General features: G+C 39.9%; 4 protein-coding genes, 2 long non-coding RNA genes and 4 pseudogenes across 11 annotated transcripts in view; 2 read left to right on the plus strand and 8 right to left on the minus strand.

The window, feature by feature from the left end:
- LOC110055381 (protein argonaute-2-like) overlaps positions 1 to 40,053 on the minus strand; it is a 61,085-nt gene extending 21,032 nt beyond the window's left edge. Inside the window, exons 1-13 of one of the 3 annotated variants that reach the window (XM_089270652.1) lie at positions 39,945 to 40,053; positions 39,290 to 39,691; positions 34,160 to 34,360; positions 33,340 to 33,629; positions 31,991 to 32,047; positions 30,305 to 30,575; positions 28,680 to 28,817; positions 28,050 to 28,224; positions 27,457 to 27,631; positions 26,385 to 26,732; positions 24,405 to 25,196; positions 16,015 to 16,191; positions 15,465 to 15,908 (exon numbers count right to left, since the gene is read on the minus strand). In XM_089270652.1, coding sequence (XP_089126778.1) covers positions 15,783 to 15,908; positions 16,015 to 16,191; positions 24,405 to 25,196; positions 26,385 to 26,732; positions 27,457 to 27,631; positions 28,050 to 28,224; positions 28,680 to 28,817; positions 30,305 to 30,575; positions 31,991 to 32,047; positions 33,340 to 33,629; positions 34,160 to 34,360; positions 39,290 to 39,691; positions 39,945 to 40,053 — 3,261 coding nt within the window. In that variant the 3' untranslated portion in view covers positions 15,465 to 15,782. Of the gene's footprint in view, positions 1 to 15,464; positions 15,909 to 16,014; positions 16,192 to 20,521; positions 23,324 to 23,422; positions 23,614 to 24,404; positions 25,197 to 26,384; positions 26,733 to 27,456; positions 27,632 to 28,049; positions 28,225 to 28,679; positions 28,818 to 30,304; positions 30,576 to 31,990; positions 32,048 to 33,339; positions 33,630 to 34,159; positions 34,361 to 39,289; positions 39,908 to 39,944 lie in introns of those variants that run through there. The other 2 variants (XM_089270651.1, XM_089270650.1) reach the window with 2 other exon arrangements.
- On the minus strand, positions 8,220 to 8,960 carry LOC149105583 (uncharacterized; annotated as a pseudogene).
- A 1,664-nt stretch (positions 40,054 to 41,717) lies between the features above and the next one.
- On the minus strand, positions 41,718 to 44,184 carry LOC149105584 (uncharacterized). Its single transcript, XM_089270728.1, has 2 exons — positions 43,720 to 44,184; positions 41,718 to 43,483 (listed from the first exon to the last, which is right to left on the minus strand). The coding sequence occupies exons 1-2, from the start codon at positions 43,858 to 43,860 to the stop codon at positions 42,587 to 42,589; spliced, it is 1,038 nt and encodes a 345-aa protein (XP_089126854.1). The 5' UTR covers positions 43,861 to 44,184; the 3' UTR covers positions 41,718 to 42,586.
- Positions 43,361 to 44,546, plus strand: LOC149105585 (uncharacterized). Its single transcript, XR_016201165.1, has 2 exons — positions 43,361 to 43,501; positions 44,190 to 44,546. It is a non-coding gene; the product is annotated as an uncharacterized LOC149105585 (long non-coding RNA).
- A 3,028-nt stretch (positions 44,547 to 47,574) lies between these two features.
- On the minus strand, positions 47,575 to 86,582 carry LOC110055370 (protein argonaute-2-like). 2 transcript variants are annotated; one of them, XM_089270648.1, is made up of 15 exons: positions 85,873 to 86,340; positions 82,448 to 82,720; positions 77,638 to 77,823; positions 75,269 to 75,490; positions 74,021 to 74,194; positions 71,122 to 71,414; positions 70,133 to 70,189; positions 63,860 to 64,130; positions 61,106 to 61,243; positions 60,386 to 60,560; positions 59,745 to 59,919; positions 58,517 to 58,864; positions 56,172 to 56,963; positions 48,042 to 48,241; positions 47,575 to 47,946 (listed from the first exon to the last, which is right to left on the minus strand). In XM_089270648.1, the coding sequence occupies exons 1-15, from the start codon at positions 85,889 to 85,891 to the stop codon at positions 47,862 to 47,864; spliced, it is 3,408 nt and encodes a 1,135-aa protein (XP_089126774.1). In that variant the 5' UTR covers positions 85,892 to 86,340; the 3' UTR covers positions 47,575 to 47,861. The 2 variants fall into 2 exon arrangements, with proteins under 2 accessions (XP_089126774.1, XP_089126775.1); XM_089270649.1 differs by lacking the exons at positions 47,575 to 47,946; positions 48,042 to 48,241 and adding exons at positions 51,690 to 54,925; positions 55,289 to 55,488 and having other exon boundaries at positions 85,873 to 86,582.
- LOC149105586 (uncharacterized) lies at positions 64,325 to 67,637 on the minus strand (annotated as a pseudogene).
- A 2,163-nt stretch (positions 86,583 to 88,745) lies between the features above and the next one.
- LOC110055431 (protein argonaute-2-like) lies at positions 88,746 to 114,384 on the minus strand. Of its 2 annotated transcripts, none has more exons than XM_089270645.1 (14): positions 113,552 to 114,084; positions 113,271 to 113,459; positions 109,271 to 109,474; positions 108,451 to 108,740; positions 107,089 to 107,145; positions 105,408 to 105,678; positions 103,780 to 103,917; positions 103,152 to 103,326; positions 102,559 to 102,733; positions 101,537 to 101,836; positions 93,487 to 93,534; positions 92,357 to 93,148; positions 91,240 to 91,439; positions 88,746 to 91,132 (listed from the first exon to the last, which is right to left on the minus strand). In XM_089270645.1, the coding sequence occupies exons 1-14, from the start codon at positions 113,982 to 113,984 to the stop codon at positions 91,048 to 91,050; spliced, it is 3,357 nt and encodes a 1,118-aa protein (XP_089126771.1). In that variant the 5' UTR covers positions 113,985 to 114,084; the 3' UTR covers positions 88,746 to 91,047. The 2 variants fall into 2 exon arrangements, with proteins under 2 accessions (XP_089126771.1, XP_089126770.1); XM_089270644.1 differs by lacking the exons at positions 88,746 to 91,132; positions 91,240 to 91,439; positions 92,357 to 93,148; positions 93,487 to 93,534 and adding exons at positions 94,784 to 96,203; positions 96,303 to 96,493; positions 99,510 to 100,301; positions 114,273 to 114,384 and having other exon boundaries at positions 101,489 to 101,836; positions 113,552 to 113,971.
- On the minus strand, positions 98,266 to 99,044 carry LOC149105587 (uncharacterized). Its single transcript, XR_016201174.1, has 2 exons — positions 98,379 to 99,044; positions 98,266 to 98,336 (listed from the first exon to the last, which is right to left on the minus strand). It is a non-coding gene; the product is annotated as an uncharacterized LOC149105587 (long non-coding RNA).
- A 532-nt stretch (positions 114,385 to 114,916) lies between the features above and the next one.
- Positions 114,917 to 120,564, plus strand: LOC149105588 (uncharacterized; annotated as a pseudogene).
- Positions 120,565 to 131,956: 11,392 nt separating this feature from the next.
- The window catches only part of LOC149105589 (protein argonaute-2-like), a 20,930-nt pseudogene continuing 18,505 nt past the window's right edge, over positions 131,957 to 134,381 (minus strand). Inside the window, exon 17 of the transcript XR_016201154.1 lies at positions 131,957 to 132,811. The product of XR_016201154.1 is annotated as a protein argonaute-2-like (transcript). The remainder of the gene's footprint in view (positions 132,812 to 134,381) is intronic.

Consider the following 134,381-nt stretch of genomic DNA (forward strand, 5'->3'; position numbering starts at 1 on the left):
CACAACGAAGGAAGAATAGCACTTGGAAATGCACGGGTAGCACTTGATGTAAGACCTCGCCATTATTCAAAGCAAGGCATCACATCAGACCGAGGCCATGTGTGCCACATAGCCAGTCCAAGATGGCGTCCAAATCCTGAAATTATCTGGCGTCGCGGAAAATCGCGGGACATAAACCCGCGGGAATGACGGGATTAGAATGCGTTCTCCTATCGTCGAACGCAATTATTTATTACAAAAATCTTTACAGCAGCAGGAGACACATGTAGTAAGTGTACAGCATGATAACAACTATTTTAAGAATTGAATGAAAATTCAACAGGTATAAGCTGGAACAGTTAGGGTAGCTTATACTTCAAATAAACATTGTAAGATTTGAATTTAATTAATGGAGACAGATTATTACATGCTGTTTTTGTGTTCCCCTATGATGGGTTCTAGTAGTTTCATTTAATTGTAGTCCAAATAAAAAGGACTGATGTAACTCTCTGTATATGTTCATGTATATGAACATGATATCGAGAGGCTAATTTTAAGTTGAAGTTGTATTTCTGTATTCCACTGTAAAGCTATCAGTTAATTTCTGAGTCTTGACACATATAGTGAGTTTAGGTTGGTTTCACTTGTTGCATTCTTGACTTTAAGAAACCGACATGAAGTTCAAAAGTTTTTCCATTATACGTGCGGTTTTAAATGTACGCTTGTAACCAATATCTTTTGCAAAAAGAATGAGTTTCAACAGCTTAAGTGGCAGCTGACACAAGTGTTGAAAGCATCTTATTCTCTTTGTAAGCAGGAGTATTCCACATCCATCTGTAGTTCTCAGATTAATTCCATGAAATCTTAAGGGTGACTTGTGTTGTTAAAGCCAGCTTCTACAAAGTCTTTCAATATTATTTTTGGCAGCTGATAAACACGTATAGCATCAGAAATGGTGTTGTTAATATTGACATCTGCTTTCTGTCACTTGCATATTATACTGTAGTTGTTACTGTCGTGTTCATCCGGGTTATTTGTATATGCACAATAATACAACTTCACCTGCAATACCAAATAAAGATAATAGTCACATATGTTAAAAGAGTAAAGAAATGAGTGCAGAAAAATTATACATGGAGATCTTTAATTTGCTGTCCTTCCAACCCCCCACCCCCATCCAACCCCAATAAAAATAAGCTACAGCTGCACTTACCTAAATGTGGTGTCCAAGTTATATTTCTTGCTTTTCTAGAAAGGGTTTAAGAAAGAAAATGCCAGTTATCAATGGTATACTTTGCTTCACGAAACATTAGAGCCAAAATAATTCCTTTTACCTGGAAAATTTATTCCTATATCTCTATAAAGACTAGCAATTTAGGAACATGAAAAGCACAGGAAATTCAAACCATTCTTTGTTTCTGCCAATAACTGTTCTGACTGTTTTCTATATGTGATTCATTAATAGTTGCTTGATACATTTAGATATTTATTGGTATGTAAAGTCTTATATTTAGCTAAATCAATTATAACGATCTCATATGATACACATAGTGAATTTTTTTAAACAAATATTCAAACAGCTTTCATGGAAATTTATATAAATAGGCTTATGATCACTGTAGTAGGACTCAAGGGTACCTGCTGATTGCACACTTTGTGGTACATGATCTATCCGTGTACTGTAGTCAGTACATGTAGTATACTGGTTAATCAACTGTAACCGTTATAAGATATTTTGTTAGAACCTTATGTTCTGTATTTGCCTGCATTATATAAATATTGAAATCCTCAAGCAGTACTGTCGGAATTGTAGGTTCTATTAATACTGCATTGTGAAGATGAGTAAGAGCATCAATTAACTGAGAAATTGTAACTTAAGTTTTCAAAGGATAGATACCAATGGCATGAATATTTGAAATTGGTTGGCTTAAAACCATAACAGTAATTTCCAAATTATTAAAGTCACATCTGTATGGAATTTTAGTACAATTCACAGCAGTTCCATTGCAATTTCTTATGTTAGACTGACTATAGTCATTTCTGTAAAGCATAAATTCACAAAGCTGATATGCATCATCCCTATCTGACAAGCAAAGCTTTGATTCAACAAAAATGTTGGCATCAGCTTTTTGAATGTTGTAATCACTTCGCACATCATCTTTGTGGAGGTGGAGAGATCTAACATTCTGTAACAAGATTGTTTTTGTTTGGGGTGAATTCTCAGTGTGACACTGCTATAGGCACAAGGCTTGCTTGTGTTTTTAGTCTGCTTATTTCACTTTTAACTCTCTCACTAACCTTTATTTCGTTTTCATTTAAGGTATCAGTAAGGGGAAAATTTGCCATTCTGCATAATATTACTTTTTTAAGTCGTTGGATAAATCTTAAGGTAATCTTTAAGATAAAAAAAAACTCCACGAAAAAATATTATATCTGCCGCTAGTTATTGCGCAAGAAAGATTTTTGCCTATTAATTACTTTATTGAGAGTTGACAAGTGCTGTCAAATGAATTAATTATCGAGGCAAGAAGTCACATGACATCAAGACACGCGATTCGCGCGCCATAATTAGTCCCGGATGTCTTCGAAGAAGAAAAAACGATCTTGCCCGTTTTCATTAGGCTCGATTACAAGCCGCTGTTCAGGAAAGTAGCCCGCGCTCGTCTCCTCTCCTCTCTTCTCGGGGAGGAACGTAGACCGGACTCGAGAAAGCGGCCGAAATCGAGCCTAGTTTTCATCGGCTAAAGGAAGGCCAAAGAAGGCAAAAAACACTTTCGACAAAGAGTGTCGTTTTACAATCAAGAAAAATTGCTGGATTAACTCGACAACGATCGCGATCACGAAGCCAGCGAGCAAGCCGAAATGAGCGCAAGCGCTAAAATACTGTTGCGAAAATCTGTTGAAGCAGAGGAGATTGACGAAGAGAAGTGGACCAAGTTGAATGGCAGATCGATTGTACAAAATTAGAATCAGCAGTGCAACATTTTTTTCTTACCCAGCTATCATCATTCTTCCAGCATCTTTGCCTTTGCATCAACATCAGTCGATGAAGTGTTAAAAATTTGAGGCGAATCGGAGTAACTGGTCTTGCAAAGTCCAAAAAAAATCATTAGCCAGAATCATTTCCCTAAATTGAGCGGGCTTATACCTTGATTCATGGGTTCGTAAAGCTTTGTAAACATATTCACATTTTCGAAACACGGTAAATTTTTACCGTTTTAAACAGGTCGGGTGATAATCTGTAGTTATTAAGCTTCCAATAAGTATACTGTTTAGTAGTGGGTTTTTGTTAAAACCACGAACGCCAGAGCGGACCGCGCGCGTATGGTCAAATGGGTTATGCTGATACCTTAAATTGATTAAGACTATGCAGTGCAGAGCTGCTTTTGTTCTTTTGCAGTTGTTCCGCATTTGTTATTTGGCATTTGTTACTTTAATTTGTATAGATTATTTGACATTTGTTGCGCATTTTTTTGAGTAGTATTTGACAGTCTCGCTTTCCACAATTGTGGCATTTAAGTCCCAGCGAGAGGGGAACTCGACGTTCCAAAGGTAAACTAAGCTACTAAATGTCATGTATTTGGGTTATTGCAATCGAAGCACATGGAACAGAATGCGCATAAGTGCGCATGCTCATAATGTCAACCGCTGGCTCAATACACCACAACTCCTCTCCCTTAAGCCAGTCTCGTACCCCAAAAGTTCAACACAACATGCTATTCTTAAAAATAAAGTCAGAGCCCTAGAAATGGGCAGTTCAATGTTCAAAGGTCCAGTCGGGCTGGGGGCTTCCTCTCTCTGGTAGGGTATCTTCTAACAGGAACATGTTCAATCTGGCTCGGCGGGCTGCTAACTGAAGGTTTAGCCGCTGGATTGGATGGCTGAAAACCCGTTTCCCGTGGGAGGGCTTCTGTCTGCTCAGGTGGCTCAGCTACTTTGTCACCATGGTACTCGACTGGGGGCGGGAACAGCAACGGCTGGATAACTGGTGTACGGTTGTCTGCAACAGGAACATTGGAATCTTTGATTTGGTCTGTGTGTCCACGCCAAACTAAGTTAGGCTCAATCTCCACTTCATAAGACAGGGGTCCTAGTTGTGCACGCACAGTACCTGGTACCCACTTTGATTTTCCATCGTAATTTCGTGCTATTACTCTCTGGCCAATGGAAAAATGCCGTGTTACAGAACCACCCTTGGCGACAGACTGGTCTATCTGACGGTTGTTTATCTGGACGCTGAGATCTGGTTTTAAAAGGTCCAGTCGAGTGCGTAATCTTCTTCCCAAGAACAATTGGGATGGTGGCTCTCCAGTGGTTGAGTGGGGAGTGTTCCGATAAGCCAGCAAAAATCTTGCCAACTTTAAATTCAAGGATTACACTTCAGTTTTGCTCTTCATCGCACTTTTGAAGCTCCCCACAAAGCGTTCCGCCAGCCCGCTGGTGGCAGGGTGGTAAGGTGCTGACGTGATGTGTTTGATTCCGTTTCTCTTAAGGAATTGCTGAAACTCTTCTGATGTGAACTGCGACCCGTTATCGCTTACCAACTGGGCTGGTATTCCATATCTGGCAAATAACTTCTGAAGGACTTCAGTGGTCTTCTCTGAGGTTGTACTAGTCATTCTCTCTATCTCTAGCCATCTTGAATGTGCATCCACTACCACCAAGAACATGCTGTTGAGGAACGGACCTGCAAAATCAATGTGAATTCGTTGCCAGGGGGACGAAGGCCAATCCCATGCGTGTACCGGTACTGTACTGGGCTCTCTCTGTGTTAGTTGGCAACCTGAGCAGGACTTAACCGTCAGTTCAATTTCCTTGTCGATTTCAGGCCACCAGATGTAACTTTGGGCGAGGGCCTTCATCTTCACGACCCCCATATGTCTCTGATGCAGTTCTTCGAGAACTTGAGGGCGCAACTCTAGAGGTACTACGACTCTTATTCCCCACATCAGACAGCCTGACTGTAATGTGATCTCATCTTTGCAAACAAAATAGGGGTTGAGTGCAGGAGCAGTGTTGTGTGGCCAACCTTTACTGGTCATCTCATACACTTGAGCCAAAACAGGATCTCTCTGTGTTTCTCGCCTAACGTTATCCACTGTGACTGGCAGTGGATCAAACTGCATCAAATTAAATACACCCACAAGGTCGACAACTTCCTAATCTCTGGATTCCTTTACGAGTAGAAGGCAGGAAAGACCATCGGCATTACTGTGAACTTTAGTGTTCTTGTATTCAATGGTGTAATCATAGCCCGCCAGGAACAAGGCATAACGTTGCAATCGAGCTGCAGTGACCACAGGGATGCTTTTCCGCGGATGAAAGATTGACGTTAAGGGCTGATGATCTGTGTACAATGTGAAAGAGCGGCCAAACAAATACACATGGAACTTCTTTACTCCCCAGATTATTGACAAGGCTTCTTTGTCAATCTGTGCATACTTTTGCTCAGTTTTGGTGAGCGTCCTTGAAGCAAAAGCTATGGGTCGCTCGGTACCGTCGTGCATCACGTGAGACAGCACCGCTCCAATACCGACAGAGGATGCATCACAAGCAGGCCTTAGTGGTAGGCTGGGATCATAATGCGTTAAAGCTTGCTCTGACGTGATCATTTCTTTCACTTTGTGGAATGCTATCTCGCACTGTTCTGTCCATTTCCACTGATGATTCTTCTCCAAAAGTTGTGTCAGGGGATGTACTACTGTCAATAGGTTAGGCAAGAACCTGTGATGGTAATTGATTAGCCCGAGAAAAGATCTCACTTCAACTACATCGTTTGAACGTGGCGCATTCAATACTGCTTCTACCTTCTCTGCTGACTTGTGTAGCCCATCTTTGTCGATGTCATGTCCACAATAAGTTATCTTCTCCTTGAAAAACGCACATTTCGCCTTGTTTGCTCTCAACCCATGAAGCTGAAGCCGTCGCAGAACTTCTTCTAAGTTAGCCAGGTGTTCTGCATCATCCTTGCCAGTAATGATCATATCATCAAGGATACAGCTTGTGCGAGATGTTCCTTCCAGCACTTGATCAATGGCGCGCTGCCAGATTGCAGGTGCTGATGTGATGCCAAACACCAGTCTGTTGTACTGAAACAGACCCATGTGTGTGTTGATGGTGAGGTATTTCTTGGAATCTTCTTCCATCTCTAGTTGGTGGTATGCCTGACGAAGGTCAATCTTTGAGAATTTCTGCGAACCACTAAGCTTTGCAAAGATATCTTCAATGCGGGGTAAAGGACAATGCTCCGCTTGTAGTTCTGGGTTCACGGTGCCCTTGTAATCATCACAAATTCTGACAGACCCATCTTTCTTTAGGACAGGTACAATGGACGTTGCCCAGTCGCTCCACTCAACTTTCGTGAGAATACCTTCATTCCGAAGCCTTCTCAGTTCTTCTTCAACCTTGGGTCTCAAGGCGTAAGGTACGGCACGAGCTTTGCAGAAATGAGCTTGGCTATCTTATTTGAGGGTTAGCCTTGCCTTAGCTGATTTGAATGTTCCAAGTTTATCTTCAAAAACATCAGAGTATTTGTCTAGCATGGTCTGGAGACGCTCGTTAGCAATTGGTGGGGTTTGTGAAGCTTTCAATGATTTAATAGCATACCAATCCAGGCGTATATTGTAGAGCCAATCCCTTCCCATCAACACCGGGCCCTTATTCTTAACCACATACAGATCCAACAGTAAGGGTTGCTGACCTTTGTACTCAACATTTGCCTTAAGCACTCCCCGTGGAACAATGTTTTCCCCCGTGTAGGTTTTCAACATTAGTTCCGTTTTATGCAAGGGTTTGTCGTTAAATGTCTCCTTGTACAAATCATGTGGAATGATCGACACAGCCGAGCCTGTGTCCAGTTCCATTTTCAACGGTTTCCCTTCTACTTTCAGATCTACCCAGATTACATTACTGCTCGGTTTCCTCACATTGTGTATCTTCATGCTTCCTAACACATCTTCAAATCCATTACTTTCACCGTACTGAACTGTATGAACTTGAGTGTTTTGTGGTGTTTTGGGTGGTTGCTTTGGCTTACCTTGTCGTCTCGAGTTACAAACTCTGGAAATATGGCCCACCTTCCCACAATGATAACATGTCCGGTCCTTGAATCTGCAATTGTGTGGCGGTGGCGGTGGCGGTGGCGGTGGCGGTGGCGGTGGCGGTGGCGGTGGCGGTGGCGGTGGCGGTGGCGGTGGCGGTGGCGGTGGCGGTGGCGGTGGCGGTGGCGGTGGCGGTGGCGGTGGCGGTGGCGGTGGCGGTGGCGGTGGCGGTGGCGGTGGCGGTGGCGGTGGCGGTGGCGGTGGCGGTGGCGGTGGCGGTGGCGGTGGCGGTGGTTTGCTGTTATCTGAGATCTTGTCAACTCGAGGTTCTGCGTGCAGCTCACTGTGCAATTCCGAAGGAATATTTCAGTTTTGCGTCTGAAAGCAAACGCCTTTGTATCTGTATATTTTGAAGGCCACAGACCAATTTATCCCGTAAAGCTTCGTTAAGGTTCGCGCCAAAATTGCAGTGAGTCGCTAGTTTCTTCAGTTCTGCTACGTAGGCCAACACGGTTTCTCCTTCTCGCTGATTTCGTTTGTAGAAACGAAAACGTTCTACTATTTCCAATGGTTTAGGACTTAAGTGTTGCTGAAGGGTCGTGACGATCTCTTGGAAGCTCTTCGTGGCTGGTTTATCCGGTGAAAGAAGGTCCCTCAACAATGTGTACGTTTTGCTGCCGATCAAACTTAACAAGGTTGGCACTTGGCGGTCCTCATCGATGTTGTTTGCTAAGAAAAACTGTTCTACACGTTCCGCATAAGTTTCTCATTTCTCTTGTGTCTCATCAAAACTCTCTATCTTCCCGATAGCAGTCATATTTTCGACGTTTTCCTACGACTTCATCCTCGTCGCCACTGTCATGTATTTGGTTTATTGCAATCGAAGCACATGGAACAGAATGCGCATAAGTGCGCATGCTCATAATGTCAACCGCTGGCTTAATACACTTCACTAAACTTTAATTTTCAATAGATTTTCCGAAAATTAGAAGTTAACGAATGCTTGGTATGTTTTGAATCTTCTTTTACGAACGAGTTACTCCGCCATCTTGGATTGTTGTGGAGCCCAGTCTTTTTCGCGTTAGTGTTTTTATTGTATATATCTTTAATATATGTCATTAATTATCTATTTAAAATAGGTTTCTCGCGTTGGTCATTGCTTTCATTTATTTGGTGGCTCCATTTATTTGGTATACTTTATTAACTTGTCAATAGCCGTCTTACTGATCTTTCGTTGGCTTCGAACTGGTCCCAAAGCTTAAAGATTTTCTGCTGTAGGTCTCTGTATTTTCGTCGCTGGATTCTCCTCAGCTTCCTTTCGGACACCAGTCGGATCTGACGTGATGTCAGCTTAGCTTCCCTGTGAAGAAGATGGATCAGCAGGTACATGGGAAGCTGTCCTCGTCCGGATGCTCGTCGATTTAGGCCGTGGTGCTAACCCTCAACATCGTTATTGGTTCTGACAGCCTGCATGTAGCAAGTCCAATCTTTCGGGCTCCGGGTGCTTCCGTGGATCCAAGTGCTGGATACGTAGTCGACGAACTCGGGAGGTGGCTCCGACGCCTCCCTGCGTAGCATCTCGAACATGGGTTCTATCTCCCTTTCTGGCAGGAACGGCAGGGCCATCATCTTTCTGATGTAGCTGTAAGTCCCGCGGTCGTGGCGGTAAGCCGATTGTAGGCCGAGGCGAATCAGCTAAGGACGACTCGTCTAAGGCCACTTCGGCAGGTAAGTTGAAGTCAGCGTCAGGAAGCTCAGAGTTAAAGTCAGCGTCAGGTTCGGCGTATGCGGAGGTCTCACTTAAGGCGGTACTCTCAGCCTGAGGGGTGTCGCATGCTAAACAGCGCCAGTCGATAGTCACACCGGTTTTAACTGCTTCTCAGTATTCGGGCTGTGATACGCCCGTATCGCAAGTGCGGTGTTGCCAACGGAGGCAGCCATCACACTGCAGGCCTTCTAGACGAGGTCGAACTTGTTGCTGACAAGATATACACATCGTAAGGTAGGTGGAAGACATCGTAACGTATAGAGCGTTTTGATTCACTTGTAATGGTTGCTGAATAAGCTAATATGAGTATCCACAATTGAATGATCCCTTTTATACACATCACTAGGATCGAAATTTGGACTTCGAAGGAAACACGCCATTTGATTGGAGAAATCTTTAATTGTATAAACAATTAGCACGGAAATTAGTTTAACGGACCTATGAGGAAACACTTTACGGGTGGGTGAGCGGGCTAACTTGTTAGTAAACATTTGCATATCAATAGACGAAAAAAATTATCATCATTTTAAGAGACGCTTAACTGATTGTTAAAAAACAGACTTGTTAATCGAGATAACAACTTATTATGGAGTGTTAGGATCCTAATGAACTTTGTTTTCCTTCACCCTCAAGAAGTTTTTTGTATTTGTCCGCGGGAAACTGAGTAATACAATTCTTTTGATCGCTGTCGGATGCGATGCGAAGATTAAAACCCTTTCATTACTTTTATAAGTGAACTACAAGTTTGTATCGAATCGACTCAAGATGTATAGCGAGTCGACTTTGCATGTGTATAAAAACGATTTCGAGATATAACGAAACGACAGGATACCAGACAGTCCAAGGACTCTATCCGCTTAAGGTGTTTAGTAGCTTTGTAAGATTAGAAGTTTACTTGCTTAGCTTGTAAAAAAGATTAGCAGTTTACGTGCTTAGTTTTCCCTTGGAACGAAGTGACCAACGGATGGAACGAAGTGACTTGGAACAAAGTGACCATGGAACGAAGTGACCGGATATCGCTACACGAAGCTCCACGTCTCCTAGCCTAGCGAATTACCCTGGCCAGTCGAGGGTTGGGATAATGCTTTTGTCCCCGAATATACGAGAGACTTGTTATCAGCATATTTAGTACAAGCTACATCCATAGAACCGATCGATAATATCAATCGCCAACTGACACAAGTCAACTCTGTAAAGACTAACACCCAACAATGACACAAAATGGCGAACGACAGCTCTCCATGACAGTGCTTTGTCATATGACTATTTTCGGAATCGAGTGGTTTCCGAGCGAAAGAATCTAATTACTAGTTTAAAAGTGCTCTTATAGTCATTGTTTTTAAAGAAAGAAACGATACAACAAGGAGGCTTACCTTAGCTCCCAGATGACACGGCGTTCATTTCATTCCTCCTCGGGTCACAATATTCAATAACACATTTTTACACGATTCCATCGATTCGTCCACGGACCACGGTCAATAGACATCGTAGCTTTTAAGATTCCGATGCAGGTATCGTTTTGTCGCAGCAAGTGTTCCTTAGCGTAATAACTTCCCATTTTTCAACCCACGAAGGAATCCCTGTTTACAGATCGAACAAAAAGTCACCTTCGACCTCCATGCCGTGTTACGCGATCTTGTTGGACAAAAATTTTCGCCTGTATAGTACCCCATAAAACATGCAAAACATATGCGGAGAAGTCTTTGGGACAAAAACAATACTTAGCAGGGGAGGTAGAAGGAAAAAAAAGTTTAATCCAACTTTATTATGTGGCTCTTTCTCACAAGGACTGGGAACTACCGAATTCACGAATTTGAGTGGCTGAAATGGGTGGGTGGGTGGGTGGGTGAGTGAGTGAGTGATTGCCTTTAACCTGCCTTTTGAGCTCATGAAAGACTATGCCATCCATGAGCAAAAAGCCAGCAACAGCGTGGAAGAAGTGTAAAAGTCGACAGGAAGAAGAAATCGACGAGCTTTACAAAAATATGGACACGCTTGAACAGTATTCAAGAAAAAAATTCCCTCGAGATTGAGGGCATTCCAGAAAATGTTTGCAACGACAAAGAGGCGGTTTCTGAAAGTCGCAGAAGCCCTGAACGTCAACTTTAAGCGAGAAGATATCGACATCTGTCATAGAATCGAAAGAAAAAAGACGAAGCCTCCCATAGCAATATTTATTAGCTGCAAAGTTAAGAGGGTACCCCACAAGCAATGAGTTCAACTAAAGAATGTCAGTTTCTCGCAGTTCTTCCCGAGCGCATCTGCAGTGGCGCCGGAGGAAAAAGAGCAAATCTTCATCTTTACTTTATATCTTTGCATGAAGTATCTTTTATTTCCAAAAAGTAACAAAGAACGGCAAGGCTAGCCTAGCTAAAATCAACGTATGCGTTCTGTCTACCTTCCTGATACAGTTTTCCATCAAAATGGTTCTTCATATATTTCCTTCTATATTCATTTTTTGGTGTTCATTTCTTAATATATTTTTAATTAGTCCACTCCTGGTTGAATATTTTTTTAATCCTAAAAATACGTCGACCAATCAGAGCGAACCTTGTAAGAGCTGCGTACCACCTCCATTTCCGTCCCACCGACTTCAAAGTTGGTCTTACAGGCCAAAGAAGGGACCTTAAATAAAGTTCAATTCCCTCTATACTTGACTGGGCACCAGAAAAGGTAAGCCTGAGAGAAGAACGTTTAAAAATACGGGCTGAAAATATTTCTCGTGCTCACACAGAGGAAGCAAAACATTCAATGAAAAAATTCTACAAGACCGTGATTCGCCGATGCTTTTAATGTAGTCGCTTCTAGATTGCAAAATAGTGAAGTTCGCTGGTCCTCCAAACCTTGGAGAATTTGTGGAGAACTTGAAAACTGAGGTTTAGCGTTTGAAAGAAGAACTTTCTAAGGCAACGGAGAAAGAATACATTTTTAGGTTTGGGCTCGAAAGGTTTAGCACAAGCCCTAAAGATATAAATTTCTACACTGGGTTCCCTGACTACGAGACACTTGTGGCATTTTGGCAGTACATTGAACCCAATGCAGCGAACTTGACTTATTCAGTATCAGTGCAAGGGATGCTTCTGGCCTTGTTTCAAATGTTCCATTTCCATGTTTCAATGCAACTGGGAAGAAATTCCCGGGTAAAGGAGTTGGTGCCCAACGTACTCTGCAGCCTATAGATGAATTTTGGCTCTTCCTAACTCGAGTTAGGTTGGGTCTTTTTGAACGTGACTTAGAATTCAGGTTTAACATTTCTACATCCACAGTATCTGATATTGTAAATACATGGAGTAATTACTTGTTTGTAATCCTCGGCAGTTTACCAAAAGTTTGGCCCTATAAAGATGTTATAAAGCAACACCTTCCCAAGGTCTTGGAAGGAAGGTTTGAAAATATTAGGTGTATAATTGATTGTACTGAGGTTAAGTGTGAGAAACCTCAGGACCCTTAAAAGCAGTCGATACAGCAATCATTTTATTTGCTCAAATTAATGTCATCGCTATCAGAGCTATTTTTCTTCACGATTGAACAGTGTATTGATGGTTTAGTCTTCTAGTGCTCATTTTAGCATAACTTCAAATAAACTTGACATACCATTATCAAACTTGGCAAGTGGATAAAGGACAAAGTCCAGATTTTTTGACAAAAAAAGTGGCATTGTCATTGTCGATGACGTCGAACCATACTCTTAATTTAAAGTTTGGAAATTCTAACATTGTTTTAACGCTTTTAAAAGAGGGCAATGAGAGAAGTTGAAAACTGAAAACCGTTTTTTAATTAATATCTGAAATATTAAAGGAGATATGACAATTTGAACTTCAAGGAATGCTCATTCAGTAAAGCAGTGATCCCCCTGAGATAAAATTTTCGAATGAAAGTTCTTTTTCGTGTTTGTAACTCCACTTATATTGCAGGCTGATTGCTTGTGATGAAAAGAACGGGTATAGCTGAAAAAATCCAAATTGAAGTTATTCATGCGTTTATAAGCAACCAAAAACTATTGTGTGACGTCACAAAAAGTTACGCCATCGATTATTTAAGAGAATAAATTATCGTTCTAAAGGCGAAAACAAAAAATCTAAAACGATGATTGTTTGGTACACCAAGATCTTCATTTTATCGAATTCGTAGCATTTTTCAACGAAAACTGAAGAAAGTAAACCAAGAGGGTTAAATTTAAGGAAAAAGTATAGTTCGGGGGGGACACTGAAATTAATTTAAATTGTTATAATTCATAAAATATTTGTCATGTTGACAAACGGTTTTCAGTACATTGTTCTCCTAGTCGTGCTCTATCTTTGATGTGGTTTGTAGTATGAAATTATAAACGTCATATATCACGTGTTGTTGACATCATTAATTATGACGTCATAATTTGTTTACATTTTGTCAGTTTTTCCCAACTAAAATGATCAAGACAGTAATCCAAGGATATAAGCAAAGTTTAACGAAAAACCAAGCAAAATTGGTGTACTTGCACCTGTTTACCGCTGGGAGGGGGTTAAATCCGCGCTGTGATGCAAAGAACCCAGCAATTCTCAGAATTTTTCTTTGTTACCGAAAGAACCCAACTCGTTAGAATTTCACGGAATTTGGCTACAAAATACTTTTCGAAATAAGTAACTGGCGTATTGAAAAACATTTAAATTTAGCAAAGGAAATTCTAGATACTCCAGTTACCCTTCAACAAGGCACGAGTAAAAATCTCTCTGTTGAACTACCATTAAAGTAGTGTTAATTTGTGAGCATTGTTACAAGCTTGTTGCATGTAAATGATGAAGAAAACCTAATGACTAGATTTTCCGCAAATAAACAAATCCGATTATAAAGGCCTGTTTATAATCCTAAATGTTGCCATAGTAACGGCACAAACGTCGGCTTTACTTTTAGAAGACCAAAAATTGTGTTGTTAACTTGCATGTTGCCATATTTGGCGACCAAAGGATCAAGGGTTTTAGAGAAAAAGGGGAATGAAACACAGGTATCAAAAACTGTGTTCGACCACCTTAAAAATTATTCCACGAGCGCGCGTTGGATATGGGATGGTAGATAGCCGACGAAGCGCGTTGCGCCGAGTTTGCTATCATCATCTCATACTCAACAAGCGCAAGTGGAACAATCGTTTTATTAAAAACGCCCCCAAAATATACAAAAAAAAAACTAACATAAAAATGAAAACGCCCCAAAAAATCAAGCATACGCTTACCATAGTTGTAGAGCATGGTATAATGGCTCATAACCAATGATGGCTAACCCAATGAAAACTCTCGAATTGCATCATCCAATGATGTAGTTTTTAGTAATTATTAATAGCCAAGGTCTTCTCGTGCATCATATTCTAAATTCCATGCCTAAAATTTCTCAACAACCTAATCATTCACGAAGCGAAACAATATTTCTATGCAAAATAAATATTTCCTTGTTGACTCTCAACAGCAATCATATAATCTAAATGTATCCTTAATTCACTATAAATATTAGAGACAATTGTATTCTTTATGACAGTTTATCCTGGGAGAAACTCGAATCTACATATTAACTTATTTGCTAAACAAAACAAACACTATCACGGACCACAACATTTTGTAGAATCGCTACTGTTAAAATGACCCTGAAGCACTCTTATCTGATACGAATTTGTATCTTTTTAAAAAGCTTTTACAAAATATAAAAAAAATGTTCAGACTCAGACGTAACCCTGACTCGTGCCCAGGCTCTATTTAAACGCAAAATGCAACTGAAGTCGCTCCAGGCGCCCATGGCTACGTCAGCTACAGTTTTCCAACCTGACAAACAGACATTGCTTACGAGTCAGTTTGCAAGCAGTAATTATAAGATATGCGGGTGAACATTAATTCTACTTTTCTTATGAAAATAATTAACCCGGTTTTCCTAATCAGGATTGATGTTAAATACTAGTATAATTTTACAAGTTTTCACTGGCGACTTCTTGCATTTGTACTACTGATTTTATGCTGGCTAAACTCAATTTTGGGCTGAAAATTAGCAGATAAATTCCAGTTTACACAATAGGAAATTGCCGTTTAATGCCGGGTTAGTAAAAGTCGCATTTCGAACAACTGTGCCATCAGTACTCAGAAGAAACGATGTTCACGAAGCTGTCTTGCATTCCGTGATGCATCCATCTCTAAACTAATCTAAAGTCCTCTTTTAGTTAATATATATTAATGAATTAGAACTATGTAAACTAATGTTCGTACTTACAACCTGAATACAATTACATAACGCTTCGTTTTCCACTGTAAGTCTGACAAAAACTCAACAGCACTATCAAAAAAATCCCAGCTCCTTCTCCGGGTACCGGACACTGGCACAAATCAGATCATATTGTTTAACCATTGCTTGGGAGTCTTGTATTTTGGTGCAGTATTGTCTCTCGTCTTCTGTTTCCATTATTTTAGTATTCTATTATTTTACATTGTAAAAATCGGGAAATGTCTTCCTATAAACAGTCGCTACTGATCTCTTTATCGAAGCATTTACATTTTAATGTACTATTATTTTAAGGTCATATTTCCCTTGTAGGGAAAAGGACAATGATGATGATGATGATGATGACGATGATGAGGATTTCATGATGACAACGACGATGATGATGACGATAATGTTCATGTATTATTACCTGTCTATTTTTCCATCTTTTCATCTTTTCTCTATTCCTGATATTTCAAGTTACATTTATTTACACAGAATTATCCGGCTGAATCTTTACGTAAAATACATCGCTCCTTTCATTCTGTCGCTGACATCTACATCTACATCTACATTTATTTAGTTGATAAAGTCCCGCAAGACATCACATCAACTGTACCAAACATATATGCACATATGCATAAGCTAGATAAAAAGGATAATTAAAAAATAATTCTTAAGTACAATTTACTTTACTCATTTCACGTGTTTTCCTAAATTTAACTTAAAATCAGATAATGACTTGCAATTTACTAAGTCAGCGGGCAGTAGGTTCCACTCTGTTATTGATCTAGGAAAAAAAGAAAACTTAAAAACGTCCTTAGATACTTTTGGCATCCTATACTTAAAAGCATGGCTGTTGCCTCCACACTCTTGCAGACTTCTCCAAATCTACAGTATCGCCGCCCCTAAAAAGTTGAACACGACAACCATTAAAACAAACAAACAAACAAACAAGGTCACGAGAGTAGAAAACTTGCCGAAAATCTTGCCACAAAAAAAAAAAAAAAATACCTGGTGTCTAGCTCGGAATGCTACCAAATGTGCATAATAGGCAGGGGCTGGCATCGAGACACTGCGAGTGCACCGTGCATATACGTGACATAGCTGATAAGTGAGCTGTTGAAGACCGTCTGCTGTGAAGGCGTTATCGTCGTACAAAACGTGATAGTGTGTGGGTCGGCTTGTTCCCTGAGGAGAAACCAATAACCTTCACGGTAAAATTACAGCCTGAAAGTCTGAGCAAGGTAAATACCTGGTCTAAAACAAAGATTACAGTTAGGTAATGCATAAGCTAATGTCTAACAAAAATGATGATGATAATGATAATGATGATGATGATGACGATGATGATGATGATAATAAAATTTTAATAATCAAACATTTTAGCAGAGCTGATGTGGTCGTATAAAATAAAAATTCCTAACTAATTACAATTCCTAACTAATTACAATTTAAAATAAAACTATTTAAAAAAAATATAAAAAATATATAAGAGGAGAAGGACTGTGGGAGGAGAGGGAAATTATCTTAAAAGTTTAATTAAAAAAAAAAAGGAAGAAGAAGAACGTTTATATTACCAGTAAACAACTTGGTCAGCAGAAACTAAGTTAATATGTAAAGGCAAGGAAAGGAGGGAATGAACTGATCGGCTGCTTCTAAAAAGATAAGCAGGTGGGATGCGTTTAGAGGGGACAGATAGACAAAGACAGTCAGTCAGTTAGGCAGACAAGCAGAATAGACGCACAGACAGATAGATAGGGAAACGCATAAAAAAGGCATACACAAAAATCAAACAAGAAAGCAGACACAGAAAGACAGACAAACTGATTAGATTACTGGTTGATGAGTGTCAGGGGTCTTTACCAGCAGGTCTAATGTTGCGTTCCTTTAGGATGACCAAGAAAAGGCTTGTGATCCAAGATCACTCGGATCATGGCGCATCAAAGGAACCAAGGAATCATTGTCCAGAGCAAATACACCAGGTCATTTGATACACCATGATCTTAGTGATCCTGGATCACAAATCGATATTTATCCTGATCCAAATCTTCCAAAACGCACGTTACCTAAGATTTTTTTAATTTCATGGTTTATTTGTAATACGCTATTTTACAATAAATTTAAAAAAAAGAAAGTAACTTGTTCATCACAACCCACGGTTAGGCAACTTGGAGTTTCCCACTGAGTTAAAGTAGCAAAAAAAAACTTTTCCAAACGTTACATACAGCCAAAGCTCTCCTTGCGACCAATCTCGTAAGCGACCAGCTCTGGTTACGACCACCTTTGTGAAACCCCGTTTGAACTGTGATTTAAACTTTGTAGTGAAAAGCTGTTGCAAGTGACCGCGCCGTAAGCGATCGCGACCACTCTCTTGGATTACCCAACTGAACTTTTCCTTTGTTTTTAAACTCTTGTAAGCGACCACTCAGAATCTTTTACATATACATCAACACTTTAATAAAAATGCACACTGCGCTGATGGTTATTTTTGTCAAAAAAAAAAATTGAACGTAAAAATTAGCCGTGTCTATGTCAGATATAAAGACACCCGTTAAACATAAATCTTTTGTTTTATCTTTGCGAATCATTGAGTTTCTGAAGCTCTCCAAAAGTTTCATCCAAAAAATGGCAACATTTCAACACAACATATCCCAACATTCTTCGCCCAGGATTTGCAAGCTCCGGCCAAACGATCGCAACATTTGAACGCAACCTATCGTAACATTGTTGGGTGCAACATGCTGCGCGCGTTTGGCCACCCTGTTGCGACGTGTTGCGACTTGCTGGGTATTGAAAATCGAACTAGTGCGCATTCCCGGGCGCAACATTGTTGCACGAACCTGGCCAAACGACTAGAACATCATGCTACATCCACAAATGTTGCATGAAAAATTTGACCAGTTTCAAACTTTACCCAACAATACTCAGGACATCGAAACAGGGTGATCAAAAGCGCGCAACATTTTGCTTCCAACAATGTTGCGATATGTTGCGTTGAAATGTTGCGATCGTTTGTCCGGGGCTTACGCCACCACCCTCGATTGTCTTACCACGCGGCCGCTTACGAGAGCTCATTCTTGTAAGCGACCAGCTTTACGTACGACCACTTTTTCGAATTTCGGAGGTGGTCGCTTATGGGTGTGTTATACCACTGTCCACGGTGATGCCTGGAGGTACATTCTGAGCTTTGCCTGAGGCATCTCGTCTGTCTTCACAGAACAATCTTGTGTGATGCCTCTTCTGAACCACAACAAAAGTGATTCTTGGGGGATATTCCTTTTCTAGCATCATACAAGCCTTCTGAACAGCACGCACTTCATGAACAAGAACTTGGTCAAACTGACCCTCGCTGACTCCATCACGGTAGAAAATGATCTTGGACGGCTTAAGTTTCCTGTTGGCTTTGTAGAACTCGATAAGAAGCTCTTTCACCATGACTGCCAGATCTTAAATAATTTCCTGAGCACCTCCTGACTTCTCGTGTCTCTGCGCTCGAACCCGTGCGCAGTATTTGGTTGCATCTTTATCCATACTGGCTACAACAGCAGCGATAGATGGAATCCCATTTTCAGTGGGAGAAGGGTGTGTTACATCAGCACCAAAGATGATGACAGGTTATCTAAAGACAGGTGACTTCTCTGACGGATCAATAACTTGACTGATTCCAACTAGTTTGGAGTTTATCTTCAAAGAGATATTGGCACAGATTTCAGGTTTCGCTTGTTGCACAAGTTTTGATTGAACGCACTGGGTTGGAATTCCAATCACATTGTCGCCAATTCGTTTAATCTCTGAGTAAAGATCTTCAGATTTCTCTGGCAAAACAGCCATGATAAGCTGTAGTTCGGACAGGTCCTCTGCCCATTTGCAAAACAGTCTTTCCACCTAATCAAATGATTAAGTAAAAGCTTCAATCTTTCAGCACTGGTTGGTCGTCAATACCCATCAAGCCACTTATAACTGTTCAGTCCGCCATGTTGGAGGACCCTTTTGATGGCTTCCCTTAGTGTTTTTCCTTCTTGAGGGCAGGCATTGAAAACGGTTTTGCTTTGTTTTGGTTTGTTTTTGTTTCGGTTACATCTGGCTTTTTGCTGAACGTTAGGTTTAAAATGAGGATGCTGGTTTATTTGAAGTGTCTTTTGTCAGTCTTCTCGAATTGACTTTGACAAAAGCCACTGAAAACCTTTGTGCACACTATAACACTTTAAGGAAACAGAATTCTTACGTCATTTTATCTCTCTCATATTTCACAACAGTGGGCTCCTGTCATGTCACGTGACCTCTTAAAGTCAAAATATCTCTTTTGTGAAATGGGAACACTTTTATTATTTCCTTAAACTTTGATGTTAGTTTCATGATTTTAGGGCCATTAGAATTATCGTTTCTGCGCTTGGAAACGTTTATTGGGAGACTGAGTACTGGTAAAAGAAACAGTTTATTTCCAAAGCAATGAAATATTCATTAGTTACCAGGCATAGTTCCTTTGCTGTTGTCATTAGGACTTGTCCTGCACCAGTTCAATTGAAATCTTCTTTTTACAAACTGCGCCCATTCTTGCTTAAAAATTGTCCACGATTTTTTGGCCGTATCAAGTCACGTGGCCTAATTTGCATAAGTTCGACAGGTCAAAAATAATCAGTTTAGGAGATGTATTTGTCTACCAAAAGTTTATATTGTTATGAACAAAGCCTCAGAAGGTAGACCACCCCCTAACTTTTTTGAGGAATATAACTGCTGACCCATGCCTTAATTTACCCGAGTGTACGAGGTTTTTTTAATAGATAAATTCTCGATTTCGGCATTAATAACTTGTGTCATCGATGAGGAGACTATACATCAACTTTCTTTCCCTTGCTTTTCCCGTTAGTTCTGCCCAGCGATTCCTTGCGCTATAATCTTCAGGAAGTTCTCTTCTCCGTGCGTTTCCAGGTCAGTTGTTTCGTCTTTCTCCTATTCTTCCTACTTGCAAACGGCAAGTCCCCTTGCACAATCCTTGTTGGTCCCCGTACATTCCCTGTATTCCCTCCCGCCCTGGAGACTCTCCTCTGTAAATGTAAGGGATGCTTGTCGTCTCGCTTAGAGGTGTAAGTCAAGGATTTTATTCTGACTTCGCGTGCTCAGGACGTAACGCCACTAGTTAGCCGTCACAGGAGTGGATCCAGGATTTCTCTTAGGAGGGGCTGCACCACTAAGGAATGGCGTTACTGACTGGTGAGGTAAACAAAATTTTAAAAGTGAATACGAAGAGGACTTTATCCCAGGGAGGAGTGCGCACCCCCTGCACCTTCCCCCTAATCTCGCCCCTGCGTCAAAGTATCTTCTGGGATGCACTTGTAGATAAAATTAGAAAAGTGCTGTCTTTTCCGTTCGCTGGTTTAACTCATTCGTTACGTTCCTCTAGCGGAGGTCTTTTCCTGAAAAGCGGCCTGCCAAAAAAAAAAATCTTCGGAGGTGGGAATGGGTGAACCACTTCTCGATTTTCCTCGCTCGGTGGAGACATTCGAAGACCCAGACGAAATTAGTAACGGAAGTCTTTTCGATTTAATGTTTCTATCAAGCTCTAGCTAGTTCCGATGAATAATTCCGGTATTTCTCGGTGGCCTTCTACTATACGATCAAACATAGGTATAATGGCTAAAAACCGATTCAGTCAACCAGTCAGAAAGTTAAAAATGCATTAATGCATTATTCATAATTAGTATTGCCCGGACCAAATAAAAGATAACTACAAGTAACCCAGAGCCAACCCTAACCATAACTTTATAGCAAAAACTAACTGTTAAAAAAATCGCGGTTAAAAAAACAGTAGGAACAAAAGGCGCTCTTCGGTGACTAACATGACAAAACAACGCATGTAGTAAAATCTTCTAATTATGCTCATATTATTACATGGTTTGCGTTTCTAGCCGATCTAACGCGAATTCTTATTGACTAAGTGTGGGGCGTAATTCTCCCGTAATGCCCAAGGGCCGATCACGGGCCTGGAAGGTCTGAGCAAAAAGCTATATATTAAACAACGTGCTAACCTTGAACGCTCGGTCCTTTTGCAATATTGACCTCGCTATTGCTCGCTCAATACGGCATGGTTTAAGATCTTCCCGTAAATACCTCACTCTCGGTTAATAAGTAGTTATTAACGATCGAGATGGCCGAGGCTTGCGCTATAACTAATAAGCCTGGTGAGTTTTGGAGGTCTTTCAACTTTGTTTATGACTAGAGACAAAGTCAACGTATTTTGATTCTTATTTCTCTGCTTTTTGTTTTAAAGCTGGAGCCCTATATCGAAATCAAGTTATTTATGTTGGTTTTGAAACGTGATGTTAATTCGTTTTTTGTCGCAGGAACTTACTTTACCGTAGATGTTATCAAGTAATTGTCACTTTCAAACAAGGCCTTACTTACTTATTTAATCTACTGTGGTTGACCAGCCCTCAGCTGCTATGTCCGTTAGGGAAATAGTCATAACCGCTAGGTTTTGCGTACGTGTTCTCCGGTTAGATATATCCACGAGGTTTTCCTCGGTTAGGTCAGTTCAAGTGCAGATTTCATTGCGTCAACTTCTACTCGGCATTAGGCCATAGTTTCTCTATACACTGTTACTCGTCTATTCTATCAAGTCAATTTCAGTGCGTGTGCAAACCAAATTACGTTAGCTTCTATTTTCGTTATTGTATTTCAGTTCGAACCGGCATCGGTTTACATCATACGACTTACGGCTAAGCTTACAGCACGTGGTTTAATTCTACCTTCGTCTTGGCACGTGATTCATTTCATTTGAGTTTGTATGGAACATTGATCTCTGTCAATTAAACTCTGTTTATATCGTAGTCAGAAGTTCTTGCATTTATTTTGTCGAGTTCGTTTTAACACTACGCACTGCTCTACGCATGTGATTACTTGGATTTTTGGCCTGCTATATGCTGTCCTTGTAATTCACAATTTACACATTTAGACATAGTTAACAGAGGGAACCCGCTAAACAAAAAAGAAGCAAACAAGATTTATGGTCTTTGACCCTGCACATCTTCTGTTTTATGCTCATTGACTATGCATGAATTACATAATGTTATGAGAAAATTCGCCGTTCCACAGACAATTCTTTATTATTTGGAAAATTATAGAAAAAACCTAACGGTAGCCTCTTTTCAGTTAACAGCTAGAAATCTTAAGTTATTGTTCTACTTTGTACTTTGCCGATTCTTTGTACACCTGAGCGTGTGCAACGCTGTTTCACTAACTTTCATTTAGAAAACAAGTAGTTCGTTATCGGGTCATTTGAGTTTCTTTTCATTATTAAAATCTACCTTCCGCTCCCTTAGAAACCAGCCAGCTGAACTACTTTTCACTAATGGAGTTTTAATGCTTTCTATTCATAGGATAATTTTTCCTTGCTGTCGGTAACACCAATTCAGAATTTCAAATTCAAGTATCTCACTTTTAATTTCCTAAGTTTGTCTATCTTAATCTCAGCCTGTGTAATTTTAATCCTAGCACTCTATTTTTAATTTTGGAAGCCTCGTGGTGTTGATTAGAATTCGCTATCTTAATTAAGTACTTTCCGCTCGTATTGTATACTTGAAGTTACATTAGCATATTATAAACACTTGACGTGTAAAGGATGATATATAAGCAAGTGCGTTTGTAAAGCTTTTTCGATTACATCGATTACATCGGCTACATCGTTACGATTTTACAGCGGCTACTCCGCCGAGTATGTCAGTTTCACCCTCAACGTTAGAGTGCAGAATAAACTACTGTTGGACCAAGTTATGTCTCTTCCTTGACGTCCGTATTGAAGACCATTGAAGTAGATCCTCGTGTACCAGGAAATCGTGACGAATTTCCGTTCCCGCAGCCAAGCAGTGCTCTCCAGAGTTAGATTCCCCAGTTGTCAGTTCAAGTGTCCGTTCAGTCCGAAATTTACAGTGTTGCAGGAAAAACTTAATCGTCACAATAGCTTACCGAGAAAACCTTATCGTCACAATAATCGGTATGCTTCTAATGGTCAGTTGTACGAGCACACATAGCAACCTTATGTATTTTGCCAGGTTTTGGGCAGTCAACCCCCAAAATAGCCAACGAAAATATACAACAAAGAGCTATACCAGGTTTGCTAACCATTCCCTCTATTATCTATGATTTAGATAACAACTGAATCTCTGCATCAATATCCTGGGCAGTCTAAATTTAATAACCTTAGCTATAAATAGAGTGGAGTGTTGTCGTGTCGATTCGTTACGTAAAATACATCACTCCTTTCATTTTGTCGCTGACTTGAATGGCTTTTGCAGACTTCTCCAAATCTACAGTATCACCGCTCCTAAAAAGTTAAACACGAGAGGAATTACAAAACAAACAAACTAGGCCACGAAGAGGTACGTAGAGAATTTGATAAAAAATCTTGCCTCAAAAGACCTACCTCCCATTGGTCACGTGGTGTCTGGCTCGGAACGCCACCAAATGTGCATAATAGGCAGGGGCTGGCATGGAGACACTACGAGTGCACCGTGCATATACGTGACACAGCTGATAAGTGAGCTGTTGAAGTGCGTCTGCTGTGAAGGCGTTGTCGTCGTACAAGACGTGATAGTGTGTGGGTCGGCTTGTTCCCTGAGGAGAAATCAGTAACCTTCATGGTGAAACTATTTTACAGTTTGCGAATCTGACGGAACAGTGTTGGGATTACCTCCGATTAAATACATTGTCGTAAACGAAGATTACAGTCATGTAATAAAGCTTGATGTTTAACACACATAATAATAAGAAAACAGGTGCGGGAATAACGGGAACAATTTGCAAGTTAAAAAAAACAGAATAAATAGATATATAAACAGAGATGAAAAAGAGGGAAATCTAAAGCGACATGCAAGTGAGATGTATATAAAGAACACAGACAGACAGACAGACAGACAGACAGACAGACCGACACTCAGGCAGGCAGGCATACATACACAAACATAAACAAACAAAAAAACAAACAAACACACAGAAAGGAAGACAGACAGACCGGCAGGCGTAATTAATGACTGGTTGCTCAAAGAGTGACAAGGGTCCTCACAAGCAAGTCTAACGGTCCGTTTCTTTGAGATGCTCTAGATCAGAACCTATGATCCAAGATTAAGCTAACGCCAGCCTAGTCATAGTTCATCGAAGCAACTGATGAATCCTTGCTCACAATAGATTCAGCGGTTCCTTCATCCTGGATCATAATTCTTGATACGGATCAACTGAAAGAAACGTAACCTGAAATTGGCTCAGTAAATGGTTTCTCTAAAAACCTCTGTTACGATAGGAAAAAAAGAGCTATTTGTTCATCACAATCCACTGTAAAGCGAACTGGAGTTTCGCTTTAAGTTAGGCTTTCAAAGAACGTTTCCACCATTAAAATAGCATCAACTTACCTGGATTCCAAAATGGCTGCACAGATAGAAGTCAAACTCATATGGGTGTGTTATACCACTGTCCACGGTGGTGCCTGGAGGTACATTCTGAGCTTTGCCTGAGGCATCTCGTCTCTCTTCACAGAACAGCCTTGTGTGATGCCGCTTCTGAACCACAACAAAAGTGATTCTTGGGCGATATTCCTTTTCCAGCATCATACAGGCCTCCTGAACAGCACGCACTTCATGAACTAGTACTTGGTCAAACTGACCCTCGCTGACTCCATCACGGTAAAAGATAATCTTGGACGGCTTAAGTCTCCTGTTGGCCTTGTAGAACTCGATAAGAAGCTCTTTCACCATAGCAGCCAGATCATTGATAATTTCTTGGGCACCTCCTGATTTCTCGTGTCTCTGCGCCCGAACCCGTGCGCAGTATTTAGTTGCATTTGCATCCATACTGGCGACAACAGCCGCGATAGATGGAATCCCATTTTCAGTGGGAGAAGGGTGAGTTACATCAGCACCAAAGATGATGACAGGTTCTCTAAACACGGGTGACTTCTCTGACGGATCAATAACATGATTGATTCCACCTAACTTGGAGTTTATCTTCAAAGAAAGATTGGCACAGACTTGAGGTTTCGCCTGTTGTGCCTGTTTAATTTGAACACATTGGGTGGCAATTCCAAGGACATTGTCGCCAACTCGTTTAATCTCTGGATAAAGTTCCTTGTCTTTTTCTGGTAGAACAGCCATTATAAGCTGTAGTCGTGGATAATCCACCGCCCACTTGGAGAATAAACTTTCCACCTGATCAAACGAAGAACTAAAATTAAAACTCAAGTTCTTCTCTACTTTAATTCTTGATTCATTACCTAGCTATAAAATAAGCTATGTGCATATGGTTTTAGAGGATTGGAGTCCTTCATTTCCTATCATCAGTCCAGAGGTAATAATCAAAGACAGGTGTGAATCTCTCGCAGCTCCCATTCAATGAGTCTCGTCAGTCGTTCAATTTGGATTTCGCATGATCATTTGAACGAAAGCACTCTAGTGCAGACTTATCCAAAAGCCCAGAAAAGTTCAGTAAATTTGATCGCCGGCCAGCCAAACGTTTTCAAACTATTGTGGGCACTGGCCGTTTTCCAGAAACATTCACTGTGAAATAAAGTTTGCCAATTGCTGTTTTGATATCAACTTGGTCCTTGTTGAAGCATGCAACATTAAAAACCATCATCGAATCCTTCATGAGGAAGTAAACCTCACATTTAAAGTATTTTCTAAATATCCCTAAATACAACGTTTTCAAAAAACGAGTGTCTTCAAGGTTTGGGGAGTAGCAGTCAAACTGAATTCAATGGATAAGAGAAATTGTACGTAATATATCGAACACGACAGACCATGTTTGACCACATTCCCAAACACCGAGAAGAGAATAGAAAATACGACGCGTAGCGGAGTATTTTTGACGAACTTTGAGGTGTTTGGAAATGTGGTCAAACACTGTTTCGAGCGTTTGATATATCTTCTCAATCAAAACTTAAATTAAGGAGAAAATGGAGAAAGAAAATCGTAAAAATTTATGCTAATTAAGATCATATATCCAAAGACCGTCACCGTCATGATTTCCTTTGTTTAAACGTAATGAATTATTAATGAGTTTGAGAAGCCCTGCATCGTACGGGGTACCCGACAATTTACCAGACGCAGCATTAAAGGAATGACTTAAATGTATATCTCTACGCAGAGAAAGGCGCCATGGCAGTAGCGCCTTGCCTAAAATCAGAACACATTGAAAGTCGTCACAACACTTGCCCTCAAGGGTGGTCAACGTCTCAACTGAAATTCTGAGCATTTTGTGGCTACATTGGCTACGAGGAAATGCACTAATTAGAAATAAGCTTAACACTACTTCTGCAATAAAATTACGGATATCCATTATTTATTGAAGTGTAGTGTTTGACAAGTATACTTTTAGAAAAACACATCAGTTCTTACATCACGGAAGTTCCTAGGATATTCCACAGCAGTTGGTTGCTCTGTCATCCTCATTCCCTCTCGAGTCGACACAGAGGCCATTTGCTTACAAAAGTTCCTCAGCTGATCTTCGCTACACCTACTGGCAAAGCAAGCTAAGGCCCAAGTGCTAATACGAGCTCCCTCGTGAAGCAATTTGCTACGCATGTCCCAAGAACCATCCCGTGGAACCAAAGCTTGATCTTGTGGTCCAAGCTTGATTTTTGGTGCTGGCAGTACGCGGCCATCTACCTTGACCATTTCAGGGCTAACAGAAGTCTGGAACTCCTCCTTTAAGTATTTACTATTGGTTTGTATCATTTGTTGGGCCTAGAATGGAACGATCAATGAGATATTTGACAATATGCATATATACAAATTTACTTTATGTAATATCAAATGGCGTTTCCCTCATTTCCTAGGGAAAAAAAAAAAAAAAAACCTTACAGGATCGTTAAGAATCTTTAGTTAGGAGATCTCAAAAGACCTTCTATAGATAATGGAAGATAAGGATCTTTCAAGTAAATTCTTAAAAGATCTTTAAAAGATATTGAAAAGATCCTTACATGGAAGATCTTGTAAAGGTCTTTGCACGGATCCTCAAAGAGCTTCAAAGGTTATGGCAAGATGTTTGAACAAAATCACTTAAGATCATTGACCATTCTTTAAGATCTTGATCAAGATCTTTGAAGCTCCAGCAAGAACTGTGAAGATCTTGACCAGGATATTTCAGGATCTTGATTAAGTTCCTGGATAAGATCGTCATGAAGATCCTTTAGGATCCTTGAAAGATTTTCTATGGACTGCTACCAGTAAGTCCGGCGACATTGCCATGAATAGGGGGTATGATACCCTCTTAGGGTTAGTAGCGGCTAACTTGAGTCATCACTGGTGTTTTACTTGTGCTCATGTTAATGCTTTTTAAAACCAATAAAATTGAGCCTGCAATGGAACTCTCGAGAGTCACAGTTCACTCGTTTCATCAAGATGCAGTAGGGAACGAAGACTAGAGGAACGCGACAGGAGAGCCCTAGGTGGGATTTAACAAACATACCCAATTCTGAATAGCCTGTTGACGTTCAGGTGCAGGACGAGCAGTACTTCTGATCATGTTTGCCGTCTGTTCCTCTGATAAATGCCTTTTTTGACAAGGAATGATGGTGCACACTTCCAATGGCAGGTAACGGTCCTTTTTCTGGCCAACTTGTAGGCAGGGTAGGTGAGGATATCTGAAATTAAGAGAGTACGTTTTTTTTGTTCTTTATTTTGTTGATGAATTTAGATTTTCCTTTACAAATTTAGGTGGAAGATGCACAACAAAGTCTACACTCAATGGCTGGTTTCCATATTATAGCTTCAATCTCTGTAAAAAAGGTTCAGTGATCGCTACGATCATAAATCAGGAAAAAACGCTTCAGCGAGTGTAGCGATCGTCGTCGCACCAATTGCTGAGGTAGACGTCAGCACTATGTCGACAATCATAGTATTGATCGATATCGTTGCAATAATAAGGAAACCACTCTTCAGAGATTGAAGCAATTGCTGAGATGAAAATTATAGTTTATGCACTTTGTACTTCTGGAAAATTGTATTTAGGTCACTAACTCGTTATTTAAACTACTTATACACAATCGAATTACTCAATACCTCAAATGCAATTTGTATGTATTCTTAAAATACTCTGCCACGGTTGTTTTGCTCTTGTTACCAGTTGCTCCATCTTCAACTACAAACTGTAGCTTTTCTGCGGGAGCACTTGATACTCCCCGCACGGTGTACTTTCTCTTAAAAGCGGTTGCATGAGTAGCTTGTATACGAATTCCTTAAGGACAAAAAAAGTATTAGTACACTTGTTCCAACACTGAAAGACATTCACTACCCTGCATGTCTTCTAACCCCAAATAGAAATATGTCTCGTAAGACCTTACTAATTAACAAAAGTTTTAAAAAGTCCTGCAACCCAAGAATACATATAATTATTAATATTATTTTTTTCCTCAGCACTGATCATCTGTGTTCGTAGTAAATCTTTGCATCTAGAGCTAGACCAAAGTCTGTTTCTGATTGCCGTCACAAGTGAAAAACTGTTGAAAAGTAGTTATGCTATCCACTGGACAGTATTATCCATTCTTTCAACAATTTGGACCCCCAGATGGATTTAATAAATTATGCCAAATTTACGAAATAAAATAACGCATAAAAGAAAGTGTGTAAAGATTAACTGAGAGTATAAAATTTTACGTTACATGATGCAACTAAAGTCTTCTGCAGTCTTACCACGTATGGCCTTTTCAAGTCTTTGCTTTTCAAACCGAAAGCTACGGTTTTCAAGACTTTGGGGTGTTACACCCCGTCCAAGAATATCACATAGGAAGTCAATGACGGGTTGTTCCTTGTAAAAACCTTTTGCAGAGACTGAAATAAAATAACCAAGAAAAAGATAACCATTCAATATTTGATGAAGTGAACATGCAGACATAAGCTGACTTAATGGCTTCTGGGCAGATATAGCAATTAGAACTCATACCGTCTAGCAAAAATGCAAACATACAGGACTTGCATATTTTTTTTTCAACTTTTCGAAGAGTGATCTACAGAGGTATTTAATGTCACACAGTGCAAAATTCATACACACGTGTTATTGAGTTGATATAATCGGCACAATATGGATATGATGCAAGTTTGAGCACTTGAGCAATTCCTTGAATATGACCTTTATAATCAACATTCAGGTCTGGGGGTACTCCCAGAAAAATTGGGTGGGGGTATGCAGCCTAGTTCCCAAAACCCTTACCCTTTTTAAGACCAAAATCTGCGATTTTCCCTACCCATTAAACCCCAGACCAAAAATTTGATACCCGTTGTGGCAGGCACAGTTGCCCTAAACATAATTTATGAAGGGCTTATGTTGATGGTGTTATTGATAATGATGAAAGGGTAGCTTCCTCTAAAACAGCATACCCAATTCAAGACTAGAGTGCAAAACAAATACCCTATTTAAGACCAAAATGGCCAAAATCCATACCCTATTTACATGTATGACCCCAACGGCTGAAAACCCTACCCTTTACAGTTTCTGATGGAGCTGCATTTGAAAACATTAATTCTGAATATTGAACGGTCACAGCACGATTAACTGTCCCAGGGAATTTGAGCCTGATGTATTGAATACTTTCTGTGCGACGTGGGTTTAAAAACTCACAACTTTTTAAGAATGTATGAGCTCATTAGCGCTTTTGCCACCCAGAAATTTTGTAGTTTTTGGTAGCCAATTTCTCCTCGAACATTACACCCAAACAGCCAAACATTTCATTAATTACTAAGTTTCACAAGCTCTTTAAATGTTTGTGGTCAATTCCTGTCTAGCGTGATGCCTTCTTAGTTCTATGTGCCATGTTTTATGTTTATGAGGAAAATGTAAACAATGACGTCAGAAAAGATTGGCCCATGAAGCACACTAAGGGCAGGGCAGTATGACTTTATATAGCGGTATTTTTCGGCAGTGTGAAACAAAAGCCAGAAATCTGTCTGTGTTTGCAGGCTAGATTCTATACTCGCCAAATATTTTTTTTTTGAAAAGAGTAATGTCCCACAATTGTTAAAATGCAATAGTCTTCAATTTGTACGTGAACATAAACTTGCTGTGATACGTGGCTAAAATACATGTAATAATGGTCAAAAATTTCAAAGACGAAATAACCATAATTGTGATGTGTATTAGACAAAAGTGTATCACTACGGTAGAGACGCTCTTCATGTTTTTCCTTAGTCTCTGGTGTTACATTTTCCATCAAGTAAAGTAGCTGGGGAAAATCGCCTTGTCCCTAACCTGGCCCTTAATCAGGACAGCCTAGCCAGCAATGTACTGTTCCTGTTTTTGTTAAAATCATCATATTGCTTACCATCAATGTTCACCAGCATAGCCTTCCACTCAGAATGTCTAACACTTGAATAGAAACCAAACCGCACCTCACACCCCTCACCCAGGGGTTTCCCTTGGCCATCGAATGGGAAGAACGATCGCCCCACAGGTGTGAAATAGAATGATGGCATCTCCCGCATGACAATATCTAATGCCTGAACTGCATCTTGAGGCACTTTTCCGTTTTGTTTACCACTCAAGAAGTTATTTAATTCAAGGAGACTAACTGGTGCTGCAAACTGGATTTTCACCTATAAAAGCAGTAAAGAACATTAGAAACCTTTTTTTGTGTAAAAGGACCTACAAACTTGCATAAGATTCCCTGCTGAATAAGTTATATTGCACTGGATTTCCAATGATCTGAGTCTCATTCTGAGCCAGCCCTCTGCAAAACCAGAAAATATCCATGCACCACATGAATGATTGCTGAAAATTCCAAGGGGCGGGGATTCTTAAATATGTACACTCTAAAATGACATTGTATATCATTATATTAAATATAGAACATGCAAACAAGCTGTTAAATACTCTAAGATTTGGTGAAAACAGCCCCTGCATAATTACAGGCAGTTGTCATCCATCCATTCCCTTGGAAAATGACTGTCCAGAAATGCCTTACTGAATACATTTTCCTCCCTACAGCGTTTCTATATAATGTACATTTACAAAATTATATAAATTATATAGCATTCATTAACATTTAGGCAGCAGTTGAAGCACAGAGCTTGGACTGTAAGTGTCTAAAGCAGTGCTTGGTGGCATAACATGTTTCCTAAGGGTATGCATGTCATTCCACCATCTTGGACGTTACATTTGCACAAATATGGCGAGAGAAAAATCATTTAAAAAGATAGAAAAAAAAAAACTTAAGAGACAAAGCAGAAGTATTATATTCAAAGGCATTAAATTTTTATCACAGAGCCATATTGACCATTTGCTGTGTTTGCTTTAGGAGATGAAAAAACTTACACTTTGACATTTTGTTGACTGATATATTGTTGTTGTTAGTTATACTAATTCAACATTGTTTAGAATGCTAGGTCCTCAATTTTTGTCAAATGACAAAATTTAATATTAGAACCAGGCTTTTAGGGCAATTATCACCAAGCTTCTTGGCATGCATTTAATGTTGTCCATGATGTAACATCCATGAGTGTAACGTCCATAAATTGTAACATCCATGACCTTTTGGAACTGATAAGTTTTGTTGTCACAGATATTTATTACTTGGTCAAATAAAAAAAGCACCTATGTTATTTTTATATCAGGTTTAGATACAAGCCATGAGAGAAAAAAAAATTGCTTTAACTTTCATGGATGTTAGGTAACGTCCATGACAATATTTTTGACAGTTACACATTCCTCTGAAAAAATGTAAAATGAAAATACTGGATCAAACTCGAACTTGATTGACTTATGATTAAAAGATGATTGCAGCCATTATACCTGTATAGGAGTCCTTAAGAAGTCGCTTACTTTGGGTACCCCCCTCAGTAGTGCATGATACAATCTGCACTTAGCCATGACGTTTTGTTTTGAAAGTCCAGTTCTTATGCATTATGGCTCTGCAGTTAAAATCTTAGACTAGTTTACTTCAAAAATGGCTCCTTCTTTGTTCTCATGTGGAATGACCCATTATACATACTATTTAGCATAAGTTAGTTACCTTAAATTCCCTGTCTTTTCCTCCATCCTCACCAGCCAACTTGACGCTAAGTTCAGCCTATTTAACAGTCAGAACAAATCAACCTTTGGTTAAAAAGCATTGAGTACAAATGTACCGGTAAACATAATTACATGTATAGTGCTACAATTAATTTTTCAATTGTAAAACACAGTTCTGTTAGTCAAGTACATGTGCTCAGGACAAGCTTTCTTTGCAAAGTGACACAATCTTCTTGCAGGTTTTCATTTAACTAGTGACATTCATAGGGGCGGGGGCAGGACATAACCCTTAATAATGGGAGGTACACATTAGCAGAGGTGCTCCAGTATGTAAGGTACCTCTTTCCGCAGGGTGCTCCTTTATCTGACATGCAATGTTATGGAAAGTAACCTTTTATTGGAGTCTCCCTTTATGGAAGGTGACCTTTTACCCAGAAATGTCTCTTTATGAGATTAGTGCCCCTTAAAAGTTAATGGAGGATGCCAATTTATAGAAGGTTCCATTATAAATCATGGGAAGTGCCTCTTAATGCATGGTGCCTGCTATGGGAGATGCCTATTTATGGGAAGTTCCCCTTAATGGGAAGTGCAGTGATGGGAGGTACCCCTTTATTGGAGGTGCTCCTTTATTGGAGGTGCCCCTTTATGGGAAGTGCCCCGTTATGTGTGGTGCCCCTTTATGGGTCCCCTTTAAGGGAGGTGCTTCTTTAAGGAAGGTGCTCCTTTCTGGGAGGTACCCCTTATGGCTGATGCCCCTTTATGGGTCCCCTTTATGGGATGTGCTTCTTTAAGGAAGGTGCCCCTTTCTGGGAGGTACCCCTTATGGTTGATGCCCCTTTATGGGTCCCCTTTATGGGATGTGCTTCTTTAAGGAAGATGCTCCTTTCTGGGAGGTGCCCCCTTATGGCTGATGCCCCTCTATGGGTCTCCTTTATGGGATGTGCTTCTTTAAGGAAGGTGCTCCTTTCTGGGAGGTCCCCCTTATGGGTGGTGCCCCTTTATAGGAAGTGCCCCATAATAGAAGGTACCCCTTTACGGGAGGTGCCTCTCTATGGGAGGTACCCTTTTATGAGAATTCATGAGAGATGCACCTTTATTGGGGATGCCTTAATGGAATGTGTCCCTTTATGGGAGGTGCCCTTTTATGACAAATGCTCCCTCCTGGGAACTGAGTTGCCTCATCATGGGAGGTACTACTTTATGAATGATGACTCTTCATAGGAGTTAGTTCTTAAATGTAATAGGATTTGTCTCTCTAATATACACAATCATGTAAATGCAATATCTCCAGGTCCCTTACAGTTCAGGAGTTTTACACAGCAGTAAGACTATTCAGCTTAATAAACTCACTGGAGGAAGTTTGATTCTGCTATACAAATTCTTCTCGCCATCAAAAGCAGGGTGGTGACCTTGGAATGTTGTATCTTTGTACCTCCTAATGATTTCATTCACAACATCTCTCTTCACTGATCGGGGACACTTGTTTGGGGTAATCTCTACATCATAGTGGTAGAGATCTGATAGTTGTGATGAAATATTGAGGCGGAAGAAGTTTGCCCTTAACCTTATAGGACGGCCTACAGTACCATAGCCTGGTCTTTTAGGGGGATGCGGTCCACCATTTCCTTGTGTTTGACGAGCTACATGTATGTATTGGAGAGGAAACAACTTTATACATTAATTAACAAATTAATTAAAAGTAACTTGAGATAAAGTACTTTCATGTTCCAAAACTGCAAATCAGATCTGGTATGGTTTTTTTTTTAAAGTACCATGGTCTTGAAGTAATTTAAATTAATCCGACTTGCAACCATTGGTAACAGATAGGCTGTCAATAATATTAATGCAGTCAGAACATTGCAAGAAAGCCCACTAAAACACTCCTTGACTTCAGTATCACTTTGAGATACACACAGACACTGCAGGCTTAATGCTGTACAGTGCCAGTGTATAACAAACTCAGTCAGGTGCATATACAGTACAAAGTTTTGTGTGTGTTAATGTTGGCTACGGGTAATAACAAAGTGCACATGTACTATATAAATAGCTCCATCCCTTTGATTGTCTTTCCAAGGCTACAATGTACATGTTAGCTGCTATCTGTGAAAACAAAATTACAACTCACAACTCTTACAAATGCTGACGGTCAATCTTCAGAATCAAAATTTACCTTTTGTAGTCAAGCTGGAAGCAAGCTTTGTTAATTGTTCTACATCTTGTTTATCATCAGCTGTGGTTTTTGAGACACCAGCTGTCTTAACGGAAGTAGCAGCTGATACACCAGCTGTCTCAGCAGCAGCAGCAGCAGCAGTCACAGTGGAAGGCACTGGAGTAGAGGCAGAGGTGTTGGAGGCTGCCACACTTTGAGGTTCTGTAGAGGATTAAAATTGATTGATAGATATATTCAAAGTGTGTACACCCTGTTGCATTCCAGTGTACAATTCCTGTTATCCATGGTAATAGATGTCCAACAGTAGCAATTAAATAATGAAAGAATAAATGATGCAAATGCAGCCATAACACTACTGGAGAAATGACCTGAAAAAAAATTTTTTTCGGACATCTATTACCATGGAATTCATATACTTGAGCCGAGTATTACGTCCACTGAACATATAGGGCCAAACCCACACATGACCGCTCTAATGTGGCCTTGATAGCTCAGTTGGTAGAGCATTGCACCGGTAACACAAAGGTCGTGGGTTCGAATCCCGTTCAGAGTCTGAAATTTTTTCAGGTCATTTTTCCAGTAGTGTTAATGCTGCATGCGCATCATTCATTCTTTCACAATTCTTGTTATGTTTTATTTAGTAAACATGGTGGTCATATGCATGTTCTTGTACAATGTACATAATTCTTCCTTGTAAAATCTCAGTAACATATCAAGTTAAACCATATTCAAACAGAGCTTTTTTTTTCACACTACCTTCCTTAACTTAAGGAATACATGTTAAAGATTGCTTGCAATTCTGTTTATTAATGAAACTTAGAGAGATAATGTACAACATCCAAATATCTTTTCTTTGTTGCAAGCAATCTTTACTTGTCAGGATGTGGCAGACCAAAAATTACAGATAGGTATGCAAAAGTTGATCCATAGGCATGAGTAGCCTAGCCTCCTACACAGACACAGTCTTCCTCACCCTTGAATGTAATTATAGTTTTCTGATCACTTATTGTTGTTGCAATTTGTCTATGTTAGTTTTCTATGTATGTTGTATTTTATCTCAGGCAGTTCATTTAAAATAAGGAATCTAGAATTCTGTATAAACTGGCCTAATTAATAAGATATCTCCTTTTTATACTTGTAAACATATTTATTTTTTTGTTTTTGTTTTTGTTTTGATCATCTGTGCAATTGAATTGGAGTAAATAAATAAATGTCTGCTGAAACACCGGGCTATGCATGTGGCCCAATCACAGCACACTTCCTGATCAAGGCAAGGCACTTTGCACCCAGATAAATTTTGCAAAAGACTTCAATGGATACAAGCATGGTCTTTCAATGGGCTTGAACATTAAATTTATTTTTTTAAAATTACTTATTGATTTAAATCCTTATCAGCAAGAAGCTGTTAGAGAGTACAATGTATTTCATGAAGAAAGAGATGGACTTGTTCATACAAGACATTTGTTTGGTTAGGCCTGCAGGAAGTCTTCTTAAAACTTTAGATGACACCAAAATACTATATAGCGTGGCCTTTCAAAGAGTGTCTGAGACACTTAAAATATTATGTTTAAATTCCCCTTTGTGAAACTATTGGTATTTTGTGAAGAAAAAGATAAAAAGTGTTACTTTGTAAATCTGTGAACTTGGACTGGATTTGAAAAATTGCACATTTTAGACATACTTATACCTAAAAGCATAATTTGCCATTCAATGGGTGATTCCAGAAAATATCCATACCCTACCACCGCAGAATGAACATTTTAACCCCCCCTTGCCTTCAGAAATTCAAAAATGCTCTCACCCCCTCCCCCCCTCCCGATGCCCTCCGAATTCCAAAACCGTTAACACCCCCCTCCCTTCCAGATTTCTGTGTTTCTTACTTCAACCATCTGGAATTCTAGTTTGACTCACTACAACTTCCAACAAAAGGAATTTTATGCTTTTACATCTTTCCAGAAGTTTACCCACTCAGTCTATATGCACAATTGTTTTGTGTGTTAATTACTATGGAAATTAGAACATGGGTGGGCCAATTCCACCTAATTAACCGCGCGGCCATGGGCCGAGCGCGGTTCTAGGTTTACCCGGGGTTTATTATTTTTTTTTTTTTGTCGGTGACCAGACGCAGACCTCCGCTCGGCCAAATTTTGAGTCACGCAATGTGTGATGTTTTTGCGGCAGAAGCTGTTAAAACATAAATACACGGACAATTTTACGGATATTGTTTTCTTTTTTGTGGAAAAAAAAAAATTTTCTTTTCGTTTTTCAAAGCGTTGGATTTAAAGGGAATAATAAACACGCTAAAAAAAGGTATTACGTCAGCCATGGAATGCGTTGACGTTGCAGCTTTCACTTTCGCTACGTGACAAATAAGATCGTGTTTATTTTTGCAAGTTTATTTCGCCAGAAGCGACGTTCATTTATTTATTTGTAATTTTGTGAGCATTTCTTGTGGTTTTAGGCAAATGAAGTAAATTCTTTGGCTGTTTCATCGCAGCGAGTTCATAGATTGGAAGGAAAATTAAACATTTGCAAGCCAAGCAACGAACTTGTCAGAACGTGCAAGGATTACGTCATTGGTAGGGAAATAACCACCGTACTAAAGATAGCCGTGGATAACACAATTCTTGAATTATTTGACTTGTGTGACTTCTTTGCTAGCCCTTTACTCATGGGAAAAAACAATTAAATTTAATTGTGACTTTTAAGAAAGAACGCTGTTGTTAATAGTGTTTGTATCTTCATGCCCATACATATCCGGAAGAAAGTTCCAGACTGTATTACATCATTGGAGATCTCACAACGGCTACAACTGATGGTGCAATAATACAGTTTGTGTTGATCAAGTGATGTGGTGTCTGCAGTAATCAATGAATCATGAAGGATTGCTTTGGAATGTGCAATGCGTTGTGACTGTAGTGCTAAGAAAACAGTTTAATTTTAGAAGTGCGGTTATAAGATCTAACAGATCTTCTTGTTAGGAACTTGTTTGTGATGAATGCCAACCCGCCATGTTTGTTTACTATGCGCCAGTGAAAATATTCGTAATAGTAATTGGACAGAGTGGAGTACATTTCGGGGAGTAATCGTGTGAGTAATTTCAAAATCCCTCTGAACAAGTGAATATTGTTCGTAATATTGAAGGTAAACAAGAAGATCTGTTAGATCTTATAACCACGCTTTTAAAATTTAACTGTTTTCTTAGCACTACAGTCGCAACGCAGTGTACATTCCAAAGCAATCCTTGATGATTCATTGATTACTGTAGACACCACATTACTTGATCAACACAAACTGTGTTATTGCACCATCAGTCGTAACCGGTGTGAAATCTCCGATGACGTAATAGTCTTAATCTGGAACTTTCTTCGGGATACGTATGGGCATGAAGATACGAACACTATTAACAACAGCTTTCTTTCTTAAAAATCACGATTACATTAAATTGGTTTTTCCCTTGAGTAAAGGGCTAGCAAAGAAGTCACACGAGTCACATAATTCAAGAATTGCGTTATCCACGGCTATCTTTAGTATGGTGGTTATTTTCCTACCAATGACGTAATCCTTGCATGTTCTGACATGTTCTTTGCTTGGCTTGCAAATATTTAATTTTCCTTCCAATATATGAACTCACTACGATGAAACAGCCAAAGAATTTCCTTCATTTGCCCAAAACCACAAGAAATACTCGCAAAATTGCACATAAATTAATGACCGTCGCTTCTGGTGAAATAAACTTGCAAAGTAAACACGATCTTATTTGTCACATAGCGAAAGTGAAAGCTGCAACTTCAATGCATTCCATGGCTGACGTAATACCTTTTTTTTAGCATATTTAATATTCCCTTTCAATCCAACACTTCGATAAAACCAAAAGAAAATATATTTTACCCACAACAAAGAAAACAATATCCGTAAAATTGTCCGTGTATTAATGTTTTAACAGCTTTTGGCAAATAAACATCACATGTTGCATGACTCAAAATTTGGCTGCGAGGGAGTTTGCGTCTGGTCACCCACAAAAAAATAATAATAATAATAAACCACGGGTAGAACATGAACCATGCTCAGCCGATGGCCACATGGTTAACAAGAAATCCATCAACTTTAAGGCGTCTGGAGCTCAATGTGCAACCCAGATTTTATTGCTTTTCTTCTGTTAATGAACGTGAACATATATGTGATTGACCAATGTTTGTCTTGTTTCTTGCTTTCCGCAGTAGTTAGTAGTGTTGTCAGTTCGTTTGTGCTTTCACACTCTTGTCTGTCTCCTCTAGCAACCCCCTCATGCACTCAGAATTCTTATCGTAAGCACCCCCAGGCCTTTGGATTTCTAGTTCAAAGAGCCTCCTTGCCCTCAGAATTCCAAAAAGCAACAGTACAGGTAGTAGTTACTGTATATCGTACCAAAGGAGCCTGTTCATTTTATGATTGGTTTTTTATTACACCATTACCCAGTACAAATTGGCTCTAAAGTAAATTTCAGAGTGATCTCCAGCTGATCTTTATGAACAAGGGGAAAAAAATGTGCTGTCTGTTTCAGCAGACATTTACTGGGGAGGAAGACTGCATGAAAACCCTAAAGAGCTTTTGTGTAGAAGGTTATGAGTAGCTCTGAGACAGACGTTTTTGACCTCCAAACATGGAACCCATGCCTAAGGGGGTGATTACATGACAAATATTGGCCTGGCTGAAATTACAACAGGTTAAGTGGGGGTTGTGTTTAACAAAACTCAACCTAAGGGCTAGGCTCAAAATGTCTGCTATAAACATTATTTTTAATTTGGCACTGCGTTTAACTTATTACTATTTACAACTTTTGAGCTGCGATTAATCAGCCCAGCTTCTGAAACAAATCCTCTTGAAATGAAATTGGGAATTACATGAAGAAGATTTCAGCCCAGGCCTAGCTTCAGTCCGGGCTGAAAGTTTCAGCCCTGCCTGGTTTGAGAATAGACTGAAAGCCCATGTAATCGGAATCCCATGATGTCAGACCAAGAAATCCTCACTTGGTTCAAGAGGTATGTATGATATCTTACTGCCAGAACAATGCAAATATGCTCATCAGTCTACGAACTGCAAATTTAAACCCACTGTGAACAGATTCATCTTCATTTCAGTAAAGCTTACCCTTAACCTTGGTACCAGAGGAAGGAGATGACGTAGACAACTTGCTCGCACCAGGAACTTGGTGTTCTTTTCGTTTTGATTTCTCTTGTGGCTGAGGGACTGCTGTAGAACTAGAGGGCGTCTTGCTGCCTTCCCCTACATGTACTTTCTCATTAGCCGTAGTCTCGTTCTCTCTCGGTCTCTCTCGTCCTGTCTCTGGCAGTTCGTCATATTCAGCTGTTGTAGAACTTGAAGGCTCAGGAACTGACCTTGCTCCCGTAGCAGGCTTCTCTTCGCTTTCAACTTCAACTTCGTCATCATCGACGTGTCTTCCAGGAGTGGGCAAATCTTGTCCTCTGCCACGTCCTCTGCCAGCACCGCCTCGTCCCTTATTTTTTCGCTTCTTTTTCCCCTTCCCCGGTCCTGGGGAAGACATTTTTCATCTTCAACACTAACTGTATTCTAACAATTTCGATACATCTGCTGCGTAAACATTAAATGCTTACCTAAGCTTTTTCTTCTGGGGAAATAATCATGATGTAATGGGGAACCAATCAACGATGAATACACATTTCTCGGAAATGAACAGCTCGATTCTAGGAAAACAAACTCTTTTAGAGGAAAAATTTCCTTTTCGTGTGGATAAATAATTTAACATACATCTTGATATACATACCTGTACAAAGGTAAAGAGAGGTGTTCTGGCTTAGGAGACTCTGTGAATGGTTTTTCGTTGTCAAGTCGTGGATGGCCGTACTTCCGTCCGCCATCTTTGTCCGATTCATCCTCAGGCTCGTCTGTCCCTCTTTTAAAATCGGCGGTGTCACAGTGATTTGGGTATCCCTGAGTTTTTGGGTACCCCCGTACCCAAATCCCTAGTGTTTTGGGTACCCAAAACACTGAAAGCTTAAAACTGGGGCAAGTGAAATCATCCACAAGTCTGTTCAAAACCCAATTATCTTCTTACTAAGCTTTGTGTCAATAAATTAAAGCGTTATTTTACTTGATATAAAGACAATACGTCGCTGAAAATAGTCGCAATTTAGAACAGACTGTCTGATCCGAGTCCGCAGTATAACGACATACAAAACCGAATTCGCGCGCCAAAGTACCTTGTATGAACATGCGCTTGGTGCCTATCGATAACCCTTGCAACGCCGTTATTTTAAACACTAAAGGCACATTCTAAACCTCGTATAGTTCGGCAATTAAATTTAATCAATATGCGAACGAACACACTGAGATACGGCCGTCACGCAATATGCACACTAGTCTCAAGCTGTAACTGACCTCTGTGCATGCTGCCTGTCTTTCGATTTCCAAGTCCTTATATTTGGATAGTTTTTCAGTGACTTTCACGGATATGTTTCTGTCTGATGGTACTGCCATGTCAATAAATTTACAGTTTTTTGTTTTGTGGTCTTTAATCACTATATCGGGTCTGTTGGCTGTTATTTTCCTCTCCGTGTGTATTGGCATGTCCCATAATATCGTGACATTCTCGTTTTCTGTAACTGTTTCCTGCTCATGGTCATACCACTTTTCTGATGTCTTTATATTATAGTTGCGACAGACTTTCCAATGTATATACGCGGCTGCTTTATCGTGTTGGTGGGTATATTCTGTTTTCGCAAGTTCAGGACACCCAGACACGATATGGTCGATTGTTTCGTCGTATTTGTTACACATCCTGCATAGGGGGCTAGTACCGTCTTTGACAATGCTGGCGTGGTATGATCTGGTAGCTAGGCTTTGGTCTTGGGCTGCGATTATGAATCCTTCCGTTTCTGCCTTCAGTCCACTGTTTTTGAGGCACTGGTTGGTTTTGTGGTGGTCAACATCTGCTTCCTTTATTCTCTTTGGGTATCTTCCATGTAGGGCTTTGTCCTCCCACTGCTTTGTTAATTTTTCTTGGGTCTTATTTCGTGCCTTTTGTTTGGTTCTCTTTCCATATTTGGTGGTTGTTTCTTCTGCTTGTTTGTCTGGTATTGTTAGGTCTAGTTCTTGTTTGAATTGTTCTGCTTGCCTTTGTATAGAGTACAATTTCTTTCTGCCATCATGCTCTTGCACTAGTTCGATTAGGGCATCATCAGTGTTCTTTAGGTATGTATCGAGCCCTATCGTGGTTGTTTTGTAAGAGGCTTCTAATTGGATAAGACCCCTACCACCAGCATTTCTTGGGAGGTAGTCTGTCTACATCTGCTTTTGTGTGATGCATTTTTGATAGGGTGAGTAGTTTTCTTGTTTTTGTGTCTAACCTCTTTATTTCACTCATCTTCCAGTCGATTATGTTAAAACTGTAGGTCACCACTGGGATAGCCAAGGTGTTGATTCCCTTAAATCTATTGGCAGCATTGAGCTTCGTTTTTAGGACCATATTATTATTATTATTATTATTATTATTATTATTATTATTATTATTATTATTATTATTATTATTGTTGCTATGTTTATTCTTTTTTTTTTTTTTTGTTACCTGCAAGGTTTTTTTGTCGAGCTCGCGCGCTCAAGCCCTAGAGCTCCGCCTGCGCGGAAAAGATATTTTTGTCTTTTTCCTCCTGTCTTTTTCCATCCCCTTGAGTTTTGTCTTGCTCGTATCCCCCAAAGAAGGAAGATGATATATGGTTTTTGCGCAAAACTGTGGAAGAATTGACTTGCCCCAGTCTGCGATATTTTACGCTTTCAGTGTTTTGGGTATCCCGAAAAATTAGGGATTTGGGTATTGGGTTACTCAAAATTTGGGAATACTAAGCATTGCCAGTTTCCAATCTTGTCCCAGGGCCCAAGGCCCAAGAGTTTTGGGACAGCGCTGACCGATACCCGATGCTCTAGACAAAAGCCAGCACCATTCCGGCTGTTGACACGTACTAAAATGGGAAACAAATCTTGACTGCTTCGTCATAACTATATTGCATAAAACAAAAAACAAAAACAAAAAGCTAACAAAACAAAACAAAAAAAGACCGTGAGAAGTAGTTTTGTTATTAACATAATAATTGATCATAATTAACCTGCTGATCTCTGTTTGACAGGTCTTCAAATTTCAACCAATCAGCGCGCGAGTCGCAAACAGCTTTAGGGGTCCATTCATTCGAGAGCGTTTCGCGAAACGAAATACACATGGCGATTGAACACTGGCGGCTTTTATCGTGTTTAGCTCAGCATTTATGTTATTTCGCTTGTTGAGAATTTTGCAATACTCCAGGCCAGTTTAAAGAAATCGGATTTATTAAGTTAAAGATGTTATTTGTGCTGATACAGCGGCGGATAATGCTGTTCAAAGCTCCGGGACAAGATAAAACTCTTACCGTGTAATGGTCATTCCTCCTTCTCGACGCGACTAACAGGGATATGAAGACTACTCTGGCGTAAAGATTGCTTGGAAAGATGATGAATTCCACCGAACATTTTAATAAGCCAAGACACATCACTTCCTTCTGGCTGTTTAAGCAGCTCTAAGACGGCGAGCTGTGCTGCGCGTACTGTTTGGGGGTTTTTGGCTACAGGGAAGAACGCCTCAGGCTCCGTGATCTCTTGCTTCTGCTGATGGTAGTTTTCTCGTAATCCCCCGTTGGCTGCCATCTGGAGATATGTGTCGGAGTGAATTAGAGTATTCACGAGTTTGTTTGGCTGGTGAAAGTTAATTTCAAGTCGAGTCTTCTCATCTGACCCAGACGTACATGTCTCGGAACCTTCGGAGAATTCTGACCATGTTGTCGAACTCTGTCGGCCGGACTCATCTTTCTTTTTGTAAAATGTCTGCGGTCTTTGGTACGTGTCCAGAATAATTTTTCTGTCATCTATGTGTAATCCTAGTACGTCTGCATATGGAATAACGAATTTTCTTCGAAGGATGGCTGATTTTTCTCTTTGATGTTCAATGACAAATGTGCCCGACTGTTGTGGTTTGCTTGAGTTTAACTTCATGGTAAATAACTCGTGTGTTACTCTTGGATCGGCTCTTGTGATGTTAAGACTTTGAACTGTTGATTTGATACTGTTCAAGTTTGTTGAGCTATTTACCGTGCCACTGTTGGATGTTGAAGCAAATTCTTTGGCCGTTTCGACTGTAATTTCTACAACGTTGGACGACTGGAAATGCGTTTTCGCTGCCTGAAGATAGTTTTGAGTCATCTGTTGGGTTAATGTGGAGTCGATTTTTGGCCGAGGACGAACACAAATACTACCGTCGGCATCTTTATTTGAGTCTTTCATCTGAAATAATTAACAGAGGTAAGTTAATATGATCTGATTTTAACCTGAGCTCTAATTCCTAGCACTATCAAATAACTCAGTTCATTGAAATCGATCATTTATTTCTACTTACTACGAGACATCATTTTGCTGTTTAAAATAAGTCAAAACAAAATTTCCTGACATTTTTTGGTAACCTCTTAGGTGTGTCAGATGAACTTGTTATGTTAGTGCTTTTATATAATGCCTTCATGTACCTCGATTTCAGGAGCAGTTGGTGATATATAGGTAGCATAAGGTGGTTCATCTTGACTTGACTTTCTTTCAGTGTCTTGAAAAGGAATGTGCTGTTTTAAACAAAATAGCACAGGTGTTATGAACATTAGGAATGTGTCCATGATATTCAACTAAACAGCAGCATACACAAGAAGCAGGGCAGTCCACTAGAAGTGCCTGGGTGCCACAGGTAACTAACTTTGGCCTTTAGGTGACAGGGAAAAATGCTTTTTTCATATAAGCTTAAGTGTTGGGCACCCAGTATTCCATGGTTAGGAACTTCTGGGCTTCTGGTAATTTTTCTTTGACCACAGCCTTGAGAAGCATCCTTTTTTAAATGCAGTGTATATAGTAGTCTAGGAGTTATTTAAAATGAATGGAGGGAAAACTTATTTTGTTTTTCACATTTATACAGATTCATTTATATATTTCATAGCATTTTCTTCTTTAGATGTTTTGGTAAATCTTCATTTTCCTTTTTGTGGACTTTAGAGTCTGACGAGTAGCTGCACCCTTTCTTCTCTCGGTTCTCAACAGATGCCCACTCATGACAGAATTGTTGGGTGAGTACTCGTTTTTGATAGTCTATCTTTCCTGTTTCACCTGCTCGCCCACCACTGTAAATGTAGTTACCTTGCTTGGCTTCTTTGTGTTTGGTTTCCATGATGCTGTCATTAAAATTGTGCAAGGTCAAAGGGAGTCCACTCAAGGCGGCATCTTTAAGAGCCTTCTCGACATAAAACCCAGTGTAAGCAACCAGTTCTTTCACGGTGGCAGTAACAGTTTCAGAGCCAAAAATTAAAATAAATTGAAATCCTAACAGAACTCTTGCTTGACATTCATACTCCTGTCTGGTTAATTCTTTCGGAGTGTTTAAAATCCATTGGAAAATTTTTTTCAGGCCAGTGCAAAAACATACCAATATTTTGCTGACTGAAGGACTGAAACCAGAGTTGTTCAAGAGTTCCTCTGCTTTTTCATAGAAGGCCAAAACACCATTTTGATCAAATGTGACATCATAATTGCTTAAACAAACTTTTCAAGCAACTTTCTGTACTTCTAAAACCCATTTTTTTTTATTTTGTCTGAGAGCATCAGCTACTTGGCCAATTCTTCGTACAATAGTTTCTGTAGCTCTTGTAGCTTGGTGCATCATTGCTGGGTAAAAATTTGCTAGGTCAAGTTGAGAAGCATTAGGATGTCCAGTTTGACCAAGGTGCTTCTTTGCATATTCTCGTCTGCCAAAGATGATAGTAAACATTTTTGTTAATTTAAATTGACAGAAGGGTGCTTTCCAAAATGAATACATGTACATGTAGTGCAAAACCTCTTAATAAAGTTTTCCACATTGAATTACATTAGGTTTTCTCTTTGATTGGTGTGTGGGTACTGTTTACATGTAACTGTTGCACCGTATAATAATATAAATGTATATTATCATTCATGCCTCTGTTTTGTATTTGGAAGACTCAAGTTTTAAAAAGTGAATGATGCTCATGTTTGCTCACACTGGAAAGGCCTACTGTTGTTCTTTCTAAAAAGGCAATTCTATTAATTTATTTCAGTAAAGTACCATTAATCAAATAATAACCTGTTTTCAGTATTATCTACTTGCTTTCCCAACCATGTCTTGTACTGTTCTTCTCCTTTCTCAGTCATTTCTACTTTCCACACAGGCTCATTACAGATGACTCTCATATCCCCAAGTTACTTTTGATGGTCTGGTGACTCAGGAATTGGATAAGTGGAGCTTGCAGAAGAACTTCCAGTAATTGATCTTCGCTGACAGCCATCTGCAACACCACACACAATGACTTCTATGTTCTTCTTCAGAATTGGGTGATAAACTGACTTCAAACTGGACAGCTGTTGAAGGGTTTCTAGTCCAAGATTACTTACATGGTTGTAGTTATCTGGCCCTAACCAAGAACACACTGTAACAATGGAGCTTAACAGGTTGTGGGGCTCCACTAATTTGACTCTTATTGCTGTTTCTCCAGTAAAGAACTTACTCCACTGCATGCATGGGAATGCATCAATGTAGTGATAAACAAGTAATTTTTCTTTAGGGACCATTATTGTTTCCTGCAGATTTTTTTTGCTAAGTAGCCATTCCACAGTGTTTTTAACGTTTGTGTATGTTGCAACAACGCCATTGTGTTCAGTAAAAGTTAGTGACAAACTTTCTTGCAGAGCCTCCTTTTGTGCCTTTAGCTGTTCACACATGTCATCTTTTGGTACCATGATGTTGATTCCGAAAACATGTTCTAGTTCTTTACCAAGCTGATTTCGGACTATGTTTTGATATTTAGTGTAGCCAATGTCAAAATTACTTACTAGTTCGGCTGCAAACTGGACAAAATGATTGAAATTCTTCTTAAAAATGACTGGCACGAGTGTCCTCTTTAAAAATTCTCCATCCTTATGTGAAATAACAAAGTCGACCAGCTCAGCTTTTTCTTGTTGATGTTGAGGCATGTTTAAATCGTCAATAAAATGAGCCCATTCTCGGCATTTTGCTGGAGTCAAAAGTTTTTCCTTGGAGTGATAATTCGGGAATATACCTTCATCTTGTGGTTTGGAATAAAGGGTAGAAACTGACTGTTGTTTCAAGGAATAAAGAAGCGAGTCTGGGTAACACTCGGCTAACATCGCAACAAGTACTTCCAATTCTCCTCGCAACTTGCTTTCGGAAACTGAGCCCTGTGTAAGTTTACTTCTTGATAACAGAAATGAGGAAGTTGACACATGTCTGGAAATATTACACAAAACCACAGTTGAAAATTCATCTGGTGTTAAAAGTTTCAAAAGTTCCTTTAGCCTCGCAGAGCGGTGGTGGTGCGGGACGTCCAGGAAATTATTTGCTGCAGCAGCAGCTTGCAGGGGTGGGTTTCTTACGTTTTCTTCGCGCTTGTGGCTTGGGTGAGTTTGGAAATGTTTCCTTAATCCACGACCTGTTTGGTAGTTGTTTTCGCAGTCGGAACAACTAAAGACCTTGGGCATGGTAACAGTAGTATTGCTCAAACCTCAAAAACTTTTTGTGCATCTGGTGATGACGTGATCGTAGCTGTAGGGTATAGCTGATAGGGGTCACGCAAGGTATCACTTTAACTTCCGAAATTATTTTTATGGGTTATTAGACGTGATATTTTTACCCCTTTTAGCCTTTGGTTTTGTTCAGAGACACAATTCTGCCAAAACCTTTCTGCTAGATTCCAAGGCCATTTATGGATGAAACTGTTTGCGAGTCCTCGCGCGGGTTATTAAAATCCTATCGGGGGAATGTAAACACACGCTTCTTGTTCGACATTGCAGTTAACTATCTCAAACAAAACCACAGTGTTAGCATCACCTTTTTTAAAATTTTATTAGTAATGTAAGGCTTCTGTGTATTTCAGTCGGTCTCAAACACAAACAAAGTTGTCGGCTTAACTGATTTAGAAACAAGGACGCCGGGCCGCGAACGAACTTCTGTCAGAGCTGGTGATTTAAACGATTTATCTTCAAGCTGGGGAGTAGTATACCTACTTTACTATTTTAAAATTAGAAGAAAGTCTATTTAAAGCCCAAAGTTCAAGCTTCAGTATGAGAAAAAAGGTTGTTTTTCCCTGGCGGACGACATAGCGAACAATGAAAACAAATTGACGCCATTTTTTCCGCGCGTGTTTTTTTATAATGGAGACTGGAGCTAGTTCCCCCCAATTTTTAACCCAGCATGCCCCGCAACTTCCGGTAGAAATCAGCAGGAAAGTGGCCGAACACAATTTTCGCGCGCGCTCTTACTAGTGCGATTCAGAGCGCGCACAAGGATTACACACACACACAAAAACATGGCGTCGATGCAGCAATCATTTTATTTGCTCAATGCCCTCGCTATCAGAGCTACTTTTCTTCACGATTGAACACAGTGTATTGATGGTTTAGGCTTTTGGTGGAGAGGATTTTTAGAAAACATAAGGATGCAACAAACCCAGCAATTCTCAATTTTTTTTTGGTTACCGAAAGAACTCAACTCATTAGAATTTCACGAAATTTGGCCAGAAAATACTTTTGCAAATAAGTAGCTGGAGTATTGAGAAACATTTAAATTTAACAAAGTTGGAAGAATTATCCGGCTAAATCTTCACGTAAAATACATGGCTCCATTCATTCTGTCGCTGACTTGAATGGCTCTTGCAGACTTCTCCAAATCTACAGTATCACCGCCCCTAAAAAGTTGAACACGACAACAATTAAAACAAACAAACAAACAAGGCCATGAGAGTAGAAAACTTGACGAAAATCTTGCCACAAAAAAAACTACCTTCCATTTCCACCATTGGTCACATGGTGTCTAGCTCGGAATGCTACCAAATGTGCATAATAGGCAGGGGCTGGCATGGAGACACTGCGAGTGCACCGTGCATATACGTGACACAGCTGATAAGTGAGCTCTTGCAGATCGTCTGCTGTAAAGGCGTTATCGTCGTACAAAACGTGATAGTGTGTGGGTCGGCTTGTTCCCTGAGGAGAAATCAGTAACCATGGTAAAATTGTTATTTTACAGCCTGCAAAGTCTGAGGCAAGGTAAATATCTTGTCTAAATCAAAGATTACAGCTACGTATTACATAAGTTGATGTTTAACAAAACTGATAAGAGGAGAAGGGCTGTGGGAGGAGAGGGGAATTATCTGAAAAGTTAAAAAAAAATAAGAACATTTTATATTACCAATAAGCAGCATGGTCAGCTGAAAATAAGTTCATAAGCAAAGGCAAGGAAAGGAGGAAATGACCTGATTGACTGCTTCTAAACAGACATGTACAAGCGGGTGGGGTGTGTATAGAGGAGACAGATAAATAGACAGACAGACTGACTGACTGACTGACTGACTGAGAGACAGACAGACAGACAGACGAACAGACAGCCAAGCAGGTAGGCAGGCAGGTAGGCAAGCAGACAGACTGACAGGCGTAATGAATGATTGGTTGATAAAAGAGCGCCAGGGGTCCATAAAAACAAGTTTTAAAGTGGTTCCCTTTTAGATGATCGAGATCAACCTCGTTCCTAGGGTCTCCCGGCCCTCTCCTACTCCAGGGGTCGGTGAGGTGAGAGACCCTGGGAATGAGGTTGGATCGAGATCAGGACCTGTGATTCAAGATAACTCGGATCATGGTGCATCAAAGGAACCAATTCACCAGTTCATTTGATACACTACGATTTTAGTGATCTTGGATTACAAATCCTACTGATCCAAATCTTCCAAAAGGAACGTACAGTACCCTGAGATTGGTTTAACTTTAGGGTTTAAGTCCAATATGCTATTTTACAATAATTTTTTTAAAACAAGAAGGTAACTTGTTCATCACAACCCAATGTAATGCAACTTGGAGTTTCTCACTGAGTTAAAGTAGCAAAAAAACTTTCCCAAATGTTACACAGTATCAAATTACCTGGATTCCAAAGTGGCTGCACAGATAAAAGTCAAACTCATATGGGTGTGTTATACCACTATCCACTGTGGTGCCTGCAGGTACATTCTGAGCTTTGCCTGAGGCATCTCGTTTGTCTTCACAGAATAGTCTCGTGTGATGCCGCTTCTGAACCACAACAAATGTAATTTTTGGGCGATATTCCTTTTCCAGCATCATACAGGCCTCCTGAACAGCACGCACTTCATGAACAAGAACTTGGTCAAACTGACCCTCGCTGATTCCATCACGATAGAAAATGATCTTGGACGGCTTTAGCTTCCTGTTGGCTATGTAGAACTCGATAAGAAGCTCTTTCACCATGACTGCCAGATTTTTAATAATTTCCTGAGCACCTCCTGACTTCTCGTGTCTCTGCGCTCGAACCCGTGCGCAGTATTTGGTTGCATCTTTATCCATACTGGCGACAACAGCAGCGATAGATGGAATCCCATTTTCAGTAGGTGAGTTACATCAGCACCAAAGATGATGACAGGTTCTCTAAACACTGGTGACTTCTTTGACGGATCAATAACATGATTGATTCCACCTAGTTTGGAGTTAATCTTCAAAGAGATATTGGCACAGAGTTGAGGTTTCGCTTGTTTCACCAGTTTTGACTGAACGCACTGGGTTGGAATTCCAATCACATTGTCGCCCACTCGTTTTATCTCTGAGTATAGATCTTTAGATTTCTCTGGCAAAACAGCCATGATAAGCTGTAGTTCGGGGGGATCTGCTGCCCATTTGCAAAACAGTCTTTCCACCTAATCAAATGAACAAGTAAAAACTTCAGTCTTTCAGCACTGGGTGGTTGTCAATACATTGACAAGCCACTTATAACTGTACAGTCCGCCATGCTGGAGGACCCTTTTGACGGCTTTGCTATGTGTTTTCCTTCTTGAGGGCAGGCACTGAAACTGGTTTCGCTTTCTTTTGGTTTTGTTTTGTTTTTGTTTCGGTTATATCTCGCTTTTTCTGAACGCCAGGTTTAAAATGAGGATGCTTGTTTATTTGAAGTGTTTTTTGTCAGTCTTGTCGAATTGACTTTGACAAAAGCCACTGAAAACCTTTGTACATACTATAACACTTTAAGGAAACATTCCCTTTCCACTGGGTACAGACGTCATTTGCTGACAAAACTGTCTCAGATGACCGTCATTACACCAACGGGGAGGCGCAAAACAAACTAAAGCCCAGGTTTGAATGCGAGTCCCACGTGGAATGATTTGTTTCGCAGGTCCCACGCACCATCCCGTGGAACTAGTGGCTGGTCTTGAGGACCAAGGTTGAGCTTAGGTGCAGGAAGGACTCGACCATCCACCTTGATCATGTCAGTGCTGACTGAAGTCTTAAACTCCTCCTTTAAGTACTTACTACTAGCTCTCATCATCTCTTGGGCCTAGAGTACGAGATAAACCTGACGTTTAAGAATGTTATCGCTCATTGTCACATTAGTAGCTCCTTTGCTGTTGTCATTAGGACTTGTCCTGCACCACTTCAGTTGAAACCTTCTTTTTACAAACTGTGCCCATTCTTGCTTAAAGATTTTCCACGATTTTTTGGCCGTATCAAGTCACGTGACCTAAGTTACATAAGTTCGACAGGTCAAAAATAATCAGTTTAGGAGATGTATTTGTCTACCAAAAGTTTATATTGTTATGAACAAAGCCTCAGAAGGTAGACCACCCCCTACCTTTTTTGAGGAATATAACTGCTGACCCAGGCCTTAATTTACCTGAGTGTACGAGGTGTTTTTAATAGATAAATTCTCGATTTCGGCATTAATAACTTGCGTCATCGATGAGGAGACTGTGCATCAACTTGCTTTCCCTTGCTTTTCCTGTTAGTTCTGCCCTGCGATTTCCCGCGCTATAACCTTCAGGAATTTCTCCTATTTTCCGTGCGTTTCCGGGTCAGTTGTCTCGTCTTTCTCCCCTTCTTCCTACTTGCAAACGGCAAGTTCCCTTGCACAATCCTTGTTCGTCCCCGTGAGGAGGCCCCGAACATTCCCTATGTGTTCCCTGCCGCCCTGGGAGACTCTCCTCCGTAAATGTCAGGGATGCTTGTCGTCTCGCTTAGTGGTGTAAGTCAAGGATTTTATTCTGACTTCGCGTGCCCTGGACGTAACGTTCTTAGGAGGGGGTGCTCTACTAAGGAATTGCATAACTGACTGGTGCGGTAAACAAATTTTAAAAGCAAATACGAAGAAGTCTTTATTTCAGGGAGGAGTGAGCACCCCCTGCACCCTCCCCTTAGATGCCCCCCTGCGTCAAAATATCTTTTAGGGTGCACTCGTAGATAAAATTAAATAAGCGCTGTCTTTTCTGTTCGCTGGTCTAACTCATTTGTTACATTCCTCTCGCGGAGGTCTTTTCCTGAAAAGCGGCCAGCACAAAAAAAAAAAAAAAACTTCGGGGATGAGGGTGGGTGAACTACTTCTCGATTTTTCTCGCTCGGGGGAGACACAGGGAGATCAAGACGAAATTAGTAGGCGTTCTCGTAAAGTCTCAAAGGGAAGTGTTTTCGATTTAATGTTTCTTTCAAGCCCTAGCTAGTTCCATTTAATTAATTGCGGTATTTCTCGGTGGCTTTGTACTTTGCAGGATGGCATTTCCTGCACTGTATTATTCCATATACGATAAAACATAGATATAATGGCTCGAAACCGATTCATTATTCATGATTAGTATTGCCCGGATCAAGTGAAAGATAACTACAAGTAACCCAGAGCCAACACTAAACGTAACTTTATAGCAAAATGTTAACTGTTAACGAAATCCCGGTTAAAAAAAAAGTAGGGACAAAAGACACACTGCGTTGACTAACATGACAAAACAACGCAGTAGTAAAATCTTCTAATTATACTAATACTATTACATGGCTTGTGCTCGTGTAGCCGATCTAACGCGCGCTCTGATTGGCTAACTGTAGGGCATAATTCTCCCGTAGTGCCAAAGGGCCGATCACGGGCCTGCAAAGACTGAGCAAAAAGCCATACATTAAACAACGTGTTAACCATGAACGTCCGGTCTTTTTTCCCATATTGACCTCGCTGTCGCTCGCTCAATACGGCATGGCTTGAGATCTCGCCGTAAATACCTCACTCTCGGTACGTTAATAAGTAGTTATTAACGACCGAGAATGCCCAGGCTTAAGCTACATGTACAACTAATAAGCCTGTTGGGTTTTGGAGGTCTTTCCGTCATATCAAAAATGTCACTGTTTTTTTTTTATTTTATCGTGTAGCACATAAATGGCAATTGTTTACAAACTAATCAAGTTTGTTTATGACTAGAGACAAAGTCAAGGTATTTTAATTCTTATTTCTCTGCTTTCTGTGTTAAGGTGATTCCTCAGTATTGCATTGCGCATCCCTACTGCGCTCGATTTTCGCGTCATTAGGGCGCGCAAATGAGCGCGTGTACTTACACAACGAAAGAGATTTCCCTCAAGCTAATTTCGACAGCGAAATAAATGCTGCATGTTTTCTCTTAAACGAACACGGTGACCTATTGTTTGGTTTTTTTTTTTTTTGGTTTGTTTGTTTGTTTTTTTGCATAAGTTCAATGAAAAACAGTATCCTTAATAACTGAGAAAAAATTAGCAGAAATCTTGGCTACTTTCTTGGCAAATGAAATAAATTCCACAGAGGGAGACAACGGGCCCAACAGCGCATGACCAAATTGTTTCCTTTGAGGATAAAAAAATGCAGGGTATTTGCAGACATTTTTTCTGGGACGTAGATGAATAAGCAATCAAAGAAAGTCAAACTCTGTGTGATATAACGCGCTGCATTGAAAAATAATTGAGCTTATTTGTTGCGCACGGAGATTACTAAGAGTGACCCAATTAACCCTATTTGTCAGCATGGTGGCATGAAAGCGAGCACGGTGACACCCTCTTTTTATTACGTTTTTGATGACTCCTTGTCCTGTACCAACAGCATACCAAGTTTCACCGGAAATCTATGGCGGGCTCTTTTACTAGGGAATCACCTTAAGGCTGGAGCCCTATATCAAAATCAAGTCATTTACACATTTAGACATAGTTAACAGAGGGAGCCCGCTAAACATCAAGAAGCAAACAAGATTGTTTTATGCTCATTGACTATGCATGAATTACATAATCGGCATGCTTCTGTTGGTTGGTTGTATGAGCATACATAACCACCTTTTCTATTCTGCCAGGTTTTCTGCAGTCAACCCCCAAAATAGCCAACCAAAACATTGAACAAAAAACTATCAGACCAGGTTTCCTAACCATTCGCTCTATTAACTATGATTTAGATAACAACTGAATTTACGAATCTCGGCATCAATATCCTAGGCAGTCTAGACATAATGACTTCAGCTACAAATAATTCGTTGTAGAGACCTACATTTACATTTTATAATTCCCTATTTACTAGACAAAACGATGTAACGAACTACATTCTTTTTTGCAGAAACGCAATTTAAACTAGTAAATAGCAACAGAGGACTGTTAAGGACGTTCGCGCGAAAATTCCCCCGTCGATAGATTTTTTAAAAATTTTTACGGCTGTCAGATGAGTTACTTGTGACAGAAATGCAAACAAACAAAAAAAAATTGTGGGTCACCGACTTCGTTTTAGAGATAAAGCGTGTGGAAAACTAACCTGATTCACGTAATTCAGCGTGGTCTACAGGGTTTATAGTTAAAAATATCGAAGGTGAGTCAACGGAGGAATTCGATCTCAGTCATATTTTGTAGAAGTGGGTCTTTTGCGTAAATAATTCCAAATTTTACCAACGTTTTCACAAAACTTAACCCTTCAAGAGGCATTTGAAACCGTCGCAGCGATAAACGAAGAGCTTAAAAGAATAGAATTCGATGGTGCATTTTGCAAAAAATTCAAACTTCTAGTCGATAGATTTTCTTCATTTTTTCGCTAAACGTAGAAAATTGTAAGAGAAAATGATCCATCAAAAGAAAAATAGGGATCACCGAACGTCCAAGATCTTTAAATCCAAGCAAAGCTATAGCAATGGCCACCTGCCTTACCATTTTCCATTTTGTTACTTAGCGCGCGCTGGCATGCACGACGTGGCGTGTGAATTTGCGTGCGCAGTAAGGATGCGCAGAAACAATTAGCGCGAACGTCCTTAAAGCTACAAAATGATATCTTTGATTAACCTAGATTATTTTGTGACACATCCACTACTAAATTTATCTTTTAAGTTATGTATTAATGTCGTCGAACTTTATTCGTAATTTAAATCCTACTATACACTTCACTTCATTACTTCATTACTTCATTGGGGCAATGCTTATCCGGGTGGGGGACTCCCATGTAAAAAGGACCGGGGGGTGCTTGTCGTAAATTTTGAAAAGAACCCATAAGAGGTATCAAGATCCTCTTTCGTGGTCGGGGCTTGAAATGATTTTCAGCCCTAAAAGGTACCAATTCTAAAACAATACATTATCTCCTGTCATTTTTTTTTTTTGGGGGGGGGGGGGGACCTTAAAAGGCACCGTAAAAGCTCCCTCTGTGGACCATTTCAGGCCGAATACCCTAAGAGGTACCAAAACCTTACTCTTAAGCCCTAAAAGGTACGATGACCACCCCTGTCCTTTTTATATGGGAGTTCCCCCGGGAATGCTAACTACATGTAGTATTATCTGTTAATTCTTTACGCAAAATACATCGCTCCTTTCATTCTGTCATGGACTTGAATGGCTCTTGCAGATTTCTCCAAATCTACAGTGCCCCCGCCCCTAAAATGTTGACACAAGAAGAATTACAAAACAAACACGCTAGGCACGAAAAAACTCGAAAGCGTACGTGGAGAATTTGATAAAAATTACAATTGCAATATTTAGAGAGGAAGCCACATCAGCCTTAGCTGGGTTTCATGCGGGTTCTCTATCCTGGTCGAATTGGAATTTGGAGATGCTGGTTTTTGTGGAGGGAAGAAAACCGGAAAAGCCGGAGAAAAACCCTGAAGGCGAACCAACAACAGACTCAACCCACATATGGCACAGGGCCGGAATCGAACCCGGGTTACATTGGTGGGAAGCGAGTGCTCCCACCACTGCGCCATCCCGGCTCCCCATAAAATCTTGCCACAAAAGGCTTACCTTCCATTTCCACCGTTGGTCACGTGGCGTCTGGCTCGAGATGCTACCAAACATGCATAATGGGCAGGGGCTGGCATGGAGACACTGCGAGTGCACCGTGCATATACATGACACAACTGATAAGTGAGCTGTTGAAGACCGTTGGCTGTAAAGGCGTTATCGTCGTACAAAACGTGATAGTGTGTGGGGCGGCTTGTTCCCTGAGGAGAAATTATTTTACGCCCTTATTATCTAAAACGAAGTCACATTTACGTAATACATACAATGTAAGCTAAAGTTTTACAAAAATGATAACAGGAAAAGGGCTGTGGGAGAAGAGGCGAATTATCTGGAAAGTTAAAAAATGAGAACTTTTATATTACCAATAAGTAACTTGGTCAGCAGAAACTAAGTTAATAAGCAAAGGCGAGGAAAGGAGGGAATAAATTGATCGACTGCCTCTACAAAGACAAGCAGTTGGGATGTGTATAAAGGAGACAGATAAACAGACAGACAGACAGACAGACTGACTGACAGACAGACAGACAGACAGACAGCAAGAATAAATGACTGGTTGATAAAAGAGTGTCAGGGGTCCTTAGAAGCAGGTCTAAAGGTGCGTTTTTTAGGATGATCAAGACCAGGCCTATGATCCAAGGTGACTCGTGGTACATCAAAGAAATCATGGTGCATCAAAGAAACCAACGAATCATTGTCCACAGTGCATTCACCGGGTCATTTGATACACCATGATATCTTGGATTTCAAGTCCTGATCCAAATCTCCCAAAATGAACGTACCCTGATATTGGTTTAACTTCATGGCTTATATGCAATGCGCTCTTTTACAATGAATTGAAAAAAAGAACGTAACTTTTTCATAATGTTACATAAAGTCAAATTACCTGGATTCCATAATGGCTGCACAGGAAGAAGTCAAACTCATATGGGTGTGTTACGTCTCTGTCCACAGTGGTGCCTGGTGGGACATTCTGGGCTTTGCCTGAGGCATCTCGCCTGTCTTCACAGAAAAATCTTGTGCGGTGGCGCTTCTGAACCACAATAAAAGTGATTTTTGGGCGATATTCTTTTTCCACCATCATACAGGCCACCTGAACAGCACCCACTTCATGAGCCAGTACTTGGTCAAACTGACTCTCGCTGACTCCATGACGGTAAAACATGATTGTGGATGGCTTACGTCCCCTGTTCGCTTTGTAGAACTCCATAAGAAGTTCTTTAACCACGACAGCCAGATGGTTAATAATTTCCTGGGCACCTCCTGACTTCTCGTGTCTCTGCGCTAGAACCCGAGCGCAGTATTTGGTTGCATTTGCATCCATACTGGCCACAACAGCAGCGATAGATGGAATCCCATTTTCAGTGGGAGAAGAGTGTGTTACATGAGCACCAAAGACGATAACGAGCTCTCTAAACACGGGTGACTTCTCTGATGGATCAATCACATGATTGATTCCACCTAACTTGAGGTTTATCTTCAAAGAGATATTGGCACAGACTTGAGGTTTCGCTTGTTGTGCCTGTTGAATCTGAACACATTGGGTGGCAATTCCAACAACAACGTCGCCAACTCGTTTGATCTCTGCATAAAGTTCCTTGTCTTTGTCTGGCAGAACAGCTATGATAAGCTGTAGTTGTGGATAATCTACCGCCCACTGAGAGAATAGTCTTTCCACCTGAGCAAACGAGGAAGTAAAACAAGAGTTCATTGTATCAGAGCATATAAAATTCAAGTTCGCCTCTGCATTAGTTCTTAATTCATCGCCTATATGAAATAAACTATGCGCATATGTTTATGGGGGCCTGAAATCCATCAAAAGTCCAAAGATAATAATCAAAGATGTGTGAATCTCTCCTAGCTCCCTTTCAGTAAGTCTGGTCAATCGTTCCATTTGGGTTTCAAAACATTATTAAAACAAGAAGGTGTTTCCTATAATCCTCAATTCAGGAGCCAGCCTTAGTCCTAGAAACTGTAATCAGAACCACATAAGGATTTCTGGCCTGTGGATGGGAGAGTACTCCAGTGCAGACTTAATCCTAAACATATTTACACGGGTGCACTAATTTATTTAGACTAAGCTTTTTATCTTCAACGACTAAGAAGGGTAGGGGGGTGTGGGTCTGCCACTTCCGTAACTTAAAGAATATTACAGGAATGATCAGAGGCTTACAGGTTATACTACGCGTCCAAAAAATGTACCATTTGACTTAATGAACAGGGAACATAACATCAAACACGATGAAAATTACGTCGTGATACAATCCAGATAGCCGCAATCTTGGTTCGGTCTTATTAAATTTCTTCGTTTTTACAAAACGTCAAAAAACCGCCAAAAATGACTGTAAAACAATCAATCCTAAGAGTACTAAAATATAATGGAAAGAAGAAAAATTAAACAAGAAAATTGCAAATTTTAAAAAACACACTTGTCACAGTATGGTTGGCAGGGAAAGTTGCGAAAACAGAGACCTGTCATACCATTCTCGATCAATTTTACATCATGTTAATAAGTTTGGCAGCTTTTACTTAAATAAAATGATACAAACGGTAGTATCCAACATGGGCACTTTCCATCCCCTCCCCCCGGACTAAAATATAGTTCAAATATTTCGAGATCTGTTCCTCGAACAATTCTTAAAGGAAATCATTTTGACTCCAACCAAAGGCCCAGAAAATTTCAGTAGCGTCTGATTGCCTGCAGGCCAAAAGTTGTCAAGTAGCATTCACCGTGAAATAAAGTTTGTCCACTGCTGTTTTGATATCTACGTAGTCCTTGTTGAACCATTGAACATTAAAAACAATAATCAAATCCTTTAAGAGAATGTAAACCACACATTTTAAAGTATTTTCTAAATGGCCCTAAATCCAATTTTCGAGAAAAAAGGGTCTCCAAGGTTTGTGGAGAAGCAGTCAAACTGAATTTGATAGGTAAGAGAAATTTATAAGCGTTGCATTGTGCGGGGTACCCAACAATTTATCAGAATCAGAACCAGTGTTAAAGGAATGATCAATAGGCAGAGAAAGAAGCGCCTTGTCCAAAATCAGAACACATAGAAACTTGTCAGACTCGAACACTTGTCCTCAAGATGTTCAACATGTCAACTGAAATTTTGGGCTTCTTGTGGCTACATTGGCTAGAGGGAAATGTAACAAAATGTGCTTAGCACCAGATCTGCAATAGAATGGATATTTAATAATTATTAAAGTAAAGTTTTTGACAGTTCTTACATCGCGGAAGCTCCTAGGATATTCCCAAGCAGTTGGTTGCTCTGTCATCAGCATGCCCTCTCGACTCGACACAGACGCCATTTGGTTACAAAAGTTCCTCAGCTGATCTTCGCTACACCTACTGGCAAAACAAGCTAAGGCCCATGTGCTAATGCGAGCTCCCTCGTGAAGCAAATTGCTACGCATGTTCCAAGAACCATCCCGTGGAACCAAAGCTTGATCTTGTGGTCCAAGCCTGATTTTTGGTGCTGGCAGCACACGTCCATCTACCTTGACCATTTCACGGCTAACCGAAGTCTGGAACTCCTCCTTTAAGTACTTACTACTGATTTGCATCACTCGTTGGGCCTAGAGGGGAACGATCAATGAGATATTTGACAATAACCATATAAACAAATTTACAATACTATGTAATAGCAAATGGCCTTTTGCTCATTTCCTAGCAAAAACAACAACCTTACAGGATCGTTAAGAATCTTTAGTTAGGAGATCTCAAAAGACCTTCTTTAGAAAATTGAAGATAATGATCTTTCAAGGATTCTTAAAAGATCCTTGAAAGATATTGCAAAGATCCTTACATGAAAGATCTTGTAAAGAAAGATCTTTGCAGTGATCCTCACAGAGTTTCAAAGGTTTTGGCAAGATGTTTGAGCAAACCCATTTAAGGTCATTGGCGATCTTTTAAGATCAGATAAAGATCTTTGAAGTTCCAGCAGGAATTGTGAAGATCTTGACCAGGATACTTAAGGATCTTTATCAAGATCCTGGAAAAGATCATCTTGAAGATCGTCAAGGATCCTCGAATGATTTTTACTATGGGCTGCTATTGGTAAGTCCGGCAACATTGCCATGAGTAGGGGCAACGATAGCCTCCCACGCAGACGCTCTTAGGGCTCGTCTGCGTGGGAGGCTAGGGGTATGAACAAAACAACTAAAATGTCCAAAATCAAGGCTATCATATAGAATGAGTAGCAGAACCTGCTACTCGGAAGTCTGAAAATATCGGACTTCCGATTGTATTGCGCACGTCTAGCTGACAAACACCCGGCTCAGTTGAGTCGCTAGTGTTGTACTTGTGCTCTTTTCTATTGTTTCTCAAACCAATAAAATTGAACCTGTATAACAGTAACGGAACTCTCGAGAGTCACTCATTTCTTCAAGATGCAGTAGGGAATGAAGACTAGAGGAATGAGATAGCAGAGCCCTAGGTGGAATTTAACAAACATACCCAATACTCAATGTCCCGCTGTCGTTCAGGGGCAGGACGAGCAGTACTTCTGATCATGTTTGCTGTCTGTTCCTCTGATAAATTACTTTTTTGACAAGGAATGATGGTACAGACTTCCATTGGCAGGTAACGGTCCTTTTTCTGGCCAACTTGTAGGCAGGGTAAGTGAGGATATCTGAAAGTAAGAGAGTACCTCTTTTTATTCTTTACTTTGTCGATTAATTAAGATTTTTCTTTACAAATATGAGTGGAAGATGTTCTGCAAAGTCTCCACTCAATAGCTGGTTTCCATATTATTGCTTCAATCGCTGTAATAAAGGTTCAGTGATCGCTACGATCATAAATCAGGACAAAAACTCTTCAACGAGTGTAGCGATCGTAGTCGCAACAATTGCTAAGGTAGACGTCAGCATTATTTTGACAATCATAGTATTGATCGTTGCACATGATCGTTGCAGTAATAAGGAAATCACTCATCAGAGATTGACAGAAGCAATCGCTGAGATGAAAATTATAGTTGATGTAATTTGTACTTCTGGAAGACTGTCGTCATGTAACTTATTTGTTATTTAAAGCACGTACACACAATCAAATAATGTACCACAAATTTTGCAAGCTGCAATTTGATTGTTAGTTAATACCTCAAATGCAACTGGTATTTACTCTTAAAATACTCTGCCACAGTTGTTTTGCTTTTGCGACCAGTTACTCCATCCTCAAGTTCAAACTGTAGCTTTTCTGCGGGATCACTTGATACTCCCCATACGTTGTACCTTCTCTTAATAGGAGCTGCATGAGTAGTTTGTATACGGATTCCTTGAGGACAAAAGAAGGTATAAGTACAATTGTTCATGGACGGAAAAACAGTCACTCCCCTTTATTAATCATATAACTCATGTCTTCTAATCCCAAATTGAAATTTGTCCCGTAAGACCTCACTAATCAAAGTTTTAGAAAGTCCTGCAACCCAAGGATACATATAATTTTATTCATGATTTTCCTCAGCACTGATAATCTGTGTTAGAGGTAAATCTTTGCATCTAGTAAGAGCTAGTCCTATTCATACTTTGTTTCTGCCTGCCGTCACTGTTTTGTTGAGTTCTTGTAATGGTAAACACCAGCCCCAGTTGTTTAGATAATTTTGTCCGTCGGAAAAGTGCTATCAAGTGAATAACTGTTGATAAATAGTTAAGTTATCCACTGGACAGTATTATCCATCCTTTCAACAATTAGGACCCCAGATGGATCAGTTGTACAAATTTTACTTAATAAAATGACGCATAAAAGAAGGCGTGTAACAATTAAATAAAAATATAAAACTTTACGCCATATGATGCAACTGAGATCGTATGCACTCTTACCACGTATGGCCTTCTCAAGTTTATGTTTATCCAGCAGAAACGGACGGTTTTCAAGACTTTGGGGTGTTACACCCCGTCCAAGAATTTCACATAGGAAGTCTATGACGGGTTGTTCCTTGTAAAAACCTTTTGCAGAGGCTGAAATAAAATTACCAAGAAAAGGATGGCCATTCAATATTCGATGTTTAATTGCAGACACAAGCTGAATTTATGTCTACTGGGCATATATGGCAATAGAAACTCAAGTAATATTTAATAGCAAAAAAAGCAAGAACATATATCTGTCTGGATTCGCAAAAACATAGCCACAGAATTTGATTTGTCACTAATAATCTTGATACAATTCTGTCCGATAAGCCACAAGGCTTATCGTAGCTCAAATAAAAGGAAATAACTCTCCTGTATGCCTTTTGAGGCCAGGAAGGCTAAATTCACCGTCTTTTCGTTGAATCATGAGTTGCACCATTTAATTAAGAGTGCTTTTAACATGGAATTGGAGTCTAAATCAGAACGAACGCAAAACCGCGGCGGAGAGCTGATCTATAGCTTTCTAAAACCTGCATCGTCCTAAATGGACTGAACAAGAGCTTCCTACATCGAGAATCGATCGAACTTCAAACAAACTAGGCCATATCATGAGTTAGCGAAGACTCAACATAAACAACGCAAATAAACTTCTTCCGCGCTAGCGAATCATAGACAGTTCTGATAGTTAGCTAAGCCGAGAACGCCTAAGATTGATAAAACAAGGAAATTCTACTCACAATCAACGTTTGACCTAACCCTCTTCACTCTGCTCTTGGCCATGTTTTGCTCGCAAATAGCAATGTCCCGGATGTGCTTGAATTTTATCGAGCGGGAAAGCCATATCCAGTCTTTAGCCAAATCAAAGTTCAGACCAAATAACGCCAACAGCAGCTAGAAATGTCTACTCCATTGCAGTCTAAGCCCTAAATTTATTTGGCTAAAGCTCTTTGCTGTCTAAAGCAAGCATAACATTATCACCAGAGTGCAAACGGTCAAAAATTACGGGGCTAAATGACGTGCCGTTTCAGTACATCTTATGATCAGGGCCCTTTCATGTACGATAATGGACGACGTTTCCTAGAAAATCGTTAGACTTGCACCTTCATTGGACTTAATGATGTCCTCGGGCAGACTTCCTTTAGACAGCAGTCATAGGACGCTAATCGGTCGGCTCCTCAGTCACCGCGCGAACTGAAATTCAGACGAGTGAGGTCTGGGCTCACCAATTAAAAAAAGGCAGGGGAAAGGGGGTGGGGTTAGCGCAAAATAATACTGACCAAAAAATAAGAAACAGCAAAAATTTCTTTACATTTCATGCTTGGTAAGCTCTACAAGATGCTGCCATTAGGAAAGCGCCTCTTCTCCCCTCAAAAAAACAGAAAAAAACAAAAACAAAAACAAAAAAGCAATCACAAGCTAACGGAATGGAGGGGTTCCAATCTGCGGGCATGTTTCTGGAAAATCAGACAGATATATTTCTCAACTTTTGGAAGAGTGATCTACTTATTTCAAGTATTCAATGTCACCATAGTTAATAGAGGGGACTGGTTATGAAGTCCGGCAAACATCAAAGGAGCAAACAAAGACGCCACGATTTATGTTGGAAGGCTCACGACAGTGCACAATCTTTTGCTTTGCGCTCATACACTATGCATGAATTACGTAACCAACACGTTTCTATTGGTTAGTTCCTCAGTACGGAGTAAACAACTATTGTGTTTTGTGCACCATCAAGAACAAAAAAGCGAACAAAAACATACAACAAAGAACTTTGTCGGGTTTCATAACCATTCCCCTCTATTAATTATGATGTCACATAGTGTAAAATTCATATGCACGTGTTATCAGGGGCGTAGCTAGCCTTTAAGCCATTAGGAATTTCCGTAAAAAATATTTTTTTAGTAGCCGAAAGGCCATATTTTCTTTTTCTTACTATTCAATAGCGAATCACCGCTAAATCAACGTTTTCTTTTGAAAAACAAAAAAATGGCTTTCAATCAATCTTATACACGAAAAAATGCTGAGAGGTTATTAACAAAGCAGAACTTTGAAATAGTTTTGCGCACGAAAATATAGTTGACTGTTGTTGTTGTTGTTGTTTTTTTGGACGTTGGCAAGATTTGATATACAACTTACGCTGTACAATTTGGGCTTAAATGGAAAAAATGGCTGGTTACGCCCCTGGTCTTGAGTTGATATAATCATTGAAAATGTGGGTATGGTAAAAGTTTGAGTACAGGCATTTACTTTAATATTATCTTAATCGATCTTCAGGGCTGGCACTAATTTTGGCAGTGTAAAATCGACATCTACTTCAAGTAAGGTTCCTAGTGTAAGACACATTTTATATTACGGACATTAAGGGCAGGATATTACGATTCTATACTCTTCAAATGTTTTTTTGTTTTTTTGTTTTTTCTAAAGAGTAATTTCCCACAATTGTGAAAATGCAATAGTCTGTGTACGTGAACATACCTCTGCAGTGGTATGTGACTGAAATAGCGATAATCAAAAATTTCAAAGAAGAAAGAACCATTGTGGTGTGTATTAGACAAAAGTGTATCACCACAGTAGAGATGCTCTACATGTTTTCGCTTAGACTCTAGTGCCAAGTTTTCCATCAAGTAAAGTAGCTGAAAAAATTGGCCTGGTCTCTCCCCTGACCCTTAATCAGGACAGCCCGCCCTGCAATGTACACGCGCTTGTTAAAATCATAATCTTGCTTACCATCAATGTTCACCAGCATAGCCTTCCACTCAGAATGTCTAACACTTAAATAGAAACCAAACAGCACCTCACACCCCTCACCCAGGGGTCTCCCTTGGCAATCAAACGGGAAGAACGATCGCCCCACAGGTGTGAAACAGAATGATGGCATCTCCCGCATGATGCTGTCTAATGCCTGCACTGCATCTTGAGGCACTTTTTCATTTTGTTCATCACTCAGGAGGTTATTTAATTCACGTAGACCAACTTCTGCTGCAAACTGAATTTTAACCTATAAAAAGAATGTTGGAAACCTTGTCTTGTGTAAAAGGACTTACAAAATTGCACATAACATTCCTTGCTGAATTAGTAATATTGCACGGGATCTCCTATACCAGTCTTATTCTGAGTCAGCTCTCTGCACCATCAGAAGTTCAACTGAGCATTTCCAGAAATATCCACGCACCACATGGACGATCGCTGAAAGGTAGTAAGAGTAGCTTATTGGGGGCGTAGCCAATCAGATTGCAGGAAAATTTGAATGGATCACTCAAAGGCCGGATTTGGCCCACGTGATCAACATTTGGCAAACCTGAAAATTCACCCTAGTATCCTTTTTTGATACAAATGCCGGTAAAAACCTTAAACCAATCAGACGTTAGGAGTTTGCCCACATGACTTTACAATCACGCCAGCACCGGAAATGTGTCACGATAGGGTAAAAAAAATCGAACTTCTAAGCATTTTGACTCAATGAATCTAACTACGCAGAGGTGAAATAAGAAAAAGAGCTGAAAGTGAATGCAACGAACAACGCTTCTATGGCGTAATAAAACAATATATTTAGAGTCAGTGGCTCTTGGCATATGTTTAATTAAAAGGTTTTACCGACAGTTCATACTCTATAGATAAAAGCCGTGGATGGTTTATAAACTTTAAAAATACAATAGGCCATCGATCGATCAACAAACTTTGTTTGACTTTGTTGCTATGCGTTTTGGATGTTGGCAAACTGACTGATAAGGATTGGAAAACTGATCCAGGACATTGGTGAATCGATTTAACACGTTGGCGAACTGGTTGTTGGCAACCTCACACGTTGGCGAAATGACCGGTTACTGGCAGGCGCTTGGTCGTTTCACTTGAAAATTGAAACTCGAAAATTATCTCAGAGAGATCAAATGTCGTTTCATATCGCTGGATTTTTTATGGTAAAAAGCTTGTCTATTTTTTAGAGAAAAATATTCTCAGGCAGGACGGCGTTAACCAGTAGCAGAGTGCAAGTGTCGAGCACAAGTGCGTAACCTGTGTATCCCACGCCTTGCGCTTGCCCTTTGAGCAACGCTTTTAAAACTGCTTGTTTGACATAGAAAAGAATTCACACTATCGATAGCCTGTTTACGGTCTCCCTTGCAGCTCGAAAAACTTAACACTTCAAGACTACAGTTTGAAAACAAGGCAAATTGAGCTCTTATCAGTCATCAAAAATATTTCAGCGGAGGATAACAGCATGAGTGTGAAGTAAAAGTGCATGGTCCACACATCGCACTACTCAAAATGAACCTACGATCAAGCCAGCCATTTTATTTCGCGCTCTTTATTCTCTTTATGGGCAGGCCAAAACCATGTTTAAGACAGAGTAAATGAGTGTGGAAAAATCCGTCTGATCACAGGTAAAAGCTCGCTTATTGAGCACCGCTTTTCATAAACTGCTAAATGTATCGGCCGTTTCCTCTTGTTTTGTTTTTTCCCCAGTACACTTCAATTCCGCCGCATTTCATACTCGGAAAATAAAATTGCCTGATCACAAGTTAAGCTTTTCAAACCGCCTGTTGTACAGGAAACTATTTCGATAACTCAGATAACGTTTCTACCAATGGGAGTTGGTTAGCATTTTAAGTTAAATAATGATATCGCTGTACACAAATTCGCAAAACGCTTTGTGAGGAGTGCGGACCGCCTTTAATTAGTGGGCTAGTGTTAACTGTATCGCACCTTAAGATTTACTTTAACGCACCCAACCGTCTGATTGACAAAAGCTGAAATCTGCGAAGAGACTCAAGTATTCCCAAAGCTAAATATGTTAACCAATCACAGCCGACTAGTTCTAGACATGCAAATTATTATGCCGCACGTTAATAAACTGGGCACTGTAAGTACATGTCGGTAAAGACAATGGCATTTTGAACAATGGCAGAAGTTTGACTGTTCCCCTGGACTTAGGCTGTTCTCGAGGATCTGGTGAACGTATTTTGGATCTGGCTCTTGCATTGAGTCAAAAGATGAGAACACTCTAGGGGATGCGTTTCCAATTTTATCTTCTTGGATGGCATCCTTCATGAAGGACCTGTCTTTTAGCGACCAACAGACGCCTTGGTTGACTTCGATTAGGTCGTAGTCAATTGCCAGTGGTCTAAACAATTCGCACTACGGGTCGGCTAGAAGCACCACCACTTTTCTTATTTCTCAAATGTGTCTAGGCTTGAAGAATTCATGGGTGGCAAGAGTATTCATAAACGCGCAGGCCTCACATTTGTGCCAAAACGTATACTTTGCCCTGCTTTCCTTCTTGTAGATCTTACCCCTGTAAGTGGCGTAATTGAGCTTTTCCATTGCAGTGGAAATGTCGTTTACCAGGATTGTCAGCTTATCTGAGAACCTCTTCTGGTCGTTTTGCGCTGCGACGCTCGAGGCTGTGAATCCGAACTTGTCAATTTGTTACTTCGTTTCAATAAGACGTTCTATCGCACTGGCCAAAGATGATTGAAACTTCTTGTTAATGATAGTAACTCGCACTACATTCTCTTAACCAACCTCTTCCAACTCTTGTGTATTGATTAAGTTGATATCATCCCCAATAACTTTCCTGGCTCTTGTTTGTAGCAATACCTATACGAACAAAAGAATGAGGTCCTGCACATGTTGATTTTGTGGTCTTTAAAAACCTTGTAAAGCTCTTTCATGGCAGGACATTCCTTTCCTTCTTGGAATTGAACCTAAAGGCATAAGGACGAGCGTTTTAAAAACTGTGTTAGAATTTTACAAGACTTTTACTGGCTTTCTGACTCTTCTAGCCCCTATGGTTATTCCAGACAGACAGTACTTTATTCAATTGCCATGTATTTTGTTTTCCTTAAGACTGTAAAATATCTAATTGGCTATTAATAAGTGTTGCTTTCGTTTCTCAAAAACGTCATAATGTTTACACCCATAAATAAACAGTCTGTATGAAAAAAACAAGATGCTTTACCTGATCCACAATAACGTCTCCTCCACAATTCAACGACGCTTTGTGCACAGAAATCGGACTTGCGGGAGCACCGTTTGGCATTGTTAGCGCAACCCAGTAGGAAGGGCTTTGTTGACAGAAGCCAAATTTCCATCGAGCTACTGCTGTGAAGGGGAACTAGGTGCTAGGTACTCCTCATGACTTAATGCATTCCCCTTGCTGTTAAATCATACTACAAGTTCCCAGGCTTCAAACTTCTGTATTTCAGGGTTGGAAAAAACCGGATTTTCGGGATTTCAAGGAAATGTGAACAATAAACAACCATTATCATATTACTTCCCTTCATTCCTGTAAGTATCTTATATAACATTATTATAATATTATAAGATACTTACAGATACAAAGAGAAGTAATATAGTAATGGCTGTTTATTATTCACATTTCCGGGGAATCCGGAAAATCTGTCTCTTGCGCCATCTCAAATGAACTCCTTGTGGCTTAATGTATTCCCCTTACTGTTAAATCATACTCCAAGTTCCTAAGGCCCGCTCCAAACGCCGCTCCACTCATGTGCCGAACCAAACTTGATTAAGTTTGACTTCAGAGCGACTTTGGAGCGACGGATGGTTCAGACGGCGTACTTGCGTCGAACTTAATTCGGGAAGCCGGTTGTAACAAAGTCTGTCCAAATAGAAAAGCGTTTCGCTGTTATTATGCTGTTATAGCAATATTTAGGGAAGCAAATTCAACCTCAAGGTTCAGTGTTTGTATTTAGACAGGTTTTCTCCCGGTTAAATCGACTTGTTAAAGGGAAATCTAATAAGCTGGGCTATTATCACGAAGAAAAAGTAAACAATGAATTTGCGATAAAGAAACTCGCTTATACAGTCCCATTTCTCATAAATCGAAGGCATACTGGTATTTTGTTGTCTTTATTTTTAGCGATGACTTTGAGCTTCATGCATGACTGGTCACGCCATTCAATTTTGAGCCAATCACGAGTCCCGTTATATGAAAAATAAATTACAGTAATTTATGCATTAGATTCGACACATGAGGAGAACGCCGTATGAATCAGCTGCCGCTCCAACGTCGCATAGTGCGACAGACCCTGCCAAATTTAATGTTGTTTGCCGCACCAAACCTAACCTGCCGAACCAAACTGATTCAAACGCCGCTCTTCTGCCGTACTAAACTCATCAGTTACGTTCGGCGCATGAATGGAGCGGCGTTTGGAACGGGCCTAAGCTTCAAACCTCTTTACTCGAGGGTTGGAATAGTCGGATTTTACGGATTTGATGGAAATATCAGTAACTAAAATCCATTATTATATTACTACTCTTTTTTTCTCCTCCTCCTCCTCCTCCTCCTCCTCCTCTAACTCCTCCTCCTCCTCCTCAGATTCCTGACATTTCAGATTTGTACCTCTCTTCATTGCTTTGTTTAATCCTGTGATATCTTTTCCTGACGCCTGACGCGACAGAAAAAAACTGACCCATCAGATGATGCAAGACGATGGGGGATGGGGGGGGGGGGGGGTGGGGGAGAGATTGACACGTGATGACAGTCGACGCGAGGGAGAAACGCTGACGCCATCAGATGACGCGAGACAAGCAGAGGATGGGGTTCCCCATTCCCCTCTACTGACATCATTGGCACGTGACTAGTAGGGGAAGAGGGTATCCCACCCTCCAATGGCGTCATTGGTTCATCACTTGAGCATTTTGCCCGCCCAAAAATTAGTGCCACTTTGCTTACATCATTTATTCCAGCTTTTCTCGAATGTTTTATTGGCAGCCATTTTCAGTTAAAACCCGGTACTTCTTACGAATTCAACCGGGGTGATCACATCGTTAAGTTTGCTTCAGCTTGGACGTTCTGAAAGTTCGGTCCCAAGAATTACGGCTCCCGAGTAATTCCAGTCCTACCCATACAGCTACACCCAAGTCCATTTGGACGACGTAGACATGGAGAACATTTGTAAATAGTTCATTTCCCCTGCTGACTGTCGTATCTTAAGACGGATCACCTTCGGGTGGGGCAGGGTCAGTAGGGTGGACTTACTAAAAACTTGTAAATTTGTTGATTTTGAAAAGTTGGGGTGTCCTCCAAAAGGGAGTGACATATGTCCCGCTTGTAAAATATTAGGTAAATACAAAATAACTTTTTAAACTCATTTCCGATGCTGGCATGATTGTAGGGTCACTGGGAGAAATCTGACCTTCTCATTGGTTCGACGTTTTGATCGGGACTCTTTTCAAAAAAAGGAGATTAGGGCGAATTTTCAAGTTCACCAATTTTCGGTCACATGGGCCAAATCCGGCCTTCTGATTGGTCCCTGCAAATTTTCTTGCAATCTGATTGACGAACACAAGAACATTGTGCAAGCGAGAGTAAAATGCTGACGCGAGGTGAACACAGGCAATTTGTGGGAGTGATTAAATGCTGACGTGAGCAAGAGAAAAAAGCTGTCGCTGACAGATGACGCGAGAGAAAAAAGCTGACAAGAAATGTGCGAGACAAGCAGAGGATGAGGGTATTCCCCTCTACTAACATTATTGGTTCGTCACATGATCGTTTTCTCACCAAAAAAATTAGTGCCACTTTGCTTACGTCATTTATTGGGTCACGTCCAAGCAATCCAGCCTGCCGATTGGGTAGTTTGCATGTCTGGCTGTGGGTTGGGGTCGGGGACTGGGGCGAATCTTTCAAGTTCGCCAATTTTCAATCACGTGGGCCAAATCTGGCCTTCTGATCATGATTGGACCGTTCAAATTTTCCTGCAATCTGATTGGTTACCCCCTTAATAAGCAACCTTTGCTACTCTGAAAATTCCTAGGGGGCGGGGGTTCATAAATATGTGCATTTTAAAATGATGTTGGACATCATTATTTAAATATATATGATACGTGCAGGCAAGCTCTAAGATTTGGTGAAAACAGCCGTTGCATAATTCTGGGCATTATCCACCCATTCCCTTAAGAAATGAAGGCCTTACTGAATACAGTCTTAAGCAGTCCTTCGTGCAGACATAATATTTTTCATACTATTTATAAGTTAGTGACCTTAAATTCCCTGTCTTTTTCTCCATCCTCACCAGGTAACTTGACACTAAGGTCAGCCTATGCAACAATCAGAACAAATCAACCTTCAGTTAAAGTTAAAAAGCATTGAATACAAATCTGCCCATAAACATAAAAGTGCTACAATTAATTTTTCAATAATAAAACATAGTTCTGTTAGTCAAGTACATGCGCTCAGGACAAGTTTTCTTTGCAAAGTGATGCAGTCTTCTTGCAGAAGGTTTTCCTTTAACTAGAGATATTTATGGGGGAGATGTGTGGCATAGCCCCCATTTATAGTTTGGTATTCAGTTTTCGCAAGTTCTTGTTAGCAGATAAGTTTCTCCGGTTTCTACCGCATTTTCCTGACTAGCATTTTACTGTCGTAAACTTCTCAGTGAAGTACTATTTTGAAGAGCTTATTCTGTTGGACTGGTCACAGTTTGTAAGTTTATTTTAATTCGCTACCGGTTTTTTGCCATCATATTTTTTGTACTTAGGTATTTTGTATTGTGTTTTTTCAGTTGAATCACACCCACAATCACACACTCACTTGCTCTCGTGCGCTTATGCACACAATGAATAAATCCTACATGCAGCTTTGAGGAAGTGCCACTTAAGGAGTCTAGGTGTCCCTTTGTGGGAACTCATGGGAGATGCTACTTTATGGGAAGTGCCCCTTAATGGAGTTGCATATCTGTGGGAGGTGCCTCTCTATGGGAGGCCACCCTTTATGGGAATTCATGGCACGTCTTTATGCGGGATGCCCCTTAATGGGATGTGCCCCTTTATAGGAGGTGCCCTTTTACGAGAAGTGCTCCCTCACGGGAACTGAGTTGCCTCTTTATGGAAGGTACTATAGGTACCCTTTACAGGAGTTTGTTCTGAAATGTAATAGGAGTCGTGTCTCTGATGTACATGTATCGAATATCCCCTCTTGCAGTTCAGGAGTTTAACACAGCGGTAACACTTACAGCTAAACATACACTCACCTCAGGAAGTTTGATGCTGCTATACAAATTCTTCTTGCCATCAAAAGCAGGTTGGTGACCTTGGAATGTTGTATCTTTGTACCTCCTTATGATTTCATTCACAACATCTCTTTTCACTGATCGGGGACACTTGTTTGGGGTAATCTCTACATTGTAGCGGAAGAGATGTGATAGCTGTGATGAAATCTCGAGGGGGAAGAAGTTTGCCGCTAATGGTATAGGGCGGCCTGCAGTACCATAGTCTGGTCTTTTGGTGGAAATATATCGTCCACAAGCCCACTGAGTTTGAACAGCTGTACGTTCAAGAGGAACCAACAAACATTAATAAATTAATCACATATAACTTGGAACAAATTACTCTTCAAGTTACAAAGTGCTAATAAGGTGCAGTTATTAATTGAGTAACAAGGTCTTCGAGTCATGAATCAATCTTGCCGCCATAAAACTGCCAATTTTTATTAGGCCTTAAATTATATTGATTTGCCAAAACCATTGCAGGAAAGAGAAACAGGCCCTCAATTGCACCAGTAGCATCACTTAGGTTGCACATAGACACCAAAGGCTCAACAGCTGCTCACACTGTAGAGAGTATAGCAAACTTGATGGATGAACGGCACAAAGCCTGCAGGTGCAGTAGCCTTGTTAATTTTGGTTACAAGTAATCACGAAGTGTATATATAGTCAAACCTGTATTAGGGTGATTCCTCAGTATTGCATTGCGCATCCCTCCTGCACACGATTTTAGCGTCATTAGTGCACACATGAACGCGAGCACGTACACAACGTAAGAGATTTCCCTGAAACTAAGCCCGACAGCGAAATAAATGTTCGATTTCTCCTAAACGAGCATGGTGACCTATATTTTTGATTGCATGATTTTGGTGTACAAATTATCCCCTTTAGTTAAAAAAATTACAGACAAAATTGTTCGGAAGGAAAAAAGATATAGCTAAAAGAATGCACAAAACCGATACGCGAGGATGCGAATTATGACTTCAAAAACCACGATTCGAGAAACGTTTTGACTCAATGTCGTTTAGAATTGTGCGATTTAAGCATAACTTATATATTACATTGCTTTGAGCTACTGCAAAATGTAACGTCAACTGATGAAATATCGTGCGCGATTACGCATAAATGGAGTAAGATCGGCCCATCATGTCTCTTTAGCGAGAACGGTGACCTACCTTTTTCTCTGTATTTTTCGATACAGTGCCTGGTAGGGAACATTCAGGAAAAGTTTGACGACTTATGTTTCTTTTTTATTTCTGAGGAATCATCTTAAAAGAAGGTGTCTGTTGAAAACAGGTTCCCTCAAAATTCGTCTTAACAAGGTCATACTAATATTCCTACGTATTAAACGCCTTCATAGGGTAAAATTAACGTAACGGTCGATAACTCTGAAATACAGCATTTCCATAAACAACGACAAGTATATGGGATCATCTTAATAATATATAAATTGCTTCAGTAGAAGATGTAAAGCAATTTAAGTATATTGTAACAGAATATTATCTATATTGATTGAATTATGTAAAGGTTCACACAATCAAAACAAGAATCAATGCTCGGTAAAAACAAAACCGAATGATAAAATATCTAATATCTTTCTGTTACAGCTCTACATGTATGTCGGCAAATTTAAATGACTGATTTGAAGAAAAAACATGCATCCTTAATGCAGTGTCCGTTTAACAATAGAAATGACCATAAATGTCAAGTTTAAGGTGTCCTTGTCCACTTAACAGAGGTGTCCATTGAGTACAGATATTTTTTACAGCAAATGTGGGGAAATAAAAAAGGGATTTGAGCTGCTGTAATAATAAATAATAATAAATAAATTCAGTCGTAAGATGCTAGCTATAAAAAAAGATAAACAGCTTTTTCAAATACTAATGGCTACCACCAATTTCATTGGTACGCGACCCCCGCATGAAAACTTTCGCGAGCATTTAGCGATTGGCTACCGTCAATCATGCGTTCTTTATATGGTGTTATAGGAATGCCGCTCTTGTTTTCAAAAATATGGTGGCCACTGTGTAGCTTGTTCGTTCAACATGATTGCTTGTTATTGTTCAAGTTTACTTTGGCCAGTGGTGTTTTTGCTCGTGCGAGGGGTTAGCGTGAGCCTTATAGCAAGATTTCTGCACGTGGGGAAGACATTTGTGAAGAAAATTCGGAAAATCTACAGAAATACCTCCATGGACGGTTGATTAGCCAGCCTGGATGGGAAAAGCAAGACAAATGGACGGCAGGTGAAAAAAAATTGCAGCATAAATCGCCATAAATAAACGAACGTGCAGGAGAGTCATTGAACAATAACAGTCTCCCAAAGAGTACAAAGATGAAATACAGAAATGTCTTCAGTACGCAAGAGGGAAGACAGTCAGTGTGGCTTCCATAAATCGATGCATAAAGCACATGAGCCCTCCAATTACAAAAGTAACGGACTATTATTTAGTTTTATTTAAGCGTTTAGCGATCAGTGTCATCTACTGCATGTTCGTTTATTTACACCGATTTACGCGATTATTTTTTCACCTACCGTCCATTTGTCTTGCTCTTCCGGTCGGGGCTGGCTAATCAACTGTCGGTGGAGGTATTTCTGTTTTTCTTCACAAATGTCTTTTCTAAGTGCAGAACTCTTGCTTGCACCAACCCCCTGCACCAGCAAAAAGACCACTCGCCAAAGTAAACTTGAAGAATAACAAGCAATCATGTTGAACGAACAGGCTACACAGTGGCCGCAATATTTTTGAAAACAAGAGCGGAATTCCTACAACACCATATAAGGAACACATGATTGATGGAAGCAAATCGCCAAATGCTCACAAGAGGTTTGATTTGGGGGTCGCATATCAATGAAATTGGTGGTAATACTCGGAACTGAACCCTTTACCTGGAGCTTTATTAAAGAAGGAAGGAAACCATGTAAACGAACTTTCCTCATGTCCAGATTCAACAGGAATAACTGAGACACCAACTGCCTCAGCAGCAGCAGGAGCAGCCTCAGTCATTGCAGGAGAAGGCATGGTACAAACAGTGGTAAGAGTACTTGCCACACTTGGAGTTTCTGAAGATGATTAAAATCGATTGACATATAGGTAGAATATGTTCTGTACATCCCACATCCTGTGATTATAGTCAAGTCAACTTTAATTTTCAATGCTTATACATCCACGTTATGTACAAAGCCATATGGAGACATGATTGTTTATGACTGTGACGATCAACTATGTATTCAAATCTTTCTCCACAGTTCAAATATATGATCTCTCATATATGCAGTTGTATTCTTCACCATCTGCAGGTATATTACGAACTCACATGACCAACTCCCAATTGGCTTGGTAGTGCAGTTGGTAGAGCACTGCACTGGTATCGCAGAGGTCACGCGTTTGAGTCCAGTTCAGGCCTAAATTTTTTTCAGTTTCACAACTGCGTAAGTTGTGTGTGTAACTGTGATGATCAATCATGTCTTCATATCTTTCTTTACAGTTCAAATAAATAATATTTCACATATGAATTCACAGAACACACCCATGTTAAAAGAATGTTATCCTACATGTACTTCAGTTAGTGTTGGGTACAAATAAGGCATGAAATGACCATAAATATTCTAAACTAAGTGCGACTTTGAGACGGTAATACTGGAATACATTGGCGCCTAGTTAAAAGAAAATACACTCTTGTATTGGGCAGAGTTATGGAATGATGAAGCCCAATACGAGAATATATTTTCTCCCAACGTCGCCAATATGTGATAATGCCTTCTTGAAATCACCTTTAGTTTTGTATCATAATCCAGACATTATAAGTAGCAATAAAACTGTAAAGAGATCAATTCGTGCCAGATCCAAATTTCAAGTCTTTCCAACTGCGAAATGTTTCCATGGTAACATTTGACGCATAATCTTTTGAATCACGGATCTTTTGAATTTCTCCGCAAGTCAACGAGGAAGGTGGGAGGGAGGGCGTGAGTGAGGGCCTAGGCCTTTACCACACGCTTTGCTCATACCAGATGATCGGGGCGATCACATGAGAACCCCCTTATTGCTCCCAATCGCCTGGATCACCTACGATCGTCTCGGCGGCTGCAAACGATAGCAGCGATCAAAACGGTTGGGTTGATTATATGAGAACTAACCTTTAATTTTACTCCTTTGAAAGTTTGTATCCATTTGGTAAAATTCTCCGAATACATGTCTACAGAAGTTTTGTATCCCTATATCTGTAGAGAGATCAAACAATCTCTGCGATAACAACTCTTCAATCTTCTGTTCCATATATTTGTTCTTTCGCTTTCTTTGTTCTTCAGTATCTTGATTCCCTGAGTTTCTGCTGGTGTCTCTAGCACAGGGAATCTTACCTATAAAATCAAGTTAAATCAGCTTGTCATCTTGCAAAAAATTTGTCCGTGTGTACTACATGGTTTTTGAAAATGTTTCAACAAACAATGCTGGCCTGTTCATGAAGTCTGTAACCAACTATCAATCCATCAATCAATCGATTAAGGTGGCTCAATTGGATTTTTCAATAGTGACACCTTCGAACTTTAAATATAAATCACAATGCACTAAAACATAACCTAGGAGATTGATATCCACACTCTTGCTAGGGATAGACTAAAGTTTAAGACGCTGTGTATTTTGTCGCTATCGGAGTTACCATAGCAATGCAATGACGTCAATGCTGTTTTTACTCATGGTCAATTTTCCTGAAATCTAGAGGTTTTCTTTTTAAACTGTCCACTGTACTTGTAGTTTAGATAGTGTGCTTGATGTCTAGTGAGTTTCAACAAATTCTATGAGTGTGATTTCAAAAACTCTTCGGCTGAAGTTTTCAACTGTTAACATGAAACAAGTCTAATCGAGTCGCTCTAGAATTTGTTCACCGGGCTTACGGGAAGCACATTTGGAGCGTATGCTATTTTTATACACATGTACCACATTTCCTGACAAGTGGAACAAAGTCACTTCATTTGATTTCAAAAAATATGAACTTGAATAAGGTGGCTATTTTGCTTTTTTGTCAAAACTTGGCTATGTTTTTACACTGAGGCGAATGTTAAAAAAAATGGTCGATGAATTTCTTTTAAACTTGGTGATCCTGTAACTAAATTACTATTTTAGACCTCTCAGTCTCAAGGTAATTCAAATAACGTAAGGTCAAACATTGCAAAAACAAACAAATTGCTCAAATTTTGCTTTCACATTTTCGGCGCCTACTAATTATTTTTCAGAGTCAATTCATTTCAGTGACATAGCCTGTAACCAGGACTGCTTTTTTCGCTCAAATGAAGCTCAAAAGAGACTAAATGACTGGTGAAATACCGAGGCCTAGGAAATAGGCAACGGATCACTACACTGTATTTTAAGACGTAATAGTAAACAGAGGAATGGCCATATTTACCTGGGAAGCTAAAACGAATAGAGCGTTGCAGAAGTCTGATGCGTCTAACATCTACATAAATACCAACGACATCAAACTTGTGTGTTTACAAAAAGAGCTTATAGTGAGAGACTGTTAGTCACTTAATAATAGTGTGTAATTAACTGTATCATGTTGTATGGAAGATGGGTGCCAATAGGCTCAGTTACTAGCTGCTGTATTGGCACGCGGACCCGAGAGAGCAGCAGAAATTTAGCCTATGGGTGCCTGGGATATCCATGGGCCTCCACTGTGATCAGCCGACTCCTAGACAGTATAATGTTACCATGGCTGGCAAACCCTGCGACCCAACCATGAGCCCCCCACCCTGTATTCCAGGCACCTGTCATGCACTGAGTTAACAGTGGAGACAGGGAGGGGAGGGGAGGGGGGGGGGGGGAGGCAGAAAGATGTTGATGAACAGACCAAAGCAACTGTTCCAAGGACCGCCATACTGGAACACACTAGTACAATGGCAAAGAGCACTGAGCATTCAATACCATATGAATACCCCTGACTGGAAGTACCAGCTACTCTCTGTTGTTAACTTTGTTAAATTGCATTTAACAGCATTCATTTGTTTCACGATGTGGTCACTTGTGATACAGATTGTGATGCCTTCGTCAAACTATGATGTTGACTGGCTACACATCAAGGTGGCCAATTACAAGAAATCATTTAGTACAGACAGAAAAATTCTTTTAAGGTGACAATGGAAGCTACTTGTCAGGAAGTTTGTTAGTCACTTGATTACAGATTTAGTTGAGTGGATTAACACAGGTGAGACATGCTCATCTTCCTTATGCATAGTTACCAAGATGAATTATACGTCTGGCAGTTTTAGGTGTCCTACTCTGTCACATAATATGTCTGAGACAAATTCTTAGTCTGCATAGCTATTAATATATATAGTCAATGCATCATCATTAAACCGCAGAAACAAACACGGAAAATAAATAAATAGGACGTCTCCTTAGGTGTGTTCCAAACTAATCATGGCCAGAAAGTGCCGGGGTATATAACTAAGAGTTGCATTGTATAATTTACATCAATGTTCTCAACATAATCATCCTCAGCTATTAATACCTTTGTCCGGACTTGGACTGGATTCTGAACTTTTCCGTTTTAGATTTCCTTTCACTCCTGGACCAGTGGAATCGTCTTGATTTTTGGCTGAAATTCCACTATATACACCCATAGTAGCACCAGGTACTTCTGCTGTCACTCTTTCTTCTGGCATGTGGCCAGTAGGCAGCTGACTGGCAGAGGGTCCTTAATAAAAACACGCAATTTTGAAATGAATCAAAGGAATCTAATTATTGTGGGTCAAGAGATTTATTAAGCATCCAAAATTAAAACCTCAATGCTTATTACTCTCCCCTCATTCTGTAATACAGTAAGCCCTGGAGATGTCAACTACAAGATGATTAATTACACTACTTTGCACAAATTATTGCAAACTTTTCAAAATTGCAAAAAAAGATGAAAAGGAGGGTCTTAATTTATAAAAAAAAAAATTGATACTTGATACTGAGCCATGGGTAAAAGCTACTCAGTTTGTTATTCCAAATGCATACATCAGTGTAACATTGCAGAAGATAACATTACCAGAGTAGAACAAATAATATGAACATACATGTATGAAAGAAATAAAAGTGCACCTCAGAGGTGTTTTTCTGTGATGATGGATGTGTGACTTGACATCCTGTCTTAATTGGATAGAAAATAGGGTCTATATGAAAATTACTGTCAGCAGTATAGTATTCACCGACACTACACACAACAGAAGTTTGGCTTTAGCACCAGCAATTGAGTATATTCAAGACCCCTATGATGCATCGAATACTGCATATCAGAAAATTCAATTTATTGTTGACAACAACTTTGGACCAAATTTAGCCTGTTTAACAAGGAGAAAGATCTCTTTCAACCCGAGATGTAACCAAACACTTGCAGCCAGGCCCAATGAGTTCAGTTTGCCTCAGATAAAAACCAAGATTATTTTTCCAAATCAGCAATTCAGTGTCAAAGTATAGTCTAAGCTAGTTATTTGTATTGTAAAATTCCTCCTTGTTTGAGTTCTGAACTTTACACATCGCTTCACTTTCCATCAATATTGTACAGTATATTACAAGTGTCATGCTTCAATGTGCAAGTGAAGTAGTATTAAATGCCAACTGACAAAACACCAACTCAGGGCAGGAAAAAAATTGAAATCGACTTGCCCAGTGGCTAGTTAATTTCAGTTTTCACTTGCCACCACTAAAATGCTACTTACTGCCATGGCAGCGGGTGTGGCAATCAGAGGACAAACATGAACAAAGTGAGCTTAGATTCCTAACTAATTGATGCTTTCAACTCAATGGTTAACTAATCTTGCAGCCTTATGGCATTTTCATTCATACTCACAAAAATACTGACTCAGAGACTATAATTTCACTTGGCAATGCCCAATGCACTGGGGCACTGAACTTCTATTTTCACTTGCCCGAGAGCTGTCAAGAGTTTTATAAACCTGCGAGCCAGTGAGCCATGCAAGTCATGCGAGTCATGCGAGCCCTAGTACAAATGTTAAGATTTTTTATTTGTTACATTTATATTCACATGAGAACAAGAACAAGAGCAACAGAACAAGATGAATAAGATTGCAATATTAAATTCTTGCAATATTAAATTCTAAGGGAAGAGACAACCACATGCAGCAGTCAGCCAACCAACAAAGTTTTGGTAACTCTGATTCACTAAAGAGCGAACCTGTTAAAATTACGCAATTCACTCACCATTCTTGACGCCAATACACGGAGTTGCCCTGAAGTACTGTTCTCTTTTTTCTCGAATGATTTTCAACATGGATATCAATGAATGACAGGTCCCAATGGATACCATTCACTTACCCATTCAAGTAGCGGTGGGGCGGTGGAGCCGCACGTTTCTCTCAGAAAATTTTCTATACTTTAGTCCTGAACCTTAATAAATTTTTGACGCATTGTTTTTATTTTTTACGGATCCTGGGCGATTTGAATAGACGAAATTTTCTCCAAACAACAAAAATATGAAACAAAGAAAAAAATTCATCACACTCAGGGTAGCCATTACTATGATACAAGACTTGGCACGATGTACAGATGTTTAGAGCATTTTTCATATTTGCCGCACCAGCAATAGTTCTGGTAACCGAAGCGAGATACGGATTTTCTTTTGGGAATATTTCAATAGTAGGTACTTTTGTAGCTAAATTTAAAATTAATTTCCCAGGCCCGGAAAGAGAGAGTGCCCTGGGAGCGAGGTTGTACTGTTTATACTCGTCCCCAGTGTCATCTCCGCTTTCAAGATGGCGGGCGGGCGGTTTATAGCGATAGTTTAGTGATAGTCGGGCGCGAGATCTATGATTCTTGGTGAAAAGTCGATGACCTCCCAAACCAGTTGAAGAAAAAATAATACTCGCAAAAATGGCTCGCGTGACTTGCATGCAACCCTCCAAGTTGCGACTATTTTAGTCGCCATGGCGACTAGAATTTTGGAGCTGGCGACTAAATTAGAACGCAAGTCGCCATCTCGGCGACTAAAATTAACGTTAGCTATGCGTCAGGAGCTCGAGCGGACCATCATCCGGAGTGAAAAGAAAAACGTTCTGAGCATTAAGAACTCACTTTGCAAAGCTAGTTGTTGTGGGATTTTAACCAACAGAAATGGAGACTGAATAAAATGAAATCTTACACGGTAAACAAAGATCAAGGAATAGCGTTCAGTTGAGCTTGGGACGCGACGAAATTCGTTCCACTCGACTAAACTTTGGCACGTGACAATTTTACCTGGAAGCGTGAGACAACGCACGCAATCCGGCCATTTGCCATCGTAAAGAAGAGGAATTGCAAACGCTTGGAAAGCTCGACGGTGACAGGATCCACAATATATTCGAGAAACATCCAGATGTATTTGAGAAACGTATTTTATTTCAGTGGACACGAAAATACTTGACTTTACAGCAAACTTGTTAACACATGTATGTACAAGCACGGGGGATTCTATAAATAAAAAAAACTGTGATGAAAAGCGGCTCGCAGTTGTAAATAAATTTCACTTGTGTGAACGAACCTGGGTTTATATTTAAATTGTCAAAGATTTCATCGATAAAAAATATCCGTCTTAGTGATTGCCCTAAAACTTGTGAAAGTATTTTCACGTTGAGTATTCGCGTTCCACGGTTCACACATTAAATTCACAACGACAAACAATTTGAGCGTGAACTTTTCTGTCCATTTCAATACAGTCTTTAATTTTCTGATGAAGTTTTATATCGTTTGTTTATTCAAGCAGAAAACGAGGTTGAACATTTAAAAAAGATCATAAGCGATAAGGCAAAGATAGTGTTCACTTTATGGTCTCAGCAAGAATTTGATGCCGCCTTGATAAACATTGGAAAACTTTCCGCCATTCAGCTGCGAATGAGGCTATCTTATTTTAACTTGGTATAATCTGTGTCGTTTGCACTGCTCCTGTTGTGTGAATTATAAATGATATACACAAATATTTCTGCGTTTTGTGAAGCGACTTTTTTTCTTAATTTTCATCAAATATTTTCGCGGGAAAAATGGCGGTAAACATACGTTTCATTCATACATGTTCACGCTTTTTGATGGTTGATTTCACAACCAGCGCCAGCGGTGAAGGAATGGTTCAAATCCTCCAAAAGATCAAGAAGACCATTTCTTCAATCTGAAGTCCATAACACATGTGGTTTCTGAGTTTTAATGCAGAAATATGGATTTCTCTGTGCTGGCTGTAGACTTGTAAATTGTGTCACTAGTATAGATTAAAAACAAAAAAAACTTTATTTCATAGCATGAAAGTTTGAATTGTTTGGAGTGCTCAAGTCATTCCTAAGTTACCATTTAAGTGTGATTATAAAATTTTAAAAATTCAAGCAAGAGTTTATAATGAAGATAGTCTGAACCTTTGGTTTTTGATATTTGTGGTGTCACTTGTAAATCGATGGAGCTATTTGAAGGCATGTACATTTGCATTATTACAACCATTGTAAAAGATTTATTGAAAGTGAAAGCCAATCAATTTAAAATGGCTGAATGAGAACTGTGATCAACTCACAACACTGTTGCAATAATATAGTACTTTTTCATTGTGATCAGAAACTATTTCATTTGATCATCAATCATTCCAATAAAAGCATATTTGAATCAACATTAGGTAGTTCTTTCACTGCGGTAAAGGTTAAGTCTGCATGCGAGCCAAGTGGCCCATCAGGCCGGAGCTTATCCCGGTTTCTGTAGCATGAAGCGACTAGGAGTATTTCTACTCCCCCCTGGATGGGATGCTAGTCCATCACAGGGTTACCCCCAGCATTAAGTTCGCCGGTACCCATTTATACACCTGGGTGGAGAGAGGCACTGTGAGAGTAAAGTGTCTTGCCCAAGAACACAACACAATGTTCCCGGCCAGGGCTCGAACTCAGACCGCTCGATCCGGAGACGAGCGCACTAACCATGAAGCCACCGCGCCTCCCACTAGTTCTTTCACTGAACGGGATTTCAATTTACTTGGTGGTTCAAGGAAAATGTTATTAATAATACAGTTAGATAATAATAAGATTATTATTTATTATTTATTAATTATTTATTTATGCATATATTTTGGCGACTAAAATTTTTGGCCACTAAGGAGGAAAGTTAACTTGGAGGGTTGCTTGCATGGCTCGCACCATGGCTCGCATGGCTCGCTGGCTCGCAGATTTAGCAGACCCAGCTGTTAACTTAGTGAATTTAACTGTTGTTAAATTCACTAAATAACAGACTGCTTGATCCAGAGTCCAATCACACTAAACATTAGACTGCTATATTCCCATGATTTAGTAATTAAAAGCGGAAAATCAGATATTTACCATTAATGTAACAAAACCTCTCGGCCAAGTCTTGGCGCTGTACAAGGTTATGCGTTAAAGCACCACACAATGCTTGATAGGTTGCATCAGAACCTTTTTCTTGTTTCCAATGCTTTAGGGTATAGTATCCCTTTTCGGACGGTTGATCATGAGCTTGATCTAATTCCTGGAGCTTTGAATCACTGACACCTAGGTGACGCCCAAGCCTTTTCCAGTTTCCTAGAACATCAGCTAATTCTTCTAATTCTTCATCTGCTGGTGTGCCATCCTTAACTACAGAGAGAAATAATTGTTTACAAATAAACTACTGTTGTTGTTGTTATTGCTCAGTCAATACTAATTTTAAATTATAAGAGAGTCGTGTCTTAATTGAGCATTCTATGACAGCTATCCTGGTAATAATCTTTATTTCTTTTCAATAGTTTTTAACTTACAAACAAAAAAATAATAATAATAAAATTTACCTAATGAAGGCCAAACAGCCGCAAAGTTTAATTAAATACAGCTCATTCTCAGTCAGGAGTTTATTTGTAACTTCATTTTTTATACTTAAGGCTACAGCGAGATAAAATATACATTTCCTCCAAGTTAAAAAAAAAAATTACCAAAGAGGTTCAGCACCAGCTCAAATTAATGAAAACCATTAGGTACAAAAGGAACGAAGACAACCACTTTTAAGCTTACAAAACTGTCATTCTAGAGTAACAGGTTAATTATAAATAAGTGACAACTCCCCAGTCATGCTGAACAAATATTGCAAACAAAATAGATTGAAAACTCCAACTGGCAAGAGGCAGAACAGTTTGCTACAATATGTTATGACTGTAGCCAAGGATCTGCAATTAAAATAATCATGGTTACTTTATATAAACTCATCACCAATTGATAAGCTGATGGGTAAGGTGCCTAAGGGATGATAGAGCTGAGATATGAGCCTCAAGCCGAGCATGCAGGTATCCATGGCAACCCTGACAGTGGAAACCACCAGGCACTGCCACAATGACAGAGACAGTGGAGATATTTACCTGATCACTTATACTTACCATCAGCAGCAAATTAGGGAGGAAGACGAGGGAGCTAAAGCACGCTAAAAGAATGAATGGCACTCAAGGCAAACTGCACATTCTTACACAGTCGGCAAGCAAAACGTGTAAATCCTGCAAAACACTATACGAGACCCCACAAAGCATCGTCGCCCTGAAAGGCTGCTGACCAGCATTGGCTCAAGTCAAACTTTGCGTTAAATGCAGACTGCAGACCGGGGGTAAAACACAGACTAAGGGTAAAATGCAGAGTGAGGGTAAAATGTAGACTGGGGGTAAAATGCAGACTGAAGGTAAAATGCAGACTGAGGGTAAAATGCAGACTGAGGGTAAAATGCAGACTAAGGGTAAAATGCAGACTGAGAGTAAAATGCAGACTGCAGATTGTAGACCTTTTTAACTATATATGGTGTTATTTCCATTATCAGGTGCTGACCATAAACAGGGTTATTCAGCCTAATCATAGTGAAAGTCAGCTGACCTGAATATCTCTTCCATTAGACTGAATAACACTCTTGTTACAGTGAGCTCTCAATGATAGAAATGGTGACACATTTTGGTTATATAAAAGATCTACCATCTGCAGTCTGCATTTTTCCCCAGTTCACAGTCTGCAGTCTGCCTTCCACAGTCTGTGTTTTACACTGACAAAATCAAATAATCATAACTTTTAACTATCAATGTCTCAAATTGCTCTTTATCACAATTACTACTAATCTCACGATCTGATTGGCTAATTTGCCGTTGTCGATAAGAGTCCAGACAGCACTGCTCACGTCAATGTGTCACACTCTTGGTCATGCCTTGTGAATCCACAACATTTTGACCACTGTGATGATGCATATCGTTGTCGATAAGAGTACAGACAATGCTAAACCACATTCGATTTGTTAATTAGCTGAGGGATAAAGTATACTCATAGTGGACACCTACATACATGTACATGTGAAAAAGAAATGAAGAAACATAACCTAAGAATAATTCTAAAGTATTATATTGCAGTGGAACCCTGTCTAACCGCCGGTCAGTGTAAATTGGAGACTGCGGACAGCAGTCTGCATTTTACCATCAGTCTGCATTTTATGCCCAGTCTGCTGTCTGCAGTCCACAGTCTGTATTTTACACTGATTGCCTTACAGCCACCCCGTTAATATGGCCACCTCATTATTACAGCCACTTTATTCCAGGTGTAGTCAATCCATAAACCATTAATCAAATATTAATCAATATCAATCAATATCTTTGATTGATTATTAATTGCCAATAGTGATCGATGAAAATCGATGAAGAAAAAAGTTGTGAGCTCGATGGTTATTGATTGTGGATTGTAATTCATTGATAACAATAATTATTGATTCATCGATTGATATCAATTGTTATTGGAAACTGTTTTTGTCCTTTTACATTGTTACACTGATAAAACGTTTGACAAAATTTGTCTGTAATGGTTTTATTGAGTCGTTTTATCATAGCCTGTGTATCTTTTACAATCATTCACAAAATAACAAGAACAGAAACATTTAGGCTTTGCATCTTTCTTTGTCAGTTTAAAACACCGGAAGAAGCTCAGGCTGGAGTAGCGGTGTACAACCCTCCAGTCTCATTGTAATGTCGGCATTAAGATGAAGCAAAATAAACAACAGCGTCAGTGTTCTAGTGATTTCAATGATGTAAAAGAGGGAATAGTTTTCAGGATGTAGTTAATTCGGCGACGATGAACGGACATGCCAAGATTCTGCTTTAGACCCCAGAAGACCTGGAGAAGAGATCACTCCACCTGGTCTTTGAATATTTAATTTAAAATCGTCATGTCATGTCAATAACTATGCTGAATATGAAAGCCTGTTGCATGTTGTTCTGCATATTAATTATTTTACACAATAATAAAGCCATCAGATCTTTGAGTCCGGGTGGTTATTGTCGATTTTTTTTTCAAGCAATTAAACTATCGATTCCTGAAGACTGGAATTATCGCTTGTTATCAATTTTTGCCAATCGATAGCAATTGATAAAGGAATTTTCTGTGAGTTCAATATTTGCTATTTATCGATTGCAGATATCAATTGACAGCAATCGGTGATTGATATCCATCAATGTTATATAGATTGAATCAACTGAATTTTCCGATTTATCGATTGACTACGCCTAGTTTATTCTGGTCTAAACAAAAGCCCAGTCAACCATTTTCCTATTTAAAGTTCCTTTTTAATTCGGCCACCCAGTTAATACAGCCAGAATTTCGTGGCCCATTGGTGACCAGAAATCTTACTTAAAGTAGTACTTTAATCCTCACCCTAACTCATCACTCCGCTCTTCCCACGTAGATCTCCGCTATCAAATCCAAAGCACACGAACAAACAAACATTATATAATGATACCTACCACGTGAAATTTCTTCCATGTCTATATCTCTGACTGGGGCGGAAGTTCCATTCAAGTCACTTAAACAAATTGAACGCCATTTCTAGACTCTTTCTGAACCATCTTTCAGCAAATGCTGTCCTTCTTCGCATGTCAGCGTAAAAGATTGCACACAAAATTACTTTTTCTTGCGCCCTGTCGCCGACATAGCGGACTGAGTGGTATATGCATTTCCCAGCTCTTAGATTCCGGCGGACGGTCGCAGACTTTGAATCAAGCAGGGAATCAAAAGATTCACTTGCAAACTGGCAGATCAATGAGTCTTACGAACACCGTGAAACCACTTATAACACTGGCTGAGTCTAAATTCTAAAACCTTAGGTTGTTATTTACCAGAACTGATTCGAAACATCCAAATTCATCGACGCTCCAATGCATGCATGACCCAGCAACGAGAGCAACCTGAGTAGCAGGCCTTCCTAAGGGGAGGGGCGAGGGGAGGGGAAGAAAAGTAAAGGAGGCTTTTCTTCTTACTTTCGTCCCTGCCATCTTTAGCCATGCAGCCGATCAGGAATCAACCTTTTTTCTTGCCCTCTCTGCGATCCAGTTGTAGAGAAATGGTGGACCCCTGTCTGGACCTCCTTCTGGCTCCCTTTCTCGATTCCTCACTGACCCTACAGGAGCTCCGCAATTTTTCTGCCCAAAAAAACATTCTCGTCCCCAGATTTTGATCGCGTAGTCAGCGGACCGTAAATCACAGACAATACGGTAACGCATGCGTAATTTTTGCCCGCATATCTATTCATTCTAATCCTGAGGGAGGGGAGAGAGGGATATATTCTTCGGTGTTGACAGATCGGACTTGACATTCACTTCACTGAAGTTTGGAGATTTAGAGTTTAGAGTTAAAAAGAGAACAGAAAGCCGCCTTGAATGCCGTCGCTTCAAAAACGATTGCAAGCTTGTCTAATATTTTGCCAACGGGTTTCGTTATGCATTATGTGGTGGACCGTCCGTCTAACAAAAGTCAGGGATCGATAGCTGGGTTCTTGCTGTTTCTTCTCTTCGTATTAGATAAAATCCCGGGGTAGTCACTCGATAAGTAATAGTAATTGGACCGAGTGGAGCACAACTCAGGGAGTAGTCCCGCCAGTAATTTCAAAATCGGACGAGGGCGAAGCGCGAGACCGATTTGAATTACTCTCTGAATTGTACGACACGAGGTCCAATTACTAATTAATCGTATCTATAACAAATTTTGGAATTAAAACTGTCTTTCGGGAAGTTTTCTTTAAGCGAAAACGTCTGTAGCGCTTTTCAAGTGTTGAAAACTGTAGGAAACATTGCAAAGGAAGCCATTAAAGCGCGCGTTCATGATCCTCTTTAGAGGGCTGGTCTGAGCTGCCACTAACGATACTACATTTAGGAAATAACACACTGGCTGTGGGTAAAATTTGGGTGGCAGGGAAGGACGACTGGGGAGTAGGGGCCCAGGAAGACGGCCCTCCTGGGGGAGTACAGATCGGGTGGTACCGGGGGTAGCCACCCAGGAATAGAAGTTCCGAGACCTGCCTCCAGGGTTGAGGCATGCCACAGTCACGGGAAACTGAGGGAACCAGGAGGGGAGCCCCCCCCCCCTAGGGGGAGTACACTCAGGTGGTACCGGGGGTAGCCACCTTGGAATAGGTAATTTCTCCGGACCTGTCTCCAGAAAAAAAAAAAATAGGGGCGAAGGATTGGCACAAACAACAGGACTGCATATAACGAGGAGCGTGTGCTTGACTAGAGGCCAGGGGCATGAGGTGGACACGTGAGAGACATGACTGGAACCATTGATACACCGTCTTTTACAGATGTAGATAACAGTGGCCTTACTTAGGAAATGAAAGGTTTGTTGTGATATCTAAAGGGAGTGATTGTTTTCAACTGGGAATCCCTGATGGACTTTGAGATCAGGAATTAGTGGCATGTTACTCATGTCACTGGGTTTACCTATGAGCGTGACAAGAGGTTCATGTCTCTGAAATAAAGTGTTACAATGCAGAATGCGTGTGTCTGTCTTTGAGATATTGTCTCTCAGGTCTCATCAACATCAGTTTATGGATGCCATAAACTTAAACTAATTGACGTGAAAACCACGTGAGAATCCAATTACAAAAAGTTTAAATTGGATACCTGTAATTGGACACCCACGTGATCGCGCGTCGATTAGGCGGCAAATAGGCGCACGGAGAACCAATCATGATCGAGAATTTCGTTAGAGATTCGATTAATAATGGTAATAGGATTGAGTGGAGTCCAATTCGGTCTGTAATCATACGAGTGTTTAACAAAATCGGACTCCCGCTTCGCGGTCGTCCGATTTGTTAATCACGAGTATGATTACAGACTGAATTGGACGACGTGAAGCCCTGTTACCAATTAATCAAAACTATGACAAAATTCGAGAAACGAACAAACCATCGGTTTATACCAGCGTCTTCCTCCCGGACTTCGTTGATCAGTCTTTCAGTTTTTCAGTTTCAGTTTTAAATAAATACTTTTTTATTATTATTATTGAGGGCTGAACGATTAAACGTCGTTATGAATGCTGAAAAATACAGCAGTTTACTCAACAAAGTGCACCGCAACAGCGCGAGCAAAATGACGCGTACTATCCAATTACACAGGCATGACGCATACACTGTCCTATTACATTGTCCAATTACAAGCATGACGCGTAGACACTGTCCAATTAATGCTCAAATCGGGCTGCTGATAGCCAATCACGTTCGAGAATTTTGATTAATGTAATAATTGACCATAATGAAGGGGGCCGAAGACAAATTTCGCGCGTGCTCTTGCTAATGCGATTCAGAGCGCGCACAAGGATCACACACAAAAAAAAACATGGCGTCGATACAGCAATCATTTTATTTGTTCAATATCATCGCTATCAGAGCTATTTTTCTTCACGATTGAACAGTGTATTGATAGTTTAGTTTTCTAGTGGAAAGGTTTTTTAGAAAATGTAACGATGCAAAGAAACAATTCTCAGATTTTTCTTTCTCACCGAAAAAACCCAACTCATTAGAACTTCACGAAATTTGGCCAGATAATACTTTTCGAAATAAGTAACTGGAGTATATATCGAAAAACATTCAAATTTAGCAAAGGAAATTCTAGATATTCCAGTTACCCTTCAACAAGACACAATTAAGAATCTCTGTGTTAAACTACCATAATTAAAGTAGAGTTAATTTGTGAGCATTGTTACAAGCTTGTTGCATGTAAATGATGAAGAAGTCCTAATGACTAGATTTTCCGCAAATAAACAAATCCGATTATAAAGGCCTGTTTATAATCCTAAATGTTGCCATGGTAACGACACAAACGTCGGCTTTACTTTTAGAAAACCAAAACTTGTGTTATTAACTTGCATGTTGCCATATTTGGTGACCAAAGGATCAAGGGTTTTAGAGAAAAAGGGGAATGAAACACAGGTATCAAAAACTGTGTTCGACCACCTTAAAAATTATTCCACGAGCGCGCGTTGGACATGGGATGGTAGATAGCCGACGACGCGCGTTGCGCCGAGTTTGCTATCATCATCTCATACTCAACAAGCGCAAGTGGAACAATCGTTTTATTAAAAAACGCCCCCCACATATACAAAACTAAACTAACATAAAAATGAAAACGCCCCAAAAAATCAAGCATACGCTTACCATAGTTGTAGAGCATGGTATAATGGTTCATAACCAATGATGGCTAAGCCAAAGAAAACTCTCGAATTGCATCATCCAATGATGTAGTTTTTAGTAAATATTAATAGCCAAGGTCTTCTCGTGCATCATATTCTAAATTCCATGCCTAAAATTTCTCAACAACCTAATCATTCACGAAGTGAAACAATATTTCTACGCAAAATATATATTTCCTTGTTGACTCTCAACAGCAATCATATAATCTAAATGTATCCTTAATTAACTATAAATACTAAAGGCAATTGAATTCTTTATAACAGTTTATCCTGGAAGAAACTCGAATCTACAAATTAACTTATTTGCTAAACAAAACAAACACTATCACGGACTACAACATTTTGTAGAATCGCTATTGTTAGAATGACCCTGGAGCACTCTTATCCGTTATGAATTTGTATCTTTTTAAAAAGCTTTTACAAAATATAAAAAAATGTTCAGATTTAGACGTAACCTTGACTCGTGTCCAGGCTCTATCTAAACGCAAAATGCAACTAAACTTGGTCCAGGCGCCCATGGCTAGGTCAGCTACAGTTTTCTAACCTGACAAATAAACATCACTTACGAGTCAGTACACAAGCAACAATTATAAGATTTTCGGTGAACATTAATTCGACTTTTCTTAAAAAATTATCAACCCCGTTTTTCTAATCAGGATCGATGTTAAATACTAGTGATAGTTTTACAATTTTCCGGTAGCGACTTCTTGCATTTGTACTACAGAGTTCATACTGGCTACAGTCAATTAGCAAATACATTACCGTTTACACAACAGGAAATTGCCGTTTAATGCCAGCTTAGCAATAGCGGTATCTCGAACAACTGTGCCATCAGAACCCAGAAGAAACGATGTTCACAAAGCTACCTTGCATTCAGTGACGCAGAAACCTCTAAAGTAATTTTAAGTCTTCTTTTAGTTTATAGTTTACTGACTTAGAACTATGTAAACTGGCGTTCGTACTTACAACCTGACTAACGCTTCGTTTTCCTACTATAAGTCTGACAAAAACGCAACAGCACTTTCAAAAAATCCCGGCTCCTTCTTCGGGTACCGGACACAAATGAGAACATCTTGTTTAAACATTGCTTGCAAATCATTGTATTTTGGTGCAGTATTGTCTCGTCTTTTGTTTCTACATGGTTTTTATTATTTTACAATTCTATTATTTTACATTGTAAACTGAAGGAAAATCGGGAAATGCCTTCATATAAACAGTCACTACTGATGTCTTTATCGAAGCAGTTCCATCTTCATGTATTATTAACTTTAAGGTCCTATTTCCCTTGTAGCGAAATGGACAACGACGACGACGACGATGATGATGATGATGAGGAGGACGACGACGATAATGATCATGCATTATTACCTGTCTATTTTTCCATGTTTTCATCTATTCTCTATTCCTGATATTTCAAGTTACATTTATTTACACAGAATAATCCAGCTGAATCTTTATGTAAAATACATCGCTCCTTTCATTTTGTCGCTGACTTGAATGGCTTTTGCAGACTTCTCCAAATCTACAGTATCACCGCCCCTAAAAAGTTGAACACGACAACAATTAAAAAAACCAAACAAACAAACAAACAAACAAGGCCATGAGAGTAGAAAACTTGACGACAATCTTGCCACAAAAAAAGCTACCTTCCATTTCCACCATTGGTCACATGGTGTCTAGCTCGGAATGCTACCAAATGTGCGTAATAGGCAGGGGCTGGCATCGAGACACTGCGAGTGCATCGTGCATATACGTGACACAGCTGATAAGTGAGCTGTTGAAGACCGTCTGCTGTGAAGGCGTTATCGTCGTACAAAACGTGATAGTGTGTAGGTCGGCTTGTTCCCTGAGGAAAAATCAGTAACCTTCATGGTAAAATTGTTATTTTACAGCCTGCAAAGCCTGAGGCAAGGTAAATATCTGGCCTAAATCAAAGATTACAGTTACGTAATACATAAGCTGATGTTTAACAAAACTGACAAGAGGAAAAGGGCTGTGGGAGGAGAGGGGAATTATCTGAAAAGTTAAAAAAATAAGAACATTTTATATTACCAATAAGCAGCATGGTCAGCTGAAAATAAGTTCATAAGCAAAGGCAAGGAAAGGAGGAAATGACCTGATTGACTGCTCCTAAACAGACATGTACAAGCAGGTGGGGTGTGTATAGAGGAAACAGATAAATAGACAGACAGACAGACTGAGAGACAGACAGACAGACAGACGAACAGACAGACAGCCAAGCGGGTAGGCAGGGAGGTAGGCAGGCAGACAGACTGACAGACGTAATGAATGATTGGTTGATAAAAGAGCGCCAGGGGTCCTTACAAGCAAGTTTTAAAGTGGTTCCCTCTTGGACGATCGAGATCAACCTCGTTCCTAGGGTCTCCCGGCCCTCTCTTGCTCCAGGGGTCGGTGAGGTGAGAGACCCTGGGAATGAGGTTGGATCGAGATCAGGACCTGTGATTCAAGATAACTCGGATCATGGTGCATCAAAGGAACCAATTCACCAGTTCATTTGATACACTACGATTTTAGTGATCTTGGATTACAAATCCTACTGATCCAAATCTTCCAAAAGGAACGTACAGTATCCTGAGATTGGTTTAACTTCAGGGTTTAAATGCAATATGCTATTTTACAATAATTTTGTTAAAACAAAAACGTAACTTGTTCATCACAACAAAATGTCAGGCAACTTGGAGTTTCTCACTGAGTTAAAGTAGCAAAATAAACTTTCACAAATGTTACGCAGCATCAAATTACCTGGATTCCAAAGTGGCTGCACAGATAAAAGTCAAACTCATATGGGTGTGTTATACCACTGTCCACAGTGGTGCCTGGAGGTACATTCTGAGCTTTGCCTGAGGCATCTCGTTTGTCTGCACAGAATAGTCTTGTGTGATGCCGCTTCTGAACCACAACAAATGTAATTTTTGGGCGATATTCCTTTTCCAGCATCATACAAGCCTCCTGAACAGCACGCACTTCATGAACAAGAACTTGGTCAAACTGACCCTCGCTGACTCCATCACGGTAGAAAATGATCTTGGACGGCTTTAGTTTCCTGTTGGCTTTGTAGAACTCGATAAGAAGCTCTTTCACCATGACTGCCAGATCTTTAATAATTTCCTGAGCACCTCCTGACTTCTCGTGTCTCTGCGCTCGAACCCGTGCGCAGTATTTGGTTGCATCTTTATCCATACTGGCGACAACAGCAGCGATAGATGGAATCCCACTTTCAGTAGGAGAAGGGTGAGTTACATCAGCACCAAAGATGATGACAGGTTCTCTAAACACGGGTGACTTCTCTGACGGATCAATAACCTGATTGATTCCACCTAGTTTGGAGTTTATCTTCAAAGAGATATTGGCACAGACTTGAGGTTTCGCTTGTCGCACAAGTTTTGACTGAACGCACTGGGTTGGAATTCCAATCACATTGTCGCCGACTCGTTTTATCTCTGAGTAAAAATCTTTAGATTTCTCTGGCAAAACAGCCAGGATAAGCTGTAGTTCAGGCAGGTCTTCTGCCCATTTGCAAAACAGTCTTTCCACCTAATCAAATGAACAAGTAAAAACTTCAATCTTTCAGCACTGGTTGGTCCTCAATGCCCTACAAGCCACTTATAAGTGTACAGTCCGCCATGTTGGAGGACCCTTTTGATGGCTTCCCTTAGTGTTTTTCCTTCTTGAGGGCAGGCATTGAAAACGATTTTGCTTTGTTTTGGTTTGTTTTTGTTTCGGTTATATCTGGCTTTTTTCTGAACGCTAGGTTTAAAATGAGGATGCTGGTTTATTTGAAGTGTTTTTTGTGCGTCTTGTCGAATTGACTTTGACAAAAGCCACTGAAAACCTTTGTACACACCATAACACTTTAAGGAAACAATTCTTACATCATTTTTATCTCTCGAATACTTCACAACAGTGGGCTCCTCTGTCATGTCACGTGACCTCTTAAAGTCAAAAAATCTCTTTTGTGAAATGGGAACACTTTTCCTATTTCCTTAAACTTTGATGTTAGTTTCATGATTTTAGGGCCATTAGAATTATCGTTTCTGCGCTTGGAAACGTTTATTGGGAGACTGAGTACTGGTAAAAGAAACAGTTTATTTCCAAAGCAATGAAATATTCATTAGTTACCAGGCATAGTTCCTTTGCTGTTGTCATTAGGACTTGTCCTGCACCAGTTCAATTGAAACCTTCTTTTTACAAACTGCGCCCATTCTTGCTTAAAAATTGTCCACGATTTTTTGGCCGTATCAAGTCACGTGGCCTAATTTGCATAAGTTCGACAGGTCAAAAATAATCAGTTTAGGAGATGTATTTGTCTACCAAAAGTTTATATTGTTATGAACAAAGCCTCAGAAGGTAGACCACCCCCTAACTTTTTTGAGGAATATAACTGCTGACCCATGCCTTAATTTACCCGAGTGTACGAGGTTTTTTTAATAGAGAAATTCTCGATTTCGGCATTAATAACTTGCGTCATCGATGAGGAGACTATACATCAACTTTCTTTCCCTTGCTTTTCCCGTTTGTTCTGCCCAGCGATTCCTTGCGCTATAACCTTCAGGAAGTTCTCTTCTCCGTGCGTTTCCAGGTCAGTTGTTTCGTCTTTCTCCTATTCTTCCTACTTGCAAATGGCAAGTCCCCTTGCACAATCCTTGTTCGTCCCCGTACATTCCCTGTATTCCCTCCCGCCCTGGGAGACTCTCCTCTGTAAATGTAAGGGATGCTTGTCGTCTCGCTTAGAGGTGTAAGTCAAGGATTTTATTCTGACTTCGCGTGCTCAGGACGTAACGCCACTAGTTAGCCGTCACAGGAGTGGATCCAGGATTTCTCTTAGGAGGGGCTGCACCACTAAGGAATGGCGTAACTGACTGGTGAGGTAAACAAAATTTTAAAAGTGAATACGAAGAGGACTTTATCCCAGGGAGGAGTGCGCACCCCCTGCACCTTCCCCCTAATCTCGCCCCTGCGTCAAAGTATCTTCTGGGATGCACTTGTAGATAAAATTAGAAAAGCGCTGTCTTTTCCGTTCGCTGGTTTAACTCATTCGTTACGTTCCTCTAGCGGAGGTCTTTTCCTGAAAAGCGGCCTGCCAAAAAAAAAAATCTTCGGAGGTGGGAATGGGTGAACCACTTCTCGATTTTCCTCGCTCGGTGGAGACATTCGAAGACCCAGACGAAATTAGTAACGGAAGTCTTTTCGATTTAATGTTTCTATCAAGCTCTAGCTAGTTCCGATGAATAATTCCGGTATTTCTCGGTGGCCTTCTACTATACGATTAAACATAGGTATAATGGCTAAAAACCGATTCAGTCAACCAGTCAGAAAGTTAAAAATGCATTAATGCATTATTCATAATTAGTATTGCCCGGACCAAATAAAAGATAACTACAAGTGACCCAGAGCCAACCCTAACCATAACTTTATAGCAAAAACTAACTGTTAAAAAAATCGCGGTTAAAAAAACAGTAGGAACAAAAGGCGCTCTTCGGTGACTAACATGACAAAACAACGCATGTAGTAAAATCTTCTAATTATGCTCATATTATTACATGGTTTGCGTTTCTAGCCGATCTAACGCGAATTCTTATTGACTAAGTGTGGGGCGTAATTCTCCCGTAATGCCCAAGGGCCGATCACGGGCCTGGAAGGTCTGAGCAAAAAGCTATATATTAAACAACGTGCTAACCTTGAACGCTCGGTCCTTTTGCAATATTGACCTCGCTATTGCTCGCTCAATACGGCATGGTTTAAGATCTTCCCGTAAATACCTCACTCTCGGTTAATAAGTAGTTATTAACGATCGAGATGGCCGAGGCTTGCGCTATAACTAATAAGCCTGATGGGTTTTGGAGGTCTTTCCGTCATATCAAAAATGTTATTGTATATGTTTCTTATTTTATCGTGTAGCACATAAATGGCAATTCTTTAGGAACTAATCAACTTTGTTTATGACTAGAGACAAAGTCAACGTATTTTGATTCTTATTTCTCTGCTTTTTGTTTTAAAGCTGGAGCCTTATATCAAAATCAAGTCATTTACACATTTAGACATAGTTAACAGAGGGAGCCCGCTAAACATCAAAGAAGCAAACAAGATTTATGGTCTTTGACCCCGCACATCTTCTGTTTTATGCTCATTGACTATGCATGAATTACATAATCGGTATGCTTCTAATGGTCAGTTGTACGAGCACACATAACAACCTTCTGTATTTTACCAGGTTTTCTGCAGTCAACCCCAAAAATAGCCAACAAAAACATACAACAAAGAACTATACCAGGTTTGCTAACCATTCCCTCTATTAACTATGATTTAGATAACAACTGAATCTCTGCATCAATATCCTAGGCAGTCTAAATTTAATAACCTTAGCTATAAATAATTCGTTTTAAAAACTTCAATTTACATATCATGTTATCATTGAGATATTTACGTGTTATTGCCATGTATTTTTCTTCGTTTTTTCACGTAATATTTCGAGCTTCGTATACAGAGTGGTGTCGTGTCGATTCGTTACGTAAAATACATCGCTCCTTTCATTTTGTCGCTGACTTGAATGGCTCTTGCAGACTTCTCCAAATCTACAGTATCACCGCTCCTAAAAAGTTAAACACGAGAGGAATTACAAAACAAACAAACTAGGCCACGAAGAGGTACGTAGAGAATTTGATAAAAAATCTTGCCTCAAAAGACCTACCTCCCATTGGTCACGTGGTGTCTGGCTCGGAACGCCACCAAATGTGCATAATAGGCAGGGGCTGGCATGGAAACACTACGAGTGCACCGTGCATATACGTGACACAGCTGATAAGTGAGCTGTTGAAGTCCGTCTGCTGTGAAGGCGTTATCGTCGTACAAGACGTGATAGTGTGTGGGTCGGCTTGTTCCCTGAGGAGAAATCAGTAACCTTCATGGTAAAACTATTTTACAGCTTGAGAATCTGACGGAACAGTGTTGGGATTATCTCCGATTAAATACATTGTCGTAAACGAAGATTACAGTCATGTAATAAAGCTTGATGTTTAACACACACAATAATAAGAAAACAGGTGCGGGAATAACGGGAACAATTTGCAAGTTAAAAAAACAGAATAAATAGATATATAAACAAAGAGATGAAAAAGAGGGAAATCTAAAGCGACATGCAAGTGAGATGTATATAAAGAACACAGACAGACAGACAGACAGACAGACACTCAGGCAGGCGGGCAGGCATACATACAGAAACATAAACAAACAAAAAAACAAACAAACACACAGACAGGAAGACAGACAGACCGGCAGGCGTAATTAATGACTGGTTGCTCAAAGAGTGACAAGGGTCCTCACAAGCAAGTCTAACGGTCCGTTTCTTTGAGATGCTGTAGGTCAGAACCTATGATCCAAGATTAAGCTAAGGCCAGCCTAGTCATAGTTCATCGAAGGAACTGATGAATCCTTGCTCACAATAGATTCAGCGGTTCCTTCATCCTGGATCATAATTCTTGATACGGATCAACTGAAAGAAACGTAACCTGAAATTATGGAACGCCAGAACTGTCTTATGATACTTTTGTTTATTATATTGGGTGGTTGTGTCATTATATTGAGTAGTTATGTTATTATATTCGGTGATTAACTCATTATAGTCGGTGCTTATGTCTTTATATGCGGTGCTGTCTTCATTATACTCGGTGCTTATTCCATTATACTCGGTGCTTATGTCTTTATATGCGGTGCTGTCTTCATTATATTCGGTGCTGTCTTCATTATATTCGGTGCTTCCCTCGTTATATTCGGTGCTTTCTCCGTTATATTAGGTGCTTTTTTCATTATATTCGGTGCTGTTTTTATTATATTCGGTGCTTTCTTCGTTATATTCGGTTCTAACTTTGTTTGGTGTTTTCTTCATTATTACGGGTGCTAACACTATTATATTCGGTGCTCTCTTCCTTATATTCGGTGCAAAGGCCATTATATTCGGTACTTCCTTGTTCGGTGATTACTTCATTATATTCGGTGCTTACTTCATTATATTCAGTGCTTACTTCATTATATTCGGTGCTTTCTTCGATATGATCGTCACCAGTCTTCGCAAGGGGCCGTACAATTTGGAGGTAGTCTAGGGAAAGCCGGGAAAAACGGGTGTCACGAAAACTCAGAGCCCGAAACCTCAGACCCCGAAAACTCAGACCCCTCGAAATAAAAACTCAATTGTTATCACCTGAATTGCTCTATGGCCACAATGGGGCGAGATGTTTATCTTCTCCGGTTTATGTTGTCGCTTCGATCAAACGGTGAAAAACAAATATTGAACTTCTCAGGTTTATCGCTGTCGCGTCGGTCAAACAGTGAAGAACTAACAAGGTTTAGAACAGCAGCCGACACTGTTTTTCAAAACAGACCTTTTTTATGAAATCGTATGCAGCAAAAAAATGTGCTGTTCTCTGAAACATACTCGTTTGATCGCAATCTGCTTTTTGACTTAATGTGCGTTGCGTGACTGTCGGCACGTAACCCGCAGAAATTAACAAAATTTAGGGAAAAAAAAGAAGAAAAGAGTACATAGAGATAGCCATGTTTGCGTTCCAACTTATAACGGGAATAGTGAATATTTCTTACAGGAAGCAGTAAGTTTCAAACCAAACACTTCTATTTTTTTGTTTTTTCTTTTTTTCATACCGCCTGGATTAGTTAATTATTAAATCTGCCTCGTGGCGGGGCCTTCGCGCCAGTTTTCAATTTTCGTTCACTCACATTTCGAGACCACACATGGCGGTTCAATCGGTTCGACCTTCACGTGCTTTTTACGTGTTGACTTTTTACGTGCCGACAGTCACGCAACGCACATAAAGTCAAAAAGCAGATTGCGATCAAACGAGTATGTTTCAGAGAACAGCACATTTTTTTGCTGCATACGATTTCATAAAAAAGGTCTGTTTTGAAAAACAGTGTCGGCTGCTGTTCTAAACCTTGTTAGTTCTTCACTGTTTGACCGACGCGACAGCGATAAACCTGAGAAGTTCAATATTTGTTTTTCACCGTTTGATCGAAGCGACAACATAAACCGGAGAAGATAAACATCTCGCCCCATTGTGGCCATAGAGCAATTCAGGTGATAACAATTGAGTTTTTAATTTCGAGGGGTCTGAGTTTTCGTGACACCCGTTTTTCCCGGCTTTCCCTAGACTACCTCCAAATTGTACGGCCCCTTGCGAAGACTGGTGACGATCATATCGAAGAAAGCACCGAATATAATGAAGTAAGCACCGAATATAATGAAGTAAGCACCGAATATAATGAAGTAATCACCGAACAAGGAAGTACCGAATATAATGGCCTTTGCACCGAATATAAGGAAGAGAGCACCGAATATAATAGTGTTAGCACCCGTAATAATGAAGAAAACACCAAACAAAGTTAGAACCGAATATAACGAAGAAAGCACCGAATATAATAAAAACAGTACCGAATATAATGAAAAAAGCACCTAATATAACGGAGAAAGCACCGAATATAACGAGGGAAGCACCGAATATAATGGAATAAGCACCGAATATAATGAAGACAGCACCGCATATAAAGACATAAGCACCGAGTATAATGGAATAAGCACCGAGTATAATGAAGACAGCACCGCATATAAAGACATAAGCACCGACTATAATGAGTTAATCACTGAATATAATAACATAACTACTCAATATAATGACACAACCACCCAATATAATAAACAAAAGTATCATAAGACAGTTTTGGCGTTCCATATGAAATTGGCTCAGTAAATGGTTTCTCTAAAAACCTCTGTTACGATAGGAAAAAGAGAGCTATTTGTTCATCACAATCCACTGTAAAGCGAACTGGAGTTTCGCTTTAAGTTAGGCTTTCAAAGAACGTTTCCACCATTAAAATAGCATCAACTTACCTGGATTCCAAAATGGCTGCACAGATAGAAGTCAAACTCATATGGGTGTGTTATACCACTGTCCACAGTGGTGCCTGGAGGTACATTCTGAGCTTTGCCTGAGGCATCTCGTCTCTCTTCACAGAACAGCCTTGTGTGATGCCGCTTCTGAACCACAACAAAAGTGATTCTTGGGCGATATTCCTTTTCCAGCATCATACAGGCCTCCTGAACAGCACGCACTTCATGAACTAGCACTTGGTCAAACTGACCCTCGCTGACTCCATCACGGTAAAAGATAATCTTGGACGGCTTAAGTCTCCTGTTGGCCTTGTAGAACTCGACAAGAAGCTCTTTCACCATAGCAGCCAGATCATTGATAATTTCTTGGGCACCTCCTGATTTCTCGTGTCTCTGCGCCCGAACCCGTGCGCAGTATTTAGTTGCATTTGCATCCATACTGGCCACAACAGCCGCGATAGATGGAATCCCATTTTCAGTGGGAGAAGGGTGAGTTACATCAGCACCAAAGATGATGACAGGTTCTCTAAACACGGGTGACTTCTCTGACGGATCAATAACATGATTGATTCCACCTAACTTGGAGTTTATCTTCAAAGAAAGATTGGCACAGACTTGAGGTTTCGCCTGTTGTGCCTGTTTAATTTGAACACATTGGGTGGCAATTCCAAGGACATTGTCGCCAACTCGTTTAATCTCTGGATAAAGTTCCTTGTCTTTTTCTGGTAGAACAGCCATTATAAGCTGTAGTTGTGGATAATCCACCGCCCACTTGGAGAATAGACTTTCCACCTGATCAAACGAAGAACTAAAATTAAAACTCAAGTTCTTCTCTACTTTAATTCTTGATTTATTACCTAGATATAAAATTGGCTATGTGCATATGGTTTTAGAGGATTGGAGTCCTTCATTTCCTATCATCAGTCCAGAGGTAATAATCAAAGACAGGTCTGAATCTCTCGCAGCTCCCATTCAATGAGTCTCGTCAGTCGTTCAATTTGGATTTCGCATGATCATTTGAACGAAAGCACTCTAGTGCAGACTTATCCAAAAACCCAGAAAAGTTCAGTAAATTTGATCGCCGGCCAGCCAAACGTTTTCAAACTACTGTGGGCACTGGCCGTTTTCTAGAAACATTCACTGTGAAATAAAGTTTGTCAATTGCTGTTTTGATATTAACTTGGTCCTTGTTGAAGCATGCAACATTAAAAACAATCATCGAATCCTTCATGAGGAAGTAAACCTCACATTTAAAGTATTTTCTAAATATCCCTGAATACAACGTTTTCAAAAAACGAGTGTATTCAAGGTTTGGGGAGTAGCAGTCAAACTGAATTCAATGGATAAGAGAAATTGTACGTAATATATCGAACACGACAGACCGTGTTTGACCACATTCCCAAACACCGAGAAGAGAATAGAAAATACGACGCGTAGCGGAGTATTTTTGACGAACTTTGAGGTGTTTGGAAATGTGGTCAAACACTGTTTCGAGCGTTTGATATATCTTCTCAATCAAAACTTAAATTAAGGAGAAAATGGAAAAGAAAATCGTAAAAATTTATGCTACTTAAGATCATATATCCAAAGACCGTCACCGTCATGATTTCCTTTGTTTAAACGTAATGAATTATCAATGAGTTTGAGAAGCCCTGCATCGTACGGGGTACACGACAATTTACCAAACGCAGCATTAAAGGAATGACAAAAATGTATATCTCTACGCAGAGAAAGGCGCCATAGCAGTAGCGCCTTGCCTAAAATCAGAACACATTGAAAGTCGTCACAACACTTGCGCTCAAGGGTGGTCAACGTCTCAACTGAAATTCTGAGCATTTTGTGGCTACATTGGCTACGAGGAAATGCACTAATTAGAAGTAAGCTTAGCACTACCTCTGCAATAAAATTACGGATATCTATTATTTATTGACCTGTAGTGTTTGACAAGTATACTTTTAGAAAAACACATCAGTTCTTACATCACGGAAGTTCCTAGGATATTCCACAGCAGTTGGTTGCTCTGTCATCCTCATTCCCTCTCGAGTCGACACAGAGGCCATTTGCTTACAAAAGTTCCTCAGCTGATCTTCGCTACACCTACTGGCAAAGCAAGCTAAGGCCCAAGTGCTAATACGAGCTCCCTCGTGAAGCAATTTGCTACGCATGTCCCAAGAACCATCCCGTGGAACCAAAGCTTGATCCTGTGGTCCAAGCTTGATTTTTGGTGCTGGCAGTACGCGGCCACCTACCTTGACCATTTCAGGGCTAACAGAAGTCTGGAACTCCTCCTTTAAGTATTTACTATTGGTTTGTATCATTTGTTGGGCCTAGAATGGAACGATCAATGAGATATTTGACAATATGCATATATACAAATTTACTTTATGTAATATCAAATGGCGTTTCCCTCATTTCCTAGCAAAAAAAAAAAAAAAACCTTACAGGATCGTTAAGAATCTTGAGTTAGGAGATCTCAAAAGACCTTCTATAGATAATGGAAGATAAGGATCTTTCAAGTAAATTCTTAAAAGATCTTTAAAAGATATTGAAAAGATCCTTACATGGAAGATCTTGTAAAGGTCTTTGCACGGATCCTCAAAGAGCTTCAAAGGTTATGGCAAGATGTTTGAACAAAATCACTTAAGATCATTGACCATTCTTTAAGATCTTGATCAAGATCTTTGAAGCTCCAGCAAGAACTGTGAAGATCTTGACCAGGATATTTCAGGATCTTGATTAAGTTCCTGGATAAGATCGTCATGAAGATCCTTTAGGATCCTTGAAAGATTTTCTATGGACTGCTACCAGTAAGTCCGGCGACATTGCCATGAATAGGGGGTATGATACCCTCTTAGGGTTAGTAGCGGCTAACTTGAGTCATCACTGGTGTTTTACTTGTGCTCATGTTAATGCTTTTTAAAACCAATAAAATTGAGCCTGCAATGGAACTCTCGAGAGTCACAGTTCACTCGTTTCATCAAGATGCAGTAGGGAACGAAGACTAGAGGAACGCGACAGGAGAGCCCTAGGTGGGATTTAACAAACATACCCAATTCTGAATAGCCTGTTGACGTTCAGGTGCAGGACGAGCAGTACTTCTGATCATGTTTGCCGTCTGTTCCTCTGATAAATGCCTTTTTTGACAAGGAATGATGGTGCACACTTCCAATGGCAGGTAACGGTCCTTTTTCTGGCCAACTTGTAGGCAGGGTAGGTGAGGATATCTGAAATTAAGAGAGTACGTTTTTTTTGTTCTTTATTTTGTTGATGAATTTAGATTTTCCTTTACAAATTTAGGTGGAAGATGCACAACAAAGTCTACACTCAATGGCTGGTTTCCATATTATAGCTTCAATCTCTGTAAAAAAGGTTCAGTGATCGCTACGATCATAAATCAGGAAAAAACGCTTCAGCGAGTGTAGCGATCGTCGTCGCACCAATTGCTGAGGTAGACGTCAGCACTATGTCGACAATCATAGTATTGATCGATATCGTTGCAATAATAAGGAAACCACTCTTCAGAGATTGAAGCAATTGCTGAGATGAAAATTATAGTTTATGCACTTTGTACTTCTGGAAAATTGTATTTAGGTCACTAACTCGTTATTTAAACTACTTATACACAATCGAATTACTCAATACCTCAAATGCAATTTGTATGTATTCTTAAAATACTCTGCCACGGTTGTTTTGCTCTTGTTACCAGTTGCTCCATCTTCAACTACAAACTGTAGCTTTTCTGCGGGAGCACTTGATACTCCCCACACGGTGTACTTTCTCTTAAAAGCGGTTGCATGAGTAGCTTGTATACGAATTCCTTAAGGACAAAGAAAGTATTAGTACACTTGTTCCAACACTGAAAGACATTCACTACCCTGCATGTCTTCTAACCCCAAATAGAAATATGTCTCGTAAGACCTTACTAATTAACAAAAGTTTTAAAAAGTCCTGCAACCCAAGAATACATATAATTATTAATATAATTTTTTTCCTCAGCACTGATTATCTGTGTTCGTAGTAAATCTTTGCATCTAGAGCTAGACCAAAGTCTGTTTCTGATTGCCGTCACAAGTGAAAAACTGTTGAAAAGTAGTTATGCTATCCACTGGACAGTATTATCCATTCTTTCAACAATTTGGACCCCCAGATGGATTTAATAAATTATGCCAAATTTACGAAATAAAATAACGCATAAAAGAAAGTGTGTAAAGATTAACTGAGTATAAAATTTTACGTTACATGATGCAACTAAAGTCTTCTGCAGTCTTACCACGTATGGCCTTTTCAAGTCTTTGCTTTTCAAGCCGAAAGCTACGGTTTTCAAGACTTTGGGGTGTTACACCCCGTCCAAGAATATCACATAGGAAGTCAATGACGGGTTGTTCCTTGTAAAAACCTTTTGCAGAGACTGAAATAAAATAACCAAGAAAAAGATAACCATTCAATATTTGATGAAGTGAACATGCAGACATAAGCTGACTTAATGGCTTCTGGGCAGATATAGCAATTAGAACTCATACCGTCTAGCAAAAATGCAAACATACAGGACTTGCATATTTTTTTTTTTTCAACTTTTCGAAGAGTGATCTACAGAGGTATTTAATGTCACACAGTGTAAAATTCATACACATGTGTTATTGAGTTGATATAATCGGCACAATATGGATATGATGCAAGTTTGAGCACTTGAGCAATTCCTTGAATATGACCTTTATAATCAACATTCAGGTCTGGGGGTACTCCCAGAAAAATTGGGTGGGGGTATGCAGCCTAGTTCCCAAAACCCTTACCCTTTTTAAGACCAAAATCTGCGATTTTCCCTACCCATTAAACCCCAGACCAAAAATTTGATACCCGTTGTGGCAGGCACAGTTGCCCTAAACATAATTTATGAAGGGCTTATGTTGATGGTGTTATTGATAATGATGAAAGGGTAGCTTCCTCTAAAACAGCATACCCAATTCAAGACTAGAGTGCAAAACAAATACCCTATTTAAGACCAAAATGGCCAAAATCCATACCCTATTTACATGTATGACCCCAACGGCTGAAAACCCTACCCTTTACAGTTTCTGATGGAGCTGCATTTGAAAACATTAATTCTGAATATTGAATGGTCACAGCAGGATTAACTGTCCCAGGGAATTTGAGCCTGATGTATTGAATACTTTCTGTGCGACGTGGGTTTAAAAACTCACAACTTTTTAAGAATGTATGAGCTCATTAGCACTTTTGCCACCCAGAAATTTTGTAGTTTTTGGTAGCCAATTTCTCCTCGAACATTACACCCAAACAGCCAAACATTTCATTAATTACTAAGTTTCACAAGCTCTTTAAATGTTTGTGGTCAATTCCTGTCTAGCGTGATGCCTTCTTAGTTCTATGTGCCATGTCTTATGTTTATGAGGAAAATGTAAACAATGACGTCAGAAAAGATTGGCCCATGAAGCACACTAAGGGCAGGGCAGTATGACTTTATATAGCGGTATTTTTCGGCAGTGTGAAACAAAAGCCAGAAATCTGTCTGTGTTTGCAGGCTAGATTCTATACTCGCCAAATATTTTTTTTTTGAAAAGAGTAATGTCCCACAATTGTTAAAATGCAATAGTCTTCGATTTGTACGTGAACATAAACTTGCTGTGATACGTGGCTAAAATACATGTAACAATGGTCAAAAATTTCAAAGACGAAATAACCATAATTGTGCTGTGTATTAGACAAAAGTGTATCACTACGGTAGAGACGCTCTTCATGTTTTTCCTTAGTCTCTGGTGTTACATTTTCCATCAAGTAAAGTAGCTGGGGAAAATCGCCTTGTCCCTAACCTGGCCCTTAATCAGGACAGCCTGGCCAGCAATGTACTGTTCCTGTTCTTGTTAAAATCATCATATTGCTTACCATCAATGTTCACCAGCATGGCCTTCCACTCAGAATGTCTAACACTTGAATAGAAACCAAACCGCACCTCACACCCCTCACCCAGGGGTCTCCCTTGGCCATTGAACGGGAAGAACGATCGCCCCACAGGTGTGAAATAGAATGATGGCATCTCCCGCATGACAATATCTAATGCCTGAACTGCATCTTGAGGCACTTTTCCGTTTTGTTTACCACTCAAGAAGTTATTTAATTCAAGGAGACTAACTGGTGCTGCAAACTGGATTTTAACCTATAAAAGCAGTAAAGAACATTAGAAACCTTCTTTTGTGTAAAAGGACCTACAAACTTGCATAAGATTCCCTGCTGAATTAGTTATATTGCACTGGATTTCCAATGATCTGAGTCTCATTCTGAGCCAGCCCTCTGCAAAACCAGAAAATATCCATGCACCACATGAATGATTGCTGAAAATTCCAAGGGGCGGGCATTCTTAAATATGTACACTCTAAAATGACATTGTACATCATTATATTAAATATAGAACATGCAAACAAGCTGTTAAATACTCTAAGATTTGGTGAAAACAGCCCCTGCATAATTACAGGCAGTTGTCATCCATCCATTCCCTTGGAAAATGACTGTCCAGAAATGCCTTACTGAATACATTTTCCTCCCTACAGCGTTTCTATATAATGTACATTTACAAAATTATATAAATTATATAGCATTCATTAACATTTAGGCAGCAGTTGAAGCACAGCGCTTGGACTGTAAGTGTCTAAAGCAGTGCTTGGTGACATAACATGTTTCCTAAGGGTATGCATGTCATTCCACGATCTTGGACGTTACATTTGCACAAATATGGCGAGAGAAAAATCATTTAAAAAGATAGAAAAAAAAAACTTAAGAGACAAAGCAGAAGTATTATATTCAAAGGCATTAAATTTTTATCACAGAGCCATATTGACCATTTGCTGTGTTTGCTTTAGGAGATGAAAAAACTTACACTTTGGCATTTTGTTGACTGATATATTGTTGTTGTTAGTTATACTAATTCAACATTGTTTAGAATGCTAGGTCCTCAATTTTTGTCAAATGACAAAATTTAATATTAGAACCAGGCTTTTAGGGCAATTATCACCAAGCTTCTTGGCATTTAATGTTGTCCATGATGTAACATCCATGAGTGTAATGTCCATAAATTGTAACATCCATGACCTTTTGGAACTGATAAGTTTTGTTGTCACAGATATTTATTACTTGGTCAAATAAAAAAAGCACCTATGTTATTTTTATATCAGGTTTAGATACAAGCCATGAGAGAAAAAAAAATTGCTTTAACTTTCATGGATGTTAGGTAACGTCCATGACAATATTTTTGACAGTTACACATTCCTCTGAAAAAATGTAAAATGAAAATACTGGATCAAACTCGAACTTGATTGACTTATGATTAAAAGATGATTGCAGCCATTATACCTGTATAGGAGTCTTTAAGAAGTCGCTTACTTTGGGTACCCCCCTCAGTAGTGCATGATACAATCTGCACTTAGCCATGACGTTTTGTTTTGAAAGTCCAGTTCTTATGCATTATGGCTCTGCAGTTAAAATCTTAGACTAGTTTACTTCAAAAATGGCTCCTTCTTTGTTCTCATGTGGAATGACCCATTATACATACTATTTAGCATAAGTTAGTTACCTTAAATTCCCTGTCTTTTCCTCCATCCTCACCAGCCAACTTGACGCTAAGTTCAGCCTATTTAACAGTCAGAACAAATCAACCTTTGGTTAAAAAGCATTGAGTACAAATGTACCGGTAAACATAATTACACGTATAGTGCTACAATTAATTTTTCAATTGTAAAACACAGTTCTGTTAGTCAAGTACATGTGCTCAGGACAAGCTTTCTTTGCAAAGTGACACAATCTTCTTGCAGGTTTTCATTTAACTAGTGATATTCATAGGGGCGGGGGCAGGACATAACCCTTAATAATGGGAGGTACACATTAGCAGAGGTGCTCCAGTATGTAAGGTACCTCTTTCCGCAGGGTGCTCCTTTATCTGACATGCAATGTTATGGAAAGTAACCTTTTATTGGAGTCTCCCTTTATGGAAGGTGACCTTTTACCCAGAAATGTCTCTTTATGAGATTAGTGCCCCTCAAAAGTTAATGGAGGATGCCAATTTATAGAAGGTTCCATTATAAATCATGGGAAGTGCCTCTTAATGCATGGTGCCTGCTATGGGAGGTGCCTATTTATGGGAAGTTCCCCTTAATGGGAAGTGCAGTGATGGGAGGTACCCCTTTATTGGAGGTGCTCCTTTATTGGAGGTGCCCCTTTATGGGAAGTGCCCCGTTATGTGTGGTGCCCCTTTATGGGTCCCCTTTAAGGGAGGTGCTTCTTTAAGGAAGGTGCTCCTTTCTGGGAGGTACCCCTTATGGCTGATGCCCCTTTATGGGTCCCCTTTATGGGATGTGCTTCTTTAAGGAAGGTGCCCCTTTCTGGGAGGTACCCCTTATGGCTGATGCCCCTTTATGGGTCCCCTTTATGGGTCCCCTTTATGGGATGTGCTTCTTTAAGGAAGATGCTCCTTTCTGGGAGGTGCCCCCTTATGGCTGATGCCTCTTTATGGGTCCCCTTTATGGGATGTGCTTCTTTAAGGAAGGTGCTCCTTTCTGGGAGGTCCCCCTTATGGGTGGTGCCCCTTTATAGAAAGTGCCCCATAATAGAAGGTACCCCTTTACGGGAGGTGCCTCTCTATGGGAGGTACCCTTTTATGAGAATTCATGAGAGATGCACCTTTATTGGGGATGCCTTAATGGAATGTGTCCCTTTATGGGAGGTGCCCTTTTATGACAAATGCTCCCTCCTGGGAACTGAGTTGCCTCATCATGGGAGGTACTACTTTATGAATGATGACTCTTCATAGGAGTTAGTTCTTAAATGTAATAGGATTTGTCTCTCTAATATACACAATCATGTAAATGCAATATCTCCAGGTCCCTTACAGTTCAGGAGTTTTACACAGCAGTAAGACTATTCAGCTTAATAAACTCACTGGAGGAAGTTTGATTCTGCTATACAAATTCTTCTCGCCATCAAAAGCAGGGTGGTGACCTTGGAATGTTGTATCTTTGTACCTCCTAATGATTTCATTCACAACATCTCTCTTCACTGATCGGGGACACTTGTTTGGGGTAATCTCCACATCATAGTGGTAGAGATCTGATAGTTGTGATGAAATATTGAGGCGGAAGAAGTTTGCCCTTAACCTTATAGGACGGCCTACAGTACCATAGCCTGGTCTTTTAGGGGGATGTGGTCCACCATTTCCTTGTGTTTGATGAGCTACATGTATGTATTGGAGAGGAAACAACTTTATACATTAATTAACAAATTAATTAAAAGTAACTTGAGATAAAGTACTTTCATGTTCCAAAACTGCAAATCAGATCTGGTATGGTTTTTTTTTTAAAGTACCATGGTCTTGAAGTAATTTAAATTAATCCGACTTGCAACCATTGGTAACAGATAGGCTGTCAATAATATTAATGCAGTCAGAACATTGCAAGAAAGCCCACTAAAACACTCCTTGACTTCAGTATCACTTTGAGATACACACAGACACTGCAGGCTTAATGCTGTACAGTGCCAGTGTATAACAAACTCGGTCAGGTGCATATACAGTACAAAGTTTTGTGTGTGTTAACGTTGGCTACGGGTAATAACAAAGTGCACATGTACTATATAAATAGCTTCATCCCTTTGATTGTCTTTCCAAGGCTACAATGTACATGTTAGCTGCAATCTGTGAAAAAAAAAATAAAACTCACAACTCTTACAAATGCTGACGGTCAATCTTCAGAATCAAAATTTACCTTTTGTAGTCAAGCTGGAAGCAAGCTTTGTTAATTGTTCTACATCTTGTTTATCATCAGCTGTGGTTTTTGAGACACCAGCTGTCTTAACGGAAGTAGCAGCTGATACACCAGCTGTCTCAGCAGCAGCAGCAGCAGCAGCAGTCACAGTGGAAGGCACTGGAGTAGAGGCAGAGGTGTTGGAGGCTGCCACACTTTGAGGTTCTGTAGAGGATTAAAATTGATTGATAGATATATTCAAAGTGTGTACACCCTGTTGCATTCCAGTGTACAATTCCTGTTATCCATGGTAATAGATGTCCAACAGTAGCAATTAAATAATGAAAGAATAAATGATGCGAATGCAGCCATAACACTACAGGAGAAATGACCTGAGAAAAAATTTTTTTCAGACATCTATTACCATGGAATTCATATACTTGAGCCGAGTATTACGTCCACTGAACATATAGGGCCAAACCCACACACGACCGCTCTAATGTGGCCTTGATAGCTCAGTTGGTAGAGCATTGCACCGGTAACACAAAGGTCGTGGGTTCGAATCCCGTTCAGAGTCTGAAATTTTTTCAGGTCATTTTTCCAGTAGTGTTAATGCTGCATGCGCATCATTCATTCTTTCACAATTCCTGTTATGTTTTATTTAGTAAACATGGTGGTCATATGCATGTTCTTGTACAATGTACATAATTCTTCCTTGTAAAATCTCAGTAACATATCAAGTTAAACCATATTCAAACAGAGCTTTTTTTTTCACACTACCTTCCTTAACTTAAGGAATACATGTTAAAGATTGCTTGCAATTCTGTTTATTAAGGAAACTTAGAGAGATAATGTACAACATCCAAATATCTTTTCTTTGTTGCAAGCAATCTTTACTTGTCAGGATGTAGCAGACCAAAAATTACAGATAGGTATGCAAAAGTTGATCCATAGGCATGAGTAGCCTAGCCTCCTACACAGACACAGTCTTCCTCACCCTTGAATGTAATTATAGTTTTCTGATCACTTATTGTTGTTGCAATTCGTCTATGTTAGTTTTCTATGTATGTTGTATTTTATCTCAGGCAGTTCATTTAAAATAAGGAATCTAGAATTCTGTATAAACTGGCCTAATTAATAAGATATCTCCTTTTTATACTTGTAAACATATTTATTTTTTTGTTTTTGTTTTTGTTTTGATCATCTGTGCAATTGAATTGGAGTAAATAAATAAATAAATGTCTGCTGAAACACCGGGCTATGCATGTGGCCCAATCACAGCACACTTCCCGATCAAGGCAAGGCACTTTGCACCCAGATAAATTTTGCAAAAGACTTCAACGGATACAAGCATGGTCTTTCAATGGGCTTGAACATTAAATTTATTTTTTTAAAATTACTTATTGATTTAAATCCTTATCAGCAAGAAGCTGTTAGAGAGTACAATGTATTTCATGAAGAAAGAGATGGACTTGTTCATACAAGACATTTGTTTGGTTAGGCCTGCAGGAAGTCTTCTTAAAACTTTAGATGACACCAAAATACTATATAGCGTGGCCTTTCAAAGAGTGTCTGAGACACTTAAAATATTATGTTTAAATTCCCCTTTGTGAAACTATTGGTATTTTGTGAAGAAAAAGATAAAAAGTGTTACTTTGTAAATCTGTGAACTTGGACTGGATTTGAAAAATTGCACATTTTAGACATACTTATACCTAAAAGCATAATTTGCCATTCAATGGGTGATTCCAGAAAATATTGATACCCTACCACTGCAGAATGAACATTTTAACCCCCCCTTGCCTTCAGAAATTCAAAAATGCTCTCACCCCCTCCCCCCCTCCCAATGCTCTCCGAATTCCAAAACCGTTAACACCCCCCTCCCTTCCAGATTTCTGTGTTTCTTACTTCAACCATCTGGAATGCTAGTTTGACTCACTACAACTTCCAACAAAAGGAATTTTATGCTTTTACATCTTTCCAGAAGTTTACCCACTCAGTCTATGTGCACAATTGTTTTGTGTGTTAATTACTATGGAAATTAGAACATGGGTGGGCCAATTCCACCTAATTTACCTTCAATATTACGAACAATATTCACTTGTTCAGACGGATTTTGAAATTACTCACACGATTACTCCCCGAAATGTACTCCACTCTGTCCAATTACTATTACGAATATTTTCACTGGCGCATAGTAAACAAACATGGCGGGTTGGCATTCATCACAAACAATTTCCTAACAAGATCTGTTAGATCTTATAACCGCGCTTCTAAAATTAAACTGTTTTCTTAGCACTACAGTCGCAATGCATTGCACATTCCAAAGCAATCCTTCATGATTCATTGATTACTGCAGACACCACATCACTTGATCAACACAAACTGTATTATTGCACCATCAGTCGTAGTCGTTGTGAGATCTCCAATGACGTAATACAATCTGGAACTTTCTTCCGGATATGTATGGGCATGAAGATACAAACACTATTAACAACAGCGTTCTTTCTTAAAAGTCACAATTAAATTTAATTGTTTTTTCCCATGAGTAAAGGGCTAGCAAAGAAGTCATATGAGTCACATAATTCAAGAATTGCGTTATCCACGGCTATCTTTAGTACGGTGGTTACTTCCCTACCAATGACATAATCCTTGCACATTCTGACATGTTCTTTGCTTGGCTTGCAAATATTTAATTTTCCTTCCGATCTATGAACTCGCTGTGATGAAACAGCCAAAGAATTTCCTTCATTTGCCCAAAACCACAAGAATTACTCGCAAAATTGCAAATAAATTAATGACCGGCGCTTCTGGTGAAATAAACTTGCACAGTAAACACGATCTTATTTGTCACATAGCGAAAGTGAAAGCTGCAACTTCAACGTGTTCCATGGCTGACATAATACCTTTTTTAGCGTATTTAATATTCCCTTTGAATCCAACGCTTCAATAAAACCAAAAGAAAATATATTTTACCCACAACAGAGAAAACAATATCCGTAAAATTGTCCGTGATTTAATGTTTTAACAGCTTTTGGTGAATAAACATCACACGTTGCGTGACTCAAAATTTGGCCAAGAGGGAGTTTGGGTCTGGTCACCGACAAAAAAAAATACTAATAACAATAAACCACAGGTAGAACATGAACCATGCTCGGCCCATGGCCGCGCGGGTAACAAGAAATCCATCAACTTTAAGGCCTCTGGAGCCCAATGTGCAACCCAGATTTTATCGCTTTTCTTCTGTTAATGAACGTGAACATATATATGATTGATCAATGTTTGTCTTGTTTCTTGCTTTCCGCAGTAGTTAGTAGTGTTGTCAGTTTGTTTGTGCTTTCACACTCTTGTCTGTCTCCTCTAGCAACCCCCTCATGCACTCAGAATTCTAATCATAAGCACCCCCAGGCCTGTTTCAGCAGACATTTACTAGGGAGGAAGACTGCGTGACAACCCTAAAGGGCTTTTGTGTAGAAGGCTATGAGCAGCTGTGAGACAGACGTTTTTGACCTCCAAACATGGGACTCATGCCTAAGGGGGTGATTACATGACAAATATTGGCCTGGCTGAAATTATAACAGGTTAGGTGGGGGTTGCGATTAACAAAACTCAACCTAAGGGCTAGGCCCAAAATGTCTGCTATGAACATCATTTTTAATTTGGCACTGCGTTTAACTTATTACTATTTACAACTTTTGAGCTGCGATTAATCAACCCAGCTTCTGAAGCAAATCCTCCTGAAATGAAATTGGGAATTACATGGAGAAGATTTCAGCCCAGGCCTACCTTCAGTCCGGGCTGAAAGTTTCAGCCCAGCCTGGTTTGATACTAGACTGAAATTAAGCCCAATGTAATCTGAATCAAGTTTCTGCCCATGATGTCAAACCAAGAAATCCTCACTTGGTTCAAGAGGTATGTATGATATCTTACTGCCAGAACAATGCAAATATGCTCATCAGTCTACGGACTGCAAATTTAAACCCACTGTGAACAGATTCATCTTCATTTCAGTAAAGCTTACCCTTAACCTTGGTACCAGAGGAAGGAGATGACGTAGATGACTTGCTCGCACCAGGAACTTGTTGTTGTTTTCGTTTTGATTTCTCTTGTGGCTGAAGGACTCCTGTAGAACTAGAGGGCGTCTTGCCGCCTTCCTCTACATGTACTTTCTCATTAGCTGTAGTCTCGTTCTCTCTCGGTCTCTCTCGTCCTGCCAGAACAATGCAAATATGCTCATCAGTCTACGGACTGCAAATTTAAACCCACTGTGAACAGATTCATCTTCATTTCAGTAAAGCTTACCCTTAACCTTGGTACCAGAGGAAGGAGATGACGTAGATGACTTGCTCGCACCAGGAACTTGTTGTTGTTTTCGTTTTGATTTCTCTTGTGGCTGAAGGACTCCTGTAGAACTAGAGGGCGTCTTGCCGCCTTCCTCTACATGTACTTTCTCATTAGCTGTAGTCTCGTTCTCTCTCGGTCTCTCTCGTCCTGTCTCTGACAGTTCGTCATATTCAGCTGCTGTAGAACTTGAAGGCTCAGGATCTGACCTTGCTCCCGTAGCAGGCTTCTCTTCGCTTTCAACTTCAACTTCGTCATCATCGACAGGCTTTCCTGCCTCTTCGTGTCTTCCAGGAGTGGGTAAATCTTGCCCTCTGCCACGTCCTCTGCCAGCACCGCCTCGTCCCTTGGGTTTTCGCTTCTTTTTCCCCTTCCCTGGTCCTGGGGAAGACATTTTTGATCTTCAACACTAACTGTACACGCACTTTCCACAACACGTATTCACACAATCGCGATTAACTCCGAAAACAACAAATTCTTACTTAAGCTGTTCCTCCGAAAGGGAAATAACCATGATGCAGTGGGGAATGATAACCAATCAACAATGAACAAACAATTCTCGGAAATGAATAGCTCGATTCTAGGAAAATAAATGTCTCTGTTTCAGCTTATTATACACTTGTAGAGGGAAATTTCCTTTTCCTGTGGATAAATAATTTAACATACGTCTTGATGTACACACCTGTGTTAAGGTAAAGAGAGGTGCTCTGGCTTATGAGACTCTGTAAATGGTTTTTCGTTATCAAGTTGTGGATGGCCGAACTTCCGTCCGCCATCTTTGTCCGATTCTTCCCCAGGCCCGTCTGTCGAGCGGCAGTCAAAACTGAGCTGTCTTACCAAAGCGACACGATACTGAACGGTACTAGCCTTTTTCTTCGCAGCTAAAAAGTAAAGACATTGCTTAAAGTTGCTTTAGCCTCGTGTAATAGTCAACTTGAGAATCCCAGGTCTAATTTGACGAGGAACAGCATATTTTGCTCAAAATAACCCATGAACGAGTGTCGATCCGAGCGGTGTATTACATTTGCAGACTGTAGACCGCAGACAGCAGACTGTAGACTTCTCAACTAAATATCGCAATCCCATTTCTATTACCGATAGCTAAACGTGAACAGGCTAACCTGAGTGCTATTTAGGCTAACCTGACCGATATTCAGGCTAACCTGAGCGCTATTTAGGCCTAAATGTTCCTAAATGTAGTCTGCAGTCAGGAGTCCCTCTGCAAATGCGAGTTCCCGTGCCGGACGCCGGTGACCCATTTTTGCGGCCAAATTAGAAGCTTGGAGACACAAAATGTTTCATATTTTTCACTTTTTGCAATCTGATATGGTTTCGAGAATTGTAAATCCTTTTTCGTGATTATTTAATGCAATCTCCAGTGAGAAAAGTTGCCTGATTTCAATGCCTTTCCTGTTAACATACACTGACTCAGGGCAGCAAAGTTTTTCCCGCCTGCTGAATCCTGATTGGTCAATTCAAACGGCTGCCGTGACTGAAAAGGTCTGGGGAGAGTACGTCTCGGTGGTCTGCCAAAATTTAAGTTTAGCGGTGAGTAAAGCGAAATACAAAGATGAAAGAAACATCGGCTAAGGAGTTTAAAATCTCTTTTATTTAGTTTCTCACAGCCAAATGGCTTCGCTCAAAGGACGATGGCCGTTATTCGGTAGGACGAACAGATTATTTCTGAGCGAAAGCGAATACCATACACTTTGTACCATAACAATTTGATGGATGAAATATATAATTTCAGAGACAAATATCTCAAAGAATATCGAGTAAAGAACACAAATATATCAATACTCAAAGAAGCAAAATAGCATCGTATAGTTATCCAGATATAAAACATCTTCACTAAACCCCCAAAGCAAACTTAACCGAAGAAAAACAACCTCGTGCTCAACACGAATATTTCACTTGACTCGCTTCGCCATTCCAACACTTGCCAAAACTTATCGTAAATTCAGGATACGGATTTACAAGCTTATGAAAGACAACCTTTACACAATCTTTGACTTAAATTGGGTTTAAAGGATAAAGTATCCAATGGAATTCTTAAAATGCCGAGATGTCCGTTGAAAAGGGCCAGAGAAGCGAAATAAACCCGAAGTAGCAGCCACTACTGCAAAACATCCCGACTCACGTAGTCAGATTTCACGGTACGGCTGGATGCAACCGACGTACATGCGCAGTGTCTCATTTTGGGGAAAATTTACTTCCGGCAGCCGTACCAGAGCCAGCCGTAGCGATTTGCTTTAACTCCCTAATGAAGGACCTTTTTTAAGTTTTTCCGCCCTGCTTGGCCGGTCATCAACCGCTTTCAAAACTGAGAGGAGAAAAAGACTGAGAGAGCATGCGCGGGCTGGCCGACGAGGGTACGTTTTCTTGCGAAGGAAGGCGCCTTCCCTTAAAACTCTTTAGAATCAGACGAAAAAGCTTAGCAACAGCTTGAAAGAAGTGTAAAAGAACAGGAAGAAGAAATCGACGAGCTTTACGAAAATATGGACACGCTGAAACAGTATAAAAGAAAAAATTCCCTCGAGATTGAGGGCATTCCTGAAAATGTTTGCAACGACGAAGATGCCGCAGAAGCCCTGAACGGCGACGTAAACAGTGGCAGATCCAGACCTTGAACTAAGAGGAGGTGGGGGGGGGGGGGGGGGTAAGTTTTGCTTGCCCTGCCGGCTTTCCTTTCTTCTGTGGTTTTTTTCTTTTTTTACCCAAAATAAGGGGTGTGGGTCAGGTCCCCGGGCCCCTTCCCTAGATCCGCCACTGGTTACTGGTTCTTACCATAGCAAGATTTACTGGCCACAAAGTTAAGAGAAAACTGTACAAGCAACGAGTCCAACTAAAGAATGTTAGTTTCTTGCAGTTCTTCGATTCCCGGACGCATCCGCAGCGGCGAAGGCCTCTTCAAACCGCATATTCATTAACGAAAATTTGACTATTCATAGGCGAAACCTGGTGCGGATTGCCATCGGAATGAAGGAAGACGGGTTACTTAAAGGAGTGTGGACTGTAGACGGAAAAATCTTTGTCAAGGCTTTACCTGAGGATAGGCCGATCCCAATTAATACCGAGGATGATTTAAACAATCCTCAGGTTAATATAGATTGCTGGTAGGCTGCCACCAGTTCTGGAACTATGTAATAAATGTGGGAAGTCTTAAGGTGGACTAAGAAGGCGTAGGGAGAAGCTTAATCTCTTTAATTTTTCGTTAGTTTTAATATTTAGTGGAACTAGCGTTTGTTGTATTTTTATTTTTTGTGTTTTTTATTTTTTGTGTTTTTTTGTTAACAACCGCACACTGTTGAGCTACAGTTCACTATCTACAACAGAATGGATTGTGAGACGCGTAGCCAATCGGAGGACGGCATTCGTGATAGAATGGTAGTAAATTTATACTAAGAAAACAAAGCAAATAGATTCCATGTTACCCTAATAGATCACAGAAGACGTCAAAATTAATGTGGCAAGAACATTAGCGACACACTTGGCTATCACCTCATGTGTCACTTTTGTTCTTAATTAGATTATGAGCTCGAGATTTCTATCACGTGATAAATTTTGAAATGTCTGCTTTCTCATCTGAACGTAATTTTAAATAAATAAATAAATAAATCAATAAATCCTTGCATAAAAATGAGGGGTCCCCATGTTCGTTTAGGAGCAACAGGACCCTGTTTATACCCATATAAATCCTTATAATAACATCATGATTGCTAAATTCACGTTTCCGACGATTGCTTTTTGTTCTACGCTGAGAATTGGTCCATATTTATTTTACACAGAGAAATTTATTACTCAGTTCAAAACAACAGAAAAAATGATAGGTCACCTTACTCGTTTGCGAGAAAATGACGATTTACCTCTATGGCGAGGTCCAGCTGTAAAGAAAAAGCCGCCATTTTTTAATGCGCGCGCGCTAATCGCGCGTGAAATTATGCGCAGTAGGGATGCGCAATGCAATACTGGGGAATAACCTTGAGGCGCGCCGGCCGTATGCAAGGTTATGGGTTATTGACCAAGCTTCGTTTATAACTTTTGTATCATATTCCGATGTATACACGTTCAAAAAGAAATTAACGCCCTGCCGCTAATAAACACCCCTCTTCAAAAACTCCCCCTTTAGCTACCAGAAGTAATTAATCGCCCGGGCGCTGAATCGAATCATTATAGCAACTGCGGTCTAGTTAAAGTGCCACTATGATCAAATTCTCGATACCAAATATTTTTATTTTCGTATACAATAGGTCTTTCCTGGATATCTTGGCAAATTTCAATCTATTACGAGCATTAGAACTCATGTTTTTTGAACCTTTATTTCCGAGAATATACGGCCGCCATTGATTTTCCTTGTTCCAAGGCTTGGTTGGGAATTGGAGTAAATGACGTCATTTTCTCAAAAATACCACACGGGTTGAAATTATAATAACAATTAGTACAGCAATTCGCATAAAGAATAACAAAAACTTTGGCTCATATGTTCGTGCAATTTTCCACATTAAAGGTCAGGTAATATGGGCAACATTTTCCTTCAACTTGTCTCGCAACATTGTTGCATTGCAAGTTGAAACACATTGTTGCACGAATTACCACGTTTGTGACCAACTTGTCTCGCAGCAAAATACAGTGTTGCAAGTCTGCAGAATTCTACAGGTATAATTGCTTAATCGTGTGCAAATAAAGATGGCGCCTTCTTTAATATAATTTAGCATTTCGACGAAGTTCCACTTCGACTTCTGGCCGTCATTTTCTTCTTAATTTTCCGTGCCAGCGAAGTTCTCTCAGTATGAAGCTCAGTGTCGTTTCAGGTAGCTAGGCGAAAAGTTGTATTTTTGCGGCAGTTCTTCCAAGCCTTTTGCCTTTTTTTACTGCTTGTTTTGAAGGGACAAACGAGGTGTCCCAAAGACTATGATAGCCCTCGAGGTCTTTGTAAAGGATAAAGTTATGACTTTCCAAGAGTTACTGGTCTACTTCGAATTCAGGCTCACCTTCACGTGGCCCGTATGATTTATCGAGCACTTCGGGTCATTCACGAGTATTAAATTTGAATACGGAAAAACGGGCCGGATTGCTATAGAATATTCCAGGTGTATTTCGAGTCAGAGTCAGCCGTAATCGAATACGACAGAACATTGCGGCAGACGCGGCGTGCGCCGATCCGTATTCGAGCGAATTCGGGACGAATATTTGGCTTTTCGCGCAGTGCGTCCGCCTTGTGCGCATGTTTTTTTTATTTGCCGCACTTCGTGACACCCAATCACAAGCGTTGAATTCAAATTTGTTGCGAAACAAGTTGTAGCTTCAGTGGTAATACGAGTAGCAAAACTAAAATTTGTTACAGAAAGTAGAACTCGAGTCTACTTTGCGCAACATGTTGCCTCAACTTGCAACACTGTATTTTGCTGTGAGACAAGTTGGTCACAAACGTGGTAATACGCGCAACAATGTGTTTCAACTTGCAATGCAACAATGTTGCGAGACAAGTTGAAGAAAAATGTTGCCCGTATTACTGGACCTTAAAGGCCCATATTGGGAATTAACTCTCTTTCTCTTCATCTTCTCTTGCTAATCGTCCTTTTTGTCAATGAAATTTTGTTTGTCGAAAAAGATCATGTAAAAACCCTGTGCACTGTTACGCGCCCGTTCGCTTAGTGTACAACGAGACAAACTGTCAGACTTACACGTACAAAGGTTTTGTAGTTAATTAACAGCGTCAGAAAGTCGGAATAATAATGAGGATCGAAATGCACCAGTAGCAGCGAACCAAGGTGCTACAAAAAGTGACATGCAACACTTTACCTCATTGCCTGATGAAGACTAGCAGTATATAGCAGTCGAAACGTCGCGATCACATCTTAGATTGACTCCATCGTGAAGTAAACGAGTAAAAATTCATCTATCCTATCTTACACCACGATGAATAATAGACACATCTCTACCTTTACATTAATTTACCTTTACTGACTAGCTTGCTTAGATCACTGTCGTTTTTCACCAGCCCCCGACGCAGTACCACAGTTTCTTAAGAAACTAATTGCTTGACCTGTTCACTTGTAGGGAACAAGCCGACCACCTCATTACCACGTGCTGTGGGACGACAACAACTTCAAAGGTGACGAGAATCATCTTCAATACCAGATGTATTTTTTGAGTTAAAGGTAGATGGGTCTATAACGGGGGGAAAGGGGGCGCTTATAAGTGGGAGGGGGCTTATAAGCGACAGTTTATGGTTACACTTGGAGGGATAAATTCTAAGGATTCGTTTTTTCTGCTGCAAAACTTTGTTTCTGTTTTCGAAGTTGTTCGGGTTGGCAAGTCTCTTCTGTGGACTTTTATGAGTCTGCCTGAGTCATGATTTCTGGAAACAAGTTACAGTAAGTGAAAGAGTACTTTAGGAAAACCTTTTTTTGACCGGTACATCAGGGTTGCCACAGGTCAGGAAATGGTCAGGGGAAAGAATTCTTCAAGGTCAGGGAAATGTCGGAATTTTATTTTAAGTCAGGGAAAATTGACATTTTGAAGAACAGTCAGAGAAAATCGAAATAATTTAACACGGCTGATTTAATACCATTGAAGGCTGGAGGAAACATTTGGGGTCACTGTGATCTCAACGATATTTTTACTTCATGAAGAAGGAAAATTTGTCGTAATGAACGAGTGGAAAGGACAGCTGTAATTTGAGATCAGAAGCCGCTGCTAGATCTGACATTTTGTATTTATTTGGTCAGGAAAATGTTAGTTTTATCAGGAAAAAGTCGGGGGATTTTGAAAAGTGATGTCTGTGGCAATCATGTTTATGGTCCACAGGGAGATCAATACCAAGCATATGACCACCGCGCGTTGCGCCCAAAATTCTGACACGATACTTTTGTTTTATTGTAGTCATGACAATGGTTCATCGTGTAGCGGTGGGCATGGAGTTGAATAAAGTCCTCAGACTTGGCCAAAGCTGTTCAAGTTCACCGCCCTGAAATGTTGAAAGGCATGTACTTTGCCTGAGGACGCCCTGAGTGATATACACAACACTTACAACTACAACTTTATATAGATTATTTATTCACTGTAACAAAGCAGCAAATACTTCATGTATCTACCCTGTGGTGTAGTTTTATCCTCTTTACTATAAAATATAAACCGTAGTTTTAACCTAAAGTCACCGATTTGAGAAACAAGCTTACATCTTGTTTCTTTGTAACAAATCGGATCAAGAAAAAAAGAAAATCTTGATTGTTGGGTTTTTAATCCGCAATGCGTGCTTGTGTGTGGCTCGTGTGGTAATCTTTATTAGAGAGCTGGATTTTTAAGCAAGACTTGGATTGAAAATCACTGATTATGGCGGTACGACTATAAAATTTTCAAAGAGCGGTATATTAAAGCTAGTCTGATGTTTTTTTGTCTTTTAACTTAATTTAAAATGAATTTCTTAAAAGTGATACAATGATCCAGAAAATTTTTGGACTAGGTTTTATCGTGGCAAATCATACTTAGAATTTAAGTTAGTGCTTGATGCAGTCGTCATTTTTTAAATCACTTAGTGAAAAATAAGTAGCGCATTGCCTAAGAGGTGATGTATGAAAAATATGTCAAAGCAACAAAACAAATTGAAATAAATATAATAACGTATAACTTAAACGTAAGTTGTGTGAGAACAAGCGGGAAGTACTTACTTACCTGCATTCTAACAAAGAAAAATACCAAGCACCGTGCAGTCGATTACGTTTTTTGGACCGTTTTATTGGGGGGCGGGTGGGTGGGGAATTAAGGGACCCTTTTTTCAGGGGAGTAGGAAATAAGGGGAACCTTTTTTGTGGGGGTAACGTGGGAAGCAAAGTAGGTAAGGACAAGATAAGATAACTAATTAAACGTCAAATACACAGGGAGTGGTTTCCCAGTCTTTCGAGCCACACGCTTATGATAAGGTGTTTCAGTCAGAGTCATTTGGTTAGGGTGTTGGACTGAAGTCGAAAGATCTGTTGATTTTCGTTTTGTTAGCCTGCGTCGTAGACGCTACCTACCACATGTTAGGAAATTTAAGTCTGCGAGGCTACGTTTGGCGATCGAGGTAGAAGAATCTCTGTGTACAACACTTGCTTCATTAGCATAAGCGAAGGAGTTACAACAATTTAAACATCCTCCATGGGCTGACAAACTGTTTTCTGAGCCCGATGTACGAATTATTTTTTGTGCAACGAGGGTTGAAAAGCTAAACATTTTACCCAAAAAAATGCATGAGCTTATTAGCACTTTTGGTACCTGGCAATTTTGCAGTTCTTGATAGTGACTGATAGTCGATATCTTCCCAGTTACAAACCAAGACCTTTTCGAAATGTGACACTTGCTGAGTTTTCCATGCCCTTAAATGGTTGGAGTCAGTTTTTCCAATTCTCCATTTTCCATAATTCACTCTGTTTGCCCCCAAATTTTCCATACACTATTGTTGTAAAATACTCCAGGGAATATGCAGACCTGCCAAGAGCATTTCCCAACGATAGTTTATGCAAAATTTGGGGGTCAAACAGAGTGAATTATGGACAATTGGAAAATAATCAAAATAGTAAAAACTAAACGAGCTGAGTAAGCACAATAACAGAAGATTCAAAGATCAGACAAGTTCAGCACAAGGGAAATATCCAGTTTCTAGCTAAGGGTTGGGTTATCGGGGGTGAGTGCCTGAGAGTTTTCCAGCCAACAAGAAATGGGCTAAATATCGAACTGATATTTTAAGGAACATAGCCATTGCATGGTTCTGGTAAATCTTCTTGTTGAGTGCCATCGTGACGACACCAAGCACCAAAAGGAATGGGGCAATATGGCGGACAACTTTCACTAATCAAAAATATATTCTGACTTTCTCTTGAACTGTAGGACAGGTCTTGCATAATGTCGGTGGCAATATCTTTTGCTGCGGCGTATCTTCCCATTGCTTTGGCGGAGTAGGTAGGTGATATAAAAGAGAGGAAGCCACCAGCGTGTTTTGATCAGTTATATGGCTACATTCTAGAGTGGGCAAGATAAGAAAAATTCTGCATTGTGATTGGCTACCCAAAAAGACAATCTCGAGCAGACAAGATTGTCTGCTCAAAATTACCCAATGCTTCCCTTATTCAAATAGTGTTCTTTATGCCATAAAGTAAGCCGTAAAACCACAAGAAAACATTCAACCGGATCGCACGGGATTACTCGGGACAGTTGCGCGTCCCAATACTAGGAAAATATTAGACCGGCAAGAGAACAGTCTGATTGGTTGAATTTAGTTAATTGCCCACTGAACTAATAAGTCGTGTAATAATCGTTTGCATATACTTTTTCCACCTGCACATGCTAGAGCTTGATTTGGGCTTTCGTTTGCTTGACCAGTTCTGACCCTTCACCACATGAGGAAGCCGGGAGATGCAACAGTATTGGACTAACTGTTGTGTAGAACCAAAGCTTTTTGAACAGACAGCTTAAGATCAGTGTTTTAAGATGGGTAGAAAAATGTTTGGAAGAGGAATTTTAATACTGGAGGCAACAAACCTGCCATACCTTAGTTAACAAAACACTTGATAGTCATCATGCATAAAACATTCTCTAAGCTAGCGTACTCGCTTATTTTGAACATTTTAAAGTGTTGATTTTTTGCTTCCTACTTTATTGTATACTATTACCAACAAATAGCAAAAGTTCCCTTAATAGCAAAATTGACTTTCAGTGGAACCCTGCATGAAGCTTGAGCCAATATTGTTCTCACTAGGGTAGTGAAGGGACGCTTTCGCCCTGCTTGTTCTTACAAATATTCTTAGGTAAATTTTATTACTAAAAATCAAAGTTCAGCCACTAGCAACGATTACTAACGAAGTTCATTTTTATTTTTATTTCAGGTGCGGTCTGTACATGCGATGGTAAAACTGTCAGAAAATCCGGCGCTGGTAAAACGATCAGTCCTCTCGCTGTGACTGGTTAAAAGCTCTTAGTGTGTTGACATTCATTCTCAGTTACAAGCAATGGCTTTCTCACGCCGAGCATCTAATAGAATTGTGATTGAGAAGAATAAACTCAAAAATAAAATTGTTGAAAAGAATTCAGAAAGAGTACATGTGATTTCTTAGAAAGATACCTTATTGCTCTGTACACTTGACTACTTCCGTCAGGAACTCGTTCATTTTTGTCACAACTGTCACGTTTTAGTGGGTGTCTATCTTTTCTTACCTGTTATTACAGTTATCAGCAGTTTGAGATACAAACAAGGCGAAATAATAACTTCTGCTTTGTGTTGACCCTTTTGCCTTATTTGTATGCGTTTTTAAACAGAAGAATATTTAACCGCAGTCTCAACTGCAACTGCACTAGCTAACAGCTCTCTTTGTGTTCTTGATTCTATTGTAAATGGAAATATACGACGTAAACCAATGATCTCGTTCGATGAAGAATTCTGTTGATTTTTTCCGCTCTTATCTTGAACTTTAATGGCTGCAGTTGCTATAGTGATTCGATATAGCACCCGGGCGCTAAATTACTTTTGATGGCTCAAGGGGCGCTTATTAGCGGCAGGGCGTTAATTTCTTTTTGAACGTGTATACATCGGAATATGATACAACACTTTCATATACGAAAACAAGACCAATATATGTAACCATAGCGGCTTTGATATGGTTAGCTCTGTCAGCGGGTGGGCAAGATCAACCAAATCTTACGCTGTGATTGGCTACCCGAGCGGGCAAGATAACTTTGGAGAATAACAAGAAGTTGTATTACGAGCAAGGAATGTTTGTTTCATTTCTTTAAGGCAAAGGGATCAGTAAGAATTTTAATATATAAAATTTGTCCTAAAGTGTTGACTATCAGTGGATTGTTTCTGTAATAAAAGGATAGTTGAATAAAGCAAAATGAAAGCTAAAATTAAGTCAGATAAATGCAGTCTTCAACAGTACTTGTGCCAAATGGTAATTAATAGGGCAAGAAAGAAACATGAACTATTTGAAAACTGACCCAGAGGCGGAATAAAAAATTAGTGCCGGGACTACAGAAAGGGCAAAAAAAAATAAAATGAGGTGGTAAAGTCAAACTCAGGGACGGATCTAGAGGGAGGGTGCAGGGGGTGCGCAAACCTACCCCTCTCTCCCTGAGACGAAGCCTTCTTCTTCGTATTCGCTTTTAAAATCTGTTTCCCTCACCAGTCAGTTACGCCATTCCTTAGTGGTGTAAACCCCTTCTGAAGTAGATCCACAAATGCTGGAAAAGTCAGATCAATTTTTGTCATCAGAGCACCCCTGTGAACCGAAAAAACCTGGACGATGCCTTGAATGCTGCAGCAGTTGAGACAGACGTTCGGAAAACTTGCCGCTGTGGTCAACATCAACGCGTTGGAGGCCATTCGATTCGAGCCTTGAATGAAAGGAGTGTATAATGACGGCCGAAATTTTTACTCCTTGTGGTTGGTGATTTTTAAGTGCACTTGAAATAGTGTCGGAGACACTTTCTAGCTGCCTTGACAAGAACTTCGGCGAGTGACGTAAAATATCTAAATTCTCAAAACCATCCGCTATTTAAAAAAAATAGGTACCTAAAGGGTACATGTGTGGGATACCCAACTCATTTGCATTAACGGACACGAGCCGATGACAACAGTTAACACTTAATTACACATCCCGAGGGAAACAGTGAATTTTGATTCCCGAGAATGTCAATGTTTCCCGAGACGAAGTCGTGAGATACATTGACATTCGAGGGAACAAAATTCACTGTTCCCCAAGGGACCAGTCATTAAGTTATTTGTTACATAGGAAAACAAATAATCACTTTATTGACAAATGACTTGCAAGAGCGGTCAACATTTCTCAGGTAACAGTGAACTGTTTCCCGTTTGACGTCATAGTTTTCACAATTGTGCCGGCTCATGGCATTTGGCGGGAAACAGTTTCATGTTTAGATGTCATGTGACCATGAACTAGCCAATGAAAAAACGCCAGCTATATTACATTGTGAGATACCACAGGTATCCCAACCAAGAACAGAGGGAAAATGCGAGTAATTGTGACGTCATCCCCGAGTGATAAATAAATAAATAATAAATATCTACACAATTACACAAACAAGATATAAAATAAGTAAAATTAGATAATTAAATGATTAAATAATTCGTGGAGCTCCAATATTAGAGCTTGTATATTTGGTGAAAAGTATCCTTATATGACTGGTATTAAAGCTACCAGTCTTAAATTAATTATAAATTAAATTAAATTAAATTTATAGCCGAGAAATTCACAATTATGTGAACGTGTCCATACATTCTCTGTAATGGCTATCCCATACAAGCTCTGTGATTTAACAAATATATATTTTTCTAGCTTGAGTATTAAGCTATAGATCTGAAATTATGCAGACATCATTTCTGTATCATTGACCCTAAAACTGTTCATTTTGCTTTTCGGATTAAATATTTTATAGCCGAGTAATTCGCAAGGAACGTTCCCATACATTCTCCGTTATAGCGTTCCCATACAAACTCTGTAATTTAACAAACACTTTTTTTCTAGCTTGAGTATTAAAGCTATAGATCTAAAATTTAACAAACATCATCCCTGCATCATTAAAGTTAAAACTGTCTGTTTTGTTTTTGAATTGATTTGTTTATAGCTGAGCAATTCGTAATTTTGTAAAGCGTCTCTATTGCGCAATTGTTAAAGTCTAAATAATTACATCATGTTTTCGTGCCACACTACTATAGTTCAGTTGTTGTTGCAGAAGTACAGTATTGGTTTAAGGAAATCCCTCTCGCTGAAATTTGTGTTTGTCTAGCGCAGTATCCTAATTGCTGACTAGTTATTTCTCCAAACAAGAAATCTGTGCTTTAACGAAAATGTAATGTACTGATAAAAAATGTACTCTGTGCAGCCATTTAGAAACGGAGTCGATCCAATCACCCAATTAAATGAATCATTAAACCTACCGACCATCCTATACACGTGCTGATAATCATCTTATACGAGACCGATTTGCACATGAACGTTTGTTCTTGAAAGCGATATCTGAATATATTACTTCTGTTAGCCAAGGAATGATAGACACAGTGCTATTATTTTGAGAAAATACCTACCTAAGCCGCTGTGAAATGTTTATTAAACAAGTCCATTTTTCTTCTCTTTGTTTGTATTTGTGCTTCTCTGATGTTATTCTAAAATAACACCCCCTCTCTTTATCAACCCTCCCCTCCCCCCTCGCCCCACACATACCGTGCGGTATTCCAATATCTCAAACCACTCAAACGGGAATAACATGGGCTTAAAAGCTCTTTCTGAGTCAAATACCGGCATTCCTACTGATACAGCAAAAACTGATGTTGGAGATAATTCCTCTGAGTTATTGAACCAATATTCGTTAACGTTATTCCACTTCACCTCCCAACAGCAAATGTTCTGTTGAACTAGCTGCAATGGACGTACTCTAGGAAATTACTCTGTGCACACTCTGGCCCATCACATGTACGACAGCCAGATAAAAAAAATAGATAAATAAATATAAAAACAGAAAACCTTACGAAATTTACCACTGTATATTCTAAACCCTATGTATACTGTAAGCAATTTTCTTGGCTTGTCGTTCTTGCATCCCAGACTCTTGGACACCACTGTTATAGCTCGCTCAAGGGGCCCCATGTTCCTTTTTTCCTACGCCGTCGCCCTTTCGACCGCCACATGTTGATTTGCTCTCGGCACACGAAGTTAATTCCACCCAGATATGCCCAACCAAAGCTAAGCTAGCTACTAAAATGATTTTCACAGTGCAGTCACTTTCTTTCATACTCGGACACAGAATGTATTTTCTTTCGACGTGAAAGTGGCCTGCTTGAGGTTTTCTCCACTCGAGGACGCCATCTATACTTGGTAACCACGTGACGCATGCAGTCACTTAATTCTAGGAGCTTGCCTTAAGCACATGATATAGGCACGTGTGATTCATTTGACAAAATGATTTTAAAACCTTCAAAATGTGTTTTCTACCGATGCAAGCTTTAAGTCGCGTGACACCAAGGAAACTCGAGAAAGTTCGATTTTGTTTTAAGAAAAAGCATGAGAAAATGTGAAAGAACATTGTTTACTTTGAGTCACGCAGCCAAGCACTAAGCGTATATAATCGGTTGACCTGCATTTAATTGTACTGCGTTCAATATATGTTAGTAGGTGTTTCCGAAAACGTTACTATCGATCAGAAGATCGCGTCGAAAGATATTCTGTTTTCTCCTTGAGAAGAAAAGGAAAGTGTTGAATTGAGATCTGAATATTATTTATAGAAATCTCTTTGCATAATGTGGACAGGTTTTCTATAACACAAGGCGACATTTCGTTTGCACATTGATCAGTGACCGTGACCCCGGAATGAAAATATTTAAACGATTGTCAACCTCCACGACGAATGAGCCAACGATCGCGTCTTCTAGAACCACGCAGGGACACGTAACGCGCGTGACTGTCACTCCGTCGCGGTTTCTACGTGCCGGAAGTTTCCGCTGATCAGCTGCTACTGCGAGAATTTCAAAAAACGTTATAAATAACACTTGTGTTGTTCCGTCTGCCCATTTCGTCAGACAACGTAACAAGTGGCAAAACAAGTCGTTCAAGTTCTTACATGGAGAAACTTTACAAGTCCCGTAGTGAGACATGCCTTGCGCGGGTAAACAACGCTTTATGGAAAAAGCCACCGCTAAAAAAGCAATGTGTATGGAAAAAAATTCTACCAGCTGCTCTGAAAAGCAAATCGCTTCTGCCTCAAGTTTCGCCTCTCTCTCTACGTCTAAAGAACAACAACCTCAGTGGTTTAGTATCAAATTGTGAAGGAGATCTGTGGCTAAGAGAGTGCGCCCCGTTTAGAAGACCAAGCTGGAACAAAAAGCGCTTTGTGTTGCTGGAGGATAAACTGTACTGTTACGAGAACGGGCAAGGCGTGCTAACTTTATCAGGGATTTTAATGGTGTCTGACATCACATGTCTAACTCTACATAGCACTGACTGCTTAAGGATTTGTCACGCCGGTGGAATCTCGCGTTTGCTTCGCTGCCCCTCGGAGGATGTGAGAAATTCATGGCTCACTGCCTTGCTCGCGGCGAAAGCTGCCAATTTACTTAAGTACCAGTAGAGACAATATTCACCTTGTGATTGAAAGATATACAGACATATATAAATTTGTATTTTGTAACATTTCTAGGTCGTATTTACGTTGATAATGTACATTTTATCAAGGTTTTTTTCTAAACAATAACATTATAATGTCACTCATTTGAATATTTTATAGAGAACATGAAATGAGGAATGAGAAAATATTTAACGCTTTCTCTCTAAAGAAAAATTGTAATTACTGCGGAATCCTGATTTTTCAAACCTCCAAGGGAAACGAGAATTGATTTGAAAAAACAGAAAGGTCGACGAATCAAGGATAAAATTACTATATTTGACCTAAGGAAGGGGAACCTTTTTCTTTTGAGCCGTCCGAGAAATCGATCATGCTATTTATATTAAAAACATCGATTCAAAATTTAGGTTTTCGGTGTTTTACACCATAAAATAATATGCATTCGGTTACCATCGAGATTTTGTGCGCTACAAAAACATGCACATACTTTTAATTGTTTCGTCTGCCTTGTTTAGAAGGATGAAAATCGGAGTATACAAGAGTACTGGCGGAGTACTGGTATATTAGCATTGAAAAAATTCAAAGCGGCTCTGCTCCTTTTCAAATCCGTTTTTGGACAATACTTTGTCTTTGCATAAGCCATGCATGGAAAGTCCATTCGAAAACAAACACTCCTTACTGGATTAGCAAGGCGTTTTTCTCGGTATGCAAACGCTGTTAGCAAGGCAACAGACCAAGTGTTTAATGATAATATTTGTTACATTAGCATAAGCGATTGAGCTAGAAAAATACCAGTTCTTACATACAAGAGCTATACCCTACAAGGGCATAGCTCGATTAACAAACTGTCCCAAGGAATTTGATCCAGATATGTTGAATAGCTTTTGTACTTCGCGGGTTTAAAAACACAAAATTTTTCAAAGAATGTATGAGGTCATAAGCGCGTTTGCCACCCAGAAACTTTGCAGTTTTTGAAAGCCAATTTTTATTTGAGTGTTACACCCAAGCGACCGAACACTGTACCGATTACTTAGCAGTCACAAGCTGTCTGAATGTTCGGAGTCAAATTGTGCCTAGCATAAAAAGTCGTCGAAAAATGTAAACGTGATTAACGATCACTTCATATTAACCGACTGGAACAAGGGATATAACACTTTGCTGAAAAGACGAACAGTCGATAAAACCAATATACGAGTCACGAATACAGGATGTTGCAACATGGAATAATGTAACTTTATAACGGCAGTAAACGAAGATGCATAGTTGCATTAAATCTTCGAGATGGGTGGCGTGTTGAACGGGTCAAGGGAAACGAGGTCATATAACTAGTTTAAAACAACAGTTATTGGTATAAATAACATCTGGGGCTATTTGTCACACTTGCTTGAAATGTGCCAGAAGTCCTGATATCACGTTATCACAGCAATTTGTATGATATAATTGCTGGAAACAGAACCACAAATTATTGCGAAGCGAACTGGAAAAGTGATGAAAATTTACCAAAATGAAATATTATTCGGTCCTGTAACACTCTTCGTCTCTCTCAGTTAGTACTGGGAAACAAATACAAAGTACACGTTCTGAAAGCCATCACTTAAAAAAAAAAAATCGCTAACGGCTAATTTAAACTTTTATTTGAGCCGACCTTTCGCGAGTACCACTCTCCCACGTACAAACATTAGTCGCTGTGATCACACGTTTTACGGAACAGAATTCTTCCCACGTTTATAAAAGAGATTGCTGTATCTTTATCTCACTTCCTTTTTGACGAAAGTGATCGGAAATGATCATAAGACCCTTAAAGTGCACACGAATGCATTTGTAATTTATGTGATGCACAGACAATTCGACGATTTGTCATTGTAAAAAAACAAATCGAAGTCAGTTTTTCATGCGTCTGTCCTGTTATTGACAATAAATTTCGTCATAACATCGTCAAAGTAGTCTGCGTAACCACAGCTACTCTGACAATGTTATGACGAAATTCATTATCAATAACAGGACAGACGCGTGAAAAACTGACGTCAATTTGTTAAATGTAATGCCTGCGTTCAAAGAAATGTAGGATTTATAACGCACGTGCACAGCCATTGTTCTGCTCATTAGATCTTTTGTTTGGTGACGCTCTCGTTGCCGTTGCGGTCGTGGTTAGTCTGAAAGCTTGCTATTTTTTTCTGCGAGACGTTCCTTAGTGAATTAATTTTTCTTCGTCATACTCTTATTTAAAAAGCGCGACTTTTTAACGTTTAACCAGACTCCAAAAACTGTTTAAAATCTAAATTCTCTTGATGGAATCCATATATTAGAAAGCAGACTGGTGTTGAGATCAAGAAAACAGACCACCCGGCGTCTCTCTTGACGTTTCCTCGTGCTTATTCTCCACTCGGCCTTGTGTTCGGAGAAATGGGCGGAATTCTCTATTTTCCAATTCTCCATAATTCACTCCGTTTGCCCCCCAAATTTTGCATAAATCATCGTTGTGAAATGCTCTTGGGAGGTCTGCATATTCCCTGGAGCATTTTACAACAATAGTTTGTGGAAAATTTGGGGGCAAACAGAGTGAACTAGGGAAAATTGAGAATTGGAAGAACTAACTCCTACCATTTAAGGGCTTGTGAAACTTAGCAAGTGGTATTTTTCGAAAAGGTCTTTGGGTGTAACTGGGAAGATATCGACTATCAGTCACTATCAAGAACTGCAAAATTCCTGGGTACCAAAAGTGCTAATCAGCTCGTACATTTTTTGGGGTGAAATGTTTAGCTTTTCAACCCTGGTCGCACAAAAAATAATCCATACATCGGGCTCAAAAAACAGTTTATCGGTCCATGGAGGATGTTTAAATTGTTGTAACTCCTTCGCTTATGATAATGAAGCAAGTGTTGTACACAGCGATCCTTCTACCTCGATCGCCAAACGTAGCCTCGCAGACTTAAATTTCCTAACATGCGATAGGTAGCGTCTACGACGCAGGATAACAAAACGAAAATCAACAGATCTTTCGACTTCAGGCCAACACCCTAGCCAAATGACTCTCACTGAAACACCTTATCATAAGCGTGTGGCTCGAAAGACTGGGAAACCACTCCCTGTGTATTTGACGTTTAATTAATTATCGTATCTTGTCCTTACTTACTTTGTTTCCCACGTCACCCCCACAAAAAAGGTTCCCTTTACTCCCTACCCCCCTAAAAAGAGGCTCACTTAATTCCCCACCCACCCGCCCCCCAATAAAACGGTCCAAAAAAACGTAATCGACTGTACGGTCCTTGGTGCTTTTTATTGTTAGAATGCAGGTAGTTTTGGAAAAGTACTTTCCGCTTCTTCTCACACAACTTAGGTTTAAGTTACACGTTATTTATTTCAATTTGTTTTGTTGCTTTGACATATATTTCATAAATCACCTCTTAGGCATTGTGCTACTTGTAATCTTAAAATGACGATTGGATAGAGTACTGACCTAAATTCTAAGTATGACGTGCACAGCACGATAAAACCTACTCTAAAAATTTTCTAGATCATTATATCACACTTACAGAATTCATTGTAACGAAAGTTTTAAAAATACATTAGGCTAACTTATATGCTCTATAAAAATTTTATAGTCGAGCCGACATAATCAGTGATTTTCAATCCAAGTGTTTCTTAAAGGGACACAGTCAGCTGGTGCACATGCGCATTATATACCATTTCATAGCTAATTTGCATATCACACTTCATCACAAGAAGCGCGCGCGGAAAAGAAATGGAGAAGCGCATCTAAGCAAACCCAGTCTTCAAGAATTCTACTTTCCTCATCTGATTTCTTTCAAAGAAACAACATGTTCGCTTGTTTTTCAAATAGGTGTCTTAAAGCCAAAAATACGGCGAACATTTTATAGTAAAAGAGATAAAACTACACCACAGGGTAGATACATGAAGTATTTGCCACATTGTCAAAAAGAATAAATAGTCTAAAAGAGTCGTGGTTGTAAGTGTTGTGTATTTCACACAGAGTGTCCTCAGGCAAAGTACATCCCTTTCAACATTTCAGAGTGAACTTGAACAGCTTTGGCCAATATCTGCGGACTTCGTTCATCTCCATGCCCACCGCTACACGATGAACCGTTGTCGTGACTACAATAAAACAAAAGTATCATGTCAGGATTTTGTGCGCAATGCCCAGTACTCATATGCTACGTCCTGGTCTCCCTGTGGACCATATATGCGGTTGCCACAGACACTCCCTGACTTTTCCCTGATAAAAATAACATTTCTCTGACCAAATAGATTCAAAATCTCAGATCTCGTAGCGCCTTCTGGCCTCAGGTTACAGCTGTCCTTTACACTCGTTCATTAAGACTGATAAGTTTTCCACAAATTTTCCTTCTTCCTGAAGCAAAACTATCGTTGAGATCACAGTGACCCCGAATGTTTCTTCCAGCATTCAATGGTATTAAATCGGCGTGGTTAAATTATTACAATTATCCCTGACCTTTCTTCAAATTGTCCCTGACTCAAAGTAAAATTCCCAGACTTTTCCCTGACCATTTCCTGACCTGTGGCAACCTGGTCAATGAAAGGTTTTCCTTACGTACTCTGTCACTTACTGTAACTTGTTCCCTCAAATCAATACGCAGACAAACTTGGAAAAAAAGCTTGCCAACCCGAACATCTCCCAAAACAGAAACGAACTTTTGCAGCAGAAAAAACAAATCCTTATAGTCTACCCTATAAAGTAGCAATCATAAACTTACGCTTAAGACCCCTGCTTATAAGCTCCCCCCCCCCTTCCCTTTATAGGCCCATCTACCTTTAAATCAAAAAAATACATCCGGTTTTAAGTCCCACCCCCCCACCCCCACCGCAAATATGAGCCCCCTCCCCCTCAAGCCATTCTCGTCCCCAGAAGCCCCACTCTTTTCGGTCAGCAGCACGAATCACGACCCCGATTTTCTGAGCGTGCGCAGAGTTTTCGTTTCGCATTATCACCCAATCAGATTTGACGGGAAAGTCCATGAATCGCGGAATTCCGGTGTTGGACCAGTCAAGCGGTCGCGATTCTTGGTGGAAGGAGCGCGGCCTCTGGGGACGAGAATGTCCTCAAGCAACATCCTTGTTTTGAATTCGTTATATTATGTTTCAAAGCTTAATTACCAAGAAATGAAAAACATATTTCGATCAACAAGTGCAGCTATAGCTCGCTTCAAAACGGTCTTTTTATTCCGGTCATAAGCTCCCTCGGATATAAGCCCCTCCATTTATAAGCCCATCTAGAAGACCTTACGAAGTTGTATAAGCCCAAGGCGTATAAGCAGCGGTTTACGGTACGCTACGCATGCACACACAAGCGTAATGTTGTTCCCAGAGGTCACGATTCTTTTGATCAGCACAAAGAATCGAGACCTCTCCGCGATATCGCAGCCAGGATTAGTCATAGCGCTTACTCTCTCTACGGATGTGCAAAAACCACCATTGAACTTACACGCATGCGTAGAATGAAACCGGAAGCAGGATTTTCTGGTTCCGGTTTTTGAAATTGATCAGAACGTCAGGCGTTTGGTCACCGTAGACAGAAAAGGCGAGGGGACTGGGGGAGAGATTGCCAACGCTGACGGACACCTGACTTAGACGCGGGCACCTCCCGTCGTAAGCGGACATTTGCTTATTGTGCCAGCCAAAAACAAACCCTACACTTTTAACCTCC

This window comes from Orbicella faveolata, unplaced genomic scaffold (assembly GCF_042242905.1).
Source record: "Orbicella faveolata isolate gen_17 unplaced genomic scaffold, um_ofav_v1 contig_34, whole genome shotgun sequence".
Taxonomy (NCBI): Eukaryota; Metazoa; Cnidaria; class Anthozoa; order Scleractinia; family Merulinidae; genus Orbicella; species Orbicella faveolata.

Excerpts from the sequence above, each read along its gene's own strand:
- LOC110055370 (XM_089270648.1), bottom strand. Across the intron at positions 59,920-60,385 it reads AAATACCAGTTGCATTTGAG|ATATCCTCACTTACCCTGCC; the intron begins GTATTAACTAAC and ends TCTTACTTTCAG. Across the intron at positions 58,865-59,744 it reads AGCGGGACATTGAGTATTGG|GCCCAACGAGTGATGCAAAT; the intron begins GTATGTTTGTTA and ends GTTCCCCTCTAG.
- LOC149105584 (XM_089270728.1), bottom strand. The coding sequence starts at position 43,860 with ATGGACACATTCCTAATGTTCATAACACCTGTGCTATTTTGTTTAAAA. Across the intron at positions 43,484-43,719 it reads CAACTGCTCCTGAAATCGAG|ATGAAAGACTCAAATAAAGA; the intron begins GTACATGAAGGC and ends TAATTATTTCAG.
- LOC110055431 (XM_089270644.1), bottom strand. The coding sequence starts at position 114,366 with ATGGCGGACGGAAGTTCGGCCATCCACAACTTGATAACGAAAAACCAT. Across the intron at positions 113,460-113,551 it reads CTCTGGTACCAAGGTTAAGG|GACGAGAGAGACCGAGAGAG; the intron begins GTAAGCTTTACT and ends TTGTTCTGGCAG. Across the intron at positions 96,494-99,509 it reads GCAGCCATTTTGGAATCCAG|GGAACAAGCCGACCCACACA; the intron begins GTAAGTTGATGC and ends ATTTCTCCTCAG.